General features: G+C 48.5%; 1 protein-coding gene and 1 long non-coding RNA gene across 6 annotated transcripts; one reads left to right on the plus strand and one right to left on the minus strand.

The window, feature by feature from the left end:
- The first annotated feature begins 10,030 nt into the window (after positions 1–10,030).
- Clmn (calmin) lies at positions 10,031–111,897 on the plus strand. Of its 5 annotated transcripts, none has more exons than XM_076921274.1 (14): positions 10,031–10,179; positions 73,736–73,797; positions 78,034–78,129; positions 81,375–81,458; positions 86,468–86,560; positions 87,682–87,872; positions 89,026–89,219; positions 90,672–90,754; positions 92,461–94,137; positions 97,216–97,412; positions 100,192–100,252; positions 100,884–100,954; positions 101,539–101,631; positions 102,989–111,897. In XM_076921274.1, exons 1-14 carry the CDS (start codon positions 10,098–10,100, stop codon positions 103,158–103,160), a joined length of 3,156 nt encoding a protein of 1,051 aa, XP_076777389.1. In that variant the 5' UTR covers positions 10,031–10,097; the 3' UTR covers positions 103,161–111,897. The 5 variants fall into 5 exon arrangements, with proteins under 5 accessions (XP_076777389.1, XP_076777392.1, XP_076777390.1 ...); XM_076921275.1 differs by lacking the exon at positions 10,031–10,179 and adding an exon at positions 66,510–66,537; XM_076921273.1 differs by lacking the exon at positions 10,031–10,179 and adding an exon at positions 72,477–72,592.
- LOC143436620 (uncharacterized) lies at positions 40,031–42,898 on the minus strand. The gene is made up of 3 exons (XR_013106514.1): positions 42,633–42,898; positions 41,677–41,790; positions 40,031–40,226 (listed from the first exon to the last, which is right to left on the minus strand). It is a non-coding gene; the product is annotated as an uncharacterized LOC143436620 (long non-coding RNA).
- Positions 111,898–124,926: the final 13,029 nt, after the last annotated feature.

Here is a 124,926-nt window from a genome sequence, read left to right on the forward strand (position 1 = left end):
ATGTGTGTTCACTGCCTCTAAAACTCACTGTGACTCCTTTCACAAGGGTAGAAGTCTAGGCCTGCCCAGAGCTGCACAGGAAAGAGGCAGCAGGACTGGGACCCGAATCTGTGCATGCTGGCAATCACAGCCTGAGTTCCATACTCAGTCTGGTCTCCTTTCTGCCACTGGGGGGCCTAGAACCGCTGACCTATGTCATATCCTGCTGGCTTCTTCCCTGGGTACCGACTCTGTCTGGATGGAGCCCTCCAGTCTGACATTGCAGCTTATAGGCATCCCAAATACAGAATCGTGAGTTAGCCATCATTGTTCTCAGTCACTCTCTTCACGGTCATGTTTGTTTTGCAGCCATAGCTGGCTGATACAATAGGGAAAGGGTTCCCCGAAGAAAGGGGAGGCTGGTCTATATAGACCCACCCATAGGAATTCACCAAAGAAAGTCAAGAGAAGATGAACTCCAGGTGGAGGAAGGAGCGAGTGAATGTGAAAGCCAATCAATAGGTAGAACCCCAGCGTTGTTCTTAATCGAATCTTAACCATTTGATTTACCAGTGACAAACTGGAAGCCAGATGCTAGAGTGAAAGCCTCAGAGAGGCAGAGGAAGCACCCAGCTGACCTTCCTCCTCAGACAAAATCCCAAAAGGAAAAAGCTCTCCCTCTCCACACCTGCTCAAAAACCCTTTAAACTGAATGTCCCTCCCTTCTACTTCCTGTGCGTCTCACTATTGATCCTCCTGAGTTCCTCTTACTCTGTCATTTTTTTCCTATGTTCACTCCCTGTCAGATGGTTGCTTGTTCCACCTCGATCTATGGTTGACTTTATTTAATCCCGTTTACAATAAACACAAAGCTCTTTGGTTAAAGGTGTGTGCTAGGGATGGGCACACAGTCTTGGGGTTCACGGTGTGATCTAATATCCCATGATACAGCACTCCCATCTTTATCACTAATTTGAACATCCACCCCCAAAATGGATAGATTTGTCTGTTAGAAATACCCACTCCAAAGTGTGTGACCAGACTCAGGTCAGAAACTAAACACACTTGGCCCTCTGGGGCTGCCCTTATGTGCCTTCTCCTCTTCCTCCAAGGCAGATCTTCACTTGGGCATCTGTTGAGTTCCATCACCAGCATCTGGACTTCCTAGCCAACAGAACCCTACGGCTCACACTGCTCTGTCTGAATTCTTTTGCTTCATGGTGTGGTTGTGACTGATCTATGTCTTCCCTCCTCCTTGAAAACTACGATTCTGTGATGCATCCGTTCTCTTCTAGGTGGGAGTCAAGCTATTCAGGTTATTGAGGACTACGTGATGAACACTCTCTCAGATATGTTCCCCATTTTTCATACCCTGCCCCCTCCCACCCCTGCAGGGTCTCATAAAGCCAAGGTGTCTTGGATTGAATATGCTTGGCCCAGTGAGTGTCACTATTTGAAGGTGTGGCCTTGGAGTGGGTGTGGCCTTGTTGGAGTAGGTGTGGCCTTGTTGGAGTAGGTGTGCCACTGTGGACATGGGCTTTAAGACCCTCATCCTAGCTGCCTGGAAGCCAGTCTTCTGCTAGCAGCCTTCAGGTGAAGATGTTGAACTCTCAGCTCCCCCTGCACCATGCCTGCCTGGATGCTGCCATGTTCCTGCCTTGATGATAATGGATTGAACCTCTGAACCTGTAAACCAGCTCCAATTAGGTGTTATCCTTATAAGACTTGCCTTGGTCATGGTGTCTGTTCACAGCAGTAAAACCCTAACTAAGACACAAGGCTATCCTTAAACTCCCTAAGTAGTTGAGGATGACCTTGAACTTCGGATTTTCTTGCCTCTACCCTCAAGTGCTGAGACTAGAAGCATGTACCACCATTCCAGCTTATATGATTGCTAGGGCTTCGTGCACGATTGGCAAGTATTCTATAGCATAAACCACATCCCCAGTTCTCTCAAACAGCCGAGGGAGGCTTTGAAGAGTTTGTATGTAAGCAGCTCTTTTGAGGACCCAATAGGAGCAGGTAACCTGGGAGAACCGAGTTGGTGGGTGGGTGGGTCGTCATACATGGTAGGGACTGTGACATACCAAAGTGGTTCAGAAGCAACCTGTTCTAATGATGATTTAAGATCACTTGCTGGGGAGGAGATTGGAGGCCATTGGGGAAGGGACACAGACAGTCGGTGGTGGAAGGATGGGGGAGGTGTATCAGCAGCAGGGACAGGGGACTCTGGAGATACAAAACAGGGTTGGGTTCTTGGTTCTAGGGGACTTCACAATATATCTAGCACTTTAAAGCATACATATGTTTTCTCTGTGCTATCAAGTGCCTCTTATGCAGTTCCAGTGATTGCTGAGGCTGAAGCCCTCCACAGCTCCATTGGGCTGGATAGACATGGACCCTGGAACAACGCTTCTCTTCTCCCGTGTCTGTCCATCTGTCTGTCTCCCAACTCAGTTGCTCTAGCTGCTGGGTGGTGGGGTGGGGCTTTCCCCACATGCTCATATTTCTACCTAGTACACAGGCTCACACTGATGAATGAATGAATGGTAGCTGACTTCATCCAGGCATTCAGAGTCCAGGCAGGAACGTCAAGGCTTCTTCTAACTGGCCTCAGATAAGCATTGCGGATGCCATGTTCTTCTTCTCAGGCAAGCCATAAAATCCAGCCCAGGTCCAAGAGAGTGCAGGGACTCCCACATCCCATGAGGGGCATAGTGAAGAGCAGGGAGGGAAAGTTGACTGGTCAGGTCATGGTAGGACAGATGACGAGCTGAGAAGTCATCACATCAAGTGGCTGGGACTTGCTACTGGCTTCCTTTGCTCTAAGGAATCTACATGCAAATCCATTTATACTGAAAGGAACAGAGTCACATGCCATATAACAACTTGTTGGTTAACAGCAAACTACAGGTTCATTGACGGTCCCTTAGGAACCTAGCCCCCAGGGATGTCACAGCTAGTTTAGTCTGTGAGGATGTATGTTACGGTGTCCACTCAACAACAAAAGTGCCAATAATACCAGGATGCACACAGTATCCCTTCCTTATGCCATGTACAAACTCACCTTCTACAAAGGTCCCATTGAGGTGTCTTGATGTGAAGCTATTTGGGGTCCTTGGACATCAGATTTGGGGCTCTCCCTTGGGTCTATGCAGAGCCCTTTATTCCTGACTTGCTCTAGCGGTCTTAGTGAGCTAAGGTCAGAAATCAACAAAAGTGCTCCCTAGAGAGGGACTCTGCTTTAAACAGCCCCAAGTGGGAGCTGCCTAGTTCAAAGCTGCCACAGACAGCACATGAAGATCAGGAGAGCTTCCAATCCAGATCCTAGGCTTGAGTCTCCTCCTGTCTAAAGCTCTCCAGTGACCTTGGGGACACTGAAACTTTCCTAGCCTTAGTTTCCTCACCTTTAACATCAAGACAATGGCAGCACCTCTCCAGAGGAGCTGCTGAGAAGGGTGAATGAGGTTATAAATACTCTTGACTGGGTACTTGGCAGCAGGAAAGACTAAACGCCAGCTGCACAGGTAGACAATAGACATGCAATAAAACTAGAAATGGCTTCTACCGTCAGAAAATGTAAGCTCCAGGGTTGAGCCCAGGAGGTTTATGGGTACTGGTTCTGACTTTTGAACTATTTTTCCTGGGAGTCTCAGCAGAAAAACTTGCTTTTGATTTCAGAATGCCAAAAAAAAAAAAAAAAAAAAAAAAAAAGTCCATTGCTGCAATGCAATGAGGGTGTAGGCATTTATCTCTGTAAAGGTTTTAGAGAACCCTCTGTCCACATTACATGTGACCAGTATCTCCCTCTTTCTAGTGGTGGTGAGGGTGAGGGTTATCATTAGTTTTTCTGGAAAATGTGCACTCCTTAAATAGAGTTTTTATATCTACCAAAAAAAAAAAAATTAGTTGCTCTGTCCCCAGGGAAGCAGCCTTTGACAATTCAAAACTGGGAGAAATGAAGGGTTTTATTTGTGGAAACTGGGACATCCGGTACCATCTACCTAAGGAAGCAGATTTTTTTTTTAACCACCCACCAACACCTCTGCATACCAAAAATAATTAATAAAATCATAGGTAATACATTAATCTTGTACATTCTAGGCAGTCTCCTAACGTCACGGGGGCGTTATCTTCCAGATGTGGGTTGGCCTTGAGCCGTTGAAATGACCTGGGTCTCAGTGAGGAATCTTCTGAGAATCAGTATCTCTGAGCTCATACCGCAACAGGCAGAGAGCATGAACAGGGGGCAGAAGTCAAGAGAGGCTAGTAAGTTGCTTGGGATCACACAGCCAACACAGAGCCAGGGCAGAAGCTCATTTCTGCTGCTGTGCATTTCCCCGTGCCCTCTGGCCTGTTGGCTGCTCACGGGAGAGTCTCTGCTTTGCCTTAGGCTCCAGGGCTCTGTGAGGATCCGGAGTTAGTAATTAATAAAGCTTAAATGTAATTTGTTTGTGTATGTGTGCCACTGATATGTCTTGAGCATCAACTGTCTACCAATCAGTTATGTTAGCCAATATAAAATAGACAGCCCGACTTTTTTTTTGTTTTTGTTTTTGTTTTTTTGTTTTGTTTGTTTGGACAGGGTTTCTCTGTGTAGCTCTGGCTGTCTTGGAATTCACTCTGTAGACCAGGCTAGCCTTGAACTCAGAAATCCGACTGCCTCTGCCTCCCAAGTGCTGGGATCAAAGGCGTGCGCCACCACCGCCTGGCACGACAGCCTGACTTTCAAGGCATTCTCCTAGAGTTTACAGTAAAGGAGGTGCTATAGATTGGATCTAAGTGTCTCGCAGAGGTGTTTGGGTAAAAGTGTTGCACTTACTACCCAAACAAACTACCTGGAGGCTGCGAATCTTTAGGCAGTGGGGTCTACTCAGTATCCAGGTCACCGAGAGCCGGTCCTTGAAAGGGCTAGGGACCCTAGCTGCTTGCACTCCAGCTCATGTGGTGATTGGTTTTAACTGGTTTTGCTTTGACCCTGTACATCTACCATGATGCATTGTGTTGCCCAAAGCAGCTGGGCCCACCAGAGACTGAGACCTCCAAACTGTGAGCCCAAACCTACCTTCCCTCTTCATAAGCTGATGTACTCCTGTAGTTCGTAGAGCAACAGAAAGCTGACTAACCCGGTGGGAATGACAGGCAGAGAACATTAGAAGCAGACGTATAGAGACATGGAGCTACAGGATTCCCTAACCAGGCACCCGGGACTGTCAAATCTTCCATCTAAATAGTTCAAGAATCTATTTCCTCTGCTTGATGGAGACTGCCACCCACTCGCAAGGTCACCTGCTTCGTATCTGTCGCCTTCCACAGCACGGCTACTGGGACCAGGAAGAGCCCTGTTTAGCGCCCCAAAAGCTTCTATCTCAGTGGTGAGGTCAGACTGAGGAGACAGCCTATACCATATACAGGGCCCAGCCAAGGGGAAAGACACTCAACCAAGGTCTGTTGAATGAATGAAGCCAGGGGTATTTATGGCACAGTGCAGACTGGTGGCATCATAATGAAGACCCCCGGCTAGGAAATGTCTTGGTCTTTTTAAAAAATAATCACTAGCCAAACTGCTGTGATCTGCTAACTTTGAAATTTTTGTCACTTGAAATTTGTAAAGTTTTATTCAGATTTTATTTATTTTTTTTTTTTGAAATATGTTTCTGCTATGTAGCCAAGGCTAGCCTCAAACTCTTGGTCCTCTTGTCTGAGTCTCTGGAATTCTGGGATTACAGGCTCTAATAACTCACCTGGGCTATTGAAGGTTTTAGCATTCTGATTACTACAGAGATTTTGATTGAGATAAGAATTTTACACTATATGCCCTCCCCCTATCTATCTATCTATCTATCTATCTATCTATCTATCTATCTATCTATCTATCTATCTACCTATCCTCTAAGAAGGATTTCTACCTGTTTGGCCTCTGGCATCCCTACTGAGGCTGACGAAGGCTGTCTCTACATATAAGAGGCCATTGTGTTTTGTGTGAGAAGTGTCTCAAAGGCTCATGAGTTAAAGGCATGGTCCCTGCCTGGTGGACTGCTGTGATGTGATTGAATCTAGAGGGCTCTGATCTAATCAATCAATTGATCCCTTGAAGGATTCAGAATATGGTGGCCTCATTGGAGGTGGTGTGAAAGGAGGAATGAAACCTGGAGGAAGTGAGTCACCAAGGATGTGACCTCCTTCCTGGAGGCCCTTCCTCTTCCTAGGTGTCATTATGTGAATAGCTTTCTCCTACCATGATATTCTCAGGCTCACAGCCACAGAGCCTGATGACCGTGGAAACCTGTAAGCCTGTGAGCCTAAATACATTCTTCTGCCCTAGTTTCGCTCTGGTATTTTTTCGTGGCAATGAGAACACAAGGGAAGAAGCTGTTTCTAGAGAGGGAAGCTTCCCTCCACTTGGGCTCCTCCCACTCCTCCCAGTGGGGGGGGGGTCACCTTATCCTTTTGTGTCTGGAATCCACATGACAGTCATGTCGGCTGGAACACAAATGGGAATGTGTATCTGACCTTCCTGCCTGCATTCAGCAGTCTGCAGGAGCAGGGGCCAGGGAGGTCACTCACTGGGCCAGATGAGCTGGAAATCCCTGTGGAGACCTGGGAAGGAGGCTGGATTCAGTGCTGTCTAAGTAGTCTGCAATTCCCCCAAGTCTTTCCCCTCGGGAGAAGTCAGTTTTAAACAATGACAAAGATTCTGGAAGAACTGGGAAACAACTAGAAAAATCAGGGAACTTCAGGGAAGCCAAGTCTGTAGGCAGAGTACTTTTCCTTTCCCAAAAATGTCCGAGAGAGAGAGAGAGAGAGAGAGAGAGAGAGAGAGAGAGAGAGAGAGAGAGAGAGAAAACGAGAACTGTTCAGTCAAGCAAGAGGCCAAATGCCCAGCTTTGCCCAGAAGTCCACATCCTCCAGAAGGCTGGACGAGCCTGAGGAAGGGATACCCTATCTTGGCGCTTGTGCCTGCTTCTCCACTGGGTGTGCTTTGCCGGGAGAGCTATGCAAACACGTCTTGATTGCCTTCTCAAAAGTTTGCTTGATCCCAGTCATGAAGGACAGCTGTTGGCCCACCAATCCCTGTGCTTTCCAAATTCTACAATAAGGGCCATTCATGCATGGTGCTTGAGACCCTTCCTCTGTGCCAGGCATAGTGCTTCATGGTAAGTGGAGGAATGGCTAAGACTCAGCTGCGTTCTTCAGGACCTCACGGTTGACTGAGGAAAAGCCATCAAGAAAATGTTATGCCCAAGCTGTGTAGACACTGGACAGCAGGGTTCGTGACGTTGTACCAAATAACTGCAGGTTGGCACCAGTTAGTCACTCAGTAGACCAGGGTGATGGAGAAGGTGCTCCTGAGGGGAGTGAGATTCAGGAGGCATAAGCTGGGAAAGGGAGGAGCCGGGAATGGTTTCAGAGCGTCCAGAAGGTGACATGCTTATCAGTCTATTTTCTGTTTCTACGACTAACAGATGGGAGTTTTATTCCATTTTGAAGGGGCTTAAAGTGCGTGTGACATGGCCATGGTCGTGATGAGGCTCTCACTGTGGGGATGACATCATGGTGTGACTGAGTGACAGGGAGAGACCACCCACAAACCAGGAAACTAGGGAGCTGGAGGGATCGCCCTTGGTGGTGCTGGGTTTGGAATCTGGGACCTTGCACGTAGCAGGAAGTGCCCCAACACTCTGCCATCTTTAGCTTATTTGTTTTATAACTTGGTCTTGTGAGGACAGCCAGGGTCCCACGAGAATGATCTTAATTCCTTCTGAGGGGAACGTACCAATGGAGACCTAAGACCTCCCAGGACGCCATACCTCTTACGGTCTCATAGCCTCTCCCATCACCATGCTGGGACCAGGCCTCCAAACATGAACCCAAGAGGGACAGACCACACCAGACCACAAGCACTAGGGGTAGTCAGGACCTGTAGCAACTCATAGCATTAGATCAAAGTGGAGTAATATGAGGGACAGGTGAGGGTATAAGCCCAAGGACCAATCAGAGAGACCAAGTGTGCTCCCATAGCCCTCGGAGGTCCTGATGGGGATCCTATTCATTCAGCAATGATTTAGGTGCTGTTAGGAGCCAGCCTCGCAATCAGTTCTGGCTCCCAGGCCATTTGGAAAACCACCTAAAATTCCTTTCATTTTGATTCAAAGAAACATCTGATTTATAGTTGGTGCTTAATCAGTGATGACTCAGGCCCCGCCCCGTCATCCCAAGAATAGGCATCACAGATTCACGACAGATAGCTTGTCCTTTCTGATCACTTTCAACGACAGGCTCTCTCGAGTCAAGTTCTCTGTCGCTTATCCCCGCGATGGGGACAAAGCTGACTTTCTCAGCGTTTTGCTTTGTGAAGGAAATGATTTTCAGCCCACAGCAATAAGAGAACACAAGTTTTAGTGCGATGTCTTGCTGAGGCGAGGTGAAACCATGCGTGTTCACTTGACCTGGCTCTTTAGAGTGACTGAATCCAGGCAGAAACAAGGTGGTCTAGTCAGAGCCTCAGACACCCATGATCTCCACTGAGGCTACTGTGCTGGGTTGGAGTCTGGGGGTTGGAGAGATGGTCCCCTCTCTCCCCTTTAGGCTCAGCTTTAGGGTCAGGCTTTAGGGGACCCTTGGTGACGTCACTTCCACCCTGGCTCCTTGCCCCCAGCAGACATTGTGTCCTCTCTTCTGGAGCTCACTTTGATCTGTGATTGTCATCTCAGCTGGTTATTGAGTTAAACATAGATGACTTAAGGGTCTCTCATTTCCCCCCCAGGGCCTGCTTCACCCAGGAGACACAGGCCTGTGACCCTTCATCTTGGCTTGCTCATTTCTGGGCTTTCCACAGATGTGGCAATGACCAGCAGGCCTAGGTGAGTCTCCATACTCAGAGAGCTCCGAGCTCTTTCTCCTGGCATCCATTCGACAAGTGGTGTACTTTGTTTTCCGGTAGGTAGTACCTGAACAGGGAGCAAGATTCTGGGACTTGGTACCCCTAAGTCATTCCTCACTTTAGACAAACTCCCAGATTTTCTGCTGGCTAACCGACAAAGGAGTCCTGGCTGCAAGTACACAGGCCCCATGGAGCCCCAAAGAAGAGAAGCGCCAGAATTCTCAGGTTAAAAGACACAGGGGCCCAGAGTGGGAAGCACAAAGGTCTGTTCTGTCTCAGGTATCCCAGGATGACCTTAAACTCATCCAGGTAGCAGTGAATGACCTTGAACTTCTCCAGCTGCCTCTGTCTCCAGAGTGCTGGGACCACAGATTGTGCAAACACTCCGTTTATGTTGTGCATGGGATCAAACTCAAGGTTTCCTGCATGCGAGGCTAGCAGGGTACCATCTGAGCTGCTGCCCAGCCTGTCCTTGGGGTTTCGATAAAACACCAGATTTCTTGTGGCCAAGACCCCAAAGATACCCATTTCTGGGAGGGGAGCTGTTTCTTCCAAAGGCTGGAGAGAACCGGAAGTGGCTTCTAATCTAAACCAAGGAAGGAATCCCTCCCCCATCCCCCAACTCCTGTGCCACAGAAACTCCCATCACTTAGCTCTTCACTCACTTTCCATGGTCCTGGGATCAGGGATGGACAGGGTTTAGCTGCCTTTAGCAAGGAGGTGATCCAGGCACAGGAGGGGTTCCTACTGCGACTGAGAAGGGTCTCAGAGGGGCAGGATGGGGAAGGGGCAGACATTCTAGACCAGCTCCTGGGGCACCGTGGCTTGCGTCACCAGGCCCACCGCCCTCAAGACATCACAATCTATGGGCTGCGACCCCCCCGCGCCTCATCATTGTGCGTTTTCGACCAAACAATCCAACCAACACCCACCCTGCGGGTGGGGGGAGAAAAAAAAAAGGAAAAAAAAAAAAAAAAAGGACTGTCCTGAGGCCGGCTCCTCCCGCCCCGCCCCGCCCTCTTCCCTCCCGCCCGGGGCCCCCGCCCCCGCCGGGCAGTGAGCGCGCGCCGGGCGCCCCGCTCCGCCGCCCGCGCCCGCCCGCCAGCCCGTCCGCCCGCGGCGGGGCCGGCCCTTCACCCGCCCACCAGCCCCGCGCTCGCCGCCCACCGCCCGCCGCTCGCTGCCCGCCGCCCGCCGCCCGCCGCCCGCCGCCCGGGCCCGCCGTGCGCGCTCCATGGCTGCTCAGGAGTGGGACTGGTTCCAGCGCGAGGAGCTCATCGGGCAGATCAGCGACATCCGTGTGCAGAACCTGCAAGGTACGGCGGCCCCGACCTCCCTGGAGGGGCCGTCTCCACCAAGCGTGGGCCCCGCTGCGTCCCCCGCGCGCCCCGGAGCCGCTGTGGCTGGCCTGCGCCGGGTTTGCAGAGCTCCGGGGGTGGGGCGGTGCGTGGACGTGAGTGTGTGTGTGTGTGTGCACGCGTGGGCGTGTGTGCACGCGCGCGTGTGCACCCCAATCCCAGCAGGGGACCCTCGCCCCCTCTTCCCGCCTCAGGTAGTTTAGAGAAGTTTGTCCGTAAAGTCTTGGGGGCGGTGGCCCCAGGTCAGGGCCAGGAGAAAGTGCCACTGTGTGTGTTGTGCGCATAAGCCAGACTAGAAGCACTTTCCGAAGTACCTATGGGGCTGGGGACCTGGAGTGGGGCACAGCGGTCAGTCCCCAGAGGCTCTGGATGATGGGGGCACGCTGAGGACCCCAGTGAACTGAGGTTCAGTAGACCTCTACTTAGCCCACAGTCTGGGGAGAGGCTGGGACCAAACCCCCTTGCCTGAGGCGGTTGACAAGATGAAAGAGGAATTCCTGGTGGCCCGTGTGTCAGACTTGGGCTCTGTGGTTCTGCCTCCTATGAATATGAAGTATCTTTTAAAAGAATGTATTGGGTGTGAAAACTTAGCAAACACACACACACACACACACACACACACACACACAGAGTAGGGGGGATATCTAAGGAAAAGAAACCCACCCCTCCCATTGCCCTCAAGGCCTGTGGGTGGAGTGGGTTTCCAGCCCTCTCTCCTATGGGAGCTTTGCAGAATTGGACATAAATCCACTTCCGGCCTCCTCACCCACCTGGACTTGTTTACAGGTGAGGCTGGGTTAGCCACTTCCTCTACTGACTTGGGGGTGAAGAAGAGTCCAAGTTTGAATTTGCAAGGATCCAGCTGGGAGGACTGGACAGAGGTGGGGCAGGAGAATTCTGGGTGTCCCTTTTGCCAGCAGGAGGAGCCCCTGCTGGGGGTGGTGGGGGAAGAGTCTAGATTAAACATTACACCTGAGAGAATGTTTTCTGGGAGCTCACGTGGCCCTCTCCAACTGAGGTTTGGCAAGGACAGTGCAGGTCTGCAGAGGTGACCTGAAAAGGAACCAGTGGGCGGTTCAGGGAGTGGGCACTGGGAGTTCTGGGCTCTGGGCTCTGCTACTGCACACCTGCTATGATTTGTGTCAGAGGAGGCTCGGGGCCGCAGTAATGGAGAGAGCTTAGATCCGGTTTGGGGTGGGCAGCATACCATTGCTGAGATGGTATCTGGTTGGGACTGTCAGATCTGGTATGTCTCGTGTACCTTAGGCAATCACTAGGCATTTTAATGAGCACATACTATTTGTCGCAGCCAATTATTCTTGCAGGATCAGGTCTCCTCGTAGAGCTCAGTTATTGTAAAGGAACACGCAGCGAAGTTAGGCAGAGAGACAGCATGATTTGTGACAGTTCTTGAAGGATTAGGGGGTGTCTTAGCTCCCCGCTTTGAGGCTGCCACACTTTTAGGCAAAATATCAGTTATAATTTGAACATCAATGGATACTGTTAGTAAGAGGCAAACTTCAAATCGTGTATCTCAAATGCCATATGTATTACACACATGTATAATGTAGACTAATTTTAAGTGTAAGCTCACCATGCTTTTAGTTGTGGGTTCACCTCAGGTAATTGCTACCTTACGTAAAGATTCCCAGATCCCTCTATGGTTGTCTCACCTTCCTTCCCAGTCAGGTCAGTAACCTCACCCACCCATCACCAAGGCAACCTTTATCCTGATCTTTGTTTCACGTAGGTTCAACTTGTGTCTGGACCCAGAGAAAGTTGAACGGTGCAGTTCAATGTGTCCTCTTGATGTGGATGTGGTTCTTTTTGATCAACTTGATGTTAGATCCATCTACACAGTCTTTACTATGGCCATGGTTCCTTTTCACTGCTGAGTACTATTCCACTGAATGGATATACCACCATTCTATTCTCCGTTCATCTGATGAAGGACCTTTGGGTTGTTTGAAGCTTGGGGCGAAGTCAGCTGTGTTTTGGGGGTGAACATTAGTTCTGTGCAGTTGTTGAGTGGGACTTGTCTGCTTGCCTGGTGTTGCTGAGCTAAAGCAAGAATGGAGTTCAAGCCAGGGATCTTGTCTTCTATTTCTCTGGTTCTCTGGATTAGGGGCCTAACAGACATATATATATACTCTTTTTTTTTTTTTTTGCTCCTATGGTATTGAGAAGGTCTCAACTAAAGGTTCAAGTCCAGAAGGCATTCTACATTGATCTCAGAGCATCTGCTGAGCCAGCTGGTAGACATCAAAGGCCCATATATGTCTGGGTGAGCAGATGGGGGCTGTACCGGGGCCCTGGCTTGCCTGAGCTTAGGTGGGCTGTGTGTGGGAGCATCCGGCAGAGCCTGGCTCAGGGTTTGATTTATAAGCTTGGGACTGCTCCCAGTACAGGTGGCCACAGTGTCTTGGAAATCACAATTGGAGACAGTGGGTCTTCAAGGGTCTGTAATCAGAGGGATGGAGGCTCCTGGTACCCATTTGCAGGCAGCTGCTACTGTCGGGTCTGTCAAGCCTGCTTGGAGTACTTCTGTTCCTGGCACGAGGTGGTTCTGGGGTCAGCAATGAAGGCAGGCTGAGGTCGGGCCCTGTGTGCTGCCTTTCAGAGAACAGCTTGGAGTTAGCTGGTCCTTCCTCCCCGTGCGTCCAGATGTTTACTAGGAAGCATGTTGACCCACACAGTTGTACATTCCACCTCTTTCTCTGTCCTGCTGGCCTGTGGGGTTCTAGAATCCAGGCTGTGATTGTGATCTGAAAAAGCTTCCCCAAAGGAACACTGGGGTGGAGGGAGGCCAGATGGGCTGCGAAGAAAACCCAGCCTCCCTCAGGGGGCCATTCCACCATTAACAGCCACACAGCAGATGAGGTTGTCAGACAGGAGCCCACGATGGCCGACGAGCTGTTTGTCACCAAGGCTCTCTGGTGCAGCATGGCATCCCTTGCCACAGACAGCCTGTGGAAGCTTACAGGATCCCTTGCAAAGAAGTGGGGGTGGCTCAGGCTGTTGACCTTTTCCACAGAGGAGAAAATGACCCACAGGAGGAAGTTCCAAGCATAGGCCTGCTGATCCCGTGTGTCTGCAGAGCTATGGCAGCTGGCATAGAGGTTAGAGGTGGCCAGGTGCCTCCTCTCAGCTGACTGCTGAGTGGCCTGAGGACAGTGTTGTTGGCCTCTCCTCTTTGCTTCAGGGTCCAGATGAGGAGTGACCCATTCTGGACAAGGGCTGCGGAGCCAGGGTTTGAGTGAGCCCCTGCTATCTCCCAGCCCCCAGGTTTTCTGATTTGCTTGGCAATATGGGGCAGGCACGTTGAACCTTGTAGAACGCCATCTCAGGCATGATGACAGTCAGGGCTCAGTTCCCTGATACAGCGGTATGGAGGTCATCTCTGTTTTGGGATTGTCTCTTGTTCTGTTACCTTGAGGACTTGATGCCATCATTTCTAACCTGGTTTTTCTAGAACAGCTTGGCTTAGACTCACCTATCAGAGGGGGCTAGGTGAGGTGGTTGGGACAGACACTAGGCTGTCTCACCCCTCTTCTGAGGGGCCCTCAGCGGCATCACTGTCATTGTCTGGGCCCTGCTGACTGTGCTCGCTGAAAGGCATTGCCACCTTTAGTCAGAACCCCACCCCCACTCCCACCCAAGGTCATGTGACTTGCAAGTCTAGATCATATTTGAACCCAGGTGAGGCTGAGGACAAGCATCCTGTGGGTATAAGCACACAGGTAGAGAGGTTGTTAACCTCATTGGTGGTGGCTGTGAAGGTCCCGAGTGGGGCTTTGAATTTGGACTTTGAAGGCTGACCATAGACTTCACTTGGTTTGTTTTCTATAGGGCATTGTTTGTATGTTCCAGAAGGATTCCTGCTTGTCTCTGTTACTGCTTCCTCCTCTTTCTCCTCTTCCTCTTCTTCTTCTTCCTCTTCCTCTTCCTCTTCCTCCTCCTCCTCCTCCTCAGTGGCCTGGGCCCCAGCTCAGGCTCTCCCAAGCTTGCTTGGGCTTCTCAATAGCTTTTTAAAGTTTTGGCCTCTCTTCCCTTTCTCCGATCCACCCACCATCCAGCCACCCCAATGTGTCCATGCTAAGCCCTCCAGGGAGTTCATGGACTAAGGCAGAGAGAGCTTCCTGACCTGGTAGTAGCATCAAGGACCTGATGTCGGTGTAACTTTTCCCAAGGAGACAGGAGGAAACATCTCCTCACCCCACACAGGACACTAAGAACAGGCCCAAAGGAACAATTCCATCCAGGTCTAGCTTGGTGGGACAGTGAGTTAACTGGACTCATTCTCAGAAGCAGGGACATTCTCAGAAGCTGTTACAGGACTGGGGGTGATCGTAAAATAACTGTGTCACTACAAAGTTGTCTCCGGCTTACGTGGGTGACAACTCATAAAAGCTGGAGTCCCCATCCAGTTGACATTATACCTCCTATTTACTCTGGCACTTCCTGAGACCATGTGTTCATTGGGATTAGAGGTGGGACGTGGGAGAAGGGTGGCCGGCATGTCGGGGATGCCCGCAGGAGAATGCTGGAAGGCCCTGTCTCGTGAAGTGTGGTCATGACACTCTGATTAAGATAACAGCGATCGGTGCTAGAGAGATGGCTCAGCGGGTTAAGAGCACTGACTGCTCTTCCAGAGGTCCTGAGTTCAATTCCCAGCAACCACATGGTGGCTCACAACCATCTGTAATGGGATCCGATGCCCTCTTCTGGTGTGTCTGAGGACAGTGATAGTGTACTCATATAAAATAAAAAGTCTTTTTAAAAAAGATGATAGTGAGCATGGGTAGCTGCTAGGTCTACCTGGAAGAGTATGTAAAAGTCTATGGGTGAGAAAAAGGCTCGCTTGGCCTGGCATGCTAGTATGGCACCCCAGCAGACCACAGATAATCTGGTATGAGGCTATCTGCCGTAGTCTGCTGGAGGTGCCATACCAGACTTCTCACCCCTAGTTACCCTTCCTTCTCCCTTAGAGCCCACTCTCTGCTCTGCTCATCTCCCCACATCTAGAAGGCCTGTGCTCTGGGACCAGGCCAGAGAGAGAAGAGCCCAAGAAAGGGCCTTTCTCCATCCTCACTCCCTGATTCCCCCATCATCCCGGCTGTTAGCAGTTAGTAGCCTGGAAGGTTCCATTTAAAAACCAGGAGAAAATCAGATGTGGATTTTTGTCCCTAGAGAGCTGCCTTGCTAGGCTACTGTGTGCTTGTTTCCCAGGCAGGAATCTTGGCATGGATGTTTTGGTTCTTCAGTCAGACCCCAGGCTCTCAGGCATCTCTGGTTTGCAGGTAAAAGCTCCTGGTCTGGGAAAGGTCTTTCTTGGGGCATTTTCTTGAGTGGTTAGGGAACACAGCCTGGCCTGGGAGGCTGATGGTAAGAGTAGAGGCTCTGATATTGTGGCTGACTTACTGCTGGACCCAGGGAAATAAATCCTTGCCTGCAGTTTCTTAGTTTTCTCCTTGGTAACGTAGGAATTGGCTTACTGGGAGCTCCGAGTTACCCCTGGAAGGTGGTGTCCAGAGAGGTTGGGCCAAGGCATTGTTTATCTGCCTGAAGCCATTTGCATTTTAGCCTGTGGTACTCGGGTGTGGGCTGCCCACGTGTGGCTCTGGGCTCCACGCAGCTCTGCTGGCTGTGTTCCTGGATTCTTTTCACATTCAAGTGCCAGAGATTCATTTCCACCCCGGGGCCCAGCAGAAAAGGCTGCAGTTCATGGGTTTTCTATAGAAAAGGCACACAGCAGTAAGTAGTGGGCATTCTTGGTTTGCCCTGGCTGGTTAAGCTGAGGGGTTTAGTGATTCAGGCAAATGGAGAATCCTGTCCACGTGTGTACCCAGAAACCAGAGCGGGCAGAACCCATCTTGAAAATGGGGCATACATAGCTAGAGGCAAACCCTCCTAGGGGTTGGTAGCTGACCTATGAAGAGGATTGAGCACAAGAAGCTGGCAGCCAGAGGGGCCCGTCCTCCTCAGAGCAGCCAAGCTGCCTGCTGGCACCGTAGCCTCCTGGGGAAGGCAGAACATGGGACCAAATCAGCCATTCTAGGGAAGTCCTTCTTGCCCGAGAGGCCTGGCTTTCATGAAGTGCCCTGCTGGCCTGCTGAACACTGTGGCATTTCATATTTTATTGGAACAGCAGAGCTCTGGGCAAAATCCTGCCCAACAGGTCATAGGTTACGCCTACCCTGTGTCTGAAGGGAAGAAGAAAAATAAAGCGATTGTCTTTATAATGGTTGAGCCATTAAAAGTGAACTCCCGTTCCCATAGAAACCACTTTCACGTCCCTTGGTGTCTTTTGAAAAAAAAAAAAAAAACTGGTAGATTATGTCTGTCATAGAAGGAAGTAGAAGCAGCCTTTGGGAGTCTGAGGGTTTTTCTCTCTTTATTGGTGTGTTTGCTTTTCTTTGATTAATTTTTCTCCTTGCTGAGTAGGCATTCCAAGACTTTAGCCCTTTGGCTTGCTGCTTGTTTTATAAATAAAGCTTTTTTTTTTTTTTTTAATGTAGCTTTACCCATTTATTTGGACATTATCCGTGGCTGGGTGGGGAGGAAGGCACCCCGAAGGCCATATTTGCCATATTTACCACTTGGTCAGCTTCAGAAAAAGAGTAAAGTTTGGGAATGTAGAAACAGTAAAATTCAAGAAAAAGGGTGTGTGTGGCATGCACATGAGAGAGAGAAAGAGAGAGAGAGAGAGAGAGAGAGAGAGAATTTATATGTTATATACAAACACACACACATATATTCATATCCAATTTAGTCTTTTCCAAGTCATTTCATTGCTCCACCTTGGACACAACCCACCAAGCTGTCTTAGGGACTCCGATCTGAGGAACATGCTAGCTACACCTGCCTTCTCACTGCCGCTCAGCAGATTTGGTCTAAAAGCAGTTCTAGGTGAGGCCTTGATGTCGTGCTAACACCTATGGCATATGCGGTCACCTTTCTTCCAAAGCAGGGCTCACACTCAGGGATCCGAGGAGGTGGATCAGCTGTGTGAGGTAGCTAGTTTCCCGTGGGAGATGAAAATGGCAAGCTCACGTCCAGCATCGGCATGTGTCTAAGACTTCCTGTCAGAACCATGGCAACTTGGAGAACTCCTGTAGGATGGTGGGGGCTGTATTTTTGAAAGCCAGATTCGGAGTGACAAGCGGGAGTTGCTAGTAGGACCATGTTACAGAAGAGGGCCTCCTCTGAACTTAGCAACGGTCGTCTTCCTCAGAATGGCTGTGACTACTTGCAGGAGACCCCAAGAAAGGCTTGTTGACTGTTGACATTCCCTCATAAGAGGAGAGGACGGTGGTCACTGGACACTCACCTGAGGGTCCAGCTCCTTCATCCTGCAGCTTCGGGTTACTCAAGCTCCTATAAGTAACCACTCACCTCTGCTTTATAAGTAAGCACATAAAGCCATTGGTTCCTCAGATTGGACTTTTGTTGAGATTGTCCTTTGGTTTGTTCTCGGGACTTCCTGTATCTTTTTTGTTGTTGTTGCTCTTTTGTTTTTTTTGTTTTTGTTTTTTTCGAGACAGGGTTTCTCTGAGTAGCCCTGGCTGTCCTGGAACTCACTCTGTAGACCAGGCTGGCCTCGAACTCAGAAATCCGCCTGCCTCTGCCTCCCAAGTGCTGGGATTAAAGGCGTGCGCCACCACTGCCCGGCATTCTTGGGACTTCCTAAGGAAGGGTAGGCATTTGTGTACATCTCTCCAGGGAAGGAGTTTTCCCAACCAGATGAGCATAGAGTGCTTTGGGTAAGGCTGTCTGTCCATCCACTCTTAGCACACGGCTGACTGCATGTCTGGTGTGCATTCTGTTGCCTGCTTTATAATGGCTTTACCCACTTGAAACCCACTCCAGAGCTATGGTTGAAAGGCAGGGAGCTAGGTAGTGGACTCAGGAGCTTACGCACTTGATATTCTCCTGTGTTTGCCCTGGAGCCCAGGGCTTCTTGGAGATTATTATCCAGAGTGTTTGAGGACGAGGAAAAGCTGAAAGAGGGTTTGAGGGCATTGGGAAGCCCTGGTCAAGAGCCACTTCATCTCCTGCAGAGGGCCAAGTGGAACTTGATAGAGTCCCAATGACATCACACCCCACACACCTGCTGTTCCCTCCTGGGGATGGTTCTCATGCAGCTGGAGCCTTTGCCACTTTATGTTTGTCTCTTTTTAAGACTATTTTTAATCTTCTATGCTACGACATACTTAAAAGGCAGAGTTCTGAGCACTCCAGTTAGGATCTGGGGCAGCAGGTGGGGAGCAGCAGGTGGAGAGAGGCTCAGAGATGATCTGGTTTGACGGGGGAAGAACCCGAATTTAGATGCCATTATCCCTGCTTCCTTCTTCACCTAGGGCAGGCCAGCCCTGGACCTGGAGCCAAATCTCCTTGGGCCACATCTCTGCACTTTGTACGGTCTTTAGTTTGGCCACCAGGCTAGAGTCAGCCCTGCAACCTTACCCTCTGGACATCTCTCTCTTCCACCAGCCATGCTCGTTCCAGGGAAAAGCTCCTTCCTTACTGGACCCCAGTGTTTCTCATGCTCACTCTTCCCAGAGGGATGTGCTAGAATGTGTAGAGAAACTGTTGTAACTGGAGCCATGTTGGACTAAGCCATACTTAAGCAGGGATGTAAATGGAGATAATGAGACAACCAGAAAAACATGTCATGTTGGAGTCTGAACCAGAAGGGCAAACACTGAACATTCTCTGTCATCTGTGCATCTAGAATTAAAAATATATTTCACACACACAGACACACAGTCACACAAACACACATTCACACATACACACACTCACACACACTAATACATACACACAAATTCACACATTACACACTCACACTCACACACACCACACACTCACACACATACACACACACCCACATTCACACTCACATACACACATCATAATATACTCACACACATTAACACACACACACCACACACTCAAACTCACACACATTTACACACACCACACACACACACACATTCACATACTACATAATCATACACTCACATACACACACCAGACACAGATACACACCACACACACACACATGCACTCACACACACACCACATACTCACACACATTCACACACTACATACTCATACACTCACATACACACACCAGACACACTCGTATACACACACCACACATTCACATACACATATACACACCATACACACACATACACTCACACACACATACACAGACACACACATATGCACACACACACACCATGAAAGTAGAAGGGGGTCTATTCAGGAAGAGAAAGGTAACCAAAGGATGGGGGAGTGAGGGCAAGAGAGGGAAACAGGTATGAATAACATCAGTGTACTCCATAAACATATATACAAATATAATAAAACCCATCATTTTTATGCAATGAATGTACCCTAATAAAAGTCTAGACAGTACAGTCCCTAGTTTCGGACTTCCACTCCCACAAAATGACATCTGACCTTGTCTTGTGTGGGAGCCTAGCCGAATGGCCACACGAGTATTTCCAGGTTCACCTCCCTGTCTCCACGCCTCCTCCCCTCTGATTATAGCAGGTCTGCTTGTTTTACTGTCGTCTCCATGGAGCGTTTATGGTGCTGTCCATGATGATTGCTAAGCACACTTTGCTTTTGTCTCTGTGGTGTTTGCCTAAGCAGGGAAATACACGGAGATGATGAGATACCAGGAAAAGCATGTTTTAGGATGGCTCTTTGGTTGTCAGGCTGACTTAGGGACTGTCTAGCCAGAGTTAGAGAAAGCTGGCTTGGGGCTCTGTTGTAAAATGTTTGATGTTCCATGCAGGTGGTGTGTGGGGTGGTGTCCTAATTAGCTTTGTCAATTTGACAAGATCACATAGCCTAGAGCCATCTGAGAGGAAAGCCTCCTTGGAGAAATTGCTTAGTCAGATTGGCCTGTGGGCAAGTCTGTGAAGAATTATCTTGACTGATAATTGATGTAGGAGGGTCTAGTCCACTGTGGGCGGCACCATTCCTAGGCAGGTGGTCCTGGGCTGTGTAAGAAAGCTAAGCGTGAGCTGGGGTGAGTCAGCCAGTGGCATTTCTCCAAGGGATGCTCTGCCCCATGGTGGCTATTATCTGTGCCTGAAAAGTATAGATGCCAGTACTGAAGGGCCAAGCAAGACCAGGAGTGTTGTCTGCTGGGCTTTAAGGGCAGGAATCAGAAATCAGAGTGAAGTCTGCAAAGATGGGGTTAGGGCAGGGGCGCTAAGAGGATGCTGGGACTGGGGCTGGGGAGGAAGTATGGAGACTTGGCTACGTATCAAGGACCAGCTGATCAATAGCAAATGATACTGGGCAAGAAGTCACCGCCTCAGGCGGGCTTGTCACCTGCCTCTTGGGACTGGACAAAGCTCATTGTCACTTATACACTGGTAACTCCAACTAACGAGACAGAAGGCTAAGCTCTCAGTCCATAGTTCCCGACTGGTAATCACAGAGCAGCTGAGAAGTGCCAGGACAGGGCTCCCAGTTAAAGAAGTTAAAGAATATGATGCTTTTAGCCTGAATGGTGGTTGAAGTGACTAGAGGTGGCCATGGAAACTGTCCTTTACACTGCATCCTGGGCTGCGTGATGGCAGATTACAAAGCATTCAGTGTCTCCTATTTATGTCATTTCATTCTGATGTCACCCTCTGAGGTTGGTGTTACGGCTCCACTGTACAGACACATACACTGAGACCAGTGCAGGAGGGAACACCTGTCTAATTTGAACTTGCTCCTAAACAAACCCACACACTTTACAAATCCAAGCTGAGGGGCTTGGGCAAAGACAGCCCGCTGTCACCTGGTGATGGCCTCACAGGGGATCTCAGGAGCCCATGTACCTTGAGATAGCTCAGGCTACAAGGGAATGAAGAGGATCAGAGGAAATCAGTATGGGTCATAGGTGAGATGGCTAGGTCAGTAGTGCTGCCCTTGGATCTGTCTTGATGGTGGTGGCTTCCAGTTGTTTGCTGGCTTGACTAGAAGCTGTACCAGACTCTAGATGCTGTGCTCACATGTGAACATATGAACGAGCAATTGAAGGGAGAATCTACACCCTGAGCTTTGGCAGACGCATGTGTGAGCCTACTGATGCTGGGTGAAAGGGGACAGTCATCCCCAGGTCTCCTGCCTGTTAGAACATCATGAGATCCCCTTTTCCTCCCCTCTCAGCCCTCCCCCACCCCCCATTTTCTTGGACAATTCCTTTTGACATTTTTAAAAAGCTGATTTTGATATTTCCCTTTGTCACCGAATCAAATGCTTGCACGTCTTAACATTGACCCCCTTAGCTTTATGCTCCGATTCCTAAGAACATGCATGGTTCCACTCCGGCTCTTTGGCCCTCACCCCTACTTCCTGATCTACCTCCAAGACACTTTGGGGGATTTCAGTGTTCTACTAGGTCCGTGCTGCTCAAAGCTTAGTCTGTATGAAGGGCTTGATCACCTGCTGCCTCTCGTTCTACTGTTTGTGTTCTTGGGAGTTTAGATCATGTCGTTGATCTTGATGCTAACTTAAGGGTTTGTGTATTTAATCCCAAACGCTTCCTGCCTGCCCTGGATGGGTCTTTTGGTTGGTTGGGACACTGGGTAATTCTGTCTCTCGGTCCTGACTGCTTGAGTAAATCCAGGTCCTTGGTCTGCTCTCGTCTGGAGTTGTTGCCCTCCATGCCTGGGATCTGGCTGTCTCCTGGGCTGTCAGTTCTACCTCACCAATGCTTCCTGTCCCCTTCCACGGCTTCTTGCCTTCTGATGGTGCTAATTCGTGGACACTGGCACACATCCTTGCTGAGGTGGGCACCAGGGTGGTATGTTGTCTGAGAACTTGAACCAGGAAAATGGGTTTCCTCTCCTCTTGATTCTTGATTGCTGCATTAGCTGAGACTGGCAGTCCCTTCCTCTGGGGCCATGAAGGGCTCTGAAGGCTGCAGTTAGGAGCTATGAAGCCATCCCCTATCCACTGTTGTTGTTGTTCTTCTTCTTTTTCTCCTCCTCCTCTTCCTCCTCCTCCTCTTTCTCCTCTTCTTCCTCTTCCTCCTCTTCTTCTTCCTCCTCCTCCTCTCTCTCTGTCTGTCTCTGTCTCTCTCTCTCTGTCTGTCTCTGCCTCTCTCTCTCTCTCTCTCTCTCTCTCTCTCTCTCTCTCTCTCTCTCTCTCTCTCTCTCTCTCTGTCTCTCAGCTTTCTTTGTCTTCTCTGCCCCCCTGGTACCCTGAGTCTTCAAGGGCTCCCCTGATGCTAGCTTCTTTTTGTCTCTTTCATCAAATAGTTACTGAATCCTTCTCATTTGAGACTGCCCTTCGGTTCTGGAACATTCTGTCACTCCACCATTACGATTTCTGTTCTTCAATTTTCTCTGACCTTCCAGAACTCTATTTAGATAGTGGCCCGGGGAGCCTTTTATCTTTAATTTTCTTATCGTTTCTATTTTCCATTTTTGTATTCTGAGAGATTTCATCCACTTCTAATTCTGTATTTTATCTATTGCATTTTTAATTTGCAAGAGCTATTGTAGAGCAGAAACGTGCTCTCCCACACTGGCGGTGGGGGTGGGGGGCGTGGATCAATGCTGCCCAGGATGGTGGGAGACCTCAAGAAGCAGCCCACTCTGGGGGCTGGAACCCCAACACTGGTGGTTTGGGGAAAGTCCTTTGGATGCCATCTTTGTTCTCCAGGCACTTCGTGTGACGTGGGAAGCATTGCACTAGACATATGTACCTGTCTCAAGAGCCGTGGTGATTGCTGAATCCTGGAGGCAAAGGGCCTGCAGGCATGTTCCGCCTGCAGCCCAAGGGCCCAGTTAACCCAGAGTCTAACTAAGAAGCTGGCACAAAACAGAGTCATAAATGCACCTGAGTCATTTTGAGATTTATTTTGGTAACTTGATGGCACGGTTCTTGAATATGAACTTTGTAGATACCAATGTTGTGTTGCAATGTTGACAAACAGCCACAGAGGCTGGTGGGAAACTTGGCCAGTAAGTGCTCTGGAGACTTCGCTTCTGACCTATCCCTGGTGGTCTTTAAGGTTAGAATTAGGTGTTCCCTTTTGATGGTTTTGCAGGCTGCTGCTAAATGCTGGTTGCCAGTGGGAATTGGCAGGATTTCTGGGAGTGTGTTGGCCGGCTTCTAAAGGCCTTTCCTCAACTATACTTTAGCTCACCAGTGGCTGGTGTCCCAAGGCCCAAGTCATGAAGAGTCAGTCAGCTGCAGCACAGAAACTGAGGACTTACCCACCAGGATCCTCCCTCTCCAAAGCTTTCACTCACCCACCAGTGAGCTGCAAGCCCCTCCCAGCTTGGTAGTCAGCGTTTTTGATTGGACAATAGTACAGGCTAGTTGCTGTTTTAACAAGAAACCCGAGCCCAGTGGGGTCTGAAAGCGTGCTATTGGCAGGACCCTTGTTTAGGTTCTGTGTTGTTGGATGCTGGCTCCCTGCCCGTTTTTTTTTTTTTTTTTTTTTTTTATAAATTTGCCGTAGCCTGAAGCCATCGGCTTTCTGGCGCCAAGTTTTTAAACAGTCTTTGCTTCTGGTGAGATGATAGTTAATTGCCTGGCCTTCGTCAGACTCAGGCCACAAGGTTGACCTCAGCTTGTTCTTGAGATGCTTGAGGGGTTCAGGCCAGCTGCAAGGAGTACTGTGGAAGCAGCCTGTGGCGGTTCCAGGAAAGAACAAATCAATGTGTGGTCCTTCAGCATAGCTCCAATGAGGCCTTTTATTTTGCAGCCCTGGCTACTTAATCATGGTTGATCAATTCTAGGGGAATGGGGGGGGGTCAAAACAAAATCTGGCAACAAGAAACAAACACGGAAGGGCAGGCAGCCTTTGCCTGTTGAGCTGGGAGAGTCGGGCCTGAAGACAGCCTGGGGTTAGAGTTTCCTTCTTATGGTCGCTGCCCAGTGTGCCGGTCTCTTCTATCTGCGATGATGCGTGATATTAGCAACTTGAGTGTCCACCTGGGGCTGTTCAGGGATGCAGTGAGGTCACTAAGCCTTTTGAGTCAACATTCTTTCCTTTACAGTTTATTTAAAATAAATTGTGTGCAGTGGTAGGAGCTGGGGAGATAGCTTAGTTGGGAGAATACTGAGTTCAGTCCCCAGAAACCATGGTTAAAAAAAACAAACAAACAAAAGCAAACAAAAAAAAAAAAAAAAAAAAAAAAAACAACAACAACAAACAAACAAAAAAGAAAACCCAGCCAAGTGTGGTCCAGCATGCCTGTAATCCCAGCACCGGAGAGACACGGCTGGATCTATAGGGCTCGTTGGCCAGCCAGCTGAGCCTACTTGGTGAGCTCCAGATCAGTGAGAGACACTGTTTGTCTACTTGTTGAGCCATCTGAGGAGAAGCTGTGATTGTCTTTGGTCTCCACACACACATGTACATATGTACCTGCACCCATATGAACATGTCCACACATATGCACACTACATATCCTTTCGGTGTGGTGGTCAGTATTTTCACAGGAGCACAGTATCACCTCAGATTTAGACCACTTGATGAGAGATGACTAGCACCAAGTATCTAATTGAAGCCTGAGACATTTGGGGGTAGGGCTGAAACATGGGAAGATGCCCTGTGACAGGACCCTATGTCAGGTGGGCATGGGCAGAGGTGGCTTCCAGATGAGTGAGAGGCTGTGAGACCATGTGACACAGGTGTAAGAGTGTACTCCAGAGATGAGTAAGAGGTGGCCAGTCCAGCCCAGGACAGAGGGAACCTGAGGGTGTGATTGTGAATAAGGCTGTAGACTTCTGACTGCAGTCTCTCCTACAGCCATTTGCCCGGCTGGAGGCCAGCATCCCTCCATGTGCAAGTGCCGAACAGGGTTCTACTGGCTCCAGAACAGAGAGGGTTTCTGGGAGTGACATGCAGGAGGTTTAGTGCCCTTAGGTGAGTCTATGAAATATTAGTCCTGTTGCCATCAGAATTCCCTTGGGCATCCCAGTGGAGAGGGGAGCATCTTCCTGAGAGCTCGGATGAAGGAGCTGCATCTTCTTGCCCCTCATTCAAAAGGCTCTTTGATGTGAAGGTCCAGCTTTGAGGTCCCTGGTAAGTCAACAGATGATGTCACAGATACCATCAATCGGGTCCATTATAGCCCAGGGCTCTCCAGTCATGGGAAGGGACATGATGCCGCCACCCCCTTGGATGACACCGCGGAACATTATGTAATGCATCAGATGCACATGATGCAAGTTTTATTTGCTTTTCAAAACACAGAGTGTTTTCAAGTCAGCCCGGCCAGAGTCCTCCTGCTCTCTGATTGACTTTATTATAACACACGTGTTCATTGCTGTCTGCCTTGTGGCAGCACGCTCAGGGGCACAGAGTGGGGTAGGAAAGGACTTGGCCCTCGTGAGATATACAACAGCAGTGACAGCTATAGACTTGACTGTAGGGCCCCAAACTAGGGCCCTATGTCTGCTGTTCTTACATTGAAATGGGAAGAGTAGATGGAAGTTGCTGGAAAGAAGGGAGACCGCTTGCCTGTGGCTAAAGCTGGTGGCAGGGAGACTCATGGTCCAGACAGGCTGCCTTGGGAGCGTAGGCGTAAGTTCTATGTCTTAGCATGCCCCAGATGCTGAGGCAGAGGCCACGGAGCTCCCACACGTGGGAGCAATGGCCCATGGTTCCCGCCATTATCAGTGCACTCAGAAGTCGCGATCCCATTACATCCACTATCTCATAGATCACAGTTAATAGGTACACTTCTTATTTTGTTGAGTTGATTCAAGCTTTGTATTTATTCAGTGTAACTTTTAGTAGACAATAATAATAGGAGGTATTTGCTATTAGAATTAAGATTATACAGCCCTCATTTTACCATACATTTACATTTTTAAGGCACATGATATACGTTGTTGATAGGCACCCTAGAAGTACTTCATGAGTGGTGTTACACAACACTTAGGACTGGATTATGGACCAGTTGTTCATTTTCTGGGAAGTCTGTATTCTTATTCTCACCTGAGCCTCCGATTCTTGTGTTGTATTTTTTGTGATTATGAAATGCTTTGATGGAAAGATATTTTAATGTGTACAATTTGTTTTATTTTCACACTGATCTCTATTTTTTGTTTAAAACCATGTTACATCATGAAATCACTTAATCAAAAATAAATCTTTTAAAAAATTAAAAAAAAAAAAAAGAAGTCGAGATCCACTTTCTTCCAAATAGGCTTTGCTAGGAAGAGGCTTTCCTAGACACGGACATGGAACACAAGTTAACTCAGATGTGGACATACAGAACTAGGGTGACTTAGTGCTTTGGGGTACAAAGAACACTGTGGCCATGTTTCCCTAATGGTATGTTCTTCTCCTAATACCCACCTCCCCAGAGAACTCTAGGCAGATCGGTCCCCTAGACGGGAAAGCACATCTGTCAGGCATCTGGGTTGGGAACGGCTAGCGTGATGGAGAGAGCAAAGGGAGGAACGTTTGCCGTCACATCGCTGTTGCCATCACTGAGAATGCGTGACGGGAACACTGGAGTGTGTTTTATACTTAATTCTCCAGTAACATCCTGAGCAGCGGGTACATGAGGAGTGGCGGTGCCATGAAGTCTGGTTCAAGGTTTACGGTCTCATGGCTTTCGTAGCATGGTTGGAATTTGACTGCAGGTGCATCTCAGAAACCCCTGCTCCCTCCACTGAACCAGAGCAGTCCCCCACAGATACTGGGTTTGGTTCTGTGAGTAGCAAGCTGGTGGCACTGGCCTGAAGCTCCTGTCTGCGCCTCAGTTTCTCCTCCAATGTATGGTGATGAGTCAGAGCTTCACTGCCCATTGAGGGGGCACCATTACCCTTTGTCTACAGACCCAGCAGGGCTAGGCTAAGCAGAACCATGATGTCTGATTACCTGATGGGGGTACATTCAGGGTTCCAGATCCCTCACTTGAAATGGAACAGCATGGCACCAAATCTGTGCTTACCTTCTGTTACCTTAACACTGGAGCGCATAGCCTGACAGACTGTGTTCTTTGCTCTGCTCATTGCTGTGACAAAATGCCTCACAAAATGAACGCAAGGAAGTGGTTGCCCGTGGTTTGAGGGTACAGTTCATCACGACAGGGAAGCAATGGTGGCAGGAATGTGAGGCTGTTGATCACATGACATTTACAGCCAGGAAGCAGAGGCAGATGTCCACTTTCTTCCTTTGAGTCAGCCCAAGACTAAAGCCCACCAAGTGGCATTGCCCATATTCAGAACAGGTCCTCCACCTTAACCCTGTCTAGACACCCCTCACAGAGTGGCCAGAGGCTCCTCTCTCCTAAATCCCACATCCTGTCAAGCTGACACCATTAGCCATCACACTAATTCCTGGGAATGACTGATGGCTTATGTGTTTAGGAAGGGACATCTGGAGAGTTGCCCGTGTTTGATATAGGTGCAGTTTCCTGCCCAGGCATCTTTAGTGTGGAGAGCCAGCTGTGACTGCAGAAAACACTTCAGTTCTTAAACTCCCAGGCAATGGGCTCCTCTCTCTTCCTCACTGAGGTGTGGTGCCCAAAGGCCCTCCTGAGTTATTCTCCTGATTATCCCTAGTGCTCTCCAGCCTGACCTCTAATGCCACCAGAGAACAGACACTTTCCTGCTCTGGTATCAACTGTCACTCCCGATGGAGTTTGGCCACATTTATAAAGTTGGTGGCTGCTTCCCTTCCTCCAGACTGACCTGTGAAGGGATACACGTGCGGTGCCCACACCTGACCACAGCTCCCTGTAGCTTCACCCCTGCTCAGCACTCCCTGGCAGACATTTGTCATCCTCATGACATGAAGCATATCTCTGTGTGTATGGTGCATATGTGTGTATGTGTACATGAACATATAGATGTATATGTGGTGTGTGTGTGTGTGTGCATGTGTATAGGTGTGCATGTGTGCATATGTGTATATGTGTATATATAGTATATGTGTATATATGTGTGTATGTAGTATATGTGTGTATATGTATGTGTGCGTGTGTGCATATGTATGTGTGTGCATGTGTGTATATGCGTGTATATGTGTGTATGTAGTATATGTGTATATATGTGTGTATATAGTATATGTGTGTATATGTGTGTATGTGTGTGCGTGTGTGCATATGCATGTGTGTGTGCATATGTGTGTATGTAATATATGTGTGTATATGTGTATGTAGTATATGTGTGTATATGTGTGTATGTAGTATATGTGTGTATATGTGTGTATGTGTGTGTGCGCATATGTGTATATGTGTGTATGTGTGTGCCTGTGTGTATATGTGCGTATGTAGTATATGTGTGTATATGTGTGTATGTGCGTGTATGTATGTGACTTGTGTGTGTGTGTGTGTGTGTGAGATACTGGAGGTTGATGTTAGTGTCCTCCTCAGTTACTCTTCTACCTTATTTCTTGAGGCAGAGTCTAACTGGCTACGCTAACTGGCCAAAAAAGCTCCAGAAATCTACCTGTCTCTGTCTCCCTGCACTCAAATTACTGTATAGACGTCCACACCTTGCTTTTTACATGAGTTCTGTGGTTTAGGTCTTCATACCTTACACAGGAGCAGTTTGCTGACTGAGCCATCTCCCTAGCCCCAGTGTATATGTTTGACATCATTCCCAAAGCCATGCAATTTCTTTAGCCAAAGCTACAGGGGATAACCTGCCATGTAATCAAATGAGCCACACCCCCCACCAGTGTGCACCACTGATGTGTGTAGGTCTGGATTTGACTATGCAGCTGCCACAAGTAAATCTCTGTGGTTATGCAAAGGGCTTGGAAATTCTAGACTTTTACCTTGGTGGCCATAGATACCCCCCACCTGTCTGTGGGTCTTCTAGTGGACTCAGGGCTTGAACACAAGGTTAAAGAGTTAAAGGTTGTCTGAAGGTTCTCCTGGGATGAGGCTGGCTACTGATGGGGGGTGGGAATTGAAAGGGGTGGGGCGGGGGGGAGGGGAGAACAGAGAGGAGGGACAGTGCTGTCTTGTCTTAAAGTGAAACCTTCACACATGACCAGTCACACATGGAAGCCAGCTCTGGTTTGGCGACTGGTCCTGGGGTCTTCCCAGGGACCTTCCTCTTTGGATGTGCTGGAGAGCTGCACCAGCTTTGGACAGTACTTGGTGGGTGTGGTGTGCAGCCTGCCAGGGGTTACTATATCTATGTACTGTTCATCTATACATCTATATACAACCACTCTTTGCTGGGCCACAGCCTTGTCTTCTGTTCCTTTTTCGTCACAGGCCTAGCTATCATTACACTTTACAAGTATCTGTTGCCTCATTGTCTAAGATGGGCATCTGCCTTTCCCACTGTCTTCCTACACGTGTTTGGTAGTCCTTCCTGGCCTCTGGTGAGAGAGAAAGCTCTCTGCTTTTGGCACTAACCTTGTCACTTCCCTGGCCTACTCTCTGTTCTTAGCTGCCTGTTGGGGACTCTCGTTAGTCTGAGCTGGCCCAGAGTTGGTCCAGGAGCACCTGTGGAGTGGGCACACCAGGCTCTGTGATCAGTGGGCTTCGACTTCCTTGTACCTTTCCTGGGTACACAGAAGCCTTTTCCTACACAGAGCTGCCTCTGATGAGGCTGGCCCTAAAAGGGTAATTTGTCATGCGGTAGTATTTTCTTAAGGTAAGTTCTGAAAAAAGTGGTGGCCCCGGCTCTTGGTCAACATTGGGGTAGATTTTGATTCAATCTTATTGATTTTCTGTATGTGGCAGGGGCATGGGGTGATATGCACATGCCCTGGGGCATGGAGGTCAGAGTTCAACTTGCATAAGTCCGTTCTCCTCCTTCACCATGTGTGTGGTAGGATCTCACTCAGGTTGTCAGGCATAGTGACAAGTACCTTTACCTGCTGAACCTTCTAGCCCAGCCCTGAGATGGATTTTAGAGTTCTATTCACCACCTTTGTGGAATCGATTTCTGGCCTAGAATACTATTTTTATTTTGCCTTTGGGCAATAAAAAAACAAAACAACCCAGACCTTTTAGCAAACTGGATGTGCTGCAGCTCGGGCTTCTCAGCCCCTCCTCCACTGGCTTGGGTCACGCGGCGAGCATTTTCTGACTACCTAAGATGTGAAGGGGCCCCAGGATAGGCCGGCTGGAGGGAGTAGCCACTGAGATGAACTTCTGGATAACCCCCAGGAAGGGGGTTGGGGGCGGGGTCTGGGACTCGCCGATCCTGAGTCGCAGCAGGAAGGGGTGTGGTGAGTCGGAAGGACTTGAAATCTGGGCTCAGGTCCTGACTCCTCCCCTTGGAGCTCTGGTCATGGCTCCTCCCCTCTTGGTAGCCAGGTGCCGTCCAACCCTCTTTGCTAGTCAACAAAGAGTGCCCTGTGACAAGTTCGTGGTCTCCCCGTTCCCTGCGGGGGCTTTCCTCCCCCGTGGGAATCTTTGAGTTCACAAGGAGGGACCCTGTCTGTGTGCTCTCCAGCTGAGTCCTCAGACTTTACAGGCCAGTGCTTACCTCAGGCAGAGCCAGTTTCTAAGGAGGATTTGGTAATCTCTGGGGAGGTTTGGGGTTTCAAGACTTGCAGGGGTGCTATTTTTTCGGGAGGTGGGGGTGGGACAGAGGACCCATTTAAATACCCTGCTAGGCACAGATCAACCCCTAGTTGGGAATGATCCCCCAGTAGTGGGAGGAGGAACCCTGCCCGATGCTGGACACTTACACTGCAGGTGTCTGAGCCTCACCAGAAACTCTGGCTGGGAGATCTGGGTGGAGCTGAGACAAGCGTATCTAACAGGGTCCCAGGCAAGCTGTCTGTCCCTGCACTATGCTCTCCTAAGATCATAATAGGGAAGGAGGCTGTTTCTGCAGCAAGCGTCATGGCCACCACTGTAGGTGCTCCGTGGGAAGGGTCCTGTGACCATTTTATGACCAATCAGGAGTGGGTGCTTTATCCCCATCCGCATCTCCATATGGGTAACGAATATTGTTCCTGGTAAGCATATGGAAGCACCGCCCCCTCACCTCACCAGCCTTTCACCACATCCCACAGAACTGAGCTGTCACTCTCTTGGACCTGCCACAATTGCTGCATTGACTCCAGGCAGCAGTGGCTAGATGTGCCCTGTCTTCTCTCCCAGTTCAGAATGTCAGCTCAAGGGAGAAAGACAGGAGACAGGGAGGAATGAATTACAGGACTGTGGAGCCCAGTGCAGGCAGTTACTCAGGTGCCCTAGTCTCCCTCCCAAGACTTGCAGGCAGGAGCTTAGGGCTTGGGTGGGCATTGTGACCTGAGCAGGTCCCTGCATGCTTCTACCGTAAGGCAGATGGTGTAACAGCCTGGTGGCAGCTTGACATGCAGTCTTGGTCCCTTGTCCTCTACTCCTGCCTCTGTGGGTGTGAGACACTGGTCTGTAAAAGAGGGCTGCTCACCTGCTGCAGGCTCCTGCCTCACACCCATCCCACCACAAGACTTCTTTATAAGGAAGCTGGGCGTGGAGGCACACACACACCATCAGTGCCAGCACTGGAGAGGCACAGGTAGGAGGATCTCTGTGAGTTCAAGGCCAGCCCGGTCTATAGAGTGAGTTCCAGAGTTCCAGGACAGCCAGGGCTACATAGAGAGTCCCTATCTCAAGGAACTACCACCACCACCAAAATAATAATAATAATAATAATAATAATAATAATAATAATAATAAATAAAATTGAGCATTTGGGGTCATCACAAGTTGTGTGGGGGGGGGGGCTATCACATCTCTTGTCACTAAAGGCCTTATTTCTGCATGACTGGTTCTTCAGTTTGAGGGCTGTGGCTAATGGCTGCATGGCTCCTCAAAAGACCTGTTTCCTTGCATGTCTTGGTCCAGATTAGACAAGGGTGGCCACTCCGCTTGGGTTCTGTGGTGGATGATGTCATAAGTAAGCTGACCTTTGAAATCTCTTACTTGTAAACTCCCATGACACAGAGCTTCCTGGTCGAGGAGACTCTACCTGGTTCTTTCAAGACTGGTAAAGCCAGCCCTTCAAGGAGAGCAGCAGCGAGGGGTCTGCTGGCCTGCCTTTCTCTTTGACTCCTGTGCTCCCCCCTCCCCCAACCCCCTAGCCCAGAGCTACCCTGGAAGCTCCAGCAGACACACTTTACTCTCACAGAGAACATATTCTTTTATCACTGGCTGACAGGAGGTTCAAGAATATAGGCTTTGGTCTCAGACAGACCCCCAAGTCATTCGGGATCAGTCTCAGTCAGGTTTAGCTGAGTTCCGGAGAACCACACGCCATGGTGCTATGAACAGAAGCCACATGACAGTATGTCCCCTCCAGACCTGCCAATACTCGGGTTCTTTCTGGCTCACAGCTCTGCCGTCTCCTGTATGGATCTTATGGTCCAAAGTGACAGCTAGGACCTCCGCTGTTTATGTTAGCGCTTGAGGAAGCAGGTTGGAAGAAAGTAAAATGAAGAAGCATTGGAGCAAACGCCAGTGTTTTGTGAAGTTTTTAGAACGCCCTTATGGCATTTTTGCTCTGATCCCATTGGCTGAAATGTCATCACAAGAGACTGCAAAGGACACTGGTTAATGGAGTTCCCCTGAAAACAAGGGGTTCTAGTCACGGAGGAAATGGAGAAGGGAACTGTGAGGTGGCTCTGTCAACCCATCTCCTATGACTCCCAGCTCGGACTGACAGCAGGGCCTCAGTTAAGTCCTGGCCTCCTTACATCTTAATTATCTGCCTGGAACTGGAGTTGACGGCTCACGTAGTCCTGACCCGGGCTGACACAGCACGGGAACCAGAAGTCACATCCGCTATGTTCTGTCACCGGCTGTGGATGTTCTGCTTCATAGGGGTGCCACAGAGAGCAGGGTGAGCTGGGGACACACTTGGGGTCCCCATATTTTAAGCCTCCTTTATGGTGCCATGATAACAGCAATATGAAAGTAACTCACACAGGGGCCGAGGAGATGGCTTCAGTGGGTAAAAAGGCTTCTCTACAAGCCCACGGACCTGGGTTCAAATCCTGGTACTGGCATGAAAAGACTGAAGTGGTTGGCTGTGACCTCAGTACTCAACCTATACCATATGGGTGACCAGGATGTGGCCACCTAGCTCTCTCTGTGCAGTGTGTGTGGTGTAGCGCTGCGAGCGCCCCCTGGCCATGCAGCTCTTTGTCTCCTGGGGCCTAGGGAACCTGAGAAGATACCCAGGTAGTAAGGTCAAGGCCTCCATGCAGCCAAGTGCTGGTGACTCTGTGCTACGTGTCCATCTTAGAGATGCTGGGAAGAACTGGTAAATGTGTGTCGTACTTATTGGGATGATCTGGCCAAGGTCATGGAAACTTATTTCATCTCCTATCAGAACAGAATTTTTCAGAGTCATGACTGAATCTGAGTCATGTGTGAGCCAGCCCTGTCAGCTGCCAGATGATGGCTTCCAGGGCCTCGGTTGTACACCCACCATCTGCATTTTTAAAAGTATGTGTATGTGAACGCATGTGCACAGAGACCCAAGGGGGATGTTGGGTCTCCTGCTCTATCTGCTTCGCCTTATTCCCTTGTCACAGGGTCTCACACTGAACCTAGAGCCTAGGCTGGTTGTCAGGCAGCTCCAGAAAGCCCCTGCCACCTGACCCCGCCCCCTGCCCCCCCAGCACTGGGTGCATAGCCACTCAAGGTTCTTAGATCAGTTCTGGGGATTTGAACCTGGGTCTGCAAGCTTGCGCAACAAGCATTCTTACACACTGAGCCATTTCCCTTAGTAGTTATCTTTGTATTACTGTGACCACCATACTTGAGGGAGCAGCTTGATGGAGGAAGGACTGACTGACTTTGCTGTTTCAGAGAGTGTAACCTGTGACCACTTGGTCCTTGGTGCTCGGGCGGGACATCAGGAGACTGACATGTAGGGAGGAGGCACTGCTTACGTCATGGTAGGCAGGAGACAGAGATGGAAGGGACCGGGAACAGGTATAACCCTCAAGGGTGCATCCCCAGTGACCTACTTCCTTTATCTAGGTCTCCGACCTTCAGGTTGTCAGAGCCCCCTGAAATAGCACCACGGCTGGGAATGAGGTGTTCAGCATGGGAGTCTACAGGGAACGGTTCATATCCAAACCATCCTCCCCGCCCCCATCCCTGCCACCATGCTATGGGAGGAGGGATGACAGGCATGGTTGAAGCCTCTAGGACTGTGCAGTGTGAGAGACCCCACCTTAGCAACTACAACCAAAGCGGAGGAGGGGAGGGAGAAAAGAGAACAGAGTGTTTGGATGTCCCTTGAAATACACAGAAGGGAGACTGGAACTTAGCCTGGTAAGGCTCAGTTCAGCCATTTGACTTCCAGAGTTATAGGACACATTTGTGAGGAGGATACATTTGTGATGTTTTTAGGCTATCATGGTTTGGGGTAATTTGTGACAGTGACCAGTGAAAAATGACAGGAGAGGTTCTCTGTGGCCAGGGGAAGTTTCTCGGAGGAGATGAAACCAGGGAAACAAACCAGGCAAAAATTTGAGAGAAAAGTACCCTGGGCAGAGGAAACACTAAACACAAAGGTTCCCGAGGTCAGGGAGTACTTGACCCGCTCAGTGTAGGTGGCCAAGTCCATTGGTCACATGAGACCGCTGACCTTCGTCCCAGTGGACTACCCATCAGCCATCTTCCTGGTTTTCCTTTTGTGCCAAGGGCTCTTTCAGCTCAGAGAACTGCTTGTGTCTCCAGGCAGGTCCTCTGTCATTTCTTTGAGAGCCCTCTATGTCCCCTGCTGTTCCCAGCTCCTGCCTGGCTTGTCCTGTGGTACCACTTGCTGATACACCTGTGGCCTCTGCTGGGCAGCTGCCCAGGGTGAAACCTGGCTCTCCTCCACCTCTGTCTCGCCACTGCCTGAGGCACAAGAGGCAAAATATTTGCTAAATGAGAGCTGCCTCTGCCAGAAGTGTGGACATATTCACCTCACTTTGGACTATGACCAGGCTAAGGATGCCAAGGACTCTGGCTGCCTGGACAAGGGGTAGAGGGTGCTAGGGAGAAAGCAGCTCACAGGGGACTTCCAGCTCCACCCTCACCCATCCTGTCCTCATCCTCACCATCCCAGCCACGCAGTGAAACTGGTACCTCTTGCTGGCATTCAGCAGTCTCTAGCACGCTGAGGGCTGGCAGGATTAGGAGGCACTGGGCGCACTTTTTTCTATCTTCCCTCCTCATGGATCTCTGGTACCTGATGTTCTGAGCTCCTTCCTCTCCCAGTCATGGTCTCCCTGTCAGCCTGTTCTGGCTCCTGAGAGAGCCTTGCAGGTGCCAGGCAGGGGATCTGAGAGCAGGTGGGATTGGAGGGTGCTTGGTGCCCCTTGAGACTGTGTGAGAGCACAGTGTTCTGAGACTTGCACCTGAACCTATTTAAAGTCAAGGTGTGGTCTAGTAACAAGGGGACAGTCAGTGCAGAAGACAGTCCCTTCCTGGAAGTTGAGGAGCCCGTGTCTTAGGTCTCAGGACTCAAGCACCCAAGCTTCTTGCTCTGAATGTTTTCATATTCTATACATCCTTAACCCCGCACTGCTGGTATAATAGGTCAGACTCACAGAGCGTCTGCTGCCTGCTGAGATCAGCAGCTGCCCTGAGAGCCAGTGACTCCCAGTACCCATATATATGTATATGTATATATGTACATACATACACACATACATACATACATACAGTCATACATCTATATTGTTACAACTGCATCCAACTGCATTATCATCCCATTTCCGCAGATCAGAGTCTGACAGTCACTGGTGACAGACAAGATGTCGGTCAGCTGGTTTCCTGCTGTCAGTAGCATGTTGGGACCTCTTGCATTCCCTATCCTCTGGCCCCTTCCTCACCTCCACAGCCAGGGCCATTTTCTCTTTCATTCTCACCTCTGTTTTCGACAGTGTCCTGCCTCTCTTTGCCTTCCTGGGGACAATGAACCTCTTGTCACGGAGCTGGTTGGAGATGGCACTAGTGAAGTTAGGGCTGTTATTTTAAGCGATTCTGGGAAAGGCGGTGAACTCTCTTGAGACTTGTAAGAATAGCATCGTTTCTGGTTTGCAGAGCGGTACATGTCCACCATCTATGGATGATATCAAAAACACGGGGGAGAAATCAAATCATCTCCCTGCAGCCACCCCCGTGACTCACAGTTCACACAGAGGCATTGTTCTTTCTGGGCTTTTCTGAGGGGGTGCTGAGCTCAGACTGGAGCTGTGTGGGGCTGACGCTCTCAGTGACCACACTGGCTTTTCAACTCTACCCTCTAGGTCCTAAAGGCCTTTGGGAGCTGTCCCCAGGCCTGCAGTGATGTGAAACTCAGTCATGGGTAGATGTATTACACCATGGCTGGTACCAGGAGCACAGCAGGTACCCTATGCATTCTCTCCTTGCTTTTAGGGCATCTGTATAATATACCTTTAATGTCACTTTCCCCTCTTTGTGTCCCCACCTCTCCTGTGCCCAGCGCTGGCCCACGGTGCCCTGTCCTATGAGAGTACCCCCCTGTGGTGGCTCCTTTGCTTTTGGCAGCTTGGTTTGTCCCTCTGGTCCCTCCAGCTCTGGTGAAGTCTTTGCATCTTCTCTCTCATCCCCATTTTGGACATCATTCTAGTACATGTGCCTACCTGGCGAGACCCTGGGTCACAGGAGACAGGAATTGAGTTCTGGGGCTCTGAACCATGGCCAGATTGTTGTTGTTTTTTGGGTTTTTTGTTTGTTTGTTTGTTTATGAGGGCTCTACTTTGCAAGAGGCAGGTGCAGCCTCCCCAGTGAGCTGGTCCCTTTGGTGGATTTCTGCTGAAGAAGCATTTGTTCCTGCAAATAAGGAGCCTCCAGGGAGAGGAGGCAGCTGCTGTGGCCAGGGACATTTCCATGGAGCAGGCTGCTGTTTGGGTTTTATTTTCTTTCTGATTTAAACCGTGGCTGTTGAGGTGCCTTCTTATTAGTGGCAATAAGGCAGGAGGCTTCTATGTGCAGAATCAGGTTGGTGGAGGAGTCTGAAAGGAGCCACTGGCAGGCTTGTGAGACATCTGGTACCCAGGAGCTGACAGGTGGTTTTCTTCATGGGAGCCAAGCCCCAGATGGACAGGAAGCACCCACTTGTGCTTAGCCCAGAGTGGGTGTTGTCACTAGGGACCAGAGATGATCTCAGCCCCCGTGGTCCACTCTAGCTAGACAACACTTTTTTTTTCCCCAAGATGCTTTCTTTTGTTATAGTCCTTGAGAAGAAGCAGAGGATTTGATACTATCTGGTAGAAGCCAGGAGAGTGTGGGAGGCGTTCATGATGATGGTGACTGTCTTGATCTCAGTGAGAGAACGGCTACATTTACACAGGGCGTCAGCTCTGTGTACATCAGAGCCCCCTGCTCTGAAAGTCCCCGCTTTCTCTGTACCCTTAACTCCATGACAGAGCCAGCTGTACTCTGAAGCCCAAGGGCAGGAGGATGGCAAGCACCTAGAATGACAGCTGCCCTGACAGTCTGAGCCTCAGCACCACGAGGTGCTGTGCAGGATACCTCTGGCTGCTGGGACAGATTGTCACAACTCTCTTATCTTTCAGTTCTGCAGGCCAGAGTCTGTCACAGTCATGGCACTGAGGCATTGGCCAGCCAGCACTTTGCTATCTCTTGCCTGCAGAGGCCACATGCATTCCTGCAGCTTGGAAGTTAGTGAAGCTCAGCATCCAGATGGGATTGGCTGCACATGGCTGGCCTTGTGCAAGCAGGGTCTTCTGCTGGATGGTTGAAAGGGAGAGGCTGGATGTTGAGTGGTCTTGGGTTGGGGACCATGTGCATATGAAGTGTGCATGTGCGTGCATGTGTGCATGTGTGTATGACAGAGAGAGAAGGAGAGAGAGAGAGAGAGAGAGAGAGAGAGAGAGAGAGAGAGAGAGAGAGAGAGAGAACATTCTCCAGCCACTTCTGGCTCCACTGGCTCTAGATCCAGTGGTCTGCTCTGTGCCTTGTAGCTGGACAGCTGGCCTCCAAAACCTAGATGCCATTAGCTTCTGCCCTCCCAATGTAAAATGTGCAATGTCTCCAGCAACCGCTAGATGTCGTGTGTGTGTGTGCCTGTGTGTCTGTGTGTGTGTTTGTGTGTGTCCATGTGTGTGTCTGTGTGTGCCATGTGTGTCTATCTGCGTGTCTCTGTGTGTGTGTATCTGCATGTCTCTCTGTGCGTGTCTGTGTGTGTCTGTGTGTTTGTCTGCGTGTCTCTGGGTGTGTGTCTGTGTGTGTGGTGTGTCTCTGAGTGTGTGTGTGTGTGTGTGGTGTCTCTGGGTGTGTGTGTGTGTCTGTGTGTGCCATGTGTGTCTGTCTGTGTGTGTGTCTGTGTGTATCCATGTGTGTCTGTGTGTGTGGTGCGTCTGTGTATGTGTCTGCGTGTCTCTGTGTGTGTCTGTGTGTGTGTCTGCATGTCTCTCTGTGTGTGTCTGTGTGTCTGTGTGTGTGTCTATGTGTCTCTGGGTGTGTGTCTGTGTGTGTCTGTGTGTGTCTGTGTGTGTGTGGACTGTCTGTGTGTGTGTGTGTGAGAGAGAGAGAGAGAAAGAGAGAGAGAGAGAGAGAGAGAGAGAGAGAGAGAGAGAGAGAGAGAGAGAGAGAAGCCTCCAGGCTGGAACATCATTACAGTTTCTTCTTTATCCTTCCTCTCTCCCTCTCTGCTGGTCTCCCTGCTCACTGGCTGCTGTCCCTGGTACAGCCTGTGCCTCTTACATATTTCTCCCTCTGCCTGCTGGCCTCTCTGTACCAGACTCCTCAGCTTTGCCTGTGAGGGTGGATCTTTGCTGTGTCCTCAGAGCCAGCACCGCTGACTGGCTGATTCCTCACTGAGCTCAGTAGATGTTTATTGAAAGGCTGAGGGACTGTTGCATAAAAGCCCCAGAGGACACACATTAGGCTAAGAGGGGGTGTAGGAGAGGTCTCCTTCCCACACGAAGATTCCAGAATAAAAGCTCTCAGTATGAGAGAGGTCTCTTTCCCACATGGGGTTTCTAGAATAAAAGCTCCCAGGGATATCACAACAGGAGGATATCAACATTCTGACATTCAGGGGGTGATTTCCTCCCACCGATGGCCAGACCAGACAGGAGTTCAGGGGTGGGGGCAGATGCTCAGAAACCTGACAGGACATGACATGTGGCAGTGTGTTTGTTGCTTGATCATAGGATGACATGCCAGCTCGTCACAGGCCTGGAGCTACCATGTCTGGGCAGAATGGGCACACATGCTGACTGACTCCAGGATTGGGGGTACCATGCACTTGGAAGGTGTCAGCATAGTGTGGGGCTGCTGGACAAGGAAAGAGGGAGGCTGGACATTGCAAAGCAGGTCAGTGGAGGAAAGAAATCTGGATTTGAGGACTTAGGGGGTGCAGTGAGGGGTGCTCCAAGAGAGGGGAACAGACAGCAATCACAAGTTACCACAGTGGACTCTGTCCCAAAACATAACACAGACCTCACAAGTGTTCATAGCAGAGTCACAGCCCCAAATGCCCATCAACAGTCCCAAGCCCATCACAGAAACTGTAGGTCAGGCCAGACCTATAAACTGTGGTATGTCCATATCATGGAATATTACTCAGCAATCAAAAGTGATAAGACACTAATAGATGCTACTGCCAGCATGCTGTGGAATATTATAAACCGCGATGATGTGCTGATGGGTCTTGCAACACTGTAGGAAGTGAAGGAAGTCAGTCACGAAGGCCACATGTTGTACGGATCCATTGATATGAAATGCCCCAAGTCTCTCTAGAGACAGATAGCATATTTGTGATTTCTTGGGAGTAGAGATGTCCCCAGGAAGAAATAGGTGGTTTGATAGCAAATATAGCATTGCCTTTGGACAAAGTGTTTTAAAAAAAATTGTCATTTTATTTTATATGATAGTCTGTCTGAGTGTGTTTGTGTGCACCATGCATGCACAGTGCCCACAGAGACCAGAAGATAATGCCAGATCCCTAGAACTGGAGTTACAGATGATTGTGAGCCATCATGTAGATGCTGGGAATAGAACCTGGGTCCTCTGGAAGGGCAGCCAGCACTTTTCACCACTGAGTCATCTCCAGCTCTGGAAAAAAAGTGTTTTCAGATTAGACTGTGGAGATGGGTGGACATTTTCAAGCACAGGCTAGAAGCCTCTGAACCATGTACTCAGGCATTCTGGTCCGTATCTTATGTCTAAAAGTGAGAGACACCCAACATGTCTAATGGGAAGTAAGGTACTTGCTAGTATATCTGAGGAGGATCAATGAGAGGTGCACTTGGGTGGGTAGCACGTGCAGGATGGTGGGCATGTATCGGGAGGAGAATATTCTCTGGGTGCTTGGTCCTGGTTTGGCTCTGCTATTCCTGTGCTGTTCGGTACTGGCCAAGTCATCCTCTCTCCCTGGGGTCTGCTTCCTGCTCATGAAGCAGGAACGTAGTTGGGGAAGGCCAGCTAGCAATGAGATACAGAGGAAGTTCATTTATTTTTATTTTTTTGAGACATGGTTTTATGCAGGCTGATGTTGAACTCACTGTATACTGGGGATCTTGGTTTTCATATTTGTTGTTTTTGTTTCTGGACAAGGTCTTGCCTTGTCTGGCCTTGGCTGGCTTAGAACTGGTTATGTAAATTAGCCTGGCCTTGAATTCACAGAAATCTACCTGCTTCTGCTTCTTGAGTGCTGGGATTAAAGGCATGTGTTCAGTTTATGTCATGTTGGAGGTAGACCCAGGGCTTGTGCATGGTGGACTACTGGCTATGTTAATGTCTCCCGCCCCTAAGACATTGTTGTCTTGCTCATACAGAGTACAGTATGGGATCTGCAACTGCTAGATGTCGTGTGTGGGGTGTGTGTGTGTGTGTGTGTGTGTGTGTGTGTATGTGTGTGTGTATGTGTGTGTGTGTGTCTGTGTGTGTGTCTGGATGTGTGTGTATGTGTCTGGATGTGTGTCTGTGTGTGTGTGTCTGTGTGTCTGTGTGTGTTTCTGTGTGTGTGTATGTGTGTGTCTGGGTGTCTCTGTGTGTGTCTGTGTGTGTGGGTGTGTGTGTCTGTGTATGTGTCTGTGTCTGTGTGTGTCTGTGTGTGTGTGTCTTTGGGGGGGTGTCTGTGTATGTGGGGTATGTCTGTGTGTATGTCCATATGCATGGGAGAAGAGGAGTGAGCACCCGTAGGCTATCCCAGAAGAGACACACATCTAGCCTCTATTTCATTGGCAGGAACTCTTGTCACCTGATTCCACCCAGAGGCTGTCCATAGATTCCAGGCCTCTGAGAATGTCTTCAGCTGCCTACAGAAAGGGTCAGGCATCTGGAGGATGTGGAAGGAAGCCTACCTGTGAGGGAGCCCACCCAGTAAGGCACATTGTCATTTTTGTGATCATAAGGGTACACCCTCACGGGACATGTGGGATCTTTTGTCACAGTCCCCAGTTGGCATTTCAGTTCTACTTTCCTGGTTTGCAGTAGGAGTGGCCTGTGTCATTAATGGGAGCGCTATACTGCCCATCCATGCCTCAACACTGACAACACCCACCGTGGCTCTTAGAGTCTTGAGGGGAGGGTTTTGATGAAGACATCAGACCGAGTGCTCCAAAGTCTCTCACTCTCTGCACCTTGTTCACTGTGGGTCTTCATTAACTCCCACGTACTGCAAAGAGAGATTTCTCTGATCAGGGCTGAGAGAGGCACTGATCTATGAGTATAGTAATATGTCACTAAGAGTCATTTTATTGCTTTGTTCCTTTAGCAGGGTAATAGTAGCAGGCTTTCCTATGTCCCCGTGACCTGTCCAGTCTCTGGTTCTTGGCCACGTTAGCAGTGTTGGGGATGGACACAACGAGACTGTTGTACATAGCAACTTACAGAGACTGATAGCCTGCACAGGGTCAAGCCACATAAAATTCCCAGCATTGAGATCCTATTCCTAACCGAGAGCTATTTGCCACTGATACCTGCTGGGAAAGAGAAGCTGATTTTCTTCATTGGAGTGTCACAGTGCGCATGCTCCAGGGCAGACCCCAGGCCCAGGAGATGGACTCTCCATGGTGTTTCGTTTGCTTGTTTTTATATTAGTTTTGTTTGTTTTGGAGAGGGAGGGGGAGGGAAGGAGGGAGGGAGGGAGAGAGAGAGAGAACATGAATTTAGATGGGTAGAAAGCTAGAGAGGATTTGGGAGGGGTTGGAGGAGGGGAAGAATATAATCAAAATATATTGCATGCAGAAAGAGAGAAAGCAGAGAACGCAATGTGGTTCCTGAATGGCCAGCAGCTTCTGCAGTGGCAGCCTATGACAGGTCCAGTCTCTATGAGGAAGCTCACTGGAGTTCCCAGAAGCCTGTGTGGGGCGGGAGGCAGGGGTGGGCTGTTGCTATGGAGAACTCTGGTGACACTCAGTCCATAGCTCATTAAAACAAGGTGTTCTCCTCAAAGCTGGAAAATATCACCGGGACACACACACACACACACACACACACACACACACACACACCTACCTTCAAGCTGACAGAAGTTATATGTTAAACAGAGTTCCGTCTGAGCATGAAGAGAGTGGTTTGCTCCATTCTCATTTCAGCCAGCCTCAGAAATATGATTCATCAGGAAGCAAAAATGAGAAATTGATCTAGTGGGGTCAATAACAAGTCATCACCCACAGAGAAACGTGACACAGGCAGGGCTTTCTCAGGTTCCCAAGTGCCAGGGGTCACACCTACTCTGAGAAGTCCAGATCATCGGCTGCAGAACCATCTGTCACTCTGTGTGTGTGAGTGTGTGTGTGTGTGTGTGTGTGTGTGTGTACGTACGGGTGTGCGCATGTGTGCAAGTGTATGGGTTTAAAAATTAGCTTATGCACTGGTGGAGGTGCACGGATCCAAACTCTGCAGGGTGGGTCTGCAGGCTGATTAGAGGAGGCCCACCCACATAGCCAGCTCCTCATGTTCATCTCATTTGAAAAATGCCTTCTTGGGAACATCTAGAATAATGGTCAAATCTTTGTGTCCCATGAGCTTGTCAGGTTGACCCATGACGCTTACTGTTATTCTGACATGGTAGCTGTCCCGAGAAGTGTGGGGATGGGAATGCTGAGTGTTAACTGTCACCTGCATCTTGTAGGGATGGAGACCTGATCTCTGTGTCTGCCTGTGACCCGGCCTCTGTGCATTGTTTGTGGTTGTTCTGAGACTCCCCAAGCTTGAGTTCAGGCTATCTTAAGGGGCTGATCTTAAGGCAGGCTACTGAATGGATAAGCAAGGCCGGAGTGAGAATTTACTAATGTGTAGTGAAGGCATGTTTAATCCAGATTAGATCTGTGGATGCGATGGGGCTGCTGACCGTGACCCTGAGAACCACTAATTAGTAAGTGTCTCCTAAAACCCCTTGCTTGCCCTCCTCCCACGTGCTTTCTCTTTTAAGGCTCACAGCACCCCTCCTCCACCCCAAGCTGGTGCTGCTAGTGCTTTTGTTTGCCTGGAAACTAAAGCACAGCTCAAAGGATAAGCTCCAGGTGTCCTGACTTCTTCTCCAGGTCCTGACTCCTCCTCCAGGTGTCAGAACTTTGGGGACAGCCAGTACTGGCTCGGGGATCCCTGGACCTGCAGGAAGGCCAGGGGCCTTCTGGTTCTCAGGCTCCTAGGCACCCAGGCACCGCTGGGAGCCACAGAAGCGTTGAGAACTGAGTAGGGGCCCATGGGCTGGATCGTGCTTGGGGTCGAGGGGGAAAAGAAGGGAACTCCGGCTGGTCCCACTGAGGGTTGAGTTCTTGGCAGGCAGCTCACTTGGCTTGGGGGGGTGTTTGGGGGTGGTGCACAGAGAGGCCTTGTATGGGAGGTTAGATGGCGGCGGCTCTATAAACAAAGGCCTTCTCCATGGCTCCCCACAGTGGATCCCTACGAAGAGAGGCAGTCTATGGTTTTAAGGCATTTATTGTCATGGTGGAAAGTAGATGAGTAAAACCATACCGACTTCTCAGGGCACACCTGAGGTTAAATACCTTTTGCAGGGAGGAGGGTCTGGGAAGGAAAGCTTAATTGGCTAAGCCCTTCAGGCCTTTAGGTACCTCATTAAAATAGAGATAGATCTGTCTTGAGCCTATATAACCAGTAGAGGGGCTTGGGGCATTGCCCTTATGTGACTGATGGCCACAAATCTATGGAGGGCTGCGGCTTCGTGTCAGGAACCTAGAGTCCAGGAACCAGGCAAAACGTCTGCTGTCCCTTCGGGGTCACTGGGGTTTCTAGCCTTGCTCAACCAGGAACCAGGCTGCCTTTCATGGTCCTACACATTACCTGCCCTGCTGCTGCAGAAAAAGTGTAATCCCCGCTTCACAGTGAATAAGATGTCATCTCCGAAGCCCTCAGTGCCACCCCTGCATGGCACTCGCTCTGTGCTGAGGAAGTAGCATCTCCTTTCCTTAGGCATTCAGTGGATGCTGGGAAGACCTTTTGGCACACTCTGCTTGTTCTAGATTATCTTCCAGCCCAGCTTTTGCTGCATGGCACTCTAGTGGTTGGCATGGGTTTATTTGCTTGACTTCTGTTTGGGGAGGTGCCTGGCTGCCTTTTGTGGAGCAGAGCAGCTGGGCAAAGGTGAAGTTGCCATAGCAGAACAGTAGCTGGCCAGCCTCAGAGCATACACAGACATCTGAGAAACTAGTGGAGCCTTGCTCTGAGATGAGCTTTAATGCATTTCAACAGGCAGGGACCAACACTTGCTCACTGGCTCCAAACACTGTGGGAGATGCTTGGAATATTCACGCTGTTTTGCAGTGTTTCTGGGAATTTGAGAATATGGATATGGATGCTAGCCTGGCTCCAAGGGATGCTAGCCCAGCTCCAGGGGATGCTAGCCCAGCCCAGCCCAGCTCCAGGGGATGCTAGCCCAGCCTAGCCCAGCTCCAGGGGATGCTAGCCCAGCCCAGCCCAGCTCCAAAAGATGCTAGCCCAGCCCAGTTCCAGGGCATGCTAACCCAGCTCCAGGAGATGCTATCCCAGCCCAGTTTCAGGGGATCCTTGCTCAGCTCCAGGGGATGCTAGCCTAGCCCAGCTTCAGAGGATCCTTGCCCAGCTCTGAGGGATGCTAACCCAGCTGTAGCACTTGTCACCTGGCCTTTTGATGCCACCTGCTTTCGGGAAAAAAGAAAAAAAGAAAAAAAAAAAAAACCAGGATAAGATGCCTAGTGGAGATCCATTCTTAATGCACAGAGAGCAGGCAGTGAGAGGCTGTGGCTCATTTCCAGGTTCTTGCTGTAGGAATGGGCTGTGGGGTCCGGGGGTCCTCTATAGTACACCAGGCCTTTGTGACAAGTGATGGAGCCAGACTCTTAACCCAGCTTAGGATGGGCTTGGGTTGGAAGAGTTGGCCTGCTCAACATTGCTTGTATGCTCTGCTGGGTACTACTGAGACCTCAGTGACCCCCCAGAGATCTCAGTGACCCCCAGATTCTCAAGACTGGCAGGGATTTTGTCAATCACATTCCATTCTCTTTAAAAAGTATATTTATTTTATTATTTTTATTATATATATGTGTGTGTGTGTGTGTGTGTGTAGGTATGTGCACATGAATGCAAGTATTCACAGAAGTCTGAGGTATCAGAGCCCCTAGGAGCTGGGAGCCTGGGAATCGAACTCAGGTCCTCAGGAAGAGCATATGAGCTCTTAACCACTGGGCCATTCCCTCCAGCCCCACAGTCTGTTCTTACTTTCCCAACTTGAGAACTCACCGGCTCCCAGACGTTCATCTGTAACTCCAAAGTCTGTAACCACAGTTCTTTCATGGTGGTAGTATGTATGCAGGTGGGAGAGAAAAAAGAGGAGAGGGTGAGAAGGGATGAGGGAGAGGGAGGGAGAGAGGAGGGGACAGAGGGAGAGAGGAGGGAAGGGAGGGAGAGAAGAGGAAAGGGAGGGAGAGAGAGAAGAAGGAAGGGAGGGAGAGAGGAGAGGAGGGAGGGAGAGAGGAGGGAAGGGAGGGAGAGAGGAGGGAAGGGAGGGAGAGAGGACAGGTGGAAGGGGAAAGGAAGGAAAGAGAAGAGGGAGGAGTGAGGGAGAGAGGGAGGAAAGAAGGCAGGGAGAGAAAGGAGACAGACTGACTGACTGGCTGACTGACTAACTTGAAAAAATGGCTCAGTCCTTCAAGGATGGCCAGTCTGACAGTCTGAGTTGAGTCTGAGACTTACATGGAGGAAGGAGAAAAATGACTCCCTTAAGCTGTCCCCTGGCCGCCACGTGCTTGCCGTGACACATGCTGTCCTCTCAGAGATAAATAGACACGTTTAGTTTTTAAAATTTTAAAATGCAAACACCTGACACGGTCCCAGGGTCCCAGCAATGGCTTCGCCCTCCCTTCAGCCACCATCAGTGCCCTCTCTGAGTCCAGTTGGTTCTGCCTCAATGCTCCCTGCCCCACCCCCGGCCCCCCATCTGAGCGTTTTCATGAAGCTGTTGCTGTAAGTTGGTTCCAAGCACAGCACAGATGTGCAAGATACAGGAGGACATGCGTGTGCTAGGTAGGGGCTCAGGCACTCCAGCTGTGGAGAATGTGAACTCAGTATTCAGGAGCCAGCACTTGAGAATATTAGAGGCATCTTTAAAGCAAAAAAAAAAAAAAAAAAAAAGCGTAAAGCAGGGTCCTTTCATGTAAATGTGTGCCCAGCAGTTCACAGTAGCTCCTCTAGGGTCAGTGGTGGCTCCTATGGGCTAATTCAGCTAAGGGCATCAGCTGAGGCTCATAGTCTCTCAACACCTGACTGAAAGCCACCTCCTCCGGGAAGTCTCCCAGGGTCACAGCTGCCTCCAAATATCTTTCCTGCCTCATTTTGCCCGACTGTATGTTCTGTTAACCGTTGACTTAATGCGTGTCTACAAGTCATTAGTCGCTTTGCCCGTGTGGTTCTCTTATACATGACAATGGCCTGAGCTCCCTCAGGCTGGGAATGGTCTCAGATAATGTCTATGCTCGGAATAGGCCATGTCAGCAGGGACAGCCTTTCAACGAATACTGGATTCATTGATTGGCTCATTACCATCTCATGACCAAATAGATGCAGAGCTGGATAAATGAATGAATGATGTGTCCCTGGACACCTGCTGTGTGCCACATGGCTCTGGACAGCAGGAAGCTGTTGTGGTGAGACCACTGTGAGGCCACTGTGATGTTAGGGAGTGAGGGCTGTGCCCCTCTTCCTGGCAGTGGGTGGGACCTGAGGGGGTGTGCGGGGAGCATGGCACCGTGTGCAAAGGCAGGTGCATGTGTCTGGGCTGATGTTTCTGTGACAGCGGGTGCCCTTGGTTGGGAGCAGGTAAGGGCTCACTGCTCTCCATTCAGGGAGGGAGACGCCCAGGAATAAGGCGGGGTGAGCAGTTTGTGTCCTCAGGAGCTCTCAGCCCAAGGGTCAGGTGGGCTGCTTAGAAGGCAACACCTTTCCGGCCCCAGCCAGGCACAAACACAGGAGTCTCTACAGATTGAGATCTTTTTTTCCTGGCTCCTAGCCAGCCAGTCCTCTTTGTGGGAACCACTGGCCTGACCTGTTTCCTCCCTGTGTCTCAAAGCCTTAGGAGAGCTCAACAGGGAGGAGGAGGGGAGGTTCGTGGTAAGATGCGTGTTCTGACCACTAGAGGGTTGTACCTGCATGTCTTCCTCTGCCCTGGCGTTTGAGGTCAGGCCTCAGACACTTGTAGAAGGAGCTAGCCACAGCCGGACTTGTTAGCCTCATGGAGGTCTCAGACAAAACCTCACTTACTTTGCCTCTGGCTTAGGGTGAAAAAGAGGCCTGTCAATGTCATTAACAAAGGGGTCAGCTTCCTTTCCCAGCTCTGTGTGCCGGCCTACCTTGTTGTTCCAGCTACCACGTCCTACATTATCCCAGTGCGTGCATGCGAGCGCGCGCACATGTGCACACACACACACACACACACACACACACACACACACACACACGCTGACTCTACAACATTGACTTGACCTACTTCTCCAGACTGTCCAAGACTCCCCTCTGTGGCTCTCTTCTCTGGCCCTAGCATCCACTGATACAGGCCCAGGTCCTCTGCTCCTTTAGGGGTGGTCAGGAAAAGAGGGCTTAATTGAGGGAATGGAGAAAGTTTCCTGGGTTTGCAGATGATGTCCTTAATCCCAGGAGTGTTCTGTGGTCCTCATTCCCATCAGAAGGACCGGCAGTGTTAGATTGCTGCCATCTGTTCCATATGCTCCAAAAGATGGGAGCTGAGAATAGGGGGACAGAAATTTGAGGGTTAATATTAGACCTTCCAGTATCATGACTGTGAGTCTGCCTCAAGTCCCGGTTTTCTCATTAGGGAGATGAGGGCTGGGCTGTGTGCTAGGATTTTGGGTATCACGTCACAGAAGCACCCAGTCCAGAGGAAATACTTAAGGACTTCTAGGAAGAGAGGGGGGAGGTACTGTCAGGGCTAGATCAGCTGACTGGGGAAAAAGGACAGCTGGAGCCTGAACTTAACTTTCTCTGTGTTTAACTTAATACCCTCATTTGGTGTGTGGATTTGCACCCCCCAATCCAAGTTCAGCGATCACTGCTTCATCTGTGGCAGAGGCGCCTGGGTTCAAGGCTCCCAGGGAAACAGCTCATTGACCCCTCCTGGGTCCAGTGTCCTCCGAGCTAGTGTGTGGCCTAGGATGTGGAGCCACAATATATCATAAAGGACCCTGCAGCCTGGGCAGCCTAGTGGCTGAGGGAGGGAGCAAAGAGGAGACCCCGAGGAAGGGACTGTGAACACGCCATCACGGTAAAAGATGGAGACAGAGCTGATGAGAGAGTTTGGCCAGCTGCCCAGCTCCTCTCCTCACTTCCCCCTTAAGTACCACAAGCTATTTGAAAGAGAAGACTAATTTGAATTAATGAGGTCTTGTTAAAATATTATGAACACTTGAGCAGATAATTATTCTCTGAACCCAGTGTTTCCCATGGCACCTGCTGGGTCTATGTCAAAGAACAAACTGTCTTTCTCAGTCTGTGTTCTTTACCTCTCAGAGAACACTGGAAATCTGTTCGATGTGGTAGTGGTGGTGCTGGTGCTGGTGCTGGTGGTTTTCTCTCCAGGGGATGGAACAAAGGGCCTTGCAAATGCTAGGCAAGTGCTCTACCGCTAAGCACATCACCAGCCCCAAATCCGTTCTTCATACAGGAGAGAATGGGAGAAGGAACCACGCAGTAATGAAGATCCCCCTTTCGAACAGGTGCCTGGGTGATCGTTCGACTTGGGTAGACTGAGCATGCATGGGTCCTCTGGTTATTCTAGCTTTGACTTTCTGTTACTCCCCAAATTCTAGAGGAACTTCATCTCGGTATGAAACTGATTGAGTCTGTGCAATAGCTCTATGTTGTATGTGGTTCAAAGAATCCACTGGGTGGCATGCAAGGCTCTCTCACCAGAGTCCCCAACCCAGCTGTGTCTGTCCCTCCTTCTCCACACCTACAAGGAATATGGGCTAACGGAGGACTTAGAAGGTACCAGGCACCACACTTCCTGCTCACTCTGGAGATGGCACCGTCTTTGGGGAGGCTTCCGTGTCCTTCCTACCTGTGGACTCCCTCTAGGTTTCAAACCCCTTCCCCAGGAAGCGCCAGAGGCTCATGTGTCTGATGGAGGTAGACGAGGAGTCTCCACTGGGTCTGGCAGGAGCTGGATTGCTGTCCCAGCAGGCTCATTTCCCCTATGGGGACACCATGTGCCACTATCCTTGTCCTCATCCACCTGGCAGAGGTGCCAGGAGTGAATATGCGCATTGCGTTTAGCACTGTCTTTATGCTGTGCTGCTGTTGCCTCCTCTGTCTTTGTTGGTAACAGAACAGGATCACTGGGCCCCACCAAGCCTTTGTAAGCCTCATCCAGCTGTGGACTTTTGAGACTAGAGCTGGGTTTCTGGTGGAGCCATCAGCTCTATGATGCTCTTCCTGACTGGGTCCAAGTGGGTTCTTGGGGTCTTGCTTGGAGTCTACCCATGGGGAGCAAAACTATAGGGGCCTCATTTTCTTTAGCAGGGTATGCCCAACTTTTCCATGTTGCAAATGGTATTGCTGTCTTCAACGTTCACACTTAAGGAGCTGTGTGGTTTGAGTTGAAAAAAAAAAAAAAAACAAGCCAAGCCAAACCAACCTCAATATGTGAAATACATTTATAGTTTTGTGTTGGGCTACATTCATAGCTGTTCTGGAGCCCATATGGCCTGTGGCCTGTGGGCTGACTACACCTGCTACCCACCTGGATAGCCACTGTGTATCCTGATGATTAAGGATACTGCTGAAGGGGCCGAAGGGGTAGCTCTGTGTTTAGGAGCACTTTTTGCTTTTGCAGAGGAGCCAAGCTTGAGTCTCAGCATCCCCGTATCAGGTCATTCACAACCTCCTTAACTCCAGCTCCGTGGGATCTTACGCCCTCTTCTGGCCCTCACAGGTACCTGCAAGCATGTGGTACACATAAACACAGGCACACACACACACACACACACACACACACACACACTGCTCAAGACTAGGGAGATGACTCAATCATTAAAATGCTTAAAGACCTGAGTTTGATCCCCTAAAACTCATGTTAATTGTTTTTTTAAAAAGCCAAACTATGGTACATACACGTAATCCTGGTTTTGTGGATTGTGGGAGCATAGACAGGAGGCTTCCTGGGGTTCACTGGCCAGCCAGTCTAGATGAATGGATAAGTTATTGGGAGACCCTGACTTAGAAGTGTAAGGTAGAAAGCAATTGGAGATGACACAGGGACAGTGACCTCTGGCCTCTACACACTTGTGTACAGATGTGCACACACATGGCCAGATACACATACAGAATACCGCTCTGGTCTCCATTCTGCCCACCTGTAGCTGTGCGTCTAGAGGGGAGATGTCTGTGTAAACAGAGGCCAGGGTCATAATGCCTTGTAGGGCTAAAAGAATTAGTATTAAAGAATCGGCTTGGTGACACACTTAACAAAGGACCCCCACTTTTGCTGCCATGTGACATTTGCTTCTAAAAGTCACCACAGAGAGGAGATGAGTGTCAGGAAGGATGGCTGGGGCAGAACGCTCAGAAATGTCCTCACTGGTGTGAATCTGCTTTTTCTCTTTAAACTTTTTTTAAATTGGGTCTTTGTGAATTTCACACCGTGAGCTCCAGTCATCTCCCCCTCCCTTTTGCACCCACCCTCTACCCTTGCAACACCCCCAACAGAGCAAAAGGAAAAAAAATCCCGTTGTGGGAGCTGTTGTGTGTCACAGTGTGTCCCACAGTTTACCCCTCTGTCCACACTGGTTTGCTTGCAAATCTTCATTGCAACGACGACTCCTTGACGACTCCTTAGTCTGGTACGAGGCCTCTGGCTTCTGCTCCACTATCAATTCTGGAACCTCGCTGATATTCCTCTCAGATATCCTGTTGCTGCCCTGTGTGGTGGAGATCCTGTAGTTTGGGATCTGTAGGGCCAGCCCCTTTCAACAGTGGTACAGTTCTAAAAAAGAAAGAAAGAAAGAAAGAAAGAAAGAAAGAAAGAAAGAAAGAAAGAAAGAAAGAACCACCCAGTTTTACACCTGCTAAGTGGTTAAGGAATCTATAAATACTAAGATAAACATGACACTTAGCCATAAAAGAGCTTTGGCTGTGGGCCTGGAAGGGCGTGGCACAGAGCCAGGGACCTCTGCACTAGAAATGGGCACAGCATGCTCCCAGCCCTGGAGGCTGCAGGTCTGAGGTAAAGATCGTGTCAGGGCCTGCTGAGGCCTCTCTCTTTCTCTGTGTTCTCGCCACCTCTCTGCATAGGTGTACCTGACATCTCTCTCTGACCTCGTTCCCCATCTTAGGTCACTAGTCACATTGGCTTCAAGCCACCTGCAGGCTTTTCTGTCTTCAACCACCCTGTTCAAGGCCCTTCCTGTATCCACATACATTTCCATCTGAGGCTTCAGTGTCTAGATTTGTTCATCTCAGACATGGATGCGTATGGCTCATAATACCCAGTGAACCCCAAGGGGGCTGGTGGATGTTTGAGGTTGTGTGTGTGTGTGTGTGTGTGTGTGTGTGTGTGTGTGTGTGTGTTAATCCTGCACAGCTTCCCTCAACTGCAGCCAGCCAAGTGCAGCTTTCTAAACACACCCAATGTTTTATTTTTTTAATTCACATGATGAGAACTAAGGAAAGAAGAAAGGCATCAACAATGAAATGTCGGCAATGGCGAAATGTGTAGAAACACCTAAATCGAGAGCAGCATGCTTTCAGGAGCATCACTGGTCTGAACAGGAAATGCACCCAGAACTAAATCTGAACCTCAGTCTTCAGGTGACCGTGAGTCACAGTGCTAGATCTATTCAAGCACGCTCATGTGTTTCACTCTGAGAAGGAAAGGACAGTTGTGACAGTCACCCATCACATGAATGGGCACAAAAGCTCCTGCCCAAGGCTTACCTGACAGTGGTGCTGGGAAGGGGGGTTTTCAGGCCCTCTTATGAGACTGAGCCTGAGGTATGATGTCATCATGCAGATTCCCAAGCTCATCTCGTAGTATGGCTTCGGAACTTGCACATGCCTGAGCCTGGACAGCTGTATTAACTATCAGCCAGGTGGTCATTCTCTGATGTAACAGGACAAAGCTAAGTGAGACTGTCCTCCATTTCCCACCTGCTAGTGAACATCCCATTCATCTTTATCATGGTAGTGGGAGAAATACATGGAATGGCATTTCCGAAGGGAGACCTCAGCCCATAGACATCACAAGGATTGTACAGAGTGTCCAGGCCATGGACTTAAACTGTGTGCACTCTTGCTCCCTAGTGGTGAGTCTTGGGTAAGTCCCAGCCTGGATACTATGACTTTCATTTTTCAGATATGGTACCAAGGCACCCACGAGGTCCCACCTAGAAAGTGTGTCACTCAGAGCAGCGGCGAGTCCCTTCCTTGGCTCCTTTTTCTCTCCGACCCTAGTGCTTGTGGTTTCTGTAGGCATGCTCCCTGGGAAGATTTGTGTTCAGGGATTGGGCTGGAGTTAGCCAGACTGTCCTGGTTCAGAACAATCTTCACACACCACCCTCATTTCTGACCCAACGGAGAGGTTTCTGGCATCAGCCTCAGCTAACTAATGCTTTTCGAATGACTGAAAGTTCCATCTCTCACTGCTATGATTCGTCATAGGGAAGGGAGAAAGTTCCATCCAGCCAGTGCAATTGCACGGAGCAGAGGCAGGGAAGATCCCAACAGAGGTCTGCCATGTCTCTTCTTAATGAGGCAGGTACACCGCACTTCTGCCATCAGGAGGTGACAGCACAGAGTACCAGCAGCTGGGGAGGCTCACTGGAGGTTTTTTATCAGGGCATAGCCTCTAAGGCTTGCTTGACAGACTGACTGACTGCCACTGCAGGCCCACCAAGACTATGACACTAAGCCTTCATCCTCAGTCACATCCGTTGATCTTTCTGGAATGACAAGTCACCCTACAGCATGCAGTGTGATCAGCCACCCAAAGCAGGAACTTCTCATTGGATGTGACTCAGATTAGCCAGGGTGAAGGTCTGTCCTCTTCTCTTTGAGAAGTACCCACTTCTTCTCTACCCGGATATGTGAAAGAGACAGCTTTTGGTTGGATGATGGCTCCACAAGCAATGGCTAAGCCCAATCACTCTCCATCTTCAGCTGTGTGCCTGTCCTGAGCCCTGAGGCTCTCATTCTGTCCCTATGACTATTCCCTGATGCTCAGGGCTACCATTAGCACTGCCGTGGCCAAGAGGGGAAGCAACCTGCCAACCATCACAGAGCCAGCCAGAGGTGGCAGCCAGGCCACCCGGTTCCAGAATGCCCGCTCTTTTGACCCCCTTCTCACACCTGCCTGATTTGCTTGTTAAACTTTAAAAAACATCAATTAGTGGCTGCTGTACGTCAGATGGCCTGCTCAGCACTCCTGGAGTTCCTTTGGTAATTTCCGGTCCCTCTGAGAAGGAAGGACCACCCTGAGTCCACAGGTCTTGGGTCTCATGGCCATCGTTGCCTGGAGCTTGAAGGAAGAGAAATGAGGCCAGAGAACAGGCTGGAGGGAAGTTATTTTTCAATCAAGTTGGGCTTTGCCTTGCTAATCCTTCTCTGCAGGGGCCAAGGGCAGACAGCTCTTCCCAGCATGGGGACAGCATGGCCCTGAGATTGGGACCTCCCCCCCCAATCTGACAATAAACAGAAGAATGTGTCTCAAAAGACACCCAGCTGCTCCTAATGAAACTGAGGGCTGAAGAGTGGAGAGAGAGAGACTGTCAGCCAGGAAAAACCCAGGATCCTCTGGGCGACACCAATCCCTCCAACAGCTAAATTCCCTTCCAGGTCCAAGCCTCAGTTTCTTCATATGTGACATGGGATCATAATACACGTCTCAGGGCTGGGGATATAGCTTAGTGGTAGAGTGTTTGCCTAGTATGTGTGAGGCTCCAGGTTCAATTCCCATCGCTATATATATGAAAAAAAAAAATACATCTGCACAGGACATGCTCAGAACACACATCCCACACATGCCTTCACAGTCCACGCAACTTAAAGACACGTTCTGGGTTCCATATCTGAGGCTCTTAGGGAATTTGTAATTCACATTCAAGGTCCTCTTTATTATAGATGAATTCTGTTTATGAAAATGAAGACACTTTGAACCAAAGAAACTTGGAGCAAATGTGTTTTAAAGAGTGCAAAGCCTAGGCAGGGGTTGGCTCAGGGCAAAGTCCTTGGTAGGGAGGAGTTTGGCATGAGAACCCAAGTTCAATCCATCAGAACCCACATTTTATAAAAACACAACAGGTCTGGTGGTGTGTGTTTGTCATCCCTGTGTTAGAGCAGAGAGATGTGATCCTCTGGTCCTCACTGGCCGGCCAGCCCGGCCATATTGGTGAGTCCCAGGTAGAAAGTGAGAGACCTGTTTTAAAATGAAACAAAACAACCCTCCCCCCCCAAAACAAGGTAGAAAATCATCTGAGAAACAACACCGGATGTTGACCCCTGGCTGCCACACGTGCACATATGCCTGTGCACCAATAGATGAACATGTCTATACGCTTACACAGATGCATATGCACCAATGCACAAACATGTATACACGTATAGACATATGTACCAATGCGCACACATATGCATGTGCACCAGTATACACATGTATACACATATAGACATATGTACCAATGCACAAACATGTATACACATATAGACATATGTACCAATGTCTATATGTACCACACACATATGCATATGCACCAATGTATACACATGTATACTCGCATACATATATATATGCACCAATGAACAAACATATATACATGCATACACATATAAATGTGCACCAGTGCACACATGTATACACACATACACATATGCATGTACACCAATGCACACACATTTACACACACATACACATATGCATGTACACCAATGCACACACATTTACACACACATACACATATGCATGTACACCAATGCACACACATGTATACACGCACACCTATATGCATATGCACCAATGCACACACATTTATACACACATACATATGCATGTACACCAATGCACACACATGTATACATGCATATGCATACACATATGCACCAATGCACACATATGTATACACACATACACATATCTACCAATGCACACACATGTATACATGCATACACATATACATATGCACCAATGCACATGCATGTATACACACATACACATATACACACATTTATTTTTAAAGAGTGAAAGGCCTCCTCGGGAAGAAAGCAGGTTCTGTTTTACTCTATTTTACTGAGGAGGCTCTAAGTATAACACAAGAGTCATTTTCCCAGTGGAACAATGGGCTTCCATCCACAAAATGGCCATCAAATGCAGTTGTAAAGCTTTTCAAAATGTGAGATGGCGGAAGTATTTTATTATCATCCTCCGAGACCCAAGATGACATTGACTGTGGCCTTTGCCTCCTTTCCTGGCACGAGATCAGCTCATTGTACATCCCGAGTGCACAAGCCTCACCACATGGCCAACAGCAAGCAACACTGGGGAATCTAGAGGTCAGGAGTGACGTTTGGTTTCCCCGGGTCCCTCGAACACATTTCCTGTGCTGTCTCTGAGGACTAGACTCTAATGCTTTTTCAAGGTCTCCCGGTCCTTGCGACCCCTCCTGGTGCCTGTCCGTTCCATTCTGCCTGACCCCCGTACAAACCTTGGGTCACGATCGAGAGTTGCTGGCTTAGCCCCCTGTTTCTTGAAGCCCCAAACAATATCCAGGATTTACGAGTTCTGCGTATGAGGGTTCCCCTTCCTTCCTGCCTTCCTTCCTTCTTTCATTCTTTGCTTTCAAGGCTGGAGTCAAGCTATCTGGTATAAGAGAGTGATCTGTGGCATTTTAGAACCCCGGTGGCTCCCCACCCCTGGGCTGTCTAGGATAGATATGTCATTGTTTGTATTCTGGCTTTCAGCTCAATATTTGCAGAAGCTGCTGACATTTTGAGCAGAATATAGTTGTTGTGAGGACTTAAAAAGAGAGACAACATTCCTGACAGCCTGTTGCCTGTGGCTGGACTGCTGAATCATCTTGTCTTGCCTTCCTTCCTTTCTTTGTGAGAAAAACAAAACAGGTGTGACAATTTCACAAATGACAAAGGGTTACAGGAATTTACATTCCTTATCCCACGGGCACATATGCATCAAAAATGCTTATCACTGGGCCATTAGTAGCAGCAAGGGGTACTGGTGTAAATATCCAGCCATAAGGACACATGGTGGGTTTGAGTTCTGTTCTTAGTCACAAATGATAAATGTGTAACAATGTCAGGAGTCTCTCTTGTGTCTGAATGGTGTCCAGTTATTAAGTTACAAAGCACAGTGGCTTCTTCAGAGGGCGATGATCTCATGACAGAGCCCACAGATGAGCAGCCTGGGGCCAGTGCTGGCACATAGTAGGGCTGCAGAGGGGCTAGGTGCTTTCTTCTTGGTCATCCTTAGTGATCGATACTGGATTTTCTGTCTTCTGAGTTCCACACTAGGAAGGACAAGGCTAGAGGAAAAGATGTATAGTGTTCTCAGCTCTCTCAGTAAAGAACATTCCAGGAAGCTCCTTGTCTTCACTCGCACGTTCACTTTATTGACTGAACTTTGTCATGAGTTCAGCTCTGCAAGGGAGGCTGGGAAATGCTTTAAAAACTGAGAACATTGCAAACGCAAAGTTGGAATTCTGTTAGGAACAGGAAGGAGATGGCCACGGGTGTTAGGACAGCCACAGGCTACTCCTTCAGCTTCCCAGCATCCTGGGTACCCTCTTTCCCCCCTGCTCAGACCTGATTATGTTTCTCCCTGGAGAGAACAACAGAAGGCTTCCGCTCTGGGGTTTGCAGCCAGGGCTAAGGCCAGCTCACAAGAGACGGTGCCAGCTTCCCGCTAGGTTGGAATGTGCCTGGTTTTTCAGGATTACATACTTGATTAAAAGCTGAGGTCATCTGCCAGGCTTACAAGGTCAAGGAGAGTTCCAGGGCGACCATAACACAGTCATGAAGAGGCAGTGAGATAAACCATTCAGAAAGGGTGAGAGACAGACCGGGGGTGGAGGATCCCATTGCATATGTGACATGTGACGGCAAAGTAGTAAAAATAAGGAACAGACCAAGGAGGTATGGAAGAGGTTAAGTTGGTCTGTGACACACACATACACCCTTTTGTTGCTTTTTCTGAAATACTCTAGTGTAGATACTTAGCAATTTTACAAATAGAAAAATTCTTCCTGTCAGATGTATACGTGAATATTTCTCCACGGGTGGTCTTGAGGACAAACAAATTATTTGCACAAGGGTAATTGAATAATAACTATTAATTATTCATTTATTTGATGCTTCATGTGTGCTAGACGAGTACCCTTACTACCAAGCTTCATCCCCAGCCTCCTCCTTTCTTCGTATTTTGAGTTTGGGTCTTTCTAAATTGCTCAAGCAGACCCTCCTAGTAGCTGTGACCACAGGCCTACAACACCAGGCCTGGCTTAGCAATTAATTTTTAAATACAAATTGAAATTTATACCAAATAGATGCACGTACACACAAAATGAAGTCCTTGGGCAAGCTTGCAATAAAAGTCAAGTGTCCCTCTCCCAGGCCTCTCACCCTTAAAATCTCCTAGGGAAAAAAACCATCTCCCCTATGACAACGTCTGAGCCTTGAATCTGAGACTTTTGCCTTGCAGAATTGGCTGAAATAGTTCGAATAGCAGATAACACGGGGACTGGAAACCAACACGACTTGCAGAGGGACCCATCAACGTGACAAGTGGCTCTCTCCTGGGTGTGACGACCTAGTTAGGAAAGACTTGGGTGGTTTTGATTCAGTGGGGCCGGAGAGGGTCTGTGAGGCAGGAAGTATTGCGTAATGGTTAAATATGTGAGCTTTGGGGCCCAACTGGGTTTAGAACCTGGTTCTGACATTCACTAAATGGGTGACCTTGTTTCTCCCTGCCTCGGCTGGCACAGTTTCAAAGTGGTGACCAGAATACTCCCATCAAAGGCTCTTTAACGTCCGTTGCTTGATTTAAATTCCCTAATGTTGACATTACATATCCTGGGTATTTGTTTTAGTTGCAAGCTTTCAGACCACAGTTGCTCATTTTGGGGTGACCTGAGTTGGGATCTAGTAAGAACCACACATTGCAGGCTCTGTCTCCAGGGCTCTCTCTTTATTCTATCTCTGCCACATGTAGCTTACTGGCTGAAGAACAGAATGGCTCTCGTTGTAATCAGCCAAAATTACAATGGACAGCACGATTAAGCTAAAAAGCTGCCATTACTCTCGTATCAGAGTCTCTGTGAACCCGAGGATGGGGTGTGGTGTGGGGGGGTGGGCAGGGGAGGAGAGGGCAGTGGCAATAGGCCAGAGCAAGAATGCATTTGCAGGCTTCTCATGGTCCCTTCCCTCTTCCTTTCTCTTGCTTGCATCCTTCTTGGTCCTTCTACTCTGTCGTCCATAGGATAGTTGAGTGGCTTCCACGCCAACCCTTTATCCCAGGAATCAACCAGATAGAACCAGACTGAAACTGAATTCCCTAGGCACGTTCTCAGTCTTAATTGTGATCTAGTGATTCCGCTTCTGGATCCCCACAGTCTCCCCCAGGGATCATGACAAGGAAGGGTTGTCCCCGTCTACCCCACCCACCGTGATGACACCTGTCTCCTAGAATAGCCAGCTTAGGGAAGAAGACTTGAGGGACACAGCAGAGATCTCAGAAATGAGCCCAAAGTACACCGTATCCTCAGCAACCAATGGCCAAAAGAATGCTAGCGTAGGAAGCTGCTCCACGTACAGCCTTGCTTTAAGGCAGAGCATCCTTTCTCCAGGAGGACAGCCATTTATTGAAGATCTATGCACAGACTCTAGAGCCTGGGTCAGAAGCTGCACCTGGCCGCTATTGCAGGAGGATATTGAGCCAGCACTCCCTGAGGCTGGGTGAGGAAGAATCCCTTCATGGTGGCTCAGCACCTAGGATAGCACCATAGAGGCGCTAGCTGAGAGACTCCCAATGATGTATGTAACAACAGTGGTCCTTCACTCAACTGAGGATGACCAGAAGCCCACCGCCTTGGGCACGTATGGTGGCTCACACCTGTCGTTCTAACATCCTGGGGGTTAAGACAGGAAGACTGTCATGAGTTTGAGGCCAGCCTGGGCTACATAGTGAAATCAAGGTGGGCGTTGGTTATAAAGTATGACTATCTCAAGAAATCAAATGTAGCGTCAGAGGAGGAGGAGGGACGAGGAGTTGCAACAGCCACAGAGCTAGGGCCAGCGCCAGCTCCTGTCCTCCTCCCGCTCTACCTGGGATTGTCACCCACATTACCAGCTGTGAAGTGGTCTGAGCTCTGTGCCTCTGCCCAGGGAATGCAACATGAGAAGACCTCACTCCAGAAAGGAAGGTTCTCTGGCTTGTGAACGTTGACTTCTGTGGCAGGGCTGCCTCTAGTCAGGCAACCTTGTCTTGTGCTAATTAATGTAAGATCTCGCTGTCCCAGCTGGAGGAGAACGGGAGGCTCCTCACCTTCCTGTCACAGTTTGTGGACTTTAGATTCACACCTTCACTTTCTGTGAAGGCAGAGACTGTAAACAGAAAATACTGTGTTCTTTTCTTTGAAGTGGATATAGTCAGCCTGACATCCTTGTCTTTGTATTCCAAATGGACCTGTTCTGCCTGCACTGCCCTCCCTCCCTTGCCCTCCCCTCCTCCCTCCTCCCTCTGCTTCCCTTCCCAATCCCCCTCCAGGCCTGCTGTCCTAGATAAAAACGTGTCTCCGTGTGCCTGGCACTTCCCCAGTTTTAGCACCTAACACCCTGCTGGGATTCCCTTAGTCCTGTGCGGACAGGGACAGTGGTCACCTTCATGGTTAGGCAAGAACCTAACCATATTTGAGAGGGACTTCTGGATTTCATTAAAGGCAGATGGGCTTTAAAATGCAAAATAAGGGTATATTTATGTTTGCGAAAATACAAAGTTGTGTGTTTAATCTCTGTTTTTTTTATAAGTGTGATTGGAATGCAGAGGTCACGCTGATTCTTGCTGCTCGGCCTTTGAGCTCTGTTCTTGAGTTATCTATCACTCAGGACAGCCTTTCTTCTAGAACTGCACTACCCCTGTGATGCAGGGCCTTCTGAAAGGGCCCATATTGACACACTTACTTTGAACAGGGGCTCAAGCAAGCAGCCTGGGCACGGTCCCCTTCCCAGAGAAGGTGACAAACTAGACTGCTATTCTTCCACCTGAGACTCGGTGTCCCCGTTCACAGAGGAACTTGTCTGAGGTTGCACAAGTATGGCTTCTGCCTTCCTCACACCAGGACTTGCTGTGAGCATCCTTTTTCACCCAGCTATAGCACGGTAGCTCTCCTCTTCCCAGTGGGCTCCAGAGCCCACTGCCGCTGTGGATCTGCTCTCTCTCAGTCTCTGAAGGGCAGGGTAATGGTGTCTAGAAATTGCATACCTTCTGCCTGACTCCATCCTGTTGGCCAGAACTCCACCATGTGACCCTCACCCACCTGCATGGGAGGCTAAGAAGTGGGGGTGTGTCGCACAGGGAAAAGGAGATGTCAGAGCTCACAGAGTAGTCTTTGTCACCACATAGGCTATCAGTCATCCACTTTGTACTTCAAGGATCCAGTGCAAGCGGTTCTCCCATCAGTGATCCTCTCTCCAGTGTCCAAAGCAAGATTCTGTAAGGACACTGTTTTATATAGAAAAGTCTGGCCTCAAATGAACTTGTTTTGAGGGGAGTTACAGAAGTGTGTGTGTCTGTGTGTGTGTGAGTGTGTGTGTGCATGTATGTGTGCACATGTATGTAACTGTGTGTCCACACATACATATGTGTACATGTATGTAACTATGTGTGTGAATGCGTATATGTGTATGTGAGTATGTGCATGTATGTGTGCACTTGTATGTGACTATGTGTGCGAGTATGTGTATGTGTGCTCGAGCATACACATGTGTATGTGTATGTGAATGAGGGCATGCATGTATGCCATAGCACATGTATGGAGGTTAAAGGACAGCTTCAGGTGTCAGGCTTTCTCTGTACCTTGTCTGAGGCAGGGTTTCCCTTTGTTCTCTGCTGCCTGTGGCAGATTAGCAGGCCTATGGACTTCTAGGAATTCTACTCTGCCTCTGCTCCTCATGGGGGCCCTGGGATTACAGACACATCATTATCGTGGCTGGCTTTACATAGGAGCTGGGATTTGAACTCAGGTCCTCATGTGTGTGTAAGGGATGCACTTTCCCGCTAAGCCATTTTTTCTGCCCCCATAATTTTTTTGTGAGGTTTATCAGGGCTTTAAACGTATTGATCATAAACATATACCTGAAGGGAGAATGTAACAGGAGATATTTAGAAAAGCCAAGGTGTGGGCTGGGCTATCTAATCGGTGGGGCGCCTCTGCTTAGCTCCGGCTGTCATGTTCCAAACTAGAAGAGTCCAGAGGCCACGTGCACCACAACTAGACACAGAAGACACCAGCGTGGTTGGCTCTGTCAATCTACCACGTTGTCCCCACAAAGCTCGGCTGAGCCCCTGATAATATCTTCCATATTTGCGGTACCCTATAGAATGAAGACTCTTAATGCGTAAAGATAATCCAATGGATTTGTATATTTATATATTATAAATATATATATTTATATATTTTATACTTAGAACTGCTCAATCAACAAGATGCCTACACAATTAGAGTTGTTATCAATATCTAACCTTTTGATAGAAATTGCTACCCAGGACTGCTTTCGACCCATCTGTCTTCCTCCGTGGTCGCTAGTCCTCCCCCTTTTCTCCTCCCCTTCCTCTCCTTCTCTCCTCCCAACTCCTCACTCTCCCTACGTCTCATACTGCCCAATCACCAAACTCCACCGCATATACAATGTAGCAGATAAATATTCTGCTACAGGAGAATACTCCATATGTCCTGAATTTACAAAGAGACATTTTGTAATTTTGTGATTACTCTGCAGGAAATAGTTTGGAAAACACTAATCTAGAAGTTTCTCATTTCTATGGAAACATTGGCTTGAAAAAAAATGCCTAAGGGCTAAACTTGTGGTTTCACCAAGTTTAGCCCTTTGGTGGATCATGGTGTCAAAGGCCCAGAGATGAGTCTTCATGGGATGCAAATGAGGAATCTGTTGCTGTGGCAAAATACCTGAGAAAACCATCTGAAAAGTGAAGCCGGGATCCTCTGACTCTGTCGGAGGTCAAAGGTCATGGTCTGTGGTCAGAGGTCACCGTCTGTGGTGTGGCTCCCTCATGATGCTTTTGACCTGTGGGAAGGCAGAATTTCACAGCAGGATAATATGATGGAGAAAAGCTACCCACCCATGGTTACCAGAAAGCAAAAAGAAAGAGAAAAAGACTGAGGGTCCAGTTTTCTCCTCAAGAATCCATCCTCAGTGACTCCAAGCAGGCTCCACTTCCTCCTACAGAGCTTGCCTTCCCTCATCATCAGCTGGCACGAAGCTTCAGGTGGACAAATAAAACCAAACCATAGCATTCTTCTGTCTCTTCCCTTTTTCCTTCCTTGTACCTTCTACCCTATACTCTTCCCTCCTCCTCTCCCTCCTCCCCTTCTCTTCCCCCTCTTTTCCCCTCATTTCCCTCCTCCCTCCTCTTCTCCCTCCCCCCTTCTCCTTCCTCTTCCTCCTCTTTATTCTCTCTGTTGAGAAAGGGTCTCACTCTGTGGCCTTCTATTTGTGACCCTTCTGTCTCATCATCCTGGGTGCTGAAATCACAAAAGTGAACTGATGCTTTCAGCCAGCCTCTGGCAAAGAGAGCCTATAAGGATGGGTTCTACTTCTTATTACGGTTGAGTGTAGCCCCCTGCATCTGCTCCCTACTTGATTTTATGAATGACTGTACAGTACCCTACATGCCTTCCTGGGTCATAGCTGGACACTTTGGGGCAGTCTGCCTGCACTGGGCCTGTCGCCCAGGCCTGCCCATCTGGCTGAATGTAAAATCCCTGTTTGCCTGCTTAGAGTTTTATGGCTGGCTGGCGGCACTGGCCATAAATCAAGGTGGTTTGAGGGTTAATGTTGAGCTTAGACAGAATCACTCTGAGGGAAAACTGGAGTGGGTTTTTTTTTTTTTTTTATTTGAGTTAGAGGCACTGGTCCTATACATATATAGCTTAAAATTTAATTTGGTGTGTAATTGGGACTAGCTCTGGAGCCCTGGGTTATGTGTTTTGGAGCAGCTGAGAAACAGGGGCGAGGCAGGGCAGGACATGGTATGTTAATTGGTGGCCTCTGGGACCTGAGAGAGAACAGGATCTAAGTCCCCAGTTAGAATGAGCTTGGCAGTTTTATTTGAGTCTGAGGGGGCATGGATTACAGAGACCACCGGTTTGCACCAACCAGAGCAGGTTATTCTCTGCTCTGTCGCCTGTGGACACCGTCCCCAGCATTCAGGAGAGATGGAAGATAAAAAGTAGTGGGCATCCTGAGAGGGTACGTGAGCTTGCCTGTAGGGGCTTGCCTGCACCCCTGTCTGTAGTATTTCTGTGCTGCTTGGCCTGTGGTCCCTACGAGGGTTTCACATTTTATTACCAGTCTCGATAAAAGGGACTTGGGTCAAAGCAAATATTCACGGAGGAAAAAACAAAGGAAATTAAATGCAAAATCATGACTGGCGAGTAACCACATAGAGGCCTGACTTTAATACTGCCAGAGCCATTGGGGGAAGTGGTCCCCAAGTGTCAGAACCGAAGGACGTTGGCCTGGTATTCCCAAAGCCTGGCCTCTCTCCTGTTTAAAAAGAAATTGCCATTTAATTTGTTTCTGGGTTTTATTTCTCAAGTGAACCAGCATGGGGCCCTGTAATGAGGTTGTGTTTCTGGGAGGTGTTGAAAGACGGGAAGAGGAGGGAAACCACCGAGCAAGGCCGGGTCTCATCTGGAGCGGGTATGGTCCTCTTCAAGTCGGATGGGCTCTCGAGGAGTCTGCAAGCGGAGCCCAGGGAAGGAGGTAGAGCTGCTCGGGTCTGTTGCTCACGCTCTGCAATGGACGGGAGTTGTCATTGTGCGACATTGTGGTCCCCAGTAAATCAGGCAAGGGGCCCAAGAGAGGGAAGCAAACCAGAGCCAAGGAATTAATGCATTTGGAGTAAACTAGGAATAGACCTAGAGACAATAGGGGCTGAGCATCTCAGGTCTCAGGTGCAGTAGTGCACCCGTATCTAAGGGAGGTGGTTCCAGGATCCCCGTGGGTACCAAAGCAGTTAGATGCTCAAGTCCCTTGTATAAGGTGCTCTAGTGTTCTCAAAGACAAACGCATTCTCATGTTCTTTGATCGTCTCTAGCTGGCTTGTAGTACTTAGCACCCTAAATGTGGGGGTCAATATCTGCATTCATTTTGCTATATTGTTGTGGAGACATGAAAAAGAAGCCTGTTTATGTTCAGGATGGATGGAATTTTAAAAAGATCTATTTTTTTTAATGTGATTGAATCCAAGAATACAGAAACAGAAAACGGACTGCGTGTACGTTTAGATAAGAGATTTCTAGTCCAGGGAGCATCAGGGGAAACCTGGTGATTGTCTCTGACAGGGAACATCTCTGTTCCTTGGTGCTGAGTCAGCTTTCTGCACAGGATAAAGCGAGTTGTGGCAAACAGTGGCTAGGTGCAGGAGTGGACACAGCAGCGTCCCACCTCCCTGCCTGAAGAGCAGCAGAGGTCTTGACCCCCAAATCACCCTCCCACAAGCTCTCTGCAACTCCCCCTCTGGCTGCCAACTCATTTTATAAAAGTACTTGGGAGGCAGAAGCAGGCGGATTTCTGAGTTCGAAGCCAGCTGGGTCTACAGAGTGAGTTCCAGGACAACCAGGGCTACACAGAGAAACCCTGTCTCAAAAAACAAAACAACAACAACAACAAAAAAGTAACTGGGCTCATGAGGATGGCTAAAGGAAGACCGACCCTAAGGTCTGCTCCTGTCTTAGCCTGATGCTGCCAGCTGGGGGACCCATGAGTCCATTTACTTGAGTGTCTTTGGTGCACCTGGCATGCGTAGGCAGTATCATTTCCCAGCAGCCCTAGGAAGGAAACATTGTCTCTATAGACAACAACCTCTAATTGTCCAAGGTGGCCCACAGCTGCAACATTGTGTGTTTGCAACACTTATGGTGTGCCCAGCCCTTTACTGAGGTCTGGGAGTTTGAGATCCCATTCAGGTTTTGCTTGCCCTAACTGACCCATCCTGCTTTCTGTCTGTTACCTGCCTGCAACCCTTCCCCTTCCGTAACAAGGGGCTTCATTGCCAGGATGGGGTGAAGCCCTCGGTGGTGTTTTAAAGACACAGCACTAATGCGTTTGATGCTTCCAACTTCCTGATGTAAGTTTTATGACCCTATTGGCACCGTCAGGGAAACAGAGGCCATGGGGCAGATCTGACTTCATCCAAGGTCACCCGGAAGGGACAGAGTCTTCCCACACTCACTGTAAGTCATCTGTGCTGCCCAGGAGCAGATCTGAGAAGGGCAGTCACCTTAGAGCACTACCCCTTCTTGCTCCCGCAGCACTGCTGACGTTGTGGACCCGGCGAGTCTATGTTGGGGAAGGTTGTCCTGGGCATCATGGGATACTGAGCAGCCCTTGGCCATGAGGGATTCCAGCAGCATGCCCTCAGTTGTTAGAATCGAAATTACCTCCAGACATTGCCGTGTGTGTTCCTGGGAGTAGTCGTCTTGGTAGATCATAGTGACCTCGAGCCACACCTGAAGGACTCTAAACCTCATCATATGATCCTGGCCATGGGCACGGCCGAGGGATGCCATCAGAGAGGAGACCTGGGGCACTGAGACCAGGCTTGGTGAGGAGCTGATGCCCTGTCGGTTTTGTGAGGATGTACCACAACTTCCAGAAATGAAGAGCAGAGGTGAGCATCAGCCTGGAGCCAAGGTGGGCTAGGTTCGAATCCTGAGATTCCACTGAGTGGCCACGGCACATCAGTGCCTGAGCCTCCCAGACCTTGTCTGTGACCGGGGTAGTTCTTGACCAGATGTATAGAACATATGGGCTTGAGATGAGAGTGTTGCTATCCAGGAATCATGGCCTCTACCACCAGCTGCTTTTAACAAAATAAAATTTTTCCAAATAACTAGTGACAGGTCAGGCTGCACAGTTCCACCTGTGGTCCTCTGTAGCAGCCTCTGCAACAGGGAAAGCTGGTTCGTGTCTGTAGTGATGCTACAGCTCTTCCCTCTGGGCCCTGTCCTGTGCCAGCCCTGTTCAGTTCTCTCATGTAGGTTGCTCAGAACATCCAGTGGAGCAAGGACATTGTAGCTAGTGCCCTTTGTCTCTTCCCTTCTGTCCAACAGTGCCTCTGGTCTCAAAGCTTGTCTCCCCACAAATATTTGGATCCGTAGCCTCCACCCCCACACCCCAGTCCAGGAACCTCTCAGAGACTCAGATTCCTCCCAGTCACAGGGAATTCAGCAACAAAGACATCTGAGTTTATTATTTCATTATCGGGAGAGCTCAGGAGTGAAAGAGAAAGTGACTCTTGCCTGGTGCTTCCAAGCCTCTCTGTGGCCTCTTCTCATTGAATTGGCTTAAATGATAATTAAGCCTGAGTTTCTGGGCCTGAGGAGCCACGGATGGCTGCAGGACAGTGGTTCTCAACCTGTGTGTCACAAACCGCTGGGCAAACCTCCATCTCCAAAAATATTTGCATGACGATTCATAACAGTAGCAAAATTATGGTTATGAAGAAGCAATGGAAATAATTTTTATGGTTGGGGGCCGCCACAACACGAGGAACCATACTGAAGGGTCGCAGCATTAAGACGGTCGAGAACTACTATCTTAGGGGCTATGGTAAAACTTACCAGGCTCTAAACGTCTGGGATGATCCCCACCAGCCTAGAGTACCTATAAGTATTCTCTTCATTACTAGAAGACTAAGAAATTACCTGTGGCTATCTCTTTTTCCAAGATGCAGGGTCCCTCACCATTGAGCAGATAAGGTGCCAATTCCCAGTCCCCTACCTCAAAGCATAAGCCTGAAGGTCTTGAACAGGTTTGGGGACGTAACTCAGTTGGTAGACTGCTTGCCAGGCAAACATGAAACCCTGGGTCCTGTCTTTAGCATCACAAACATCAGGTTAGGCAGTGAATGCCCGTTTCCTCAGTTCAAGGTTAGCCTGGGCTATATAAGAAGGTCAAGGCCAACTGGGGACCTGTTAGAGCCCTGTCTCAAAAGAAAACAAGTCTTAGGTTAGGGAAACGGCCTAGCGGTCATGAGTGCCTGCTGCTCTTACTTACAGAGGACCATAGTTTAATTTCTACTACCCAGATCTGATGCCCTCTCCTGGGTTCTACAAGCACACACATATACTATGCATTTAAAAAATGATGTTTTTTTTTAAAAGAAAATCTTTTGAACAGAGCTCAGGAATGAACATATTAACTGTCACTCTGGGAGATCTGTCAGTAAGCATAGGCCGTATTTTGAGAAACTGAGTCATGCCTGATCACCTGGAAATTATTTGAGTGAGGACTTGTGTATTCTCTGTGTGTGCACATGGCATGCATCTATGTATGTTTTCTCTGGGCATAATGAAGTTTAAAGCGATTTTAATTATCCCTGTACTTTAAAATTTTTTTTATAATGATTTCAATCATGATAATTTTTAAAATAAGTACCAAAGCCATCAGATTCCCCCTCCGGGCTGGGAAGAACAGAAGTATTACAAAGAAAATACTGTATTTGCAGTAAAATTTGGAGAAATATGACTGTAGAGACAGAAGACCACAAGTTTGAAGGAAACTCTTTGTTTTAATTATTCCTTTTATTTTTTAAGATTAATCTAATTACTTCATTCCCCTTTTCCTTCCTTCCCTCCAAGTCTTCTCATACACCCTTCTTGCTTTCTTTCCAATTCATAGCCCTTTTTTTCTCATTAATTGTTGTTGCATATACAATACACACACACACACACACACACACACACACACACACACACACACACACACAGGGGGGTTCTAAATACATAAAACAACTTTCCTCGTCTATACAATGTTACTTGCAGGTGCATCGGATAACCGGTTGCTGTGCTCTTCCCTGGGGAAGATTTTCACCCGCTCCAGGCTTTCCTTGGGTGTCTGTAATTCTTTGTGTAGGGTTGATGCCTTCTGGGTTCCTCTTATCTCCCTCCTCCTGTTCCCACATCCACATTAGCTTGTCTTTTGTTGTCCTTGTTCTGCTTGTGATGATGAGACTGGATGGGGGCAGCTTCTCCCATTCCCAGGAGACACAATGTAACAGTAAACGCCACAATCCTCTGGTTCCAACAACCTTCCTGCCTGTCTTCAGCAGTGAGCCCTGAGCCTTAGGTGCAGGAGATGAACCGCTGGGACTCGGCTCCACCACTCTGCATTTTGATTGGTTGTGGTTTTCTGTAATGATCTCCATCTATGGCTAAGAGAGGTTTCCTTGGTTGGGGGTGAGGACTTCATTTGTATCTTGTTTTAACTCCCCAGACTGTGTCCCTTTCTCTGAGACTTGAAGCTCGTAGGCCTGCCTACTCCTAGGGGGCCTGAGGAAGAGGGAAATAACCCACTTTCCATTTCCAGATAATCTTTCTTTTTTCAAAGCCAGAGGCAGAATTGCACCTGGGAATTTGGGCCTGTGGCCTTGAGCAAGGCCTCCTCTGTCTCCTGCCCCTCCTTTACCCAATCTTTGGGGTCCTGGGCCTGGTGTTCTCCCTCCACACCCCAACCCCCAGCCTGGTTTTCCTGCACCCCCTCTGGCCAGGCAGAACGGGATGGCAATTTTACAGTGCTGTTATTACTTCATTGCTGCCCACACGGGGCCCCACAGCCACTCCGTGAGCTGGCCAGACCTCGCCAGGGAAACTGTTTCCTACACCTTTACAACGTGAGAGGAAAAAAGGGGCCGTTGGATTTATGGAAACTATATAAAGTTTATGGAGTCTTGGCAGGCCAGAAGTAGGAATGCCTGCAGGAGGGGAGGGGGCACATTTGGAAATGGAGACAGCCATGCAAGGGCAATGGGCCTCTGTCGAGACACTAGACAAAATCCGAGTTCAGGGTGTGCTGCGTGACCCTGGAATCAGGAAACCTGCCCTGGAGGCAGCAGCTGCCAGGGACAGGTGACCTCATGCACTCCCATAGCATGCTTCTGGGGTGGACAGGGCTGTCCTTATCCTGTAGAGTGTGAACTTGCTGGCAGTTGTAGCACAATATGAGGCAGTTGGGCTGGGCGTGCTGAGTTCACGCAGACTCCTCTGTGCATCAAGCGGTATATCCCCGGCTTTAAGCACTGAAAAGATGCTCTTTGTAGCCATTTCAGTTTAGAATTTGTCTGATATCTGGGATCATGTCTGACCATCCCCTGCTACCCATCACTGTACTCCTCTTGTAGAAGATGATTTATGCTCAGGTTTGCCCACAGGTATTGGTGGGGACAGAAGCAAAAGCCACCTTCAGGGTTGGTTCTGAGTCAGAGCAGCGTTTGAATATACAACCTTTGCTGTCAGGCGTCCCCTGGGTCCCACTTCTCCCACAGGACCCTAGAAGACTACCCTATGGAATACAGAGTCACCTGTCCCCATCTCTGTCATCCTGGGCACTTTTAACCTCTTATCCCTTTCATTTGTACCTCGTGGTACCTTTGTTTCCCCTTCCTACTTGTCTGTGAATTCTTGGAGCGCAGATTCCGTGAATGCTTAGTTGGTTTTGCCCACAGAGCCTGGCATCGCTCCAGTGTCTAGGAATCCTTGTATAAATATCAGCTGGGAGTGTGGATGAGTGGATGGATGAATGGATGGATGGATGAGTGGGTGGATGGAAGGATGAGTGGGTGGATGGAAGAATGAATGGGTGAGTGGGTGGATGGATGGATGGATGGATGGATGGATGGATGGGCACCTCGATGGCTGAATGGGTAAATGGGTGCCATGTTGGGCAGTGGGGAGGTAGATGGATAGACAGATGGAGGAATGGTAAAGTCATGGTAGGAGATACGTGGCTGGTTGGCTGGCTGGCTGAGTTAAGGACAGGGTTTGTTTGTGGGTTGGTGGGTGGATGGGTAGGACACGTGTAGACCAACAGATACTTACACCCACATTATACCACCACACACAGTTGAGCCGTGAGTTTCTTCTCAACCTCCTTAGTAAATGCTTTTCTGTTTCAGGGGCTATGCTTTGCTCTTTCTGAGACCAGCTGGAGAAGCAAGCCTGGGTGTTTGACTCTGTGTGTGTGTGTGTGTGTGTGTGTGTGTGTGTGTGTGTGTGTGTAAATACTTTACAATCCCCATAAACTTGTTTAAAGACAGGTGGGGGTGAAAGTATAGACTCGGGTAGCCTTTGGGAGGGCATTTTGGAAGTGGCTATTAAAAATTTAAATGCACCTATCACTAAGACCCAGCAGCCCCACTTTGAGCTGTCAAGGATGAGAAATGCCTTCACAGGCTTGTGCACAAAGCTGTGTGCCAGGGTGTTGGTGCAAGGCTGCTCATTGGTGTGTCACTCCTAATGGTGGCGGATTAAAAATAGTCACAACATCCATGGATCTGGGGATAAGTAAGTACCCTGGAAAACTCCAGCCACCAAAGAGAACGTGATAGATCTGTGTCCAGGAGTGGACAGTTCTCAACTGGCGCTTGAGAATGGGACACTGCAAGCTTTCAGGAGTCCCTGGGACTCAGTCATCTCAGCAAGTGTCCCCTTGTCCTAGCTCTTCGGTCAACGTTTTCTGACCCTCTCCAGGAAGCACAGCCTGCTGGGATTACATCTTTCAATCTCATGCCTGCTTGTCAGTGACCTTCTTTTGGCAAGGGGACAAATGAGAGAGGAAAAGCAGTTACAGTCATAATTACTGTCTGCTGGCTCTTCAATTAAAAAGCACGAAAGGCATAATATTAAAATCTGATTTATAGGTGCCACTATCTGCCTAACAGTGTGGCCAAGAGCCAGAAAAGCACTGTAGTCATTACGGAAAAGCAAAGCCTCTTTTCTCTGGCAGCAGACAAATTGGTTCTCATTTTCTTCTTGCTAAAGGACAATGAATGAAATGTTTGTTGGCGTCTACAGCGTGTTCTTCTACTGTGCTGAAAGCCAGAACTTAGTAACTGGGAGTAACTTAGGAGTTGTCTGGCTCAGTACCTCAGGGAAGTTTCCTGAGAGGCATGGTGGTGGGACATGGAGGTGGTAGCCGCTATAGGCCACCATGTATCAAGATACAGATTCTGGTGCTCTACCCCTCAGAGGAACACCATCTAGTCTCTGATGGGCCTGGGATAGCTAAGACCACAGTGCTTAGGAGGGAGAGGAAGGAAGCACTGGGCGTTTAGCTCCCAGTTTATTCATCTGTAAAGAGTGTGTGTGTGTGTGTGTGTGTGTGTGTGTGTGTGTCTGTGTGTGTACATTATATGTCTCAGTGGTTGCATATAAGACATGATCCCAGCACTTGGGAGGCAGAGGCAGGTGGATTTCTGAGTTCGAGGCCAGCCTGGTCTACAGAGTGAGTTCCAGGACAGCCAGGGCTATACCGAGAAACCCTGTCTCGAAAAACCAAAAAAAAAAAAAAAAAAAAAAGCACATAAGACATATGGTATATGTGTACAAAACATGTATATGTATAAAATATGTGTGTTGTGTGTGTGTGGGGGGGTATGTACCCACGCAGGTGTGCACATGTAGCAGTCAGAGGTGGACAACTGTCTTCCTCTCTCATTGTTTACCCTACTGTCTGAAGTAACTTGAAACTTGCTGTGCCATCTAGACTGGCTGGCCGGGAGCCCCTAGGATCCTCCTTTCTCTGATTCCCCAGGCTGGCATTGCAAACACACACTGCTGCGCCTAGCTTTGACATGGACACCAGGGACTTGAACTCGGGTCTTCTTGCTTACAGAGCTTACAGAGGACACATTTTACCCACTGAGGCATCTCTCCAGGCCCTGCTCAGTGAGTTTCTTCAAAGTCATTGTTGCGGTTACAGGTTATCATTGGGAGAGCTGGAATTGAACCTACACTTGCTATCTCCCGGGTGATAGCTGATATAGGGTAGACCACAGGGGATTCCCTGCTCTGCTTCTTTACCACCAGAAAGGCCCCTGGGTGCCTTCTGAATCCTGTTCTGTTCATACTTAGCAGAGTTTCTTCTTAGCAGAGGTGTTGTCAGGCTTTATAAACACATGAACAGAACCAGCCCAGAATGTAAGTGATAGATGGCGGTGCCCTGCTCAATGAGAGCTTCTTACTAAGACGCTTAGTGGGGAGTGCTGTCCCCTGCAAGAAGGCAGCCATGGTTTAGGGCAGTCCACTCACCACGGCTAGGCAGCAGGTGCCTGCAGAATCTTCCATTCTTAGCTTTAAAAATAAGAGCTACAAAGCTGGGCACGGAGGCACATGTGTATAATCAATCCCAGAGCTCTGGAGGCCGAGGCAGGAGGATCCTGAGTGGGAAGCCATTCTAGACAATGTAGCAAGACCCTAGCTCAAAAAATGTCTGCAAAGAAAAACAGCTGTATTGCCCATGATGTGCAGGACCTCAGGTTCTCTCTGTCGACCTGGGAGTGGGTCCCTCTTTCTCAGCTTGTTGAGCAGAAGTGGGAGCAGGAGAAAGGCCTGAATACAGGAGCTGGAAGGTGACTGGAAAGCTGACCCTAAGACTCAGCACAGCCCAGAGCTCCATCTCCTAACCATTGGCTTCATCCTCTCTGGGGGCACGCTGATGCACACAACTGTGTCTGGCTTTACCTAGGTTCTAGGTATCCTAATTCTGGTCCCCACGTTGGAATGGCAGGGGCTTTATCCACAGAACCATCTCACCATCCCACACTCGTCTTAGAGCCGGGTGATCAGACACTCATGATCACTCTGAATTCATGGGGTGCTTAGAAGCTCACGCTTGGGCTGGAAAAGTGAGATCCTGTGCTCCATAAACCCCTGGGGGCCCCCTTCTGAGAAGAGTTCTGCTCGCTCACGCTGGGGACCCTGCGGGGTTTAGTCTGCAATCTGTCTACATGGAATTTCCCTGGGAAGGGCGGGCAGGATTTTGCCCGTATTTCTTCCATGCCCTGGTTAATGGCATTTCTTTGTTTACAGTGGAGAGGGAAAACGTGCAGAAGAGGACTTTCACACGATGGATAAATCTTCATCTCGAAAAGGCAAGTGAGGGTCTGGGGTTGGTACGTGATACATTTATCTATATATTTACATGCAACTACATGGATGGTTCTATATGGTAGCAGGGAGGAAACATGACTCGCTCTCTGTGTCTCTCCCTCTCTATCTCTGTCTGTCTGTCTGTCTGTCTGTCTCTCTCTCTCTCTCTCTCTCTCTCTCTCTCTCTCTCTCTGTGTGTGTGTGTGTGTGTGTGTGACTTTCTGTAGTGTATACTGTGTATGTATGTGGACATGTCTGTGTTTACGTATGTAAGTGTTCATTATATAAGTGTTCATGTATGTAAGTTCTCATGTATATAAGTGTTCATGCATGTAAGAGCTCATGTATGTGTTTATGTTTGTAAGTGCTCATGCATGTAAGTGTTCATGCATGTAAATGTTCATGTATGTAAGTGCTCGTGTAGGTAAGTGTTCGTGTATTTAAGTGTTCATGTATGTAAGCGTACATGAAGTGAGCCCCTCAGAGGACAACCTCGCCTTCCACCTTGAGAGACAGGGTCTCTTGTTCACTGCTGTACACACCAGACTAGCCATCCCATGAGGCTCTGTGGCTTTGCCTATGTCTGCTTCCCATCTCAACTTACGGTTTCTGGGATTACAGATGCACACTACCGCATCTGGGTTCTGGCTGTTGGAACTCTGGTCTCCATACTTCTATGGCAAGGGCTTTGTGCCCCGTGGCTGTGGCTGTACCTTTGAGACTTTATGGGTGTCATAAAGACTCACAGCTGTCCATTCTCACAGACACAGCTGTTCTGCAATCACCGGCAGCTATGGAGGGGAATCCACGAGTGAGCAACAGAAGGCATTCCTTGAACCATTGCAGTGTTTCCATGGACAGAAGCCCCTCGGTCACCTCTAGCTCAGACACTGTCCAGCTGCCCACTCTGGGGCTGTTAGTGGCCATTTGTAGCCATTTGAACTGACTTAGGCAAGGGCTGCAAGCATCATATAGCAACGCCACTTTAACATTGCTGTTGAAGCACTGTGCCCTGCATCGGGAAGCCTACTTCATGCCAGGATGCCCAAGGCCTTCCTCAACTCTTACACAGTTTTGCTGTGCTCTTCTCTTTCCCATTCTAATACATATTTATTTCTACTTTATGTACATTGGTGTTTTACCTGCATGCATGACTGTGTGAAGGCATCAAAAGCCCTGGAATTGGAGTTACAGACAGGTGTGAGCTGTCATGTGGGTGCTTGGGTCCTCGGGAAGAACAGCCAGTGATCTTAATCCCTGAGCCATCTCTCCGGCCCCAACTCTCTCTCTCTCTCCCTTTATTTCTCGTGTTCTTTGGCCATGCAATGCTGAGTAACCTTGTGTCTGCAAGCTGCTGCTTCTGCACACGTAACTCCCAGGCAGCTAGTGACCGCAGCCCCAGACAAAGGCAAGGCTGAGGAGGAGAAAGGGGGTGAGCAGGTAAAGGAGGGGGGAGAACCAATAGAAATACCAGCTCCCTTGCTCAATAGCTGGATCTGTGAGCCCTGGGAATGTAATTGTCCTAAGTCAGAAAGCAGGGAAGTGGGGCTCCTGGCGGAAGTGGCTCACTTAAACACTTGACTAATGTTCTGAGCTCCCATCTTTCCGGAGCGCCTGTCCTTTCTTGCGAATGGATGGCATGGCGCTGCCAAATCACCCAAGAGCATCTTGGAGACTAGACAAAAAGTGACAAGGACTCACACTTGAAGGATGATAAATCCTTTGCAGGTTGTTTCAGCCGTGGATACATCGTTCATAAAGGGATTACAGGGGATGGGGGGGAAAGGGTGTTGGAGATGACAAAAAGGGAAACCAGTCTCCAAACCTGAACTTGGTGAGCCCCTAAATTAATGCCTGATGCATGTCAGCCTGGCTGAGAATTCCTAGCAGGGGACCGGGTAGAGCCAGAAGATCTTTCTTTGTTTTTATAGTAAAAGTAAATAAATATTGAAAAGAGCAGAGAGTCATGTAATGAACCCTCCACACTGACCAACCACCCAGTGTGAACCCCTTGAACAAGTATTTGCCATGTCAAAGACAGTCTCCTTGGCTGGGCCTGCCCTTTACCCTTTTTCGGGGGGCAGGCAGGTAAGTAGCAGGTAGCATCCATTCTGAGGATAAATCAGACGGCACCTGAGAGTGATGCGGCTCTCTTATTAGCAGGAGAGAAGTTAACAGCCCCGTTTCCAGCCCCGAGACTTTAAAAAACAACCTTTAAGCCAAGGAAACCTAGGAAGTCCTTGGTGAATTGGGCTTAACTGCAATTTGAAGGCTGTCAGGAATATTTACTGAGTCTCTGGCTTCTGGAAAAAAAAAATCCCTTAATTTACAGAAGGAGTTCAATCATGCAGAAAGCCCTTGGGGAGGTGGGGGGCAGGGCTGTGGCTCCGGCCATAGCAGACCCCTGAAGCCTGGGGAATGTTGGTCTAGGGAGTGTTTAGGCTGGAGTGGGTTCTTAGCCCCTGCCATCCAGCTGTGGATTCTAGCCAAGGTCGTGTTTGATGCCGCTGTGGAGGCCCTTCCAGAAACAGCCGATGGAAATTAGCCTTTGGGTTTAAATCCCAAGCCAGACTCTACCTCTGTCAGGCGGGGTAACTGGAAATTTTGTTAGCCCATTCATCAGGGGTGTTGGGGTCTCTTAAAAGGAAGCAGTCTGCCAGGCCTGGAATGTGCCAGAGGCTGCAAGGTTTGCAAAGAAAATATCTTGCCTTTTGGCTCAAACTCACCGGCACCCTCGGAGCAATGCCCTGTTTTGTACACCTGTAGGTAGCCTCATCCTGTGTTTTGACTAACCGGGGCATGGGACTGGGACTCATATAAAGGGTGAGGAAATGCCACCTTCCTTAATAAACAGTAGAACATAGGCCCACCAAGGGGCCAGGGAAGGAAGGGGCTTTCCCAGAGAATGTACTGACTGAGCTAACATGTTGAGCTCAGTGAGTACACACTGGGTGTGTGCTGGGGAAAGCTGCCACTGCCCCAGTTATCTAGGGGCACTGCATCTTGTTTCCCATTGTCCCTGGGGTATAGGAAGCACCCAGTCACGCCTGGACAAAGGCAAGGGGGAATTCAGATCACGATCACAGGAGCTCATGAATGTAGGCTTCTGGACCCTGTCGCATGATTCTCTATTGCATTCATTTTAACCATTGAAGGTCAGATGTAGGAAACAGGATTTTACCCAATAGCCGTGTGATGGTCACCCAGCCTCTTTGAGCCTCAGTTTCTCCAAATCTGAAGTGAGGGCTTGCACTGGATCATTTCCTGTGAGCCTAACAGATGTCACATGTGTTTTTTTCTTTCTTTCTTTCTTTCTTTCTTTCTTTCTTTCTTTCTTTCTTTCTTTCTTTCTTTTTTTCAAGGCAGGGTTTCTCTGTGTAGTCCTGGCTATCCTGGAACTCACTCTGTAGACCAGGCTGGCCTCAAACTCAGAAATCCACCTGCCTCTGCCTCCCAAGTGCTAGGATTAAAGGCGTGCGCCACCACCGCCCTGCGTGTTTTTTTTTTTTCACATGTGGTTTATTGATGTGTACACTGATCTCTCTCTCTCTCTCTCTCTCTCTCTCTCTCTCTCTCTCTCTCTCTCTCTCTGTGTGTGTGTGTGTGTGTGTGTGTGTGTGCATGTGTGTGTGTAGAAGCTGGGTACAATGAAGGCCAGAGGTCAACTTCCAGGGTCGTTTCTCAGGAGCAACCCACCTTGTTTTTTGACACAGAGTTTCTTGGGACTGGGACTTACTGATTCAGCAAAGCTGCTTGGCTAGCAGGCCTCAGGGATCCTCTGGTCTCCACCCCCTCCATTGGGATAATAAGAATGTACCACCATGCCCAGTTTTTTATGTGGACACCGAGGGATTGAACCCAGGTCCTCATGCTTGTGCCGCAGACGCTTTACCAACTGAGCCATCACTCCAGACCCAGAATTTTTCATTCTTGGAAGCCTATAAAGGCATGCCATTTCTTTCTCCTCTTAAACAGAAACCTGAATGTGATCTAGTCTTGGAGCCTGGGATCTCATGTTAGGTGGGCTACCAAAGCTGATGAATCAGCCCTTTGTTGCTGAATCTCTTGTATAGCTCTCCTCCCAAGCCGCCATACACCTGCCAGCCAGAGGTCCCTTCCAGGGCGCTAGGCATCTGCCTCCTCGGATGACCCTTTGCCTGCAAATTTCACTCTTGAGCAAGAACTGTGTAGATCACGCAAGTCATTCATCGGCTTCTTTTTTTCCTCCCGTCCCACAGTGCGACCCGCCTCTAGAAGTTACGGACCTGTTTGTTGATATCCAAGATGGCAAAATCCTAATGGCTTTGTTAGAAGTCCTCTCTGGGCGAAATCTGGTACGTTGGTAACAGCAGGGTCGGGGGCGTTACAAAAGGAAGCACTGCCGAGGTTCTGTTCCCATTCGGGCATCAGATTAATTCTGTCACTGTGACTAAACACTGGGGATAAAAAGTTTTAAGGAAGAGGGAAGGGACTTAGACTTTGGGCTCATGGCTCCAGAGGTGTCTGTGGTCACTTAGTCCTGTAGCTTTGGGCCTGAGAAAAGACAGCACATCATGAAGATGTGTAACAAGGAAACTTCTCATCTCATGACAGCAAAGAGAAAAGAACCAGAGATTCCCAACATTATCGTCAAGGACGCAACTCCAAACATCTAACTTCCTCCCACCAGGCCCCATAAAGGTTCCATCAGCAGCCAGTAGCCCCATAGCCTGGTGTGTATAGTCCAATAGCAGCCGGAGCTTTTAGTGTGGGGGTCTTGAAGGAACATCCCAAATGCAACTGTGACACAGGATATAAATATATGGTATGCACACATACAGACAGTGTGACTGGATACATATTAGGAAATGCTGAAGGATAACATTCTTTTTTCACCTGAGATGGGGGGCAGGAGAGATGGCTTAGCAGCTAAGAGCACTTCCTAGTCTCCCAAAGGACCTGAACTCTGTGCCCAGCACACACTGGCTCACAATGGCCTATAACTGCAGCTCCGGAGGATCCAGTATTTTTTCTGCCCTCTGAGCATCCCTGCACACATGTGGCAGATACATATAGGTAAAGAAATTGAACATAAATAGTGACATAAGGGCTGAGAAATGGCTCAGCAGTTAACACTGGCTGCTCTTGCAGAGGACCCGGGTTCAATTCCCAGCACCACATGGCAGCTCACAACCATTCCTAACTCCAGTTCCAAGGGATCTGATGCTCTCTTTTGGCCTTTGTAGGTACTGCATGCACATGATGTATGTACACACATGGACTCATGTCCATAAAATAAAAATATATAACTCTTCAAGAAAATGAATGATATGACCAATGGTAGCTGAGTGATGTCTGCTTTTCTTTTCTTATTATTTCATTATTGTACATTTGCATGCACATGTGTGGGGGTCTAACACACATGTAATCGGATATATAGAGAGAGGTCAGAGGACATCCTGAGGTAGTTAGTACTCTCCTTCCATTGTGGGTTTCTGGGATCAAGCTCAGGTCATCAGGCTTGTGTGACAAACACTTATTAGCTACTGAGACATGTTGCTGGCCTATATCTGTTTAGGTTTGTTGCTTTTTTTTTTTTTTTTTTAAAGCAAATGTATTTTAGTAGGTAAATTAGTAAATGAATGGCCAGTGTTTTCAGTGAGCCTGTGACAGCTAAGACTTGAACCTGGACCATTCAAGTTAGCTGCCTAAGCAGTGTGTTAGCCAGAGTGACAACTGAGAATTTGGGAAAGCCTTCCTTCCCATGGCTGCTGTTAGGAGTAGATAACCTCTCAATGCTGGGAACGCCCATTAGTATAACAACCACAAATGTCCCCAGGCCCCACCCCAGGTGGAAATTGATCCAGTCCAAGATGCCAGTCATAGGGGCTGGAGAAATGGCTCAGCGGTTAAGAGTGATTGTGGCTCTTGCAGGGTTTGATTCACGGAATCCCCATCAAGTGGCTTCCGACCACCTGTAACTCCAGCCCCAGAGAGTCCAAAGCACTCTTCGGGCCTCTACTTCCACTGGCATCTGTATGCACACACATAAATAAAAACAATGAAATATTTTATTTAAATGCCAGATGTTTACATTGAGAAACTGGCTCTAGCGTTGAGTGTTTGATTTGGTCTTGGTGATGATCCTGTAATGCCTATGTACAAGTGACAGATGGCACTCTGCTCTGGATCTGGCTTTAAAAGCACTACTTCCCACCCGGCCTGATGGCTCAGGCGTTTAATCCCAACACTCAGGAGGCAGAGGCAGATGAATCTCTGGTCTACAGAGCAAGTTCCAGGACAGCCAGGGCCACACAGAGAATGCCCCCAACCCTGCTCGAAAACCAAAACGAATAAAACCCATGATTTCTCTTCTCAGATCCCTGTGGCCGAGACCGGCCTCACCCATTCACCCTCCTCACCTGGGCTTTCACTCCCACAAAGTAGAAGATGCCCATGAGTTCTCTCAAGGGAGAAAACTGTGCAAAGCTGCATGGGCCATTTCCAGCAGGTCTCAGTGAGCAAGCTGCAGGGTTCCTCCAAAGGCTTTGTAAGAAAGCATATCGCAGTCCCTTGTTCTACGTTCTCCATAGACAGGCTCCTGCTCTGAAGCCAGGGCATGTGGTAACAGCTTCCGTGGCCTTCACCTTTGACCCTGGAGCTCAGCAAAGAACAATCCTCCTCCACTGTGCCTTAGCAGAGCACAGTAGGTCTATCCCGGTGGAGTTGGTCTGTGTGTGGTGCTCTGTGCAGAGCCCACGCAGTCAGGAATTGAGCTGTAGCTTGCAGCTGGCTTTTGGGTACCACCCCCCCAACCCCCTTCTGAAAACCCAGCCATGTCCAATGCTGTTGGGGAGGCTGAGCTGAGTGGGGATCCGGAGAGCAAGCTGGATTCCTTTAGCCAATAGTTACTTGTGCTGTGAGACCGTGTTACTGTGGGTTCTTGGGGGTGAGGGCAGGGCTTAACAAGCCAGGAGCTGGTTAGAGAGAAAACTAGACACATGTATCCCATGTCAAGATTCCCCATCTACCAGCTCCAGCGAGCCAAGTCTCAGGATCCTGGTATCACAGTGACATGTGGATGCCTCCATTATGGGTCATTTCTCATTCATTCATTCATTCATCATTCATTCATTCACTCATTCACTTTACATCCTGGTTGTAGACCTCCCTCCTCTCCGCCCAGTACTATCTTCACAAATCCCTTTCTCCCCATCACCCCCTCCCCTTCTCCTCAGAGAAGGGGAAGCCCCCCATAAGTACCAGCCTGCCCTGGGACATAAAGTCTGCAGCAGGACTAAGCACATCCTCTCCCATTGAGGCCTGACCAGACAGTCCAGCTAGGAGAAGGGGATCCAAAGGCAGGCAACAGAGTCAGGGACAGCCCCTGCTCCAATTGTTAGGGGACTCACATGAAGACCAAGCTGCCCCTCTGCTACAAATGTGTAGGGGACCCAGGTCTCTGCATGCTCTTTGGTTGCTCTTTTCAACAGTCTAACCTCCAAAATCGAGTGATAAAGATAAAGGAAAGGCGCCCCCTGTGGTCCGGAGGCGCTACTGCATTGGTGCTGGCTTAGCTGCTGCGTGTTTTGTTTTTCAGCTGCACGAATACAAATCCTCATCACATCGTATTTTTCGGTTGAACAACATAGCAAAAGCACTCAAGTTTCTGGAAGATAGCAATGTAAGTGTTTGAAGCCTGTCTGAACAACATAAGCTTGCCTTGGAAGGAAAGAGCAGGATTTGAAGTTTGGTGCTGGTCTCTCAGGAAGTGTGGAAAGACCTGGGGGGAGGGGGGGACGACGGAGGACAGCCAAGTTCTCCCAAGCTTAGGGTGAAGGGAAGTCACTCGGAGAAGCTACATTTTTTAGATGTGGCCCCCATGCCCTGCCCACCTTGTTTGCGCCTGTGAGTAGGCAGTCTGGGAGAAGGCCAGCAGCTGGTTGGTTCTCAGAGGTTTGGGACTGATGGCTACAATGTATCTCTCTCCCTGTCTTGGAACCTAAGGAAAGGGCGTTCAGTGTGGCCCAGACAAAGACAGCGGCCTGGCTCTGTCGTAGAGATTTCTGCATCTGTATTTGGATCTCTTTCTTATCCTTCTCAGGCGGCATCCCTAAAGCCCCCTCCACCCCCCCACCCCACCCCCGCCCCTTTCACTAGGTTTGTTTCCGGACAGTCTGGATAAAAACAGTGTTCAGCTAGTCTGGCCTATCTGCAGAATAAACCATTACCCTAAAGTGGAGGTCCTTTGAGGACAAGCAGGTGTGTGTGTGTACTATCTCAGCAGAAAGGGTATTGGGTGAGGGTGTCCAGTAGCTCATGAAGGGACCTGGAGAGCCGAGGATGGAGCCTGGAGAAAGCCGGATCCTGGAACGTCTCAGAACCTGCTGAAGGGCGGGAGCAGGCATGCCTCCACTTTCCTGCCCTGATGCTTCTGGCTCTTCTTACCCAGCCTGGGGAAGGCACTCACCACTGCAGTGCCTTCCCAAGCTGAACTGATGTGAATGTCAATCCTGAGGCTGAGCCACAGCCCAGATGCAAGAGCCATGGGAAGCAAGCACATTTACCACCACAGAGGAAGTGGGATCTGTCTCCTGGTTGCCACGCAGTAGAGAAAGACCTGGATGCAAGAGGTTTAGGTGATGGTGACCACAAAAGACCCCAGTGCATATTTGATATTGGAGCCCAAAGGTGCAAACAGACCCGGAACTTACCAGCTGGCAGATGGATCAGCACTCTTGGGGAATATTACTTGATTGTAGAAAAAGAAGTTGGTACTGGTGTGTGTTAAGGCGTGGGGCCCCAAGCACAGTATACTGAATGACAGATGCAGGCAGTGTGAAATTTCCGTGATGGAGAAACGGCTTTAGCAGAAGTTAGATTAGTGATGGTTTAGACCTAAGGGGAGGCAGAGGAATGCCAGGTGACAGCTAGTAGGTCCAGGGCTGCTCTTAGAAGTGGTGAATGTGTTCTACAGTCTGCTGCCGTGATCTTTACACATGTTTTCAAATACACCAAACCCATGGAACGGAATGCTCTAAATGGGAGACTTAAATAGCCTGTCAACCACAGCTCAGTGAAGCTTTAAATACAGTGAAGTTTAAAATACAAGCACTTCCCAGACCTCACTCTGTGGGCTCAGGAACACTGTTAGCACCAACCTTGCCTTAGTGTGCCGAGGCTCCCTGGTTTCTAATCCTGGCCTCCCCACTCACTTCTAGGGACTGTGGGAAAATCATATACCTCTCTAAATAGAAGGATCGGAGACAGAACCTCCCTCAGAGTGCTATCCAGGAGGTGGTGTGCCCACCCCTGCCAAGGGCTGTGTGACCCTGTTTCTGCCACTTCACCGGCTTGACTGCCTGAACTCTCCCTGGTGGCACCACTCATCTATGTTCCATCATTAGCAAAACTCTCAGGAAGCAGTGTCCCCTCTGAATTCCAAAGGAGCCTTACTTGGGACAGGAGGCGTGGCTTCAAGCAGCTGCCTAGGTTACCCCCCCCCTTTTGCCTTTGTTGACCCTGAGATCATCCCTCACTAGTAAGGCCCATGTGGGTGACTCTGGTCACAATGACCCATGCAGGTCATAGGCTTGCATCCGAGTGTGGATTTGGGCTGTGCCTAGCAGTGGGGAGAATCAGTTATTGAATTGAACCTTAAACATGGCTAAATTGAACCTTAAAGAATTGAACCTTAAAGATGGCTGGGGTCCAGAGGAAAGAACAGCGTTCTTGAAGGCAACACACTGTGTAGCGCTCCCGGGCATGAAGAAGAGCCTCAGTTCCACAGAGATGAGAACATATGGCCTTTGCTGCCAAGTCTGCATGTGAGGTGCTCCTGCCATGGACTAATATGAACATACATGGTGCCACGGGAAAAGTGTGGCCTCCACATGTGAGCCTTTCCCCGACCGTCTGCTCTAGCGACCTCAGAGCACCACAGACCACTGAGCCCGCCTTCCCTTCAGTTAGTTATTCTTTACAAAGACATTTAGAACTATCCCAGCACGGTGTGTGGTAGTGCAGTGCCTCATTTGGGTCCATTTCCCAGGCAGGTAGGACAAGTGTAAAGTGGTCCAGGGGGATGATGATCCAGGAGGAAGATGATGATGGAGAGGAGGTCAGACAAGCTCCCGGAGTCCAGCTGTGTCCCATTCTGAGAATCTACAATATGACTCAGGGAGCCTTACTTGTCCCTCTTTGTGCCACTGCCTGGATTCCTAGAAGGACAGGCCTCAGTGGTTCTGCTGGTTCCTCAGTGTCAATACCCAGAGCTGGGAAGTTAGGTACAGACAGCAACCAAACCTGTTGTTCTGGGGTCCTGGGACCAGCCAGCGTGCACCCTTCTCTCTCTTCAACTGTGGGTTATGGATAGCATGCCATATGGGACCAGCTCTGGGTCCTCAGTAAGTCACTCAGGCTGAGCCTTGGCTTTGTCACCTTTGAAATGGGGACATGGAGAATGTTGGAGAGACTAACTTGGGAAGCCACCTGCAGTAGTCAGTGCTCTGTAGGGAAGCCGTTGTCATGAAAGGTTTCCAAGTCACTCTTATAAACCTGTCAGCTCAGAGAAAAGAAAAGATGGTTCCACAACCCAGCCAGCTCATTTGTATTCAGTGTGGCAGAACAAGCCGAGCTGGGGGGGAGAAGGGGGACACCATCCCTAAAGATCTGAAGCATGGTGATTTTATCCTCTGTCTATCACCAAGGATAGCATAAGGCTCCATCCTCCAGAGAGGACTATACACTGAAGATGAAGATGACCAAGTCTCTTAAGTACTTGTAGTTCACTGGAATAAAATGTTCTATAAACTGCAAACCAGAGGATGCTTCCAGGAAGGACCTGGGGATAGGAAAACAGGAGAGTTTCAACAAGTGATTGGTTGTGTGCGGTGAGTGCTGCTGGGGGGGCCTGGACGGAAGATTGGCTCCGAGTTTGATGGGTTGTATCCCTCTCAGTATTGACAACTTCCTTCCTGGCCTCCAGTCTGCCGGCGATGAGCCCGTGTTGTCTCAATTACCTTCTTGGCAGCGGCCGTGAATGGCCCGTCAACCAGGGAGCTGGGCAGTCAGCCTCAATTAGGCTACCCCAGGCCTAACTGATGTTGTCAGAGCCCCCAATAAACCGATAAGATCAGAGATGTGAGCCAAAGCCGTTTAAAGGCTCATGACAGAAAGGGAGAGTGGAGCGAGGAACTGCCCTATGACAGCCAGCCTCCCTAAGCTTTTCCTTCCCCCAGTGTCCAGGGATAAAGTTTGCAGTGTGGGTTTCAAAGGTTGCTCTGGTGAGCTCACTCAGTCCCTATTACCCCTGAAGACAGCTGTGCACATGTATGGAGTGTTAGCTATATGCACAGAGAGGTTGGCCAGAGGCTGACCGCTGGACTGAACGCAGTGACGGCTGTAAGTGCTGACCTCCATCCTGAACCCTCACAGGACACTCTGTGTGGGTTAAAGTGCAGAAAGGGCTTCAAAGGGTGGGTCAAGCACTTGCTGCTTAAGAGGACCTGAGTTTTGCTACTAGGTAGCTAAAACGTGCATTAAAAATACAGGTGCTGTAATCCCCGTGCCCCTCCCCAGGCAAAGTAGGAACAGAGACAGGAGGATACTTAAGAGTTTGTTGGCCAGTCAGTGTAGCCGAATCAGTGAGTCCCAGGTCCAATGAGAGACCCTGTCTCAAAAAAAAAAAAAAAAAAAAAATCAGGTGTAGAAACTGGACCTGCTTGGGCACACCTTTAGCCCCAGTGCTTGGGAAGCAGAGACAGACAGAGCTCTGAGTTCAAAGACAGCCTGGTTTACATAACAAGTTCTAGGTCAGTCAAGCCAACATAGTGAGGCATGGCCACAAAGATAAATAAGTAAATAAATATAAATAAATAAATAAATAAACAAAAAATGTACAAATAAGGTGGCGCCTGAGAGAGGGAGACACCCGGCATCAATCTCTTGACTTCCACACACACACATGCACAGACATGAAATACAAACTGTGGGTGTCGGGAAACATAGCTTCCTAACTAGGTCCTGGGATGCTGCAGGTCCCGGGGCTGTAAGTAGTTTTAGGGTCCTTCGGGACATCTTTGCATGGCCAGACACAGGTGAAATAGTATCTTCTGAGAGGTTTCTCAGGTTGACATGTTACATAGCCGCTCTGTAGGACGGCTTGTGTAGACGCGGAGTCCCTGGCTATGAGGGATCACTGTTTTTCTGATGGTTGAGGTCTATGCTCTGAGTTAATCAAGGGTACACTAAGTCAGGAGGCTTGATGGTGTTCATGCAGCGTGCAGACAGCCTTCCTGGGGCTCTTGACCACCCTCTATGGAATGGAATGGTAGAAACTGCAGATTTATGGATCTGGGCACATTGGAATTTTGCACCTGCATTTTTTTTTAATGCAGGTTTCAGCTATCAAGAGCCTTCTGGTGCTCTCCTAACACAAAGTGGTAAGAGAGATGCCTACTTGATAGGCCTGTGGTTAGGGTACACCGAGTCAATACTCATGAGTAAGACTTTCGGGTGGTGTCCGTGCATGGTAGGCACTGCATATGTTTCAGTCAGATACAAGTTTTGCACATTAGGTGTCCCCAAGAGGTGGTTTTTGGCAACAACAAATAGCACCAGGCAGTCAGTAGCATCAGGCTTCAGAGGGCGGGGAAGGTGGTAGGTCAGACTTCTCAACCGCTTCTTTTCCAGGTCAAGCTGGTTAGCATCGATGCAGCAGAAATAGCAGACGGCAACCCCTCTCTGGTTCTCGGGCTCATCTGGAACATCATCCTCTTCTTCCAGGTAAGCCCGCCCCTCTCTGTGACACTCAGGAGTCACATCCTAACCACGGGACAGCACACTCACATCAAGGGGCACCATGAGACTTCATTTCCAGGATTCCTGTTCCTCTGCTTTCTGATGAGAACCAGGAAGTGAAGACTGAGGCTCACTGTTTAGTTACCAAGGCGATCCGCCAGGGTAAGATTTGCAGGGGCTTTGGTGCTGGTGTTGTCCAGAGGCACAGGCACTGTTTGGAGCTCTGGATCTCTTTCTGCATCAGCCGTGAACTCGAGCCTCATTTCCCACCTCTGTAAATGCAGGCATGGTCATAAGATATGCCGTGGGTGAGGGCTTTACCCACTGTGCGAGGTTTACACAGGACTCGGTCACTCTGCAACCTGGCTTCCTGAGGGATGCTGGGAACATCAGGAAAGGTGTTGAATGCCTTAAGTAGACCTCAGAGCTTCCTTCACTCCTCTGGTAAATGCCTGTTGAGTTTCTTCAGTATCGCAGCTATTAGGGAGACGGGATTCTCTCTTGGGGGGAATCACAAAGACACATGGATTCCATATTACTGTAGGGTGCAGGTCACAATTGGGGTATGAGCAAGTCTTTGTAAGAGCTCTAAGTGGGGACAACTTGACCACAAATGGGTGAACAGAATGAGGAAAACCATATCCAAGGAAGTGACCTGAGCAGAGTTTGGAAGGGTGGATAGTAGTATGCTTCTCAGATTTAGTATGCATATGGATTACATGGGCATGGTGCTAAGATCCCACCTGAATCTGTAGGCGGCTCTGGGACAGGCCTGAGCTTCTGCATCTCTCACATGTACCCTGTGGTAATAGTTCAATGCTAGAGGACAGGGACAGTCAGCCAGCTGGCCCAGAATGAGCCTGGGAAACTTGATAGGAGCATGGTGCATTCTGGGAGTGCCAGGAACAGATACAGATAGTCTTGTCAGGAAGAATATGTGTGCCTAGGCTGATGAGAGCTACAGAAATCTCGAGAAAAGCTTCTTGTATACTGAGAACCAAGTCTATGTAAGCCAGACTCTCCCAGAGTCTTGTGGCAGGTCAGAGGGACCCACTGGCCAGAAGTCCCTGTGGGCCACTGGGTCTGATATGCCCTTTTCTCTCTAGATAAAGGAGCTCACAGGTAACCTCAGCAGGAGTTCTCCATCTTCCAGCCTGTCACCTGGCTCCGGGGGCACGGACTCCGACTCTTCCTACCCACCCACCCCCACCACAGAGAGGAGTGTGGCAGTATCAGTGAAAGACCAGAGGAAGGCCATCAAGACCCTGCTGTCATGGGTGCAGAGGAAAACCAGGAAGTAAGCTGTAGTCTTCCCCTCCCCAACCTAAGCCCTGCTTTAGGTGCACTGGTGTCCACCATGGGCGTACCATACCCTACAAAGCTGTCTCCAGGCCTGGGGATTAGTGCACATGGACCTGGGTGGGCAAGGTAGACCAAATTCCATCTGCTAAGGTGCCAGGTGTCCATGGGCCCTATGCTTCACACAAACCATCAGAACAGGAATGTGATGTGCTCTTCCAGTTTGTGTGTGGTGTGTGTCTGTGAGTGTGTGGCGCATGCCCATGCTTGCACCTTCAGAGGCGAGAGCAAGCATCAGGCATCTTCTTTTATTGCTCTCTATGTTATTTTTACAAGACAAAGTCTCTCACTGGATCAAAAGCTTGCCATTTCAGCTAGGCTGGCCAGCAAGCTTCTGCTCCTCCAGTCTTTGCTCCCCAGTGATGGGCTTACACACACTGCCTTTTTGTGGGGGTGCTGGGGTTTCAAATTCAGGTCCTCTTACCATTTCCTAAGCCCAGTTATAGCAGTCTCCTGCCAGGCCTTTTTCTGGCCGATCCAGGGCCTTAGTCAGAGGTGTCAGGCTAGTGTAGAAGAAGCCACACCTACTTGGGGACACTGCAGCTCTTCTGTGTACAGCCTAGGGGGGTAGTTGTTGCTGGTATCTCACTTTCCTATCTAAGCATCCTCTATTAAATGGTGACACCATTCACTGCCTTCCAAGACAGCTGTGACACAATCGAGGAGAGCAGCTTGCACCTCACCTAAAAGCCACTTCATACATTTCTTCACACCTCCCCCGGAAAGAGGAGATGGAACAGAGGCTAGACCTTTTGGGTGGGGTCGGGGGGAGGGGATGATGGAGGAAGTTGAATGTGAATGATCAGACTAGATTAGACTAGATTATAGTGAAAACCCAGGAAAGATTTAAGAATAAATCAAGCAGGACTTGAGAACTGAGGGTCTGACTTACGTTTTTTGATAACATATACCTCCTGCTCCATTTGGAAAAGTCTCAGGGCATCCTTCATGGTGGTTAGGGCCAGGGGGTGTGTGAACAGCAGAATAGGGAACAGCACCCAGGCCCCTCAGGCCAGGGATGCTGCTGTGGGCGGGCCTCCTCCTTGGGTTCTTTCCTGACCTGGGTTGTTACTGTCCCTTCTTCTCATCAGGTATGGTGTGGCGGTCCAAGACTTTGCAGGCAGCTGGAGGAGCGGGCTGGCTTTTCTGGCTGTCATCAAAGCTATTGACCCCAGCCTCGTAGACATGAAGCAGGCTCTGGAAGATTCCACCCGGGACAATCTAGAGAAGGCCTTCAGCATTGCACATGATTCCCTGCATATCCCTAGGCTCCTGGAGCCGGAAGGTACGGCGACTCTCCCTCTCTGTCCTTTTAACTATTATTACAAATAGACCACCTGCTCTTCCAGGTAGGAAACTAAGAAAGTTAAAATGAAGGTCTAGTGAAGAAAAAAAATTCTATTTCCTATGCTATAGTCTTTCTTTGTGCACTTAATTCCTCCGTAATTGACATCATTTGGTATATGTATAACTTTGTCTCTTTTTTACTTGTCATAGATAATATCAATGTCTGGCTGGTATATTTCTATAACCTTCTGGTTATATTTATTTATATTGGCAGCAGAACAGCCCACCTGTCAGCATACTAAATTTACCTGGCTTTCCCATGCTTGAGCCATTGAGGTTACGTCAGAAATGATCAGGTCAGGGGTTGGAGATGTAGCTCCATGGCAAGTGTGGGGCCCTGGGTTAGATCCCTAATTCTGTAGATAGAAGGAAGGAGGGAGATGGGGGAAGGAAGAAGGAGAGAGAGAGAGAAAGGAGGAAGGAAGAGAATGTTGCACACAACATGACCATAAACATCTTACTTACCCAGCATGCCTTTGACTATCCCTCAAAGATCAGCTCCCACTTGCAGAATGACAAAGTTGGGGGAGTACATTAATGTAGTATTAATTATCTATTAATAAATCCCTATGGCAGATTCGCTACCCACCTCAATGCTTAATGTTCCTGAATGAAAGACACACACACACAGTCTTTATATTTTAATACGCCTTAAATAGCTCAATAGCTGGGCCACTGCCTAACCTCCACCTGGTTAATCCTGAGTTGTCACTTACTAATTCTATGTTCTGTCTTGGCTGCTCTGTGCCCAGAGGGCTACCCAACTGGGCCGTGCTCTCCCGACTCCTTCACAAGGCAGCCATGCCTCTCTGCCCTGCACTCTCTTCAGGCATGGCATCTCTCCTGTCCTCCACAGTCTCCAAGTATCCGATCTCCTTCCTTCCCTCCTAGTCCCAAGCCAAGTCCCGCCTCTGTCTGCCCTGCCCGGCTATTGGTTGTTGGCATCTTTATTACCAATAAGAACCAACTGAGGGCAGGTTCCCAGAAGCTACATACAAGTAGCTACACATTAAGATGTGTAACTCTGTTCTGTCTGTCGCATTGCTTTCCACACTGGGGTGTCTAGTTTGGTGACCCCAATGTCATGGTCACCAGATGTACTCATGGAACTAGCTGTGAGCTGATTGATTACAGTGAAGGGATCCAAGGAAGGAGGGGGGCACAGCACAGTCCTGAGTTCCCTATCCCGGCTCCTCTGCCCAGCAGTAGATACCCAGTGGCATAGTCTAGCTTTAGCCAAGGGTGTTGCTCCCTCTCGGAGTCTAAACTTCTTCCAGGGGAAAAGAAAAAAGAAAACCTTTGCTGATGTGTGTGTCCCTTCCTCATCAACGACCCGTGGTCCTGAGGAGAAAGCATGTGCCTTTGCTAATGCCTTTGTCTCTCTCAACAGACATCATGGTTGACATGCCGGATGAACAGTCCATTGTGACTTACGTGGCCCAGTTTCTAGAACGCTTTCCAGAGTTGGAGCCTGTACGTTTGTTTCCCTTCCCTTCAATTCACAAACCGGACATTTTTCCTGGGGACTCAAGGGACAGACACAACAGCCAGGGCTCTGGCTGGGGCTCTGGCTGGGACTGTGTGGTTCTATGCTGTTGATGGTAACAATGTGACCTCGGGTTGCTTGCTTGTCCTAATTTCTATTTCTTTCTTTCTTTCTTTTTTTTTTTGGGGGGGGTTTTTTTTTTGGTTTTTTGAGACAGGGTTTCTCTGTGTAGCCCTGGCTGTCCTGGAACTCACTCCGTAGAGCAGGATGGCCTCGAACTCAGAAATCCGCCTGCCTCTGCCTCCCAAGTGCTGGGATTAAAGGCGTGCGCCACCACTGCCTGGCCCATATTTCAATTTATTAACCGTCTGTGACACAATTCACCAAGGTCGCAAGTGGAACAGAAAGCCAGTCACATCTCACACAAACCTCTTCCCAGACTGACTGGATTAAGACAACAGTGTTCACCTGTCACCCGGGTGTCACTCTTTTTCTTAGAAACCCAGTGGCATAGTCCAGCAAGTCACCAAATCTTATAAGAGGCTCAAAATTATAAAAGATACTGACCAACCATTTGTAACCAGCATGCTTGTGGGGTATGAGTGTGTGTCCATGTATATGTATATATATGTGTGTGTGTCTATGTCCATTTGTGTGTGTGTTCGTGTCCATCTCTGTGTGTGTCCATGTGTATATGTGTATGTGTCTGTGTGTGTGTCTATATTCATTTGTGTGTGTGTCCCTGTCTGTCTGTGTCCATGTGTGTGTGTGCTGTATTGTTTGGTTTTTGGTTTTTTTGTTTGTTTGTTTGTTTGCCATTTTGAGACAGGATCTCATGTTATAGCCCCAGCTGGCCTTGAGCATACAGCAGTCCCCCTGCATCAGCATCCTCACTCTGGTAATACAATATGTGCCACTACACTCTGATTATACACTTTTACCTGTATAATACCAGATTACACCTGAAGCTAGGTTCTAAGCATGGATAGAAGTTGTTATGGTTTCACTGAACACACACACACACACACACACACACACACACACACACATCCACACACAACCCTAAGATGGGAGTTGCTTATTCTGATCAATTCAGGAACCTAGAGGCACATTAGTGCTAGTTCATTTCTGCATCACATCCTGATGCAGAATGGCTTCACATGCTGAGGATGAGGTCAGTCCTCTCTGTCAGTACTGATGGAGGCCCGCCCCCTGCAACCCTATTGACTTGCTCTCTGTCTTCCAGCCCTGCCTTGGCTCTTGCACTGAAGGTAGCCCTCCCTGAGTAGAATCACAAGGCTCTGGTGAGAGTTGGTCATATAGCTTGATCATGAACCTTCTGGCTTCAGGCTTTTACCGTGAGCCACATGGTCAGTAAGAATGTGGCCGGACCTTCCTTACCTTGGGCAGGCTAGCTCCCCGACCAGCAGGGTGAAGCAGCTTAGCCGCTGTTCACTGAAGTACACTGAATACTCCATTCAGTCTGTTGTCATCTCTTTGAAAAAAAACCATATTTCATATTTTTATTTATCTGGTACTTCTGCATCTCAGCAGGATAGGACTCTTGTGACTGTTGTCATCACTAGGAAAACTCTTGTTAAAGTGGCTTTTATGTTTGGGTTTGGAGTAGGAGATGGAAGTTGTACTTGAAGGCAGAACCTGTGGTTTTATGTTGTCTTGTGTTTCTCTGCAGGAAGATTTTGTGAATCCAGACAAAGAAGCCCCCATTGAGTCTACCTTTGTCCGAATCAAAGAAAGCCCCTCTGAGCAGGAGAGCCGAGTCCTCCTCCTCAGTGAGAATGGAGAGAGGGCTTACACTGTCAACCATGAAACCAGCCACCCACCGCCTGACAAGGTCTTCGTCTGTGACCAGCTTGAGAGCCCAAAGGGCTTCTGTCTGGGTAGTGCGCCTAGCCACAAACTGTCAGACAGCTCCACCGAGTTTATGCACCAGATTATTGACGAAGTCCTCCAAGGGAGCACGGGGAAGACTGTATCCACCACAGAGCCAGCTCCAGAGTCGTCCATTTTATCAACCAGAAAGGACGGCAGGAGATCCAGCTCTTTGCCTGTCAAGAAAACCGTCCACTTCGAGGCCGACTTGCACAAGGATGCCTCGTGTAGCAAGGACCCTTTCTACAACTCTGACTTCCGCTTCGAGGGGAGCCCCAAGGTGGCCAAGGACCTGTCAAAGCAGGATGACCATGCCTCATTGGCTGAGGTTTCCAAGGAAAAGAAGCCAGAGCAGGAAGCCAGGCTAGTGCTGGAAACTGCCTCAGACAAGGCCCCTAAAGACACTGTTGATGATGTGGATACTGTGCCCCAAGATGCTCAGCCTTGCCAGGATTCCTCATTCTATAACGGCACTGTAGAGAGTCCATCAGGTCAAGGTGAGAAAGGCCCTTCTCTGCCATCTTCTGGAGCTCGTACTATCCTGGCCAACTCCACTGAGCTCAAGGTTCAGCTGCTGACCGTGGAGCCTATGGACAAAGACGACTCCTTTGAATGCATCCCGCTAAAAGCTTCAAAGTTTAACAGGGACCTAGTAGACTTTGCCTCCACTAGCCAGGCTTTTGGTGAGGATCCTTCGTCCCACGAGAAGACACCTGGGGAGGAAGAGAGTTCTGAGAATCACACTGAGAAACCAGGGAAAAGGAAATCGAAGTCTCCCCATGCAGAAACGGAGTCCACTGAGTCTGAGTCCAGATTGGAGACCAAGAAGCTCGAGCCTCCTCCCAAGGATCCAGAACAAGAAGACCAAGGCCATGCTTTGCCCCTGGAAACACCTGCAGACAAAAAGCCCGAAGTGTATGAAAAGGCCAAGAGAAAGTCCATGCGTCGTCACAGTGAGGAAGGAGAAGCAGAAGGCGGCCTCTCCGCGGTTGGTGGAGAAATACCGTCAAACCCTCCAAGTACCAGCGTCAGCCTGGAAACCCTCAGGAGTCACAGCGAAGAAGGTTTGGATTTCAAACCTTCGCCGCCCCTCTCGAAGATCTCTGTCATCCCCCACGACCTGTTCTACTACCCGCACTACGAGGTGCCCCTGGCCGCGGTGCTAGAGGCTTACTCCGAAGGGAGCGAGGATTTGAAAAGCGAAGATGCAGACCTAGAGCATCCAGAGGAGAGCTATCTGCAGGACTCCAGGGGGGAGGAGGAGGAGGACGACGAGGAGGAGGCCCACAGCTCCCAAAGTAGCTGCAGCTTCTCCTTGCCTGTTGACAACAGCTACCCCAGAGTCAGTGACCATGTGTCCCATGTCGATGGGAATTCTGAGGGACTCACGCCAGCCTTGGGATCTGGTTCTCCACCCTCCCACGAGGACCACCAGCCAAAGGAAACCAAAGAGAATGGCCCTGTGGAAAGCCAGCAGGTACTTGAGGTTTGGGAACTCAGAGCTTCTCCCTCTGTAAGCCTTCCCTTAGGCGTAGAATTTAATGTCCTTACAGGAGGCTCCAGCAAGTACCGAGTTGATACCTGGAAGGGAGTCCCTCCTAAAATTTTGCACCCGGGTACTCCGCTGATCTTATTCCAGTTCAGGCCCTACTCAGAGGGCTTCTAAGAGGACAAATGTGGTTGTATGTGAGAGGCCAGCAGGGTAAGGAATGACCATTTAAAAGCAGCCATTAATAGTGAACCACCAGGTCATCTCCTGTGGCCACCTGGGAAATGGGGCAAGCTTGCACTGGACTGACTCCAGCTTGATTCTTAGAAGCCTTGGCTGGGTCAGACCCTGTTCTTCCGTTCCTGGGATTTGCTATCGATTGTGTAGACAGAAAAGGGAAACACTCATTCTAGGCTCAAGCAGCTGAGCACACACTTGTCAGCCACTTGTGTCTTCACTGTGTCTAGCCAGTGGCTCAAGGCCGGTATAAGAGGGGCAGGTACCCAGAGCCCTTCCCTGATGCCCTGGGGAGCAGGCGGCTCTTTCAACAAAGAACTACCTTGCAGCCCAGGGAATCCTGGAGAGGACTACAAAGCCCTGCTGGTGCAGAGGCAGGTGAGGGGAGAGGGGCCTGGGCTCAGCTCCAGCAGGTCACTTGCCTGTCAACTCAGCAACATAGGTCGTGACCCCTCTAGGGTCACATGACGATACCTACATTACTATTTATAGCAGTAGCAAAAGTATAGTTATAAAGTAACAACGAGGTGATTTTTATGGTTGAGGGCAAGGGATCACCACAACATAAAGGATGGTATTAAAGGACCACTGCACTAGGAATGTTGAGAACCACCAGTTCAGCCCTTCGGAAGAAGCATCCTGACCAACATCAGCAAATGTAGGAAAAGGGAAGTGGGCCAGCTTCTTGTACGGTGGACACAGAGAGTGTGGCATCAGACAGACGTGGAGACGGCCTTGCAAAGGGTTCTGCAGAGGGAGGAGATTCTTCAGACCCAGAGAGGGTGTGGGAGAACCACCCAGAGAAAGATGTTCTCGAGTGTCAGAATCAGGCTAGGAATAGAACCAGCTTATTCCAGATCAACTCTGTCACTGCTTTTTTTTTTTTTTTTTTTTTTTTGGCCTCCTCCTGGGTGTTAGACCTCTCATCCTCTCCAGTTCAGTCCTGAGCAGCCCACAGAGGGGCTGTGGGACCCTAAAGCCCAAGTCTTACCTCATTTTCCCATTACTCCAGCCTCCTCAGCATGGCCTTACACACTCTATCCTCTCTCATCTGACTGTCCATCCCTCCCGATCTCCCTCCAGCAAAGGCGGCTTCTCTTGGTTTCTAGATACCCATGCTCTTGTTGGCTCTTCCCTACCCAGAATTTGACAAGTGGTCATTCACCCTTCAAAGCTCTGTGTCAAGGTCACCTCCTCCTGGCTCCTGCCCTAGCAGAGGCCTTACTCATACTCAGTGGGGTCCAACCAGACTCTGGCAGTTCTTTCCCGTGTCCATGGGGTTTGTTTTTCCATCCCAAGAGTAGTAAGTGGGCATCTGTGTATTCATCCTTGGACCCTAGAGACCAGCGTGGTGTCTGGCAGTGCCTTCCAAATGCAGGGGTCGAGTGCGTATTGCTTTGGGAGGGAAACAAGAAATGGGGAGAGACATGGGTGAGCTCCTGAGTGGAACTGGGAGGGCTAAGTTTTTACATTAGGCAGTGCTGGGGATCGAACCCAGGGCTGCTTTCATGCTAGGCAAGCCCTCTACTAACAGAGCCACATGCTCAGTGCCTGACCCTTCATGCCAGGAGTTGCTAAAATCAGATCGAGCCCCTGCATTGTGGAGAGCGTTAGGTGGATAGCGAAAGGTAACGGTTGAGGCAGCCCTGGGTTGGAATCATGTGGTCAGTTAGAGTTCAAATCTCATCCTACCTCAAATATTACTGGTGGACAGTGGGGGAGGGGGAGATGGGATAGGGGTAGGAGCAGATCAAGCTTCCTTCCCCAGCTCTGAACACAGCCTTCCTATAACCCAGAGACAGTAATATTGACACAACTTGCATTATGGCTCTGACCCCAGGGCTTGCCTGTCTGCTGCTCCCTGCCCCACTTTGTACTTGACCCCCAAGTGTACCCCCTGCTTCACCCTGGGGCTGAGCAGAGCCCTTGGTGTGGAGAACCCCGAGTCTGTTTCCTACCTGCTCCTCCTTTCAAAAAGGAAAAGAAAGGCTCTCCAAATAAGCAAAGACTAGAAAATGGCAAGTTTGTATTGTTCTGACCATTAAAATAAAATAAAATAAAATAAAATAAAAATCCTCTTTTCATTTCCCCTTTAGGAAAGGTCTCTTTACTCAGCCATGAAGGACAATGGTCTCCTGTGGCTAAAAGCACTTTCAGTTCCTGCTTGGAGCTTTGTTCTGGGTAGCTGACCTGGCCTCCAAATTCCTTGACTGACCCCTGTTGATCAGGTTCTCCCTGCTGGTCCCACACTTGAGATTTCAGTGGGGGCGTTGCTGATGGCTATCGGGTACTCTGTGTTACAGCGACTAGCTCTTTCCCTATCCAGTAAATACTAGAGATATGGTCAGTGTCCCCCCCACCCCCAATAGACTGCAATTGCCTATGTGTGTCCCTTTCCAGACCCATCTTTGTACCTGTCCACCTGGTTCTCGGTACAAAGATTTGTTCCTGTTGCGGTATCTGGGTATTGAAAGGTCAGCCGTTATCTGTTGTAAGAGGCCTCCTTCTAAGGAACCCTGTGCCACAGAGGGAAGAGGGTGATGGTGGTTGTACCCATTTGACAGAAAGTGAGGCTCAAAGACGGACAGTCCATGGCTCAAGGTCAAGGCAGGATTATGTATCAGAACTTCCTATCTCCAAAACTCCCGCTGTCCCCCCCCATCCCCCATCCATTCACAGCACAAGGGCTGGGAAGTAGAGAGGGCTTCCTCCCTGGGGTATCCAGGCTGGAAGGAACTCATAAGATGGGCAGAATTGGAAGGGACACTGGCCAGATTGGAGTAGAACCCAGGCAGTGATGACCTGTATTTTGGCTATTTTGTATTCTAGTCCCAGGAACCCCCAAACCCAGAACTGCCCACAAAGCCATTAGAAGAAAAGTTAACTGAAGCCTCAACTAGCAGTAAAAAGAAAGAAAAAAGGAAACACGTGGACCACGTAGAAAGCTCATTATTTATAGCCCCTGGGACGGTCCGCTCCTCAGACGACCTTGAAGAAAACCCCTGCGAACACAAGGTCCCTTCCAGGTATGTTACTAAGGTCTTTTCACTTTTGAAACAGAGGCGGGGCTTGCTCTCTAGGGGTGATGGAGCACCTTGGATGAATAGACAGTGTGCACCAGAGAGGGGCAGGCAAAGCCCCAGCTGTGGAGATCAGCTAAGAACAGACAAGAAAATGTCCCTGTCCATGGGCATGAGGTGTGGTTGGCCAAGCCTACCCAGAGCCAGAGTCTGGTCACTAGTCACAGAACAAGTAGTGGTTACCTCCCAGCTTCTGCTTCCTGTCTCGATCAGCACAGTAGACCTAGTTAGCATAACGGAATTCTACAGCCCCACTCTGGTGTAAGCAGGCAGCACTGAGGTGAGCTCATTTATGTGAGGGGGTTCTTAGAGCCTGCTGGCCCCAGTAAACGGAGCTTCCAGAAGGTTGACACCTGGCTTAAGTACTGTCTTAGGGTTTTACTGCTGTGAACAGACACCATGACCAAGGCAACTCTTATAAGGACAACATTTCATTGGGGCTGGCTTACCGGTTCAGTGGTTCAGTCCATTATCATCAAGGCAAGAACATGGCAGCATCCAGGCCAGCATGGTGCAGGAGGATCTGAGAGTTCTACACCTTCATCTGAAGGCAGCTAGAAGACTGGCTTCCAGGCAGCTAGGATGAGGGTCTTAAAGCCCACATCCACAGTGACACACCTACTCCAACAAGGCCACACCTTCTAACAGTGTCACTCTCTGGGCCAAGCGTATACAAACCATCACAAGTACCAATGGATAGGACCATTCTCTGGGAACCGAACTCCTATAGATGTTTTTCTGGTCATGACTCAGTTGGTTCTCCTACATAGCTGTCTACCGGCCTAGGCAGAGAGGCCTGGGAGCCCACAGGACCCACACACACCTCTGGCCTTGGCCTTCTATCCTCGGGTTTATATTTTGCTTTATGTTCCTTCAAACTGGAGAGCTGTTCCTTTACATTCAACTCTCCTCACTCCAGCTCACCCTCTGGCAGAGAGAGAGAGAGTTAGGGGTGAGAAGGAGGGAGAGGGAAGCAGGGAAGACTCCATTACACCTCCTTCAAGCAGGTATCTTGGATTTCCCATGGGTTTTTTTTTTTAATTTATTTATTTAATGTGTATGAGTACACTGTCACTCTCTTCAGACACACACAAGCAGAAAGCATTGCATCCCATTACAGATGGTTGTGAGCTACCATGTGGTTGCTGGGAATTGAACTCAGGACCTCTAGAAGAGCAGTCAACTACTAAGCTATCTCTCTAGCCTCCCCATGGCTTATTTTTGATACATTCTTGTACGGTAGCATGATTCTTCTTTTCTTCATAAAACAGTTGTTTCCTTTAAGATTTTTGGTAGTTCTGGGGCTTGAATTCACAACCTCATGCATGCTAGGTGGGTAAGCTAGGCTACCAGCCAGAGCTTTTAACTTTTCATTTTGAGGATGTGTCTCACCAAGTTGCCTAGGCTGGTTTTGAACTCACTCCATAGGCAATCAAAGGCAAGGAAGGTGTGGAGCTGATTCCATCACTTAGCAAGCATGGCCCTGGCTTGGAGGGAGCACTCAGTTCTTTGGGTATGAAAGTCATGATTGACTGTGCTTCCCCTGTCTTCTGGAGGTCAAGAAATGGGTCCTCAGCACCTGGTAGCTGGGAGAGGGAGGGTCAGGGTTCACAACCCATTAGAAGGCTCATACTGATGATACAATATAACACTCGCCCACCTAAGAGGAAGCTTGCTATAAGGAAAGGGACAGAGAGATTATTCCCTCCCACCAGGGATGTGCTTCTGAGTTAGGAAATATTACTTACACATAAGGGCAAGAAGCGGGCTCTGCAGCTCCCAGCACTGCACCATGGGGGATCAGGTCACTTTGGACACTGCTGAGCTCAAGGCCCCAGGGTCCCTTTTGACCTCAGGGTCTGAGGTTACGTTTTGCTTCATTCCTGTGCTGTGTCCACAATATAATGTAGCGAAACCTAGATTGAGAGATACTGAGGTTGCCTTTCAGGGACTTTCTGAGAATATGTACTTAGGCCAAGTGCCAGGCTCCTGGAGGCCATGGAATGAGCTTGCTTAAAGAAAATTGAAAGGACACTGTGTCAAGGTACATGGCACCCACCAGATACCTACTTCTGCTAGGCAGCAAGCCAGACTCTAAGGCCTTCTGAAGCAAGTGGGTGACCCATTCTCCAGGGGAAGACAACTTCGGTTTCCAAGTAGCGTTGGCAGCTCCCAGCCAGGAGCCACAGTTGATGGCTCGGGATTCTTTTGCCTCCACCTTGGGGTGTCAGCTCTGCTCAAAAGACAGGAGGGCATCCATGTTAACCTCAAAGATCTGGGCCTAAAATCAGCCTCCTGATGTATGAAAGGAAAAATGGTGGTATTCCCTAGGGCTAGATTGTAATAGCATAGTGAGGACCACCAGAGAGGAAGGCCAGCCTCCAGGCCTTGAGCCCAGCCCTGCCCTTACCGTGCAGGGGACTGCAGGTGAACCCTAAAACCTCTGGATGCTTGGATACAAAACCCCAATTCTTAGCCCAAACCCTCAGAGGTTTAGAAATGTGTAGCTGGCTTTCTATTAAAAACCCTGATTTGCAGTTTGGTATAGATGAGGGTCCAGTGTCTGTGTCCACACCTGGCTGTGTGGAAAGTGTCCCCTGGTCTGAAGCCATGACTGTGCTTAACCCTGCTGTGGAAGGCCCCAGGCCGAGGTGACTCGGGTGACTGTGATTGGACCATTTGTGCCCTGGGTGGTGCTCATTCACAACGTGCCTTTGCTTTGCAGGAATAGTCACAGCGACTCCAGCATTTACATTCGGCGACACACTAATAGGTCTTTGGAATTGGTTAGTACGTGAATTTCTTCTTCCCTACGGCCCCTGCTGATCCATACCTTTCCTTCCCCACTCCCGCTCCCAGCCCTGGGCTTTATGAGATTTCTGGCCTGCACCAACCTTAACTTTGGGATAGAAGACAGACACACTTGAAATTGTGTTAAGCGTGGTCCAACTGGATGTCCAGTTGGAGCAAGAGAGGGTGTGAATAAAACATTGATTTCAAAGCCCAAAGGACTCTTTGTGAAAACGAACAAACAAACAAACGAACAAAAATCAAATCCAAGACATCCTCCCTAATCCTGCACCCACATGGGGAAGATCAAAGTCAGAGCAAGGGGACCCGATCACTAGAGGATTCCCTGTGACATCTGCAAGTGCTGAGAACTGCAGAGGTCCTTACTCCAGATCCAGGCTAGGTGGTGGGTGGGCCTCTTCCCAGTCACCCTTGGGTGGGGAGGTCAGGGGAGGAGGCAGAGGTATCTACTGTTTAGCGATTTGATTTTTGAAACTAGATGTCTGCAGTATCGAGAAAAGTGTGGCGTGGTCAGCTTTGTAAGCTTAAAATCACCCTGTTTTCTGTTTCAGAGATTTCATCTTTACTAATTGGGTTGCGGGGTTTTGTTTATAAATTTCACTGTAGGACCATTTTAGCTATGTTCAATTGAGGAACGCAGCCGATCTGGATGACAGGAGAAACAGAGTGTTAAACAGGTTGGTGGCTTCATTCCATAAGTTTAAATATATATAAATATATTTATACATAAATATATTTAAATGTATATATTTAAATATATTTTGGGATTTAAATATATATATTTTTAAAAATATGCTTTTATATATTTATAATTTATTATCTATTTATTGTATGTTTATTTTCTCTCTATTAATATTATATATAAATATATTATACATATATTCTTATATACTTAAATATATTATTTTTAAATATATGTTTATTTTAATACATATTTATGTGTGTGTGTGTGTATATGTATATCCTAGCTCACAGGGACCATTATTTTTTGGCTATGGTTTATTGAGCATGCTGTTAATAATTTGGGAAAATACCAGAAAATAGCTATTCCAAATGAAGTGAATGTAAATGAATGAGGGAAAAGTTAGAGATTCCTGAATCTGGGCACAGGTCAGAATGTGTATGTGACAAGACGGGTCTGTGTTCTGAGTCTGTGGCTGTGTCTGAATACTTTAGGGGCAGAAGGCACTTGCCAGAGGTAAAGCTGTATGCATCCCATCCTGTAGCACCTGACTCTCTGTCCCTTCTATCCCCACTGCAGGTACAATTCTCAGAAGCTCACTGAGCTGATTTTACAGTTTTACGGCATCAGAGCAGACATGAAGAGGGAATACAAACATGCCAGGCTGTCTATGAAAGTATTCCTTACTGGTGGAGAACTAAATTGTCTAGTTGATAGTTCTCAAGTTACAGTAGTTAACCGGCCCACTTAGAACCTGAGAGGCCGGGAACGGAATTTCTCTAGTTCTGAGGCTGCCCCTGTTTAAGTCACTTGATCTTACTGTCCCATGCCTGCAGGGTTTGCATGGGCTTGGTAGTTTCTGGCCAATGCCTGGGAGCAGGGGATTTATAGACTTCCACTCTTTTGTGTCCTAAAAACAAATACAAGCAGGATTCCCTGCTTCCTTCCCCAGGCCTAAAATGGAAATGCTAATTTCAGTTTTCCCACCAAAGGGAGTTTGCAGCCAGGAAGAAACTGCTTTTAGCTTTGATTGGGTAGAACATTGGCATCGAGAACTTGACACTTCAGGAGTGTTTCCTACCTCCAGTAACAGAGTATATATATATACATGTATATGTATGTGTATATGTGTATATATGTATATGTGTATATGTGTATATATGTATATACATATATATGTGTATATATATATACATATATATATATGTGTGTGTATATATATATTTTTTTTTTCTCTGCAAGCTAGGGAAATTGTGCCCTGTGTCTGATATCCAGCCATAAATTATGCAGATGTCACAGCCCACCCATACGCCCCATGGGCTATGAGATGAAAATGGCCCCGAGCAGCTCATACCTCAGGTTTCTGTGTATCAGTCCCCCCACCCACCCTTCCTACCTTTCCTTGGGACGTTTGGTTTTTACCACCACCTATACTGTCCAGCTAGCACCCCGTTCATTACCTGCCAGGCAAAAGCGATCTGTCTCGTTAAACACTCCCGCCCATCACATAAAAGGTAACTCTGACCCAAATCGAAGCTGGCAGTTCTTCTGAAGGCAGCCTGTCAAAGACAAAACTTGGGGTGACTTGACTTGTTTGTTTCTGGTAGCTTCTTTGAAATTACCCGCCAAAGTCCCTTTAGTAACTGAGGCATAGGTGAGGGCTGTCCCTGGAGACCTGGCTCAGCTCTATCGTAATTAATTATGTGGCCTGTGACAACTGCTGCCCCATGACTGTCGATGTGGCTATCTGTGAAATGGCTGGCACAGCTCCTTCTGTTAGGTAGGGGGGGAATGGAGATGGCTGGGGTCTGTGTGCGTGCTCCAAGGCCTGTCCCCCAACCCCCGCCCGGAACACACACACACACACACACACACACACACACACACACACACGCGCGCGAATGGGGACCTCCCTGACGTATCATGGGAGCCTTTATCTGCAGGTGGGTGGTGGGGTTGAGGTTTGGGATGGTCCTCCATCATGGGGACCCTGCCAGTAACCATCCTGTCCTTTTCTTTTTCTCTACAGGACTGGCACCAGCTCCTCTGGAGAAGCCATGCCCCTGGGGAGCCAGAGCCCACCCAACGACTCTCTGACGCAGTTTGTACAGCAGCCCGACGTGATATATTTCATTCTCTTCCTCTGGCTCCTGGTTTACTGCTTACTGCTCTTCCCCCAGCTTGATGTCAGCCGGCTCTGAAACACGTGTCTGGAGAATAAAAAGACAGGACCCTGGCCAGGGCAGAGTCTTTCTACCGCATCTTACTGTCTGTTCAGGGTTGAGCCACCTGTGCAGAGATGGAAGACCTCAGAGGGAGCGCAGGCCCTACCCCCCAGTTGCTGTCTGGTTCAGTCTTTGCTCACATTTCCTCTGATTCTCTAAGACCCGAGAGCATGCTTTCTTCCCAGACCGTGTGCTCCCAGCTCAGGTTTGAGGCTGGATCTGTGGACAGGATTCCTCTTTATGTGCCTTGTTTTGGTCAGATGCCAGTCCTTACTAATGTGTACCCCAAACCTGGGTCTTAGCATGTACACATACAGGTTCCTAAGGTCCTGGAGGAGCTTGAGTTACTTTTTATCTCAGGGGAGGGTCTGCCTGACTCCGAGAAAGAACGGAGTCCATGGTAGGAAGAAAGGTACCGTTTGCCTCCAAGTGTGAATGTTTGACTGGAGAGCCTATTCCCCCATAACCTGCCCCAGCCTGATTATCCATTGCTGGGGGAGTTAAACAGCACATAACCTGCCCATCCACCAGAAATTACATGTGGGCATTGGCAGACTCCAAAAAAGAGGGTACTCTGCCAGGTTTGTTGTGAGCTGCTGCCCATTCGTCTTTTGCCTTGGTGTTCTTGGAGAGCTGCATTTTTTAATTTACTTTTTTAAAAATTGATTGAATTGAGGTGCAGCTGTAGTTTGCAACCCATTCCGTCAGTAGGACCTCCTATCAGATGAAAGCCAAGAGAGGACCAGTCTAGATTTGCATGGAAAGCCAGGCTCTGTCTGATTGGGGTAGCCCTGACCCTCCCTTCCTCTGCTGAGTTTGGGTAGGGAGCCTGAACTCCCTGCAGGGTTGCATGAGGTGCCCCAGGGGGCTGGAAGTGGCCAGGCCAGAATAAGCTCCCACAAATGGTGGAGCTGGGAGGGTTTCTGGGCTCAGGATGCATATGTACCTTGGCACCAGGATCCTTTGTGGTCAGCCATTGACAAAGATCTTGAAAAGGCTTTCTGGAAAGAACCAGGTTGTAGGCTGAGGCAGGCAGCTTACAGAAAGAGAAAGGTTTCTTTCCTCAGCCTCTTGTCCTCCTCAGCCCCTGCCCCAGTGTCCTCTGTCCTCTCTGAAAAGTCTCAAGTCTGGGAAAGCTCTAATTTCTTCTTCCCCTTGTTGTCCCCCTCAAAAAGCACACACCAGGCAGCCCTTACAAAACCACAAACTTAATTCAGAGTGGGCCTCAGGGAGCATCTTGTAGAGCTGGACTCAACGAGGCAGCACAGGCTGACCAAGGTTACACAGCCCACCAGCGACAGACTGGTCACTAGTCCCCAGACACTTGGCCGCCAGGCAGGGACTATTGCTTTTTCTTTGTAGAAAACTTCCAGCCAGGTACACAATATGTCCTCACTCAAACAAAGCCATCCTTTTTTAGACCTTTTATTAACCTCCAAGCTTAGCCTGAGTACCTTCTAGAATGTTCTTGACAGCTGTAAAGGCTTATGTGTTGGTTACTGCTCTTGTTGCTGTGAGACAAAGCAACTGAGAAAACAACTTAAGAAAGGAGGGGGTTGGGGCCTCACAGCTCTGGGATATCATAAAGGGGGAGTCATGAGGTGGCTAGTCATGTTATATTGGGAGGCAGAGGGAGGGGGAGGGGGAGGGGGAGGGAAAGAGTGTGTGTTAGTTCAGGTCGGGACCCCCAGTCCAGGAGATGGTGCTGCCCACATTCAGGGCGAGCCTTGCTTCTTTCTGGAAAGACCCTCAGAGTCACTTCCAGAGGTGTGTTTACGGATACTAAATGCAGTCAAACTGTCAGTGGAGATGGAGCATCATGTCTTGTGTTTGACATGAATGCTGTTCTTAGTCCAGGAGTCGTCACTCTCCTTAAGCAAGCCAAGGACCTGCTGCTTTTTAAACACAACTCAAACAATTTACATAGCACATTGAGTCGTGACAGTCAAAAACCTGGCTTCTCAACCATTTTGATTGGCGTCTGCCTCCCCCCACCCCCCCCCAAAAAAAAAAAAAAGAATTGAGGCTTTTTAAGAAGAGAGCGCTTGGGAGCTTGGAACACTTCCAGGTTGAAGGCCCGAAGCTCCAAAGAAAGTGAACCTTTTAACGAGCTCCCTGGTCCCATTGGAAGTTCAAAAGTACAGATGATAAAGGTTTTACGTGTGATGTTTTATGACCTTGCACACTGCACAGTCTTCGCCCAGATGAGGTACCAAAGAGGAGCTGACCCAGATGTGAATCATTTATTTTATGGGTCTAGACCTTGGTCCGAAGTCTGTGCATGCTGCCTCTCTCGCCTCCTACAGCTTAGAACACCCTTTAAAACTTCTATAGGCAAGATGCCCAAGGATCATTTGGCCCAAGCTGGCAGGAAGTTAACTAATTTAAAGGGAAAATGTAATCTCACTCGAGAGTAGGGGTATACAGAAGAGACTGGCTACAGAAAGCTGCTGGGCAAGCCATCAGTCGCTTGACATCTTTTAAAAATTAATTTTTAAAGAGAGTGTGTGTGTGTGTGTGCGTGTGTGTGTGAGTGTGTGCACGAGTGCAGGGGAGGCCCTAAGAAGGCATCAGATCCCTTCTGTGGGTATGAAGAACTGAGTCAGAGTTCACTGTAAGAGCGTCATGTGTGCTTAACTACTGAGTCATGTCTCCAGTCTTGCTTAGTTAGCATCTGTTAAATAAGAAAGTGCTGTATGTTTGAAATGAGAACAGCTGCCCCTGAGGCTCACTTGTGATAGTAGTCCCTTTAAGCTGTGTCTTTAGAAACCATATATGTGTGTGTGTGTGTGTGTGTGTGTATTCATATATATATATATATATATGAGATTTATTTTGCTAATGCCTTAGATGGGTGTTCCCCTCTCACCAGTACCATACAGGGGTTGTACTTAGATCACAGGACCAATGCATCCCTCTTTAGTGTCTTGGCCACGTGGAACTGTACTTCTGAGCTAAGCAGCGAGCTGTGGTTAAACATCTTTGCTTGTTGGTGTCTCCCTGCTTCCCTCTTTTCTTCCTCTTCCTTCTATGTCCCCTCCCCTTCCCCTTCTGTCCACTCTTCACCAACTTCTCGAGAAATGGAATGTGAGAAATAAAGGTAAATAGCTTTAGTTTTTTTTTTTTTTTTCATGACCTAAAATGTCTGTCTCCTGCCCTACTATGTGGTTGGTTGGGCATAGTTCCACAGGTGGAAATGGAGTCCTTGCTGCTGCCCAATGATGTTCTTAGGATTCTGATGCCATTCCTGCCCCCCCCCCCCCGCCTTTAAGGCTCTAAAGTGCAATAAGGTTCTCCTTATCGCTAGTGACTTCTCCAGTCTCCTTTCTCTTGGTGGCCTGATCTGAGGGTTTTCTGTCCTTGCTGTGGTACCTGTGCTGGGTCCTCACAGGCAAGTCTTTAAATTCTCTTACGATTACTTTCTTTCTTTCTGAGCCCCTGGCTGCCCCAGTATTGGGCCTTCCTGGCTCATCTTCTGATGTCTCTTAAATCCCTCATCTGTCTTTTCTTCCGAGAGGATTTAGTCCATCTTCTCTTTCCAACATGAAGGTTTTATTTTTAGCTTCTAAAACTTCCTTCTTGTTCTCTGAGCTTCACTGCGTAGCTTGCTGTTCTTGGTTCAGGAGAGTGTCTTCTTTGTGGCTGATGCAGGTGTGTGTGGGGGGGTCGTGTGCCCTCAGACATGCCTTTGGGTCCTCTCAGTTCCATTTCTTCTCGGTTGGGCTGGGTCGCCATCTCTCAAATTGTGCATAGATCCATCTACTCATGTTTCAAGGTGATGCACCCAGGAGCTGGCAGGATGTTCTGACAACCATCTGGTAAGGTTCTGTCCAGTGTCGCCCAGTGGGCTGGCTTAGCTCTGGGAGCCGGCCATGTCAGAGGTTAAATGTTTCTTCTGGGGTTTATTCCATTTCCGTACAGAGCTTCCCACCATTTCTCTCCCTGGAAAAGAGGGATACTTGTGCAATACTAGTAATGGTCCCCCTCTGGGCGGAAGCCACCCGCCATCCATATTTGGTTTGATTGGCAGTGGACAGCTGTTTTCTCTGTCTCTGAACTAAGTCCTCAGCTAAGACAAAGCTTGGGTTTTAGCCCCCACATGCTCCCCTGGCCAGGTGGCTTCGTGCTGAGTACAAACCATGGGATGGGTCAAATACCCCTAAGGATAGCGTTCTGGCTTTGAAGCAGGCAGTCTCAGGAATCACCATGTGACCACCTGAAGCTGCTCCTGATATGCTTAGTCTTCTGTCCCCAGGCTGCGCTTCTCTAGTTCTCGATGAATGGAAGGCAAAGCCATCATCTGCCTGCTTGGGAGGGTAGGAGGCCCAAGAATCAACGGTCAGTCACCATCCCAATCCACAAGCTCTTGTGGACTGTGGATTTGTGGGTGCCAAAGTGAACGGCTCCTCAGTGCTGCCCCCTGCAGGCACATGGTGGGAGGACCCTTCCCTGCTTTCTCAGTGGTCTCCTTCAGCTTTGAATGGGAGGTGCCCGTGACCTTTGACCTATCTTTTCCAGTTCCTGGCTCTGGAACTTTCTCTTCCTTTACACTTCTTCCGACAGGTGAAATCGGTAAGCACGGATGCTCTGTACCCCATCTTTTGTTTAGCTTTGTTGCTTTTCAGTTTTGTTCTTTTGAGACGTTGTTTTTACTAAATAGTCCAGGCTGGCCTTAAACTCTTAACCCTCCTTCCCCATTCTCCCAAGTGCTAGGTTACAGGCATGCACCCCCATGCTTGGCTTCTGTGTGCCATCTTGATCCATAAATGCCTTTGGGTTTTCTGCCTGGTGGGTTAGGTGGCTTGTGTTCACTGTGAACTTGTCTTGGATGAGAAGCTATGAGAGACACAAAGGGCCAGAGAGCATCAGGTGGCAGAAGAACGCTGTGTTTGCAGGTCACGGCTCAGGGTGTTGTTTTTTTCTCCTTCCTTTCAAGTTTTGCCAGCCGCTCCCATGGAACCCTTAGAGCTCTGAAATCCTTGCAAGATGGCGTCTGTGTGGTCACATGGTTTTTAGCCCTGCTGTACCGGCCACCCGAGCCCTGACTCTCATGCAGGGAACAGCTCCTCCACACTAGCATGTGCCAGACAGCAGACAAGGTCTACCAGCTCATGTCTGGAGTTTGGGCAGAATTTCCTCCTAAAAGCCGTGGCTTTCCCTAGCTGTTGATGACAGAGCCCGGAGGGGCTACTGGTCAGGTGTGACTTTGGCACACTCTCTGACCCAGGCCGGACGTTTCTCCACTGCTGGGCTCAGCCCAGATCCAGCAGCACTGTAAGCCATGGCATTGAGAAGGCAAGGATTCTCTAAGTCCTAGTCTGTTTGGTGGCATCGGGGGCCATGTGAAGGTCCAGCAGCACTGTCTTCAGAGATGAAGGTGTGAGGAAGCCTCTGAGTCTTCAGCTGCAGTCCCAGTCCAGACGATTCAGTAAGATGTAAAACACGACAAGACGAAAACAAAAACAAAACAAGGAAAGACTACTTGCCTATCTAGCCAGTGACTTTGGGATGGCCCTTCTGGCCATCCCTTCCCAAGTTTGTGTAAAACTCTAGCCACCCTCAGTGAGGCCTCTGAACACCATAGGAGCACATCTCGCCGGAAGTCAGCCAATGAGTGGGAGGGTTCCTTGGAAGAACATGATGAACCTGGCGTCCGTGGTGAGCTCTGTGGCCTTCTGTGGATGTCATTGGCTTGGTATTGTCAGCTCTTTCATGTGAGTTCATCTTTTCCTTAAACTCCAGAGGGCTCAGTGTAGTCTGAGGTGTAGCCTCCCTCTCCATCTTGCATGGAGACACTGCCCTTAGGGATCTCTCTCCACCGGCTTTTCTGTCTGGACTTACGATGAAGCGATGCAGTACCCGAGGTCTGTGGCTGAATAGCAGGCAAGTCTTCTTTCTAGCCTTTCACCCTGGTGAGGCAGCTGTTCTCATGAACACATCTGGGATCTAGGTCAAGTAGCTGGAGACTGTTGGTGCTGGTGTCCTTTTCTCATTGGCTGAAAATTGTCCATGGAGGTTTCCCTTACCCATGACCCCAGACTGAGAAGGAGCAGCCAGTGCTGTACCTCCTTCCCCAATGACTTTCACTTGATCGTGGCTTCTGCCAGCTTCTCTTTAGTCCCACACTACCAGACTTAAGTGTCAGTCTTAAATCAAGCAACTTTTACAAGAGGAAGTGTTAAGCCATTGTATACTTGTAAACTCACTTGGCCCTGCCAACAGTTCAAATAAGTGTTTCCTTCAGGAAGGATCAAAAAAAAAAAAAAAAAAAAAAAAAAAAAACTGGACAGAAAGATAAGGTGGTCACAGCCTAGAGCCAACTAACTCTGACTTAGCGTGATGAACTTTACTGCTTAGAAAAAACGAGGAGACTCCAGTTCTGGGGCACCAGTCCATTTGGGACTTGTGGGTGGAATTCTCAGAGCCAGCCCTTCCTTACCCTGGTACCCTATTCCCACCCCTCTGTCTTCCTATCAAGTTTCTGTATGCTTTGACCCAACCTGTGTCATAAGTCCTTAAATCCCCCAGGAGCACATGAAGTCCATGGTTAGCCTCTAGCCTGTACCAGTAAAATCTCACTATCCAAAATCACACACACACACACCCCAGGTAGCTTCAGTCAGAGTCCTGTCCCCGGCTGCTCCACCCCCACCTCCAACACATGTTTCTCAGAGAAAGAATTCAGGCTTTCTCCTTCAAACATAAACCTAGAGAAGGGGGTGGGTTTAAAAGAACACAGTGAAAAACAAGTGTTGAAAGCCAGCCATGGGGATACATACCTATAATCCTAGCACTGAGGTGTCTGGGGCAGGAAGGTTGCCAGCCAGGATTAAGAAGTGAAATCCTATCTCAAAACAAAACAAAACAAAACCCAAAAACAAAACAAAGAGAACGAAAAACAACCCACAAAAATAAATCTTAAAAAAAGATTTTGTTTTTAATGTGTGCAAATGTTTTGCCTGCATATACATATTTTTATTGTGTGTGTAGTGCCCTTGAAATCTAGAATAGGGCCCTGGAACCCCTGGAACTGAAGTCACAGATGGTTTTGAACTACCCTTGGATGCTGAGAGCCAAACCCAGGTTGTCTGCAAAACCTTCTAAAGCATTAAAACAGGCAGAAGACCATGACTCTCTTGGATAAAGTTATAATCATGGGGATCCATTTTTTTTTTTTTTTAAGTTTAAAAGTCATGAATTTTGCATTGTTATTTTTAAAAAAAGGAAGGAAAGACAGACAGACCTCAGTTGTTTCGGCAACCTCAAAAGTCAATAGGAACTGAGCCTGCAAGACTGTGGGAAGGGCAGCCTTAAAATGCCTGTGTTCTTAAATGCCAAGTTGAGTGAGGATCGAGGCGTGTTTTACTTAAAGGAAATGTGGGGAGTTCCCTAGTTTAAGATGATCTCTGGGGCTGGAGAGATGGCTCAGCAGTTAAGAGCACTGACTGCTCTTCCAGAGGTCCTGAGTTCAATTCCCAGCAACCACATGGTGGCTCACAACCATCTGTAATGGGATCTGATGCCCCCTTCTGGTGTGTCTGGAGAGAGCAATGGTGTACATAAAATAAATAAATTAATTAATTAAAAAAAAAAAAAAAAAGACGGTCTCTGACCTGGGAATCATACCCTGGCTTAGCACCTCGGAGGATGCACTTAGCTCTGGGTGGAAGCTTGGGGGGGACCACAGACAAAAGCCCTCTGGGCTTTAAAGCTCCGGGCTTAGCCAGGCATCTCTTTTTGTCCTCGGTTAGTGGCCTGTTTGCATCATAAATGCACTTATGTAAATGAATGGACTGCCAAATTGCCAAACCTTTGTCCCATTTTTTTTGCTGTCCAGAAAAAGGTGCCTTGGAGAAGTTTGGTCAGTCCAGGGTAGCCTGATTGTTACAAGGTTTGGAGTAGAACCTAGGGGGCCTCTATGCTGCACCCCAGATTCCCATGGGAAGTTTTTCTTTTGAAATTCAAGAATTCTGCTATAGGAATAGTTAGCCATAGGCAATTAATTACCTGTATCTTTCTATCCCTCCCAGACTTTTCTTCTTGCCCTAGCTAAGGAAGCTATGTAGAACATCCCTGGGGTGTGGTAGGAAGGTAGGGTCTACAGTGAAAGGTGCACCTGCCTTCTGCCCTTGAAACTGGACCCTAAGATGCTACCTGTATTATTTACTTTTGTGCTGATAATGTGAGCCAAAGATAAATGGGAAAACGTTACTCCCTCCCAAGCAATGTTAGGACAGGTTGTTAAGGCCGGAGGCAGGACGTGTTCAGAGAATACCCCTCTAAGGCTGAGCAGTGTTTCATAGTCTTTGGGCCTGGGATATAGGTAACAGACTTGATGTTTCTTAATGACATGGTGGAGGACCTTATGGCTTGTGCCTGAAATTTGCAGAACTGTTGGAGACAAAAGCAACATGTTATTTTGTGGTCCAAGGCTTATTTTGTCTATTTAGTTGTGCATAGCTATAGCTTTATAAAAAAAAAAGGGGGGGGGGAGCTTTTAAAAATGCTGTACGAATGTGCGATCTTATTTATTATTGTAAATGGAGATATAAATGGATATTTGCATAATTTATACCTGTAGGGAACTCCCTGGAGTATTTGTTACTTGACTGTTTTCTATCACGGAACAATGGGCCTGGTGCTATGATGAATGACCTTGTGAAATCACGTGTATTCTTAAGAAAAAATTTTCAATATAAATTTCTCGAACTGATCACCTCTCTGCTAACTTCTTCACGTGTGTGAGTGTGTGTGCGTGTGTTCTCTCCAACCAGAAATGACACTCTCCTTCTTTCCTAAAAATAGTAGTTCACCATCTGCCTTCACAGGGAACAAGCTCTTCCTGGGCAATGTCCACTTGTCTTGAGTCTTTTTTAGCAAAGTTCCAAGAAGGAATGACAACAGTTATGCCAGCCCCCGAGTGTCCGCAGAAGCCCTGAAGTTCTTGGACTTCTGGGAAGCACCATAGTCCTTGGATGTACAGATTGAAAATAAGTAGTGTGATATTTGCATGTAAACCATACATGTGGTATTTGCATGTAAAGTATACATGTCCTTCTTATACTTAAAGCACATCAGGATTACTCCTGATCCTTGCTGTGACATGTGTGCTTATGCAAACAGTTGTCATATTGTTTAGGGAATGGCAGGAAGACGGTCTGCCCATGTACAGATTCATGTGTTTGTGTGTACAATTTTTGTTTCATCCCATTGGTAAAACCCTCAGTTCCTCGACACAAGGGGACTGGCACAGTGGTACACCCTATAGCTCAGAGGTAGACTGCTGGGGCTGCATTCCTTCTGCCCACCCCCCCCCCCTTTTAAACCAGCCTTATGATCTGTAGTAAGCTGTTAACAGCCTGGTTTGCCAGTATGGTCGTGTATGCCTTTATTCCCAGCACTCAGGAGGCAGAGGCAGGCAGATCTCTGTGAGTTCAAGGCCAACCTGGTCTACTTAGTAAGTTGAAGATCTGCCTCAAGAACAAGGCTAGCCTGGTTTTCCAAACACAGAGCCCAGTCTGTGTGATAAGCTCCATCTTCAGGCAAAGGGCAGCCAGAGGCAAGAGGGAGGGGAAGAGGGAAGCAGATGGAAAGTGTGAACGATTCGGGCTGTACACCTGCTGATCTCTGCACACTCAAGGCTGCCCACCTCTCCTCCCACCATCCTGTCCTCTTTGTATTTTTTTTTTTTTTTTTTTTTTTGGTTTTTCGAGACAGGGTTTCTCTGTATAGCCCTGGCTGTCCTGGAACTCACTCTGTAGACCAGGTTGGCCTCGAACTCAGAAATCCACCTGCCTCTGCCTCCCAAGTGTTGAGATTAAAGGCGTGCACCACCACCGCCCGGCTCCTCTTTGTATTTTAATTTTTGTTTTTTTACATTTTTTTTTTTTACATTTATTGTTGCAGGGAGTGATGCACCCACGCGTGTGCACACATTCACAGGAGCACATACACACACACACATACACACACACACACACACACACACACAGAGGAGGTCAGAGGTCAACTTATGGAGGCAATTCTCTCTTCCCACCCCGTGGGTGCTGGGGATCAAACTTGGTTCCTCAGACTCAGCAACAAACACTTTAACTCAACAAACACTCTAACTGTTGAAGCTTCTCATCAGCACCTCCCTTCCAGGTTAAATCTTTCTAATTCAACTCTAATGACCTTCACCAGCCTCCTTAATGCTGCACAGAGCCTGCTCCCTGTTTAACTGGAGAAAGGTAGACATCACAACAGCCCCCGGGGCTTGGAGAGGGATGGGTGGGAAACACCTTAGGCAATCCTGTATGCAGGGGCACCAGAGCTAGGATCCCGCTGGGCACAATCCTGCTTCTACTTGGCAGCAAGTCTTGCTGTGGACTGGAAGGTCATGCCTCAGGAAGCTGCAGATAGGGTGACATTTGTCTCTCTAGTAACTAATCTCTAAGATAGATTTCAGCCGCATGTGACAGGCAACTCAAATACCAGTGGCTCAACTGATGGAAAATTCAGGAAAAGGGCTGCAGATATAGTTCTGTTGATAGTGCTTACACACAAGGCCTGGGTTTGAGCCCCCAGCACTGCATAAACAAGCACAATGGTCATGCCTGTTATTCCAGTACTTGAGAGGTACAGACAGGAAGATCAGAAGTTCAAGGTCATCCTTGGCTATATCGTGAGTTCAAGGCCAGACTGGGCTACATGAGACTTTCTCTTAGAATAGGAAATAAAGAGGTGAGGCGATGGCTCAGATGCTGCATTAAGCAGGAGGACCTACTTAGGTTTTCAGGATGACCCACATATCCTAGCACTGTGGGTGATAGGCATGGGTCCACAGAGATAGCTGTATCCCTGGAGCTCGATGGCCCAGCCACTGTAGCCAATCAGTGAGCTCTGGGTTCAGATAGAAAGAGATGGTGGAAGACACCCAAGGACAACTTCTGGCCTCCACATTGCAGGCACATGTGTGCACATGTACATGCGCTACACAGAAACAGAGAGAGAAACAACCTCCAGGCTTGAGTCATCCAGTAGCTGGCCCCATCCTTCTTGGATCTCTCATGGCTGTGTCATCCCTCTACTGAGGTCCCCATCTCCATGGTTCAAAATGGAGGCCGTACCTTTAGACACCTCATCACTGTCTGATGCTGCAGAACGGTGGGAGTGCCAACTGTGAGCCCCTACTGTAGGTGGCTAAGAAGGACCACACAGTGCATCTTGCCAATGGCCACAGCTACCAGGAGGAAAGCAACTGTCCTCTGGCTGGCCATGGGGCTGAGTGAACTGTATGGAAGACGGATGTGTTAGTCAGCTTCTCCCTGCTTTTCAAATACCTGTGAGAGCAATTTAAAGGTGTGCCTTAATTACCTTTCTATTGCTGTGAAGACACCATTGTAGGCATAAAGTTTTTGCAACCTAGTTTTATAAGGATTCAACTTCTTCTCTAGCCCACCACCCAGCAGAGACAGTGGAAAAGTTATGAGAATATGGGGGAAGTGGACCTGTTGGGCAATAGTTTTTTAGGGGTGAGCTCAGTCTTCTTTGGTAGCAGTTCAGTCCCGTAGCAAACACCAAATATGACTCAGCAGCTGCAGACCAGTCCCCTCAGGATCCCAAAAGCCACCTCTGTGATCACTATTTGTCTGGAGACCTTACCTTCAGTATGTGAACTTTTAGGGGAACGGATACTTCAACCATAATAAGTACAGTCTGCGACAGGAGCAAGCATCTTGAGTGACTCTTGCCTAAGTTCTAATGGTTAGGGCTTGGGCCAGCTGTGGCAGCTGGCTCCCTGAGCACACAGGCCTTCTGGTTGGGTTTTGGTGAGAGAGGTCAGAAGGAAGGAAAGTCTACCTTCCCTCAGGTGAAGCACACCAATGGTCTGGGGAAGGGACAGACACATGGGGGTATTATGTGCTGGGCATTCTCCCAGGTTGAATGAAATATTAAATGAGCAATTCACACTGTTACCAGCAAGGCATCAATGGACAGGCCAGCCTGCTCTCAGGCTGGCAGACTCTCTTACTCAGAGTTCTGAAATCAATCCGCTTGGCTCTCTAAGTTCCCATGGCGGGCTGTTGCCAAATTCCTGTGGCTGGCTGGGGTGCCCTGCTGCCATACCTTTTTCTGGAACTCAGTTGAGTCGCTGCGTGAAGGAAAACACCACACAATCTTAGTTTAGAATCTACAGGCAACACAATCGGTGGGCACAGAAACTAGCATCTTAATTTTGTAAGCTATTCTAAACCTCCGGTGGTGAATCCTGGTGGATCCGCCACCTACCTACATTGTGACTCCATTCACTGTGCTGTCCAAAAGGAATTATCTATCTCCTGCTTCCCCCTCGTCCTCTCTCGGAGCCAGAAGTCCCACCTACTTGCCCAGTAATTGGTTCCTTGAAATCTTTACTCATTAGGGGAAGAAGGTTCTGCCTGGTCTATGTGGTGCATAATCGTAACACTCCCAATGGCGTGCACTGTGTCCTCCCACAAGAAGCAAAGACTGAAGAAACCGAGGTTGGAGATGAGGAGCAGAACTGGAGGGAAACTGAGACTCCAGGAATTTCCTGCCATGTTCACGTGCTCCTGGAGCCCCTTCAGGTGGCCCAAAACAATGTGACCCAAGGGTTTGAGGCTGAGCCTGGAAAGATCTCACCTACATTCCCATGGTGAAAGCTGGCTACCAGGTATCTGAAGTTCTTTTCTCCCAAGAGAAGGAGAGGAGACCACAGGAGCTTCTAGTGTCCCAGCTCAGCGGTCGGCTCTGAATTTCAGAGGCCTCCGCCCGACTTCAGCTTTCCCAAGTCCAGTTCCCACCAGCCTTGCCACAGCCCCACTGTGTGAATGAAGATGAGTCGTGTGAAAGTGATTCAAGTGTCAGTAAACTGGCACCATCTTGTCTGTCCACATTAAAATCTCCTTTTTCCCCTGGAGCATGACTCTCCCACCACCACCACCATGAGTCTTCCTTCCTGGACTTTACTGTGCCGCTGCCATAACAGATCAGGGAAATAACCCTGGTGGCCTTGGGTTTCCTAGACTGACAGTAGCTTTTCTCCTGTGCCAACCTCCAGTCTCCCATGGCATAGCAAAAAAGGCTGCAAGAAGACAGCTAGGAAGCCACAGGCTAGCAGTTTCAGAACCTGTGGGTTGGGTCATCCATCCTGTCTTGCTGGGCTGAAGAATGGTCTGTAATGACCAGAAAAAAACCTAGAGTTTGAGGTGTGTGGGGGGGGTGGGGGGGTGTGCATGTGAGGAGATGACCATCACCATCTGAGAGTAGCTGCGAGCCTGGGCTGGATCTGGGCCCATCTGGAGGAAAAATCCCCCAAATGGATAGGAGCCTGTGGAACCATTTCCATCCAAACCAGATTGTGTAACAGAGCCACAAAGCACTTGACATTTTGGTCCTTTGGCGCCATGTCATGCCCACTCCTGGTGTCACACACAAGACAATGTCTTCAGGGCTCCTGCAGTATTTGAAGTATTTGGCTCAGTCCTGTCTGGTACCCTGATGATACTGGAAGATGCCATCCTACTGAAGTGATATGTTCACTATACCCAGTGTTACAGCTAGACAAAAATCTCTGTGTGCTTGGAAGCCTTGGCACCAGCGTCTCTCCCTGATAGAAAGAATTCTACAAAAACTGAGTAAACCTACTGTTTAGGGCTGTGGCCAGAAGAAGGCTTACATTGTCCTGGTCTAGTCTCCTACAGCCATTCCCACTACAATCTCCTAAAGAAATATGAGGAGACCCAGCATGGTGGGCACAGGTCTGTCCTGCCTTCTGCCTCCTCGAGTGTGTGCCGTGACAAGTGTGTGCTGCCTCCTCTCCTGATCCTTCACTGTCCCCACCATCAGCATCAGCATCAGCATCAGCATCAGCATCAGCATCAGCATCAGCATCAGCATCAGCATCAGCATCAGCATTAGCATCAGCAGGAGCTAATGTTCAAACCGGTACACCATCGGTCAGACAAGAGATAGCACATCTCTTTGAACCCTACGGGGCCATCTGTAAAACAAACTGGGCTGTCTGCAAGTATCTTAGCGCCACTGAGAGCAAACTGACAACGATTCCATGACAGGAGCAGCTGAGGCGTGGACTTGGAGAAGTGGCTTAGCTGTCAAATTCAGTCTAATTAATAATCACCCTGGTTGCCTTAAAATAAAATTCTCACTTTCCCTTTGGACGGTAGGTAGTCCAGTAAATGCCTCCTAAAGTGGGGTTTTGCTGCTATGACAAATGGATACCCTTTTTCTTCAGGCCCCTCAACTCCATTTAGACTGGGAAGCCCATGTTTGTAGTTTCTCCTGATGGGCTTTGTAGTTTCAAAAACCTCCTGCCAACTGAGCAGTTTCAATATAGGTATTAATATCCTTAAGTGTTTGCGTGTTTTGCCTGTATGTACCATACGCATGCCTGGTTTCCCCAGAGGCAAAGAAAAAAAAGTCAAATGCCTGGAACTGAAGTTACATATGGTTTTGCGCCACCAGGTGGGTGCTGGACTCAAACCCAGGCCCACTACACGAGCAGTCAGTGCCTTACCCACTGGGCCCCTCTCCAGCTGTTTGAACAACTCTATGTATGTTTATTCACTACCTACATTCCTTTACTGTTCATCTGCTCACATTCTGTAACTGGGTTGCTTATATTGCTAAGTTTTTAAAACCATAAAAATATAATTTACAGAGACTAGCCACTTTTTAGATGGGCATTTGGAAAACATCCTTTTTAAATTTGTGGCTTTTCTTTTGATTTTCTCAGCGCTGTTTTTTTTTTTTTTTTTTTTTTTTTTTTGGATATTTTATTTACATTTCAGATGCCACCCCCTTTCCCCATTCCCCCCCCCCAGAAAACCCCTATCCCATGCTCCCTTCCCCCCTTTTCCTTTTTGCATTTATACACTTTTTAAAAATGTTAATCAAAGGCTTTATAAGTTTGGTAATGCTCGATTAGAAGTGTAACCCAATACCCAACCTAGATATATCCACTATCTTTGACTGGTGGATATATCTATACTGGTGGATATATTTGACGTGAATATCTGCCTCCATGTCCACCCCCCTTCTCTCCCTTTCTCTCTCTCTCATCACTTAGCTTCTCCTCTCCTTCTTTTCAGCGCTGTCTTTTACAGATAATGGAAGTTTTAAATGTGGAGATCTGTGATCTCTAATTTTTTTTGGGCTTATACGTTTTTTATCCTAGCCAAGAAGTATTTGTCTAATCCAAGTCTATAACCATTTTGCCTTACCATCTTAGTTAGAAATGGTTTTATATTTTTATATTTATTTATATTTTTATAGTTATTTATATTATTTATATTTTAATATTTTTATACTTTTGTCTATAATACATTCAATTGGTTTTTGTATGTAGGCTTTTTATTTTTTAATATTTGTTTATCTATTTATTTATTTATTGCATATTAGGTACTGTGATGGTAAATCCTGTTGCTTGGTTCTAGAATTAACGAACCTCTGGGCAGGTCTGTGATGGTATTTCCTGAAAGGACAGGCAAGTGGTGATGATCCTCCCCTGGAGTGGAGAGCAGTGGGCCAGCCTCTGTTCTTTGCTGGTGAGGGCCTCCACCCTGTAGTGGAACTGCTGCCATCAAGACATCCTAAAGCCATGACCAGGAATGGTTTTGATAAAAGGACAAACATATGGAAGGATGGAAGGGTATCTAATATCCACTCAAACTCCATCAAAGATATCAATGAGATTTCAACAATTGGGGCCAGACCAATTAGCTGTCTTAGAGTTCTGTAGAGGCTAGAACTGATAGAATGAATGGTGAGAGAATATCTTGTGTATTGTATGGATGCATCAATGGTCAATCAAAAGGCCTATAGGAAAGGCTAGAATAGAAGGCGGGACATCCGGGAGGCAGAAAGAATTCTGGAATAGATCCAGGAGCAGGTGATTTGCTCAAGCAAGATGTGACAAAACAGAAACATATGGTACCTGAGCACAGATAACCAGCTGTGTGACAGAATGTAGACTAGGGTAAATGGGTTATTATAAATTATGGTCTAGTCAGAGAAGAGTCTAGTTATATGGCCAAGGTATTTGTAAATGTATTTTGAGTCTGAGTCTTATTTCTGGGAGTATGGAGCTGGGAGGAAGAACCAGGACCAAACTTCTACAAATGAGTATGTACTAGAAGGGGCTTTATCAGATTGGCTTAAATGCTACAGGGTTAGTCGTCCAGAAATGACTGTCTGCTCACAAATGGGGATAAGAACCCAGGAGCTGCTCAGTCCATGAGTCTGGATGCCGCAAAAGTCCTGATGGGATCATGAAGTCTGGGAGGATTCCTGAAGAGTCTCTGGTTGTCAGACTGTGTTAGAAGTTTAAAGGAGCTGATGTCAGCAAAAGGTGGCACATACAGGCTGTTGTGACGTTGGAATTGCCTAGATTCTAACATTAGTTTGCGGAGAAATGACAGTTTGACAATACTGAGGCTCTGCTCCATGAACATGGTACACTTCTCTGTTTATTTTGCCTTAACTTTTTCTTTTTTTTCTTTTCTTTCTTTCTCTCTCTCTCTCTCTCTCTCTCTCTCTCTCTCTCTCTCTTTTTTTTTTTTTTTTTTTTTTTTTTTTTTTTTTTTTTTTTTTTTTTTTTTTTTTTGGTTTTTCAAGACAGGGATTCTCTGTGTAGCCCTGGCTATCCTGGAACTCACTCTGTAGACCAGGCTGGCCTCGAACTCAGAAATCCACCTGCCTCTGCCTCCCAAGTGCTGTGATTAAAGGCGTGCGCCACCACTGCCCGGCTTGCCTTAACTTTCTTAGTGTTTCCTAATTTCGTGGAGCTCTTGCATAGTTGTTAGATCTATTTTAAAGTATTTTTTTAGCTCTGGTTGTTTTAGACAATAACAAACTGAATTTTGATTTTGCATCCACACTGTTGGGACTATCCGATTTGTGACTTCCAAGGGAGTTTGTTCTCTTCTGGAAAGCAAGCAATTCTTCAGTGGATGCCAGACCCTGTTGTTAATTCTGTCCATTTATGGCATTATCTGCTTGGTAGAAGCATCTGATCCAAGACTTCCACAGATGTCAATTATAAGGTTGCTGCTCAGCAACCAATTACAAATTGGTATTCCTATAATGCATTAGAGCAGCGCCCGGATGCACAGATATGTATAAAGGCACATAAGGTATAGAAAGAAGGGCATGCACCTGCCGTGTCCTTAAGATACTTTACTCTCCAGGAACCTCCATATGGCTCTGTCTGGAAGCCTTCACGGCCTTTTACATTTTTAGGAACTTCAGTGCATAAGTGCTGGGCATTGGCTACTGGTGATCAATTTCACCTTCATCCTTCTTTCCTCCCTAGAGGTTGGAAATTCCATCATTCCAACCCTGGCCATGCCCATCCTGAGGTTAACTTAGGGGCTGCCAGCTGTCAGTTAGCATACAAAGACATCCTTTTGAAGTTTCCAGGAATTTTCTGAGTTATATGATAGTGTAGGCATACTGCTTTTGCACACTGTGTAAAGGTTGTCCTTGGGTTATCCCGATGCTGATCTTTCTGTCCTCAGATCTTGTTTCAATCCGGACATGGCATTTTAATGCTTAGGTCAAGAATCTCCTGTCTCAACTTTGTGTAAAAAATTCTTAGCATTTTGCCTTGTTAGTAAATGCTGGTCAGCCAATGGCTGGGCAGAAAAGAGAATAGGGTGGGACTTCTGCCAGTCAAGGGAAGAAGAGAGAAAGAGGAAGGGAGATTCAGACAGCCATGAATGAGGAGGAGGAGGAAGAGGAGGAAGAGGAAGAAGAGGAGAAAGAGGAAGAGGAGGAAGAAGAGGAGGAGGAGGAGGAAGAAGAGGAGAAAGAGAAAGAGGAGGAGGAGGAGGAAGAGGAGGAGGAGGAGGAAGAGGAGGAGGAAGAGGAAGAGGAGGAAGAAGAGGAGGAGGAAGAAGAGGAGAAAGAGGAAGAGGAGGAGGAAGAGGAAGAGGAGGAAGAAGAGGAGGAGGAAGAGGAGGAGGAAGAAGAGGAGGAGGAAGAGGAGGAGGAGGAAGAGGAGGAGGAGGAAGAGGAGGAAGAAGAGGAGGAGGAAGAGGAGGAGGAAGAGGAGGAGGAAGAGGAGGAGGAAGAGGAGGAGGAAGAGGAGGAGGAAGAGGAGGAGGAGGAGGAAGAAGAGGAGGAAGAAGAGGAGGAAGAGAAGGAGGAAGGAGTTCATAGAGTTCAGCTGGAGAATGCAAGGCCTAATCGCAAGTGTTTTGGGATGTTGGCTGGGGGATAGCTAGATTAGCTTAGGGAGTTAAGATAGATTAGACTGCCCAGATATGAGGTGAAGCTTGGAAATATATCTTGGTCTCTCTGTGTCATTATTGGGAACTATCTAGGATAAAGAAACATAGCTGCTATATTAATTTACTAAATACATTTATATTAAAAACATCTAGGAACAGAAAGGAAACACACACACAAACACTAGTGTGTTTCGGATAGTTGTATGCTACCACCTCTTGCTCCAGGAGGTAACTGCACTACCAGACCCCTCCCAGCTTCCCTTTAATCTGCTGATAAAACACACACAATTTGTTCCTTTTTAACTTGCCTTAGGATACAATTGATGGGCGTTACTATCTCCTCTGGACTGAGCAGGATTGTGGACCAACAGATATATCCCTGGCAGGCAAGGCTGTGTCCAGGGCTTCCTCTGGATAGACCTTGGTTGTGGAGAGCTTTTGGGGCTGCTTCTAGAAACTTGGCAGGAATTTGACAGTGGGACAGGAAGTAAGCTCAGGCAGAAATCTGGTTTTGGGCTAGAACAAAGAGGTATGCTTCAGGCAAGAATTTGACTGTGGGATAGGACAGAGAAGTGGGGTCAGATATCTTGGTCATCCTGATAAGCCTCTAGAAACAGTGATCAAGGGACTTTATTGCCTTGCTTGTTCCTTGACTATTTGTGTTTATTGCCTTGTTCTGTAACCTAGAACTGACCTTACGGTTTGCATTTAATTAAAATGGTATAAAAGCAGACTGGCAAAAAAAAAAAAAAAAAAAAAAAAAAAAAAAACTCAGCCTCAGAACTGGCTGGGGTCATGCTACAGTGTTGTTTAGTTGTCATTTTTCTTTTTAATCCTTGCTCCTTCCCTGGAGAACCTGTTGAGTGACTGAGCTGGCTTGGTCACTTGGCCCTTGGCCTGCATAGTCCTCAAAACAGTGCAGGGTTTTCTTTGATAGACTATAGTAAGAGACACTAGGAAGTCAGTCAAGCTAACACAAGCATGGAACAGTGTGTGGTGCCCTTCCACTCCCATCTGGGGCTGTGACTGTTTGCTGCACATCCAGCTGCTGACACTGTCCTTTTGGTATTTTGGCCACAAGGCACACCCATCTGTGCTCTGTCTATGCTTCGTACTAATGAAGACAGGGGTCTGCATGCACTCTGAAGGAACATTTTCTTATAAACCCCTGCCATAGCTACACTTCCAACCTGAAACTTAGAAAATTATGTTAACAAGACTTAGAGGCTATGGGGTTGGGGATTTAGCTCAGTAGTGAAACACTTGCCTAGCAAGCAAAAGGCCCTGGGTTCAGTCCTCAGCTCTGGAAAAAAAAAAAAAAAAGACAGAGGCTGTGACTCTAGTGGGGTGTGTCTGTGATCTCCTCCTGTGACAGCTGACTTCATCTGGATCCTATGGTAAGATAGCATCTGCTGGATTGCTCTCTTGCAAAGTTGTCACTTTTCAAAGAATTCATAGAGAGACACTTTGACTCTCTGCTAGGATCTCTTATGCCTAGTTCGATGTTTATCCACCAGATTTAGTAAATGTGATTGCCAAATGGATCATTGCCCCGACAGAACTCCTAAACTTATTCTGTGCTAAGGAAGAGCTTTCTCTCCTCCTCCATTATTATTTTTGGATCAGTGTGGAGTCAAGAATTTCTGAGGGAAAAATCAAAGTTAACTCACAGAAAATGCACCACACAGGGTATTGTACCATTACTTAATGTGGCTTGAAATACCCGTTCTGAGATTCCTGGAGATCCAAATAGAGTGTGGAAACTAGTTCTTACACAATTTTAGATCTCCATATTGAAAACAAACCAGGAAGTGGAGTGTGAACAGATGGACCGCTGGGACAGAGAAGACCTGAGCCCAGATAGTCTACAAGGACTGGTAAATGAGCAATTGTGTAGGTGTGTGGAGGGAAAATCATTGGGGGTCACGCCTCACTCCATACACTGCATCAATTCTTAGTGTACCAATGCTGAATTACAAAAGACTCTCAGCCTGCACATCTGTAACAGAGAGCTGGAGAATCAGGGCAAGCCTGGGGGCTCCTCCATATGCTGTGTCTACACATATCTGTTCTGTATGTGTGTGTATTATATTAAAAGCAAGATACCTACCGTAAATATATATGTCATGCTGTGGTTTTTGTAAATGAAGAAGAGAGAGAATAAGTATCTTGGCTTGCTTGTGAAGGCAAGTTTGAACAATGAAACGAAACAATGGTTTGCTCTTTGGGACACAAGAACAGATGTAGGGGAGAGACTTTTTTTTTTGACTGTTTATCTTTCATTGCTGCTTATCATACTCCTGAATGATGTATCTCAAGTGGCAAAATCTAGAATCCTGAAAAATCAAAGATTATTATGAGTCAGCTCTAAAACTGTTGGGCTGTAAAATCCAAAACCAGGGGACGCGCTCCCCCAGAAACTCACACAGATGGGATTCACCATAATAACATGAGGTTTAATGATAGTGGTGCACCAGGGCTCCCTTGCATTGTAGGCAAGAGAACCCCCGAGTTGAGGTTAAGAGCAGTTTTTATACAGTTTAAGGGGTGGACCACAGAAACAGTGACTAGGCACAATATGATTGGCAGAACAGTGTGACTTTTAAACTGATTGGTCTTTGGGGTAGGAAGGACCTCCCTTGTCTGTAAGTGTCAAGGGTTGGTCCATCCTATGGAATGTGTCTATGTGCTCTGGGCAATCCCCACATGCAGGTGGGTTCTATTCCTTGAGGAATATTAATTCCTTCTTCCTCTGAATGTTAATCCAGCAGGGTAATCCAGTAGGTATCCTTGGACTAAAGAATGTGCTCCTCCCAGGATGTGTCCTGGGGCAGTTAAAAATTAACTTTAACTAAAAATTAAGTTTAACCGAATTCTTACAAAACCTCCAAACTGAGCAGGGTATGTTTATAGAAATCACTAGCCTAGCATGCATGAGGCTCTGAGCTCAATGACCAGTAGTCCTGAATTCACATTTCTAAAAGATTAGTCCTAAATGTTGATCCCTGCTGAAAGGGAGGTGGGGATAAATACACATGAGGACTAGAAGGCTGAATTGTGGGGAAGAAGTTGGTGCATTTTGATGTGTTATTGGCTGGTGAAGGCCTTTCCAGAGGCAACTAGTATGGACTGAATGGACCATGTGGGAAGAGTCTCTTCTGCAGCTGTGTTTCGGGAAGTTAATGTTCTTGAGAGCTGAACACTGTCCAACTGCTTACGCAAACATGGCCCTTTGTGGATATGGATATATATCATTTATACATGCATATATATCACATATAGGTATGATATGGTATATATCATATACATTATATATTAAATATTATAAAATTATATACACATTATATATAATACATTATATGATATATATATGTTATGTATATATATTTATATATAATACATATATCATATATATGATATATGTGCCAGGGCTTTGGCATGTAGCTCAGGCTGGCCTTGATTTGTGATTTTGCTTACTTAATCTCCTCATG

This window comes from Arvicanthis niloticus, chromosome 23 (genome assembly GCF_011762505.2).
Source record: "Arvicanthis niloticus isolate mArvNil1 chromosome 23, mArvNil1.pat.X, whole genome shotgun sequence".
NCBI classification, from domain to species: domain Eukaryota; kingdom Metazoa; phylum Chordata; class Mammalia; order Rodentia; family Muridae; genus Arvicanthis; species Arvicanthis niloticus.

Excerpts from the sequence above, each read along its gene's own strand:
- Clmn (XM_076921273.1), top strand. The coding sequence starts at position 72,499 with ATGGACACCAGGGACTTGAACTCGGGTCTTCTTGCTTACAGAGCTTAC. Across the intron at positions 87,873-89,025 it reads GTGCAGAGGAAAACCAGGAA|GTATGGTGTGGCGGTCCAAG; the intron begins GTAAGCTGTAGT and ends TCTTCTCATCAG. Across the intron at positions 97,413-100,191 it reads GAACACAAGGTCCCTTCCAG|GAATAGTCACAGCGACTCCA; the intron begins GTATGTTACTAA and ends TTTGCTTTGCAG.